This window comes from Sarcophilus harrisii, chromosome 3 (assembly GCF_902635505.1).
Source record: "Sarcophilus harrisii chromosome 3, mSarHar1.11, whole genome shotgun sequence".
NCBI lineage: Eukaryota > Metazoa > Chordata > Mammalia > Dasyuromorphia > Dasyuridae > Sarcophilus > Sarcophilus harrisii.
In genome coordinates, this window is record NC_045428.1 from 243,211,466 (window position 1) to 243,355,644 (window position 144,179).

Consider the following 144,179-nt stretch of genomic DNA (forward strand, 5'->3'; position numbering starts at 1 on the left):
AATCTAAAGTCCTTGGCTGAGTCTGAATGAAAATTTTATCATTCTTTTCTGATCAATTCAAAACAATGTTTTACATTAATTTTTTTTAAAATATCATTCTTATCCAAGGCCTAAATACTTTCTAAAGGAGAGGCCCAGGAAGGAATCTTCCCTGAAAATGATCAGCCTAAGAGAAGGAAAATCGTTGGTTAATTTAATTAATAAAAATATACCTGAGTTCCCCTCTGACCTGGGGGGGGGGGGGAGGAAGGAGAAACTTTTTTTTAGAATATTTACTTTTCCCCATAGTTACATGTAAAAACAAATTTTAACACTTTTTGTTAAATTTTGAGTTCCAAATTTTCTCCTTCCTTCTTTACCTTCTGCCTTCCCTGAGACAATAAGTATTTTAAAATAGGTTATATATTACAATCATGCAAAACATATTCCATATTAGTCATGTTATGAAAGGAGACAAAAAAACATAAAAAATAAATAAAGTGGAAAAATAGCATGCTTCAATCTGCATTCAGACTCCATCAGTTGCTTCTCTGGAGGTGGATAGCATTTTTCATCATGAGTCCTTTGGAATTGTCTTGGATTATTGTATTGCTAATAATAACTAAATTGTTCTCAGTTGATCATCATACAATATTGTTGTTACTGGGTACAATGTTCTTCTGGTTCTGTGAAAGAGGATGGGGGAGAGAGGGAGAAAGTAGGGAGGGAGAAAAAGAGAGGAAGAAAAGAGAAAGAAAGAAGGAGAGGGAGATGGAGGGGAAGAGAGAGAAAGAGAGGGAGAAGGAGAGGGAGAGGGAAAGAGGGACAGAGACAGAGACAGAGACAGAGACAGAGACAGAGACAGAGACAGAGAGAAAAAGCAGAAGGACAGAAACAGAGAGAATCTTTAAAGGTAATGGTTAAAGAGGAATTCAATGGTTTTAGAAAAAGAATCCAGAGTGCATTGAAAATGAAGTGATGATTGTTGTTTGTTGACTCAAAAGTGCTGCCTAAATTTTGTCCTTCAATTTAATCTTCATTATGTTATTTTTACTTTGTTCAGGAACTCTGTAACTTGTATGTGGAAAATGTTTTAGCCTAAGAGATTTTTCAAGCACACTTCTTTCTCCCTTTGGATTTTTTCTCTAAGAGATGTCTGGAATAATTTAATTAATACATTATCTTTGGCAGATATGTGTTTAAACACATAGTACTCAATTTCAAATTATAAGGCATTAAAAGTGATTTGCACAACAGACTTTGTATAAAAATGCTGGAGATCTTTATTGAAGAATAAATGGAAATAACTCAATCAAGCAGCCCAACAATCTATTAACTCTAGTTCTGAGGGAGGGAGAAAGGAAGAAAGAAAGGAAAGAAAGAAAGAAAGAAAGAAAGAAAGAAAGAAAGAAAGAAAGAAAGAAAGAAAGAAAGAAAGAAAGAAAGAAAGAAAGAAAGAAAGAAAGAAAGAAAGAAAGAAAGAAAGAAAGAAAGAAAGAAACCCAACTCTACCCCATTTACCCAGCCAGGTCAGTACTTCAGTATTCAGTACCCTAAGGAATTCTGTAAGCTCCACTAGCTTAAAGTACATAGCAACAAATAGGGCATTGCTCCAGTGTTGAGCCAGCTCATAGCTCTAATTTGAGGAGAGGGATTTTTATAGCCCAATGAATAACTGAATGAAAAAATATTGGCAGTGCCCAAGTGACTTTTTCCTGGCACAGTTTTAGGCAAGGCCCTTCATAATAAGGTGGAGGATTGGGAGAAACTTTTGAGATGAAAAACTTGACTTATCTCTGGAAGGGGTTTGGTAGGTACCTGCTGAGTTAGGCCTTCTGTATTAGTCCACAGATTATTAAAAATAGTCTTCTGCAATCCTCTATACCCTGATATATGCTTATCACAGCATAAACATCTATGTAACACAAGGAGTGGAAATTTTTGGCATTAAAAATATATGTGTAATGGATACAAAGAAAAATTCTCTCCCTGTCAGCTCTGCCTAATGTACATGAAATGTGTGCTGAGCCCTATGGTAACTCCCAGGACTCAATGGTGAAAGAACTGGTTGCCATGAAGGAAAGGAAACTGCATCAGAAAAGATCAACCACTGAGCCAAGAAGAGCTTCCCACTCAGTACATAGTAAAAGGAATAACTCAGTTCTTTAGGATCATTCTTCCTTCCTGTCTCTGTAACTAACAATCTTCATTTGTGTCTCTCATTGTCTCTCTCTATATCTCAGTCTCTCTTGTCTTTCTGCTTCTGTCTTTCTTTGTTTTTATGTTTCTCCCTCTTTCCTTCTCTTTTCTCTCTTTTCTTTACCTCTCTTTCTATATCTCTGTGTCTCTCTGCCTCTGTTTCTGTCTCCCTCCCTCCCTCCTTTCTTTCTTCTTCCTTCCTTCCATTCTTTCTTCCTTCTTTTCCTTCTTTCTTTCTCTTCCCCTCTTATCTTTCTCTGTGAGTCTCTGTCTCTGTGTCTGTCTCTCTCTGTGAATCTCTTCCTTTCTCTCTGTTTTCTCAGGAGAGAAAGGAAGATGACATTTGGACCAATGCCATACTTAGAAAAACTTTGATTTAGAACCTTTGCCTGCCTTCTCTGCTTTGTGTTTCTTTTCCCATGTGCAAGTGACTAAACATCCAGAGATGGACATTTCTATCCTTGGAGATAACTTTGTCATTTCAAGAAATTTGAAGTTCCTAGGACCCCTCAGAGATTTATTATGTAGGAGATATGGCTAGGATATGACCACCATAGGCAATAATATCCCAACCACCAACCTGGTTTGTGAAAGACAAGATAAAGATGAGATGAAGATGAAATAGTCATTTAACAATCCTTTCAAATGCTTTTCAGTCTCTAAAGGGAGCCCAGGAGTTGCAAGTTGCTGTTTTGTCAACATGTGCTTATGAATTTTTTGAGTCTTAAGCATTTCTTTTGTACAGAAGAAATAATTAGTTGAACTATATCTGGCATGAACCAAACCTAAATTTTAAGTGATTCTCCACGGGGCTGACCCTATTCTTTAGCTGTCTGGATTTGGAAGCACTGAAACCACTCTGTATGCATGAATCCAGAGCTGAAAGGACTCATGAGTGGAAGTAAGTGAGGGACCTCTTCCATGGAAGAGAGTCTGGTCTGGCAGGATGAACTCAAAGCTGAAGGGACCCCTAAACGGGAGAAATCCTTTCCACTGGGCCTAGCAGTTCTTAAGGGTTGTCCATTTAATTCATGATCCAAGGCTGAATAGTAACAAAATGAAATATTCTCTATTGGAGGAAAATGAAGGTATAAATCAGTTTTATTCCTTCATCTGCAAATGGGGTGAAGAAGAGCTTAGATGTTATATACCTCTTCATATTAAATAAAGAACCATAATCAAATGCAAACTTTCTCAAAACAATACAGAGGTAAAAACTAGAATTTGCATTTAGGAAATGGAGACAGATGGTAGAAAACCATCTCAATATGAAATTCAAAGAATTTAGATTTTGTTTTTGTTTTATTTCATTTTATGTATTCAAAAGAAGGCTTCTAATTCTCGTCATTAGGAAAACTATTACTTTAGATGGTTCTAAATCTTCCTGTCCAAGATTATAATTTGTGGACATGCAATGTGGTCTGCCAGCAATCCCATAGAAAGAAAGAAACAAAGAAAGAAAGGAAGGAAGGAAGGAAGGAAGGAAGGAAGGAAGGAAGGAAAGACGAAAGGAAAGAAGGAAGGAAGGAAGGAAGGAAGGAAGGAAGGAAGGAAGGAAGGAAGGAAGGAAGGAAGGAAGAAGGAAGGAAGGAAAGACGAAAGGAAAGAAGGAAGGAAGGAAGGAAGGAAGGAAGGAAGGAAGGAAGGAAGGAAGGAAAGACGAAAGGAAAGAAGGAAGGAAGGAAGGAAGGAAGGAAGGAAGGAAGGAAGGAAGGAAGGAAGGAAGGAAAGACGAAAGGAAAGAAGGAAGGAAGGAAGGAAGGAAGGAAGGAAGGAAGGAAGGAAGGAAGGAAGGAAGGAAGCCCATAGATCTTACAGGCATGAGAATGGGCTATGTTTATCTTTTCTCACTCCTACTATTTTACCTTTCAAAGAAGAAAAAAAAAGAAAAACAAAACTCTTGTTACAAATATGCATAGAAACAAATTCACAATAGAATGAGCATTCACTTTCTATAGACTCACCTGGAGTGTGACACATATCTATACTACTGAACACCACTGACCCACTTTTCCAAAAGCAACTCAAAGCCATTATTCCAGTTGTATAAACAGTGGGTAAGGCAAATCTGTTGTGTCTATTGAATCTTGGAGCTGCCCTATGGAGTTCTAGCATTCAGGTCTTCTTCTGGCTTCCTTGCTGAAAATTACTTTCAGATCCTTCTTCCCCTTTTTAATGCTATCCCTCCACTTTCCCTCTCCTTGACCTTGACCTTCACCACAGTTCTGCTCTGTGATGTGATGTTTTGCAGAAAGCCTGGAATATGATGTTAACATTTGGTAACAATCTCTAAATAATGCAAACTTCCTGCCTATTTCATCTCCCTACCTTCAAGAATAATACGTTTACCAATCTCAGATAAAAGAATAGTTCAATTCAATTAAGCATTTATCAGATGTCCCTCGCATATTGCATTATACTACACTCTGAGATATAAAGATGAAAAACACAATCTTTAAAGTTCACATAAAGAGAAAATACACAAGAATAAGGAGTAAAGGGAGAATATGATGATGATAAAAAGAGGATTTATACAAAGAACTCTAGGAAAATTTAAAGCAGGAGAAATATCTTTCATTGGGAAGGGAATGGAGGCCTTCAGATTTGAGAAAGGAATTCCACAGCATCAAAAGTTCTCTAGAAATAGATCCCTGTGTCTCCTCCACCCAAATTGATGTCATTGTGAGACACATTTCTCAGAATCTGTCTTCCCCACATCCATATCCCAACTCTAGAAAGAACTCCTATAGGATTTTCACTCAGAAAAAAAATTCTAGTGGCTATATTTGTCAATAAATGTCCTTCCTTCTCTCTGATTTACACTCCTTTCTATTTTTGTTTCCGCATACTAAAGAATTTATCATTTAATTGTGAAGAAAGCTAAGGATTTTAAGAAGTACAAATGAAGCATGAATACAGTCCAGACAGAAGGAACAGACTATGCAAAGAAATCAAGAAAAGAGATGAGGTGTCATATACAGGAAATAAGAAATAAGATGGTTTTCCTAGAATATAAAATACATAAAGGGAGAATAATATGCAATAGGTCTGGAGGCCTGGCTGTAGCCAGATTATATAGCGCTTTAAATGCCAAAGGAGGTCATATTTTATCCAAAGCCTCTGGAAGCAAATGGAGCTTTCCAAGCAGCAGGATGGCACTGTAGACCTATAGCCAAAGAATAGCAATTTGGCATCTCTGTGAAAAATGAATTCAAAGAAGTGACTTGGGACAGAAAGAGCAATAAGAAGCTATTGGAACAGTTCTAAGTGAGAGATGATGAGAGCCTGAACTAAGGTGGTAAAAATAGCAAGCTATCTTTTTGTTTTACTCTCAGAATCAAAAAATCTCAGAGGCCTGTTAGTGAAATTCTCTTTATAATATAATAAAGTGATCACCCAACTGCAAAAAGGATTGAAAGGTAGAAAAGGATCCAGATTATAGAGCTAGAAATGCCAAAGAGAAGTTCTGTATTAATTATTAATTTGAGAAGTAAGAAGGAGCTCCTGGAGTTTACTAGGTACTAGATTGTATGGAATGTTCAGAAAGACCAGCACCTTTGGTGTAGGGACTGCTGAGCCCTTCTCAGGGCTGTTTATCCATATTTGATGTCCATCTTCACTCAATTCTCATCTGTAGCACCAGGAAGCTGTAGCATACCCCACAGTCCTTGGAAAATCATCTAAATCAATGAACAAAACCAATTTGAGAGTAATCGGTGGGGCCTCAAACCCATTATGAGTTAGGGGAAAAAGTGAAGCATCCCACAAATGTAAAGACTTCCCTGGCAGAATAGATGGATATGAATAATTTAGTCCAATGGGTCACAAAGGTGGCTGAACCAGGTGCTATACAGTGCTTAAAAGTTTGTTCACACATCAAAGATGCCATAGTCATCCACTGTATTCCAGTCCATTGCCAGTGATTTTGACTTTCATTTTACCATGGGACTCCACACCTCTGGAAGAGAGAGTAAGCTGACAAATTTCTGAGCAATTCTGCTGCACTTAAATCCAATTTATATTGGATTGTCAAAAGACACCATGTAACTATTTAGAGACATAAAATTTCCCCAAAGAACTGCTTTGGCTGCAATCCATAGGTTTTGATATGTTGTCTCATTATTGTCATTCTCTTGGATGAAAATATCAATTGTTTTTATGATTTGTTGTTTGTCCCACTCATTCTTTAAAATTCTATCATTTAAAGGCCGCATTTCCAAAATATATAGAAAATTGACTCTAATTTATAAGAAATCAACCCATTCTCCAACTGATAAATGGTCAAAGGATATGAACAGACAATTTTTAGATGATGAAATTGAAAGTATTTCCACTCATATGAAAGAGTGTTCCAAATCACTATTGATCAAAGAAATGCAAATTAAGACAACTGAGATACCACTACACACCTGTCATATTGGCTAAGATGACAGGAAAAAATAATGATGAATGTTGGAGGGGATGTGGGAAAACTGGGACACTGATGTATTGTTGGTGGAGTTGTGAACGAATCCAACCATTCTGGAGAGCAATCTGGAATTATGCCCAAAAAGTTATCAAACTATGGATACCATTTGATCCAGTAGTGCTACTACTGGCCTTATACCCCAAAAAGATACTAAAGGGAAAGGGACCTGTATGTACCAAAATGTTTGTGGCAACCCTTTTTGTAGTGGCGAAATGGAAAATGAAAGGATGCCCATCAGTTGGAGAATGATTGGGTAAATTGTAGTATATGAATGTTATGGAATATTATTGTTCTGTAAGAAATGACCAACAGGAAGAATACAGAGAGGATTGGCGAGACTTACATGAACTGAGGAGATCATTATACACTTCAACAACAATACTGTATGAGGATGTATTCTGATGGAAGTGGATCTAATTCAGTTCCAATTGATCAATTATGGACAGAATCAGCTACACCCAGAGAAGTAACACTGGGAAATGAATATGGACTACTTGCATTTTTGTTTTTCTTCCCAAGTTATTTTTACCTTCTGAATCCAATTCTTCCTGTGCAACAAGAGAACTGTATGGTTCTGCACACATATATTGTATCTAGGATATATTACAACATATTTAACATGTATAAGATGGCCTGCCATCTAGGGGAGGGGGTAGAGGTAGGGAAGGAAAAAGTCAGAACAGAAGTGAGTGCAAGGGATAATGTTGCAAAAAAAATTATCCATTATTCTATCAATAAAAAAGTTAATAAAATAAAATAAAAATAACATAAAATTAGATCATTTAATTTCCAATTTGTTTTTAGCCTATCTTTTTCTGCCCCTTTATTGAAGAATAAAATTTTTGTTGCAATGTAGTCTGAAAAAGCATTTACTATATGCCTTTCTGCACTTGAATGTGACTGTGATACAGTCAGTTTTTGTGTAGGGGCCATGTATTGCTGAAAAAAAGGGTATATTCTTTTCTGTCCCTATTCAATTTTCTCCAGAGGTCTAAGTTTTCTAGGATCCTATTAATCGCCCTAATTTTTTTGTTGTTTTGTGGTTAGATCTATCTAATTCTGAGAAGGGGAAATATAATTGTGCTGTCTATTTCTTCCTATAACTGACTTAAATTCTTCTCTGAGAATTTGTATGTTTTACCAATTGGCACATATACATTTAGTGTCAATACTACTTCATTGTTGATGGTACCCTTTAACAAAATGTAGTTTTCTTCCTTACTTATTTTAATTAGATCTATTTTTATTTTTGTATTATCTGAGATCAGAATTACTACTCCTGCTTTTTTTTTTTTTTGCTTCAGCTAAAGTATAAAATTCTGCTATAGCCTTTCCCCCTTATTCTATATGTATCCCTCTGTTTCAAATGTATTTCCTGTAAACAGTATATTGTAGGATTCTGTTTTTTAAATCTCATCTACTATTCACTTTCATTTTATGGGAGAGTTCATTCCATTCACATTCACAGTTTTGATAGCCAGTTCTGTATTTCCCTCCATCCTATTTTCTTCCCTGTATATACTTTTGTTCTCTCTTACCAATATGTCCTTCCTTAGTAATGTTTTATTTCTAATCCAACCCAACCTCTACTTGTTCTCCCTTCTATCACCCCTCTTCTCTTGTCTTATCCCTTTCTCCTGGTGTTTCTGCCTTCCCTTCTATTCAGCTCTTCCCTTTTCTTTCCCCTTTCTCCTCCTACTTCTTTATAGATAAATAAATAAGATGAATTCCTATACCTAACTGAGGATTATGTTATTCCTTCTGTCAATCAAAATTGATGAGATTAAGCTTCAGACAATGGTCATTCCCTACTTTCTTTCCCTCTGTTGCAATAGGTCTTTTGTGCTTCTTAATGTGATTTAATTTAACCCATTTTACTGCTCCTTTGCTCTTTTTCCCAGTACAATCCTTTTCCCACGCCTTAATGTTTTTTCTTTGATATTATCACATCAGAGTCCAGAGAAAAAAAGCAAATAAATAACAACAAAAAAGTGAAAATACCATGTTGTGATCTACATTCAGTCTCCACTGTCCTCTCTCTAGGTACACATGGTTTTCTTCATCAAAAGACCACTGGAACTGGCCTGAATTACCTCATTGTTGAAAATAGCCACATCCATCAGAATTGATCATCACATAATTTTGTTGTTGCTGTGCACAATATTCTCCTCATTTTACTCACTTCACTTAGCATCAGCTTATGTAAGTCTCTCCAGTCCTTTCTGAAATCACCCTGCTGATTGTTTCTTATAGAACAATAATATTCCATAATATTCATATACTATAATTTATTCAGTCATTCCCCAACTGATGGCTATTGACTTAGTTTCCAGCTCCCTGTCACTATAAAAAAAACTGCTACAAACATTTTTATACATGAAAGTCCTTCTCCATCTTTTATAAGCTCTTTGGTATACAGATCCAGTAGAGACACTGTTGGAACAAAGGATATGCAAAGTTTGATAGCCCTTTGGGAGTTCCAAGTTGCCCTCCAAAATGGTTGGATCAGTTCACAATTCCATCAACAATGTATCAGTGTTCCCGTTTTCACACTTCCCCTCCAACATTTATCATGATCTTTTCCTGTCATCTCAACCAATCTGAGAAGTGTGTAGTGGTACGTCAGAGTTGTCTTAATTTGCATTTCTCTGATCAAAAGTGATTCAGAGCATTTTTTCATATTACTAGAAATAGTTTTAATTTCTTCATCTGAAAATTGTCTATTCATATTCTTTGACCATTTATCAATTGAAGAATGGTTTGTAATCTTACAAATTTGAGTCAATTCTCTATATATTTTAGAAATAAAATCTTTATCAGAAATCTTAAATGTAAAATTTTTTCTAAGTTTATTGCTTCCCTTCTAATCTTGTCTGCATTAGTTTTGTTTGTACAAAAATTTTTCATGTAATATAATCAAAATTATCCATTTTGCAATTCATAATGTTCTCTAGTTCTTTTTTGGATATAAAATTCTTCCTTCTTCACAGAAGAGAGGTAGATTATCCCTTATTCTCCTAATTTGACAGCTTAACCTTTAAATTACACATACACACACATACACATACACACATTTTCCCCCTATTTAACTTTCTGTGCTTCTCTTGAGTCCTGAATCTGAAGATCAGATTTTCTGGGGGGGAGGGGGAGGGTTTTCCAATACAAATGATTGAAAATCTCTTACTTCATTGAAGATGCATTTCCTCCCCAGAAAGATGATGCTCAGTCTCACTGGGTAGTTAATTCTTGGAAATAACCTCAGGTCCTTTGCTTTCTATAATGTAGTATTCCATACTATATTATGATTTTTTATTGCAGAAGCTTCCAGATCCTGGATTATCCTAACTTTTGTTCCTTGATACTTGAATTATTTTTATCTGGTGGCTTGCAGTATTTTTTCCTTGAGATTATATTTATGGAGTTTTGCAACAATATTCCTTGGGATTTTCCTTATGGGATTTTTTTAGGTGATCAATGTATTCTTTCAATGACTATTTCACTCTCTAGTTCCAATATATCAGGGCAGTCTTCCTTGATGATCTTTTTTTGATCATGGCCTTCAGGTAAACTGATAATTTTTAAATTGATTCTCCTGGATCTATTTCCAGGTCGGTTATTTTTCTAATGAGGTATTTTACATTTTCTTCCATTTTTTCTCCTAGTTTGTTTGACTGATTCTTGATGTCTCATAGAGTCATTAGCTTCCATTTGACCTCATTCTAGTTTTTATCATTTGTATCTCTTTTTCTATTTGACTAACTCTACTTTTCAAAGTCTTGCTTTCTTCAGTGGATTTTTTTTTTTTTTTTGACATTTGGTCAATTGAATTTTTTTAAGGAATTGTTTTCTTTAGTCAATTGTTTTTCTTCCTTTTCCAAGTTGTTGACTCTTTCTTGAATACCTCTCATTTTTTCTGTATCTTTCTTATTTGCCTTTTAAAGTCTTTTATGAGCATTTCCATTTCTCTTTGGACTTGAGATCAATTCATATCACTCTCAGATTTTCCCTGTGGACATTTTGTCCTCATCTGAGTTGGTGTTTTGGTCTTCTCTGTCATCATAGTAGTTCTTTTCTTTGGCTTGCTCATTTTCTTTCCTCTTCTTTTTTTTTTTTTTTAACTTTTATAGTTGAGCTCTGCTTCTAGTGTAAAGGGAATACTGTCCCAAACTTCCTGTGCAGTTCTGCCCTCTTTGAGCGCAGGGCCTCTTGTGTTTGCAGTCTATAGCTTTGCCTGCTCTTTCCAGTCTTCCCAGAATTCTAAGCTGGGACTGGAGGCAGTTCTACTGGTCTGCTCCTTTACTGATCTAGGACTAAGAGTCCCAGTTGCTGATTTGCTGTGATTAAGTCCCTCTCATTGGCTTTCCTAGACTCTTTCTGAGCTGGGCTGAACATCCTTTTCACCCCAGTGAGAATGACTTTTCTTAAAAATTTTCCAGTCTATCATGAGCTAGAGCATGGTTTCATTCCATCAGACTCTGTCCAAAGGCTTGGTTTCACATGGTTTTTTGAATGAAACTGGGAGAGCTCAAGCAGTTTTCTGGCTTCACTCCACCATCTTGGGTCCCCCCTTCCCCTTCCCAACTCCCATGCCCATGGGTGAGTCAAAAGTCATCACCCATACCATTTTACTTTTTGTGATATCATTTTGTTTCTCTTTTAGTATTAAGAAAAACTACAAAGCTTAGAAGAGGTATGAAGTCAGATTTGCATTTGATGAATATGGAAGACAGATTAGAATGGAGAGAGACCTGAAATAGGAAGAATATTATGAAAAGAAAAAATTAGGGAATTATTTCAAAAATCCAACTAAGAAATGAGGAAAACCTGAATAACTGAGCATAAAGTAGGTTCTAGGAATGTTGTAGAGCAGGGGTCCTCAAACTATGGCCCATGGGACAGATGTGGCAACTGAGGACGTGTATCCCCCTCACCCAAGGCTATGAAGTTTCTTTATTTAAAAGCCCACAAAACAAAGTTTTTGTTTTTACTATAGTCCAGCCCTCTAACAGTCTGAGGGACAGTGAACTGGCCTCCTATTTAAAAAGTTTGAGGACCCCTGTTGTAGAGGGAAGAAAGAAAAGCAAGATTTTAAGATTTTGAAATAAGAGAAAAGTGAGAAGTTGAGGATATCAAGCTTATAAACTAGGAGACTAGAAAAATGGAAACAGAAAAGCATATAGATAATTTTTCTTTCTGTTTAATATCTCAGTTTTAGATGAGCTTCTAGGTGATACAGTGCATAGAATATTAGGGTCTGGAGTCAAGAAGTCCTGAGTTCAAGTCCAGTTTCTAGCTATGTGACCTAGACAAGTCACTTAACCCTATTTGCCTCAGTTTCCTCATCTGTAAAATTAGCTGGAGAAGGAAATGGAGAACTATTCCAATATCTTTGTCAAGAAAATCCCAAATGTCATCATGAAGAGTTGTATGTGACTGAACAACAAATCCTTTTAGTTATCACTTCAATAGATTTTTTTTGCCTTCAAATTTTATTTTGATTTTGATTTTCAGAAACTCTATATTTCTATTGAGTTTTTTTTAATTTGCTTTTTTTCCTTCTCATTTTTGTTGAAAATATTTAGTTATAGAAATTTAACTCTTCAGAGCTTTTTTTCAGGCTGTTTTGGTTGCATTGTATAACTTTGAGTATGTTTTCTCAATTGTTATCACTTCATCATCATATAATACCTTCCAATTTTTAGGATCTATAAAAATATGGAAATTTAAAGGAGGGATGGGTTTGGGGGAAAATATAATGATTTATGTTTTGGTTTCCTTTAAGTTGAGATGTCTCTAGGACATCAGTTTTAAATATTCAGTAGATAATTCAGGACTACAGTTCAAGGGAAGAGCTAGGACTAAATATGTAGATTTGAGTCATTTTCATTGAGATTATAATTAAACCCTAGGGTATTGTTAAATTTACTGAAAGAATAGAGGAAGAATACAGAAGGAACTCAGGTAGAGCCCTAGGAAATACATTTTTCACTTTACTAAGTGGACCCTTCTGCAAACCTCAAAGTAAAATGTTTACATAATGATACTTACCTACATTCCCAGAGAAATAGGATGAAGTATTTGTATATCAAAGTCACAGTAAAACTGGATAGGCGGTTCTTATTGGACTTATGTATCACAAGAGATTTTCACAATAGTTAGACAAAAAGAGTTAGTCAAGAGAAGATCATGGAACTACAGATTTAGAAGTCAAGTCCAACAACCTTATTTTTTTTTTGTCTTTTTTTAATAATAACTTTTCATTTTCTAAATACCTGCAAAGATAGTTTTCAACATTCACCCTTGCAAAACCTTGTGTTCCAAATTTTTCTCCCTCCCTTCCTCCTCTCCCTCTCCCTTAGACAGCAAGTAAACCAATATATGTTAAACATGAGCAGTTCCATATTTATCATGTTGCACAAGAAAAATCAGATCAAAAAGGGAAAAAAAATGAGAAAAAAAAGCAAGCAAACAACAACAAAAAAGATGAAAATACTATGTTATGATCCATATTCAGTCCCCACAGTCCTCTCTCTGAATGCAAGTGGCTCTCTCCTTCACTGGTCCATTGGAACTGGTCTGAATCACCTCATTGTTGAAAAGAGCCAAGTCCATTATAGTTGATCATCACAAAATCTTGTTGCTTGCTCAATCTTGTTGTTGAAATCTTGTTGTTGCTCAACAGTCTCATTTTACAAATAAGGATGTTGGTCTAGAATTGATGTGACTATCCAGAGTAAATATCTGAAGCAATTTTTGAACTTCCTGACTCAAAGATGAGGAGAAAAAAGTTTGATAAAAAATGATGAGAGTGATTTAATCAAATATGTAAGGCAAGGGGAAGTTTTCAGTGCTTTACAACAAGTGCTCTCTGAGTTTCTTCCAGAACCAAATAATATCTATTTGCAGTTTGATCTCCATCTAGGAGAAAAAGAGAACAGTAGAATATAAATAACCATTTCTACTCATCAAGTTAGCCAGGATAATGAAAAATTCCATAAAAGAATCAAAGAAAGACTGGAAGAAAAAAGGAAGAAAGGAGTAGTAGGGATACTTCAAGATACCCCTAATAGGCTCAAGCGAACAGGCTAACAAATCAAGTCAACAGAAATTTATTTAACACTTATTATGTGCCAGGCATTGTACTGAGCATTTGAAATAAACAGTCCCTATTCTCAAGGACTTTACTTTCTAATGGGGGAAGGCAGCACATAAAAGAACTGAAGGGGGATGGAGTGAGGAGAGCACAAAGTTACCATGAAAAGTCAAAATGGAGAAACAGTTTAGGAAATTATGGAATTGAGTGAGGTTTGAAGTAAGCAAAGAACTTTCCTGAGTATTTCCTCAAAAATGGGGTTCAGGGAGAATCCACTAACCAAAATATGGGTCCAAAAAGATAGAGGTATCTTCCAAGGTGAGAAAATCATAGAGGAAGAGTCATTTTCTAGGGCAAAAAATAGAGAAGAGAAATACAAAGAGATGAGGTGTTGGGAGAGGAGTAAAGAAGTGAATATAATGCTGGCTTCCAAATAGAAGTTATGGGAGGAATTTATTTATCCATCAGGGGCATTTTCCAGGAATGGAAAACTCTGGAGCATGAATGGAGCAGATCAGAGCTCTTTCACCACTTTCCATGGGTCATATGGACTCTTGCTCAGTCCAGGAGTACCTAGCATTTTGGAGATTGGTAATAACTTCCAGATTTGATGGGAGGATAAAGTAAGATAATATTTGTAAATTATTTTGCAAACCTTAAATTACTAATCTCTTAGTCCCTATATGGGCAGAAGAAGGTGGACTTCAAAGAGAGAGATATTTGCTCTCCCTCTTCTTCCTCTCTTCAATAGTCCTCTCTATTGGACTTCTCATGTGTTTAGGGGAGAAGGTCTCCTTTTTAGACATGGTTACTTGCATTTGTCAGCTAGTGGTTGTGTTGCCTAATCAAACCAGACCCTAGACCTTAAATTTCTAGCTATCTCTTCTGCTTTCTGCTACCTTGATGACCAAAAAGCCATCAAAAAGCTTTGAGAGGTAGATACCTCTGGAATTTAGTGGTTCCTAGAGTCTCCAGACTCTCTGCATGCTGATTCAGATCCATTTGGAATCTGTCTCCTTCTCTTGACCTGATCCCTAATCAGAATTTGGTTTTATTCCCCACATTGGCCCTAACAGGCTCCAGGATAATATTGTAGACCACACTGGTCTCAGGTCTACTGAACAGTGTCCTGGCACTGGCAACCACAGATTGAGTTGACCTTGTTTCCTGCTATGTCTCTCAATAGAAGTGAACCACTATTCCCTGTTCCCCTGTTTAATAACCATCAGAGACTGATTCTGTCCTCTACTTCAGTTCTGGCAGGTAGGGAACTAGATTTGAGTCTCTCATAACTGGCATTTGTTTTAGTTACACTGAGTTTGAGGCTCTGGTTAGCTTTGAATCCATTTTTTCTGGTGCTCACTGAAATTGCTTCTCTCCCTGCCTGAGGCAATTTCCAGTCCATTTAGTTGGTGGTCTCCCACTGGCTTCCATGGTGTGACCTCTCTACCCACCTCTGAAGTTTTCTGGCCGTTTTTAGGCAGCTCTGAATTTACTACAGCAACCTTCTTCTGTTTCTTTTTAGTCTTCCTTGTCATAGGCCTTTCTGAGGTCCTTTTCAGATAATTGCTGGGGCTTTGTGTGGGTAGAAGAGCTGGGCTTCTCTACAATATTTCACACTACTACATAATTTCACACTAGGAAATTATGGCTTCAAGCCAGTATTTTTAAGCATTGTAACATTTTTTGGATGTGTTTAATGGTTGCTCAGATTCCAAAATCTCTCCTTTAGTCACAAAGAGTTTTGAAGGAATGTTTTTCTCTTGGGGTACCTTCCTATCTTTTCTTAGAGTTGAGGTCCTAAGACGCTTGAGTTTTAAAGCATTGTTATCTTCCTCTTTAATAGAATATTAGAAATTTAGCAGCTGATATAATTCTTTCTCCAAAAAGTCCACAGCTGGCTGCTGTGAGTGAATTTTTCTGACATGCTCCAAAGAGCATGGCCTAAGTCCATCTGTACCTGGGACCACAAACAGGCAGCAGCAGATCTCTCCTCAGAGACTTGCTATGAAGCTATTTATTTTCATAGCCCAGCTATGACTGCAGCGGATAAAAGTGCTGATTATAAAGTCAGGAAGATCCAAGTTCAAATCCCCCTAGCTGGGTGACATAGGCAAATCTTATTTAACTGCTGTCTGCTTCATTTTCCTCCTGTAAAATGGAGATTAGTAATAACTCCCAGGTTTGATGGAAGGATAAAGTAAGATAATATTTGTAAATCACTTTGTAAACTTTAAATCACTAAATAAATGCTGTTATCATTTACTATTGCTGACAATAACCTAGATTAACTGAGCAAACAGACTTAGCTGGCAATTCCTGAAGGACTCAGATAAATGTTTGGGAGTGTATGTACATCGAAATTTATTTAAATCTAAATGGATATGAACAGATCTGAGCTCTATTTAGAGCAAACTTCAGTGTCCTATTCCTTTTCCTCTGTGAAAAGAAACAGTGGATAGTCACCTGCAGCGCTAAGTAGGACACTGAAGTTCACCCCTTGCTGAGTTTTTCCACCTTCATTTTGGCCTTTCTCAATATCTTTATATCCATCTCAGGTGGAGACAATCCTATTCTCCTCTTCATGGGTTTCTATATCATGGTCTTTTGAAATCCTTCAAAAACTGGCTCCAACTCATCTTTCCAGTCTTATTAATCATTATTTCCCTTCACAAACATTATATTTTCGTCAAATTGATTTTCTTACTGTTCTTCAAATTGGACATCCCATTTCTTACCTTCTGTCTTTATGTTGTCTTCCCTATGCCTAGAATACAAACCCACTTCATTTCATGTCTTTGAATGCCTAGTTTTTCTTCAAGGATTAATTCGAATACCATCTTTTTAAAAAGCCTTTTCTAATCTCCCTCAGCTATTAATGCCTTCCCTCTCCCCAAAAATGTTCTTGCATCTATTTTGAACATTCCTGTGGGAAATTGGGTGGGGGGGAAACATTTTGCCTCCCAAAAAGAACTTGAATTCTTTACTGCAGTTCTTTACTCTTTCTACAGAGTTCTTTTTACTCTTTGTCTCCTTATCACCTAGCAGAGTTCCATACATGTGTGTATATATGTAAGCGTATATATAGTATATATACATATGCATTCATACATATATATACATATAACTATACCCTCCAGACCTCTCTCTTTTTTCCTCTCTCTTTCTCTCTCTCTCTCTCTGTCTTTTTTTCTTTTTCTCTCTCACTGACAAACACACACACACACACAATTTGTGATCTCATTACTAGGGCCTGAATTCAACCCTTTATTCTAGGACCATAAGTAGTCTGTATACTGACATTTTTTTATTCTGCTGCCCAAATGCTGCACTAGTTTAATGCTATGGTAGGCCCCAAGGCCCTGACTTCTTGGTCCTTCCCCTGCTCCCAAATTCTGGATCTTGCACTGGATCCAGTGTAAGCACTTTTCCCTCACCCTTCACTGCATTTCCCAGAGAGAAAGAGAATTATAGTTTATTGAAGCCAGAGTAAAAACTGCCTCTCCTTTTAAACTTTCTAAACTTAAGTAGCACCCCTAAACTCAACAAATGAATTAGAATTTGTCTGGCACATTTGTATATATCCCCAATTTAAGGAAGGTCCCTGGGCTCCTGGAGAGGATCAAGCTTTGTTTGTCCTATCAAGTTCCTCCCTTATTGTTTGACATCACAGATTCTCCAAAATTAGGAGTTATATAATATATTCTAATAGAGAGGAGTGTCCCTTGAAAATATAAATGTTTTTAAGTAAGGTCAACTCAAGATCTATATATAGTTTTATTCTCTCTATTATGTTGATTTTAAGAGAAAAAAAGAAGGAAAAAAGAATATACAAGAAAGAAATGAAGAAAGGAGAGTGTGAGAAAAAGAGTAAACAAATATGGAAGAAGGGGCGAGAGATACAGGCATCTCATGATCTCACCCTTAACTGAAACAGAAAAAGGAGGATTGAAAACACATACATTCTCCCTCCCTCTCCCACCCCCCTTTGTCTCTCTGTCTCTCTCTGTGTTACTGTCTCTGTCTCTCTGTCGCTGTCTCTTTTGCTGCTTCTCTAAATCTTTGTCTATCTTTGGCTCTGTCTCTGGCTCTGTGTGTCTATCTCTCTGTATGTCTGTGTCAGTCTGTCTGTCTGTCTGTCTCTTGCTCTTTCTCTCTCACAGACACACACACACACACACACACACACACACACACACACACACACACACTATGCCCAACAGGGAAACATTAGGAAAAAAGAGGAAGAAAATAAGTGGGACAATAAATTCAGGAAGGGAATAGTAATAAGCAAAACAAATTCCAGTTTCAGAGGACTAACCATAAAGGATAATTAAAGAGAAAAATAGAATGTGAGAACCAGAGATAAGAATCTGGGGTTAGTGAAGAAAGAAGGGTCAGAGAGTAGGAACAGAACATTTCAATTAGAGATAGAATTCATCACATTACTTCTTTTTCTCCACCCACTTCAGCTTTGTAAAGAGGGATCTAAAAAGATCTCTCTTTGGGAAAAGTATAAGTTATAATGGATGGAAATGTACAATTAATTATCATAACCATGAACCTGAATGGAATAAACATAAAACAAAAAGACAGCAAAATGGATTTAAAAGCAGAATACATTATGTAACTTGTTGACAAGAAACACATTTGAAATAAAAAAAGATTCAGAGTTTTAAAAAGGGTTTCAAAAGGCTTCAAAAAAGTAGGAAAAATAATCACAATTTCAAACAATGAGACAATAAAAATAAATATGCTCAGATAAGCAATGAAAATGCATTATGCTTAAAGGCATAATAATGAAATAATGTCAATATTTAATAAAGAGCCACTGAAAGTATAACCTCTATGTATTAAAAGGAAAATATAATTGAATTATAGGGAGAAACTGACAACAAACTCTGTTAGGGACCTTGATGTGTCCTGTTTCAAACTCGACAAATATCAAAGAAAGATAAACCATTTTATTTTAAAAACAACAAATAAAATATTTTGGGTGAAGTCAAAGAAGTTTGGGAAGGGGGAGGGGATGTATATCTCTAAAACAAAAAGAAGAAAATAAACTAACTAAATTCCAAAATAATAATTCTGAACACCGAGATTAACAAAACTATAGCTCATGAATGCTCCACAAATGTGCTTCCCATCAGCCAATAAACTCAATCTTTATTTAAAAATATTTAATAAATGATATGACAAAAATAATAGTTAAACAGTATTTCCTGTAAAACTTGTAGGGGCACCCTCTTCCACAAATATAGGAAGAGTACGTGGGAGGAAGAGTGGATACAAACTTATAGTACAATAATAGTGAGGAACATGCATAGTTAATACTTGTTACCAAGGAAATTTGCAACTTTGGGACTATACAATCTTCATGTACTTTATTTCTCCCTTTTTAGAAGGCAAGAAATAATTTTTAAAGTACAAATATGAAATCATGTAAAGGAAATTTTCACATTAGCCATGCTCCAACTCTCAAAGAAGAAAAAAATTCAAAAATCCAAATGTTTGCTTGCATTTTGTTTTCTTTCTCATTTTTTCCCTATTTTGATCTGATTTTTCTTGTGCACCATGATAATTGTGGAAATATGTATAAAAAAACATATTAGATTACTTGCCATTTAGTGAAGGGGGTAGGGAGAAGGGAAGGGAAAAAAAATTTGGAATACAAGGTTTTTCAAAGGTGAATGCTGAAAATTATTTGTGCATATGTTTTGAAAATAAAAAGCTGCAATCAAAAAAAAAAAAAGGAAAACAAAGGAAAAAATAGATAGATGAATGGCTGAGGGAAAAGGTATGAAAGTTTAGGAGCAAATTCATTGTGTGCACTTCTTTTCTAATGAAACCCATACCTTTTGGGGGGTATGTAGTGCTCCCTTAATATTTAAAAAAGTTGTCCCTTTCTATTTTAATAAATCTTTCTTTTGCCCCTTCCAGCTTTCAGCTTTACACAAATCCCTAGGATTGTAGCTTAGCAAAATGCAGAGAACATAAATTTGTAGTGTTTTCTGTCAATTCTGTTATTCTCTAGCAGTGTTAAGAGGCTCTGGATAGAAAGTAGAGTCAAAGATTTCTTAGGATTTGGATATGGGTCCAGGATGACAAGTCAGGCAGTTTGGAAAGATATCCAAGCTGTTAGTTTATTTCATTTCACATAAAAATCATAAAGTGCTTTGAGGTCTCTTTATAAGAAGGGTGCTATATGAGAGCAAGATTATTATCTTCAATCAGAGAGCTTTATGGAAACCATGCAGTCTCAGACTTGTTTGTAACCCAGAGGCTGAGAGTCCACTCTGCATAAACCTCACATCCAGCATTGTCCATGTAACAATGCACTCTTGTCTCTTCTCTTCACAATGAAATAGTGTTAGGGTGAAATGTGAAGAAAGAACAATGTTCCTTTACTAGTGTGCTGGGGAAATGGCTTGCAATTCAGATGCAATAGCCAGATATCCTGGCTTCTTCCCAGCAGCTTCCAAAATTATTTGAGTGATCTGGAGATCTGGTTTTGCTTTAGTCATCTGATATTTGCTAATCTTTTTGTTGGATTGGGGAAAGAAGGGGAGTTGATTGGATCTGTGAAGGATAGTAGAATTACTGTCTTGTTTTATTCCTTCTGCTATTTGTATTCAGTCTATTGTCCTAGTCATGTCGCAGCTTTAAAAAAAAAAAAAAAATCCAATCTTGACCATTACCTAGGAATTTTCTAGTTGCCAAAACATTAATTCCCCTTTTATAAATAGAATATCTCCTGCCTGTATGCATTTGGGGCCAAATTGTGCTTTCTTAAAAGTTTCTTTTTCTGAGGAGGAAGGGAAAAAGAATACTGGTAATTGAAACCCATTAAATTATCATGCTGACCTCTTGAATGCCTTGTACTGTTTTCTGCCTTTTTTTTGTGATTGAGTATAGTGTCCATTCTATCTAGAGAAATAGACACTCTCTACCCCTCCCAGAGTCTACAGGTAGATTAGGAGAACAACAGTTACAGTTATTACAAAATGAGATAAAATCTAGTGTCACAGAGAGAGCTCTAGGCCTTTTGAATTTCTTTTTTAATTAGAAAGTTAACAAATATCAATGAAATTAATATTTCAATGTAGAAAGAACTGAGAGAATTGTACATGAAACTGTGATTTTCTGTTATTTATTTCAAGTTTATATTAAATTTAACACAAAAGCAACACAATTATCCTGTCTGTCTGTGTTCCTTCCCGACTTCTTTCTGTTCTCTTCTGTGTATTTTTAAAAAATCTTTAATTTGATAGACTTTTATTTTCTTCTTTTTTCTCCATTACTAACATTACCCACCAACTTTCCTTTCTCCCCAAAAAAGACTTCCTTATAACAAATAAATATAGTTAAACAAAATAAATTTAATACATGAAAATGTGTGATTCATTCTGCACTGGGCACTCACCCCTTTTTATTTCCAGACCTTTCAAGAAAGTTTTCTTTACCTCTACCCCACACACACCAATAGGAGAGCAAGATAGCCCAAGTTTTAAGATCATAATACCAAGCTATAGCATTCATGGAATCATATGATCATAGCTCAAAAGCTGGAAGAGTCTTAGAATGATCCAGTTCAATCTTTTCATGAGCAAATTGAAAAGTAAAAAGGAAATGGCTTGCCCCAAGTCATTCAGAGATCTCAGTTGGCAGGACCAGAGCTAAAATCCAGTACTTTAAAACTAATGATCTAGTGACTTTTACATAGTGTCTTTTTTAAGCAACCAGGCCTGATTTTTAAGGTAGCCGGGTCTAAATTCCCTTATTCTGAATCAAGACTGATTCAAATCCTGGAAGTTTCCCACCTTGCAGATTCAATTTGCCTCTCTTGATGAGATTGTGATTTACTCTATTTCCTTACCACTTTATTGAGTCTCCCATGGTACAAAGAGCTAACTATTGAGACTAGACTCCATTTCATGCAGTCATTTTATAGGATATGGAATGGAAATAATGAAAAGATAATAAAAATGGGTATAGTTAACATAGAGGAGTATTGCTAATAAAGTTCAGGTCTACCTTCTAATATTTAATGTCTATATGATCCTGGGCAAATCAATTAATGTCTTTGTACTTTATCCATCTCTCCAAGACTATATGTTTCAGAGCAGGTACTAATGTACTTTGCTTAAGAGAATTTTTTTATTAAAAGTTCTCTGTATGCAACCCAAAAGAGATTAAGGGGAAAAAAAGGAAAAGGGCTTACATATACAAAAATATTTATAGCGGTTCTTTTTTGGTGACCAAGAATTGGAAATTGAGAGGACACCCATCACTTGGGGAACAGCTGAACAAACTGTGGTATGTGGTTATAATGGAATACTATTGTGCTATAAAAAATGATGAGCAAGATGCTTTCAGAAAAACCTTTCAAGAATTGATGCGATGTGAAATGTACTGTGTAGAAAGTAACGGCAATATTGTAAAATGATCAGCTATGAATGACTTAGCTACTTTCAGCAATACAATAGTCCCAGACAATTCTGAAATACATATGATGAAAAATACAATTTATACCTGGAAAAAGAATTGATTGTATCTGAATACAAATTGAAGCATGCTTTAAAATTTTTTTCCTTATTTTTCTTGAGGTTTTTTGTTTTGTTTTGGGGTTTTTTTGGTATGTTTCCTTTTAAAACATGTCTATTATGGAAATGTTTTGCCTAACTACACAGGTATAACCTGCATCAAATTACTTGCCTTCTCAATGAGGGAAATGGGAAGGGATGAAGGGAGAGAATTTGGAACTTAAAAGTTTTAAAAATGAATGCTAAAAATTGTTTTCACATGTAACTATGGAAAAATAAAATACTAGATAAAAGAGTTCCCTGTAAGCATAAAAGCATAAATCTAATTTTTTAAAAAAATGTTGTCAGGAACTAAGTTAAGCACTAGGAATGTAAGTTAAAACTAGGAACGCAAGACCAAAGTAAGAACTTACATGGGAGTAGGGGAACAATACATACACAAACTAAAAAATGCAAAATATATAGATATTAAATGCAAAATAATTTCATGGGGAGAAAGGCAGCTTTTAGAAGCTGATACTTGCACATAGCTTTAGGTCCAAGAGATAGAAATAAGCAGAGACCACATGACAGCTTGTTCAGGCTATCTTGAAGAAGGAGTTGAAATATCATGTAGAGGGACTAAGAAGGAGTATAGTTTGGCAGAATGGAGAGTTTGTAGAACATAATTATTATTATAGTAATCATTCTCATATAATCAATCATATTTAATCATTGTTGATAATAGCAATAATTAAAAACAAAAATTTATATATTTTAAAGCTTGTCAAGTATTTTACACAGATTACCTCTAGAAAGTATGTGTATTGCCCACGTAGATTATTTATGTCTGTATGAGTTTGTCTAAAAGTAGCTTACAGGGAGGTATGATGTTATCTGTAAGAAGACTTCAATTCCTGCCAGACAAGAAAAGCACTGGGTCTATGATGGGGAGATATTCTACTCCTTTCAGACAAGATGGTTACTAGTCTAGAATTATAGTTATCTATACCCCTCTCCCACAAATATTTCTGCTCTGTGGGAAATTATTATTTAGATTCAAGCTGTGGTCCTGGTTCCTATCCCTGAATACAGAAGGAATGGGGACAGCTGTCAGTCTCAGACACATGCTAGCTATGTGACTCTAGGCACTTAATCCCTGATTGCTTAAAAATACCCAACAACATCCAAACCAAAAATCAAAACCCAGAAAGAATATCCCAAGCTAAATCCAAAGACTTGATTCCTCACCAAATGTCAGTTATACAAAGGCCATAACATAAAGTGAATAGCAACTAACTCATTTATCAATGCTGAAAGCAAACAAGAATCAGAAATTAATCAGTTAAGAATATACCAGACAAAACAGAGGGAACAAATTCTTACTGGAAGCAAGATAGCTCAACAAAGTCTCTGATCTCAGCCAAGGGAATATTCCCCAAAGTCTCTTTTATGTGGAAAACTAGGTATGGGGAGATGATATAGTCATCTGCAGCTTCTGCAAAACTTCCTCTAAATTGCCATTTAATTTTTATGCTGACCCACAATATATCAAAACTGTAATACAAAAGCAGCAACACGGAAGGCATAAATGTATTTTTTTTCCCTCTTTGACAACTCTCTCATACCCCAAAACTGGAGGGTTCCTAATAGGCAAATAAATGCCTACTGGTCCTAAAGACCAATTTAATTACAGAAACGTCTCTTTTCATAAAAAAAAAAATGCAACAATGATTGAGCAGGTTGCTGCCTGAAGGCCAGATGCATAACTGTGTAAACCCTCTCCCAGCATTCTCTTGCACTCTTAAGGGATTTAGGGTATCTAGACTCTTTGTTAGTGGCTCCAAGCATCATACTAAAGGTGCTCCCTCAATTGTTCTAGTCATTTTGCTTTCTATCAGTTCAGAGGTCATTCCAGCTTTCATTGAAATCATCCTTTTCATATCATGTAGCATAATAATATCCATTTACATTCATTTGCCACAATTCCTTCAGCCATTCTTCTAATAATGGGTATCTCCTTCTCAGTTCTCCACCATTATAATAAGAGCCTCTATAAATATTATAAATATTTTTGAACAATTAGGTTTTTTTCCTTTTCTTTCATCTTTTTGAAGTATAGGCTTAGTAGTGTTATGGTTGGCTGATCAAAGGGCATGCACAATTTAGTAACTTTTGGGTCACAGTTTCACATTGTTTTCTAGAATGGCTAGACTGATTCACAGCTTTACCACTCATGATTTATTAATGTGCCTACTTTCCAGTAACCCTTCCAACATTTGTCATTTCCCTCTTTTGTAAACTTTGCCAATCTGATAAGTATGAAATAGAAAATCTGAGTTGTTTAAATTTGCATTTCTTTATCAGCAATTTGGAACATTTTGTCACATGGCTATTAATAGTTTAAGTCTCTTCCTTAGAAAACTGACTGTTGACATTCTTTGACCATTTATCAATTGAAAAATGGCTTACTCTTAGATTTTAATCAATTCCTTGAAAATAAAACCCTTTAGCAAAATTAATGAAAAGGTATTTTGCTTGTTTCCTGTTTCTCTTCCAATTTTGGCTGTATTGATTTTGTGTAAAACACTTTCAATTTCATGTAACAAAAATTGTCCATTTTATCTCTGTCATCTTCTTTATTCATTGTTTGGTTATGTATTCTTTCTCTATCCATAGATCTGAAAGATAAAAAAATCTTCCTTGTTCCTTTCACTTGTCACCCTTATGCCTAGGCTATTTATTCATTTGGAGTTTATCTTATATGAGATGTCCATAACTAATTTCTGCAAAGTCTTCCAGTTTTTCCAGCAGTTTTTGTATATTATTGGTTCAATATAGTTTTTAGATTTATCAAACAATAGACTATCAAGTTTATATGTTTTGGTACACTATGCCATTCATTGTCTCCAAGTGTTCATAGCAACCTATTTCCCTCCAAAAGGTACATCATATTTGTCTAAGCTCTTTAGGATATGATACTTCTCTTATGTACTTCCTATTGTTGGTCCTTAGTTTTGGAAAAAGACCAATGAAATCAGGAGAGTGATGTCCTGATTTGTAAGTAAATTGCATTTAAGTGACACAGGGCTGTGCAAAGTCACCAGTCTCAGTCTTTCCTCCAGAGCCAAGTGGGTCTAGTGGCAAGTTATGTGGATCAGAACAACTGGAGAAGGCCCTGGATGCAACGAGAGACCTTGATCTTTTTAAATTAAGGTTTTTACCAAATCAGTTTGTCTGAAGCAATACCCAATCAGTGTTTAAGGCTAGGTAAGAAATAAGGTAAAAGATGGTCTCTTTTACCTCTAAAAAAAAAAAAAATTCAATCTGGGAGGGGAAGACTCTCAGGGTTACTGACCAGAACAAAAACAGTTACTATTTCACGAACTCCCAGCTACCAAAACCCAAAGACCAAATGACACTTGAGCTGAGACTTATAGTTGGCCAATCAGTTAGATAGATCCAGAGTGATATGGCCCAGTAGTTCCATTTGATTACTCGAAATAAAGCACTGGAGAAAACCAAGTTTTGACATATTTCTTTTTTTTAATAATAGCTTTTAATTATTATTTTCAAAATGTATGCAGTTTTCAACATCCACCTTTGCAAAATCTTGTGTTCCAATTTTTTCTCCCTCCCTTTTCCACACATCCCCTCCCCTAGACGTCAAGTAATCTAATATATATTAAACATGTGCAATTCTTCTATACATATTTCCACATTTATCATGTTGCACAAGAAAAATTAGATCAAAAAGGGAAAAATAAGAAAGAAAACAAAAAACAAGCAAACAACAATAAAAAGGTGAAAATACTATGTTGTGATCCATATTCAGTTCCCATAGTCCTCTCTTTCTCCATCACAAGTCTACTGGAATTGACCTGAATCATCTCATTGTTGAAAACAGCCAAGTCTATCATAGTTGATCATTTGATATATATTTCTACACATTGAACCAAATACACTGAATATTTATATTGTGATCTTCAAAGTTATTTCCAGATCCTCCCTAGCTTCTATCATCCAGCAATCTCTTCTCTTCTGAAGTACACTTTATGGGGGCAGTTAGATGGCACAGTGGTTAGAATACTGGCCCTGGAGTCAGGAGGACCTGAGTTCAAATCCAGCCTCAGACACTTAACACTTATGAACAATTATGGATGATCATAAAACTAATAGTTTGACTATCTTTGCAATTAACTATGTAGCTTAGTGAACAGGAAGGTAGATCATCATATAGATCTGCGCAAGTCATTTAACCCCAATTATCTCTTTTAAAATAAAGCAAAAAAAAAAAAAAACTAAGTGGGAGACATTTAACAGAACAAATTAAAAAAAAAAAAAAACCACATACACACAAGGAAGCACACTTTATCCATTTATACCATCCTGTTCAGATTTTTATCCTTTTTGTCAGAGGTTCTTAACCTCTTTTGGGTCATGGATTTCTTTGATAGTCTCTTGAAGTCTCTGGACCCCTTCTCAGAATAATGTTCAAAAATGCATAAAATAAAACACACAGGATTAAAAAAGAAAACAATTATATTTAAGTATAATTATCAAGATAGTTTAAAAAAATAATCCACATTTTTATTTTTTCTTCAATTATTTTTTAAAATTTTTCTATTGAAGCTTTTTATTTTCAAAACATATGCAAGAATTATTTTTCAACATTGACCCTTGTAAAACCTTGTGTTCCAATTCCCCTCTCCCTTTTCCCCATCCTCTCCCCCAGATAGCAAATAATCCAATATATGTTAAACATGGTAAAAATATATGTAATTCCAATATAGGATTTATTTATATTATACAATTATTTATACAATTATCTTCCTGCACAAGAAAAGTCAGATCAAAAAGGAAAAAAAATGAGAAAGAAAATAAAATTCAAGTAAACAACAAAAGACGCAAAACTGCTATCTTGTGGTCCACACTCTGGGTATAGATGGTTTTCAACAACACAAGACCATTGGAATTGGTCCGAATCATCTCACTGTTGAAGAGAGCCACGTTCATCAGAACTGATTGTTATATAATCTTCTTGTTGCTGTGTATAATGATCTTCTGGTTCTGCTCATTTCACTTAGCATCAGTTCATATAAGTCTCTCCAAGCCTTTCTGAAATCATCCTGCTGATCGTTTCTTATAGAACAATAATATTCCATAACATTCATGTACCATAACTTATTCAGCCATTCTCCAAATGATGAGCATCCACTCAGTTTCAAGTTTCTTGCCACTACAAAGAGGGCTGCCACAAACATTTTTGCACATATGGGTTCCTTTCCCTTCCTTAAGATCTCTATGGGATATAAGCCCAGTAGAAACACTGCTGGATCAAAGGGTATGCACAATTTGATAACCCTTTGGACATAGTTCCAAATTGCTCTCCAGAATACCTGGATCTGTTCATAGTTCCACCAACAATGCATCAGTGTCCCAGTTTTCCCACATCCCCTCCAACATCCATCATTATCTTTTCCTGTCATCTTAGCCAATCTGACAGATGTGTAGTGATACCTCAGAATTGTCTTAATGTGCATTTCTTTGATCAATAGTGCTTTAGAGCACCTTTTCATATGACTAGAAATGGTTTTAATTTCTTCATCTGAAAATTGTCTGTTCATATCTTTTGATCATTTATCAATTGGAGAATGGCTTGATGAATCCACATTTTTAAAATGTAATTGGGAAATATTTAAGGAAATAAATGTAAACACACACACAAACAAACACACAAATAATGAATTCACAGACCCTAAGACAAGAACTCCTGCTATAGGTCATTCACTCTCTTTTCTAAGTTTCTGGCTCTCCATACCAAGCTAGAATTTCATATTTGAGGATATATGTATTTTTATTCCCTCAAGAACTTTACTTTTTCAGTTTATCAATATTCCCAAGTCTGATGATCTACCTACCTCCCTGTTCACCAAGCTTCAAAATTAATTGCAATTGCAAGATAATCAAACCATTGATTTTATGATCATCCATAATTATTTTAACAGATGCTAATCTCTCTGAAATTTCTCAACACTGGAAGGTGGTGGGCGGGGGATGAAGGATGAAAATGACCTTGTGAGACTTTGGTAAAAGCCAAAGTTCTAAAGAAGCTAAAAGTCTGAGACATAGAAAGATAATAGGGAAAACCTTCAGATACAAAATGTACATTCCCTATCTAAAAAAGGAAAGAAAGCTTGATATGATATAATATCCCATAAATATGATTTAAAAGGACTATAGGAAGTGAAAAAGACTGAAATGTGAAATTTGTAAAGAAATTTGTAATGGTTTACTGACAGAAGAGCTTTACAGACAGAATTAGCTAATAAGAGGAGGACTTCTCCCATCTCTTGCTAGGAAATAACCAACAAACTTAGAGCCAAGGGAACCCAAAGCTTTTTCTTATCTAAGCCAACGGTCATTGCCCTAACTGAAGGAGTTTTGTAGCTCACCAGATTTAAAATGCACTCTAAGAGAGTGCACGCAACACCATTTAGTTTAGCCAATATCTGAAGGTGGATAAAGACTTCAGTTGAATATATGAATAAATTAAAGAGGATGGTGGTCTCCTGAGTAAGCCAAGCAACTAATCTGCCCAGTCCAGCCTTGCAGCATCTACTCCATTACAGAATAAGACTGCCCAGCCCCTACTGCCAGTCAATATCTAGCAGCTTCTTGGTAATAACTGGTCCAGCAACAGTGGAGCCCAGAAGGAGCCAGCAAAGCCAAGTGATAACACTTGAGCCAATCTGGCAGCAGATTAGCCCAGGCAACGGAAATATCACATTCTGGGAAGAAAAAGCCTCAGCAGATATACTGAAATGCCTTTAAAAGGGTCAGTACAGCAGAACAGAGGAGTAAATTGTAGCAACTTTTGTGATGGCCTTCTGGAGAAAGAAAGGGCATCAAGATCCTGAAATTCCAGAGTTTTAAGGTGCCTTGGCCATGTGTGCCTCAATAACATAACACTTTATTGGGGAAATACTCTGTAATTATTGTTCTTATAATGGCATTTGAATAATTATCTTCAATAAAGACCTGAATTTATGTTTGATTGTTAAAGGGAAGCACACAAATGGAAGCTCATGAGCTAGTGTTTAATAGGGCATCAATCCACAGGGTTAGCCTGCTAGAATCATCGAAGTAATTACAGATACCTTTCTGGGGGACCAAATGGGAAATGATGATATGAGTTGAGTGAGAGAGGTCCTAGTGTGTGTTACATAGTGGAGTTCATTGATGGCATATTTGGATGTCCACTGCCTTTTTAAGGACTCCTACAGACTAGAAATCTTTCTGGATGCTCTAGTTGTGCAGGAATCTACTAGAAAATATTAATTTTTTTCCTCATTTGCTGTAGATAGATAGTGAGTAATCTATTTTCTGGTATGTTTCCATGTAACTTTTATATAGTTAAACATTTAAGTTTTGCTATATTACTTCAAACATAAATATAAACAAACTAGAAAAACAATAAATCAAAAATTCCTAACCAAGCAAGAAAGCAGACATTCTGAAAAATTAAAGAGATTAATTAACCAAAAACAAAGGACCATTAAATAAAACTTTTTATCAGAAGCTACCTTTAAAGAAAAAAAAGGCATCTGATTTTAAAGAGAGGAAAATTAAATTGCATAAAAAATAAAAAAGAACCCATAATAAGTGAAGAGGAAGTAAATTATCAGAAACTATTTTGTCCAATTAATAGGCTAAAAGTAGCCTTGATAACAAAGGAAATACTTACAAACATATAAATATGTAAATATAAAAATATAAATATACAAAAATAAAAATATCTATAGTAAGAAAAGGAAAACTAGACTATTTAGGTAACAATAAAAAAAAAAAAAAAGAAGACATACATGAATTCCCAAATGAATTGGGGCTGGGGGAAAAGCAGGGATCTATAAGGACTGGATAGATTTAGAAGTGAATGCTATCAAATATTCCAAAACCAATGAATTCCAAAATTACATAAATTGTTTGCAATAATTTTCAAAGGCATTACTTTTATCTCTTTATATAACATAAAGTCTTGATACCAAAATCAAGAAGAGACAAAACAGAGGCAGAAAATTGCAGATGAATATTCTAATGTAAAAATTCTAAATAAAATATTAGTAAGTAGCCTACAAGTACATATTAGAAAGATTATACACTATGGCCATGTTAGGTTTATACCAGGAAGTTTCAATGTAAGCAATGCCATAAAGATGATAAACCATATGGGAGGGCAGTTAGACTAGGGGTAAAAAGCTAATGCTAACAATGCTAGTTTGTAACAATTAGATAAGAAAGAGAAATGGAGAAGATATCTAGGAATTATATGAAATTAACTAGAAAATACTTTTTGTAGAAATAAATAACTGCAGAAACATTAATTGCTCTTAAATAGCTAATTCCATTATGATAAAAATTACAGTGATACCTTACTTATTCAGTACTATACTAAAGAAATGGTTTATAGAACTAGGAAAAAAAATAAGAAAATTCATATGGAGGTATGAAAGGTCAGAGCTTATGAAAGGAAAGGAGTCTATTAGTACTAGATCTCAAATTGTAATATAAAGCAATAATCATCAAAACAACTTGAGTACTATCAAAATCTGGTATTATTTGATACAATCTGATAAATGTAAGGTAAAATATCAAAGTTGTCAAAATTTACAATTTCTAATCAGGAGAATCAATCAAGTGAAACAGATTCGGTATATAATATAACTAAACAAATAAACACACTGACAAAGTGTTTGATAAACCCAAAGACCAGGAAAGGAGTCAATATTTGATTTTTTTTTTTTAAACCTAACAAAAAAAAAATTTCTGGTATGTTTCCATAGCAAGTAATATGGAAGAAATCTGATTTAGACCAACACTTCACATTACATACCAAGAAAAGTTCCAAATGGATCTATGACTTAGACATAAAAGATCACAACAAAAACAAATTAGGGGAACAAAGAAGAATTTGCCTTTCAGATCTATAAATGGGGAAAATGTCCTAACTAAAAAATAAAGAGAATTGCACACGATAAAATGACAATTTTGATTATTTCAAGTTTTAAAAAATAGTGCACAAATCTAAGAAATTAAAATTTAAATAGGAAAAAAATATTTTTTCCTCATAAGGATCTCAAATCCAAAAAAGTAAGGAATTCAAATTTATAATAAGAGCAATTGCCTAGTTTTGAAAGACAGAATTCTAAGCATTTAATGACCAAATAAAACAATGCTCTAAAACACTGATGATTAGAAAAATGTCAGTTATAGCAACTTTAATATTCTACCTCACATTCATCAAATTGTCAAAGCTGACAATTATCAAATCATGATAAATTAAAATAATGGAGTATCATTGCACCATAATATATTATAAAATGGGGATAAAATCAAAATGGCAGATTTAGGGACAGCCACTTAACTGAACTCTGTATTACCCTCCAAACAACTTTAAAACCACATTTTAAATCAAATTTGGGAGCACTAGAGTCAAAAAGATGGTTTGAGATATTTTTCTAAAGAGGTAGGCTGTAACTCTGGAGGTAGAGGTCTGGTACAAGTCTGTCTGAAACTCATATATGCAGCTGTGGCAACAAGTCACAACTTTAGGAGTTCTCAGCCCACTGGACAGGGAATCAGAAAACTGATCAGAAAGAAATTACAGTGGGCCCTTTACTGACACAAGGCATGACTGGCACTTAATGGCAACTCTATATTGCTCATACATAGTTCTGCATAATAGTTCCGGGGAGAATAGTGCTGATAGTAGTAAGTCACAAAGGAGCAAGGGCCTTGGTCACAGTACCAAAGCAAAGAGAAACAATAGTTCATGCAGCTACAAAGGACTAGGGATTTTGCTTGGGTAAAGACCAAATTGCAGACCAGGAAAGTAGTGACCATATCTCTTCTAGAATCATACTAATTTGGAAACACCCAAAATTGGCAAATCCCCAGAACAGGCTCTGAAAACAACAGCACAAAAATAGCCAGAAGCTTGGGACACTGCCTTCCCATCCCAAGGTGAGCAGAACCCAATTTTAATATAAAATGCAAAGTCAAGAAATGGTGGAATTGCGAACTGAGGCAACCATTCTGGAGAGCATTTTGGAATTATACCCAAAGGGTGAAAAGGAAAAGGGCCTATATGTACAAAAATATTTATAGCAATTCTTTTTATGATAGCAAAGAATTAGAAACTGAAGCAATGCCTATTAATTAGTATCAAATTTGCTTTCATCCTCAATAAATGGTAAAGATATATATATATATATATATATATATATCAAAGAATTATTTTAAAATAAACTTATTATTATTTGTTATCAGTATATGTTTGATTTGCATACCTATTTTACATATCTACATACCTTGGGTCACATAAAAATTTCTCGGGTGAAAAGGGATAATAAGTAGAAAAAGATTAAGCCCTGCCTTAGTTAACACTGACTTCAGCTCCCTTATATTACAGAAGACTGAGTTTGAAATGTGTTAAATGATTCGACAAAATCACAAAGCAAATAAAGAGTATGAGGCAAGATTTGAACTGGAGCATTCCTGGCTCCAAACCCCAAATTCCCTATCAACTGTGTCCCCTCGCTGTCAAGTGGAGTTACCAAGCAAGGATTCAGCAATGTGGAATTAGGAATTGACATCATTACTATAATTTCAGTATCACCTGCACAAGAGACAGAGAAGTGATATGGCATTGTATATAAAGAGCTGGAATGAGAGCTGAAATCTGGGTTCAAATCTTGTTTCTGACATTAAGCAAAATACTTCTTAGAACTCTAGACAACTTTCTTAAGACTTTAATTTGCAGAAAAAGCAATAAAATCTATAAGAGGTAGAAGTAGTTTTTTCATCTGGGACATCTCTGTAGTAATGAAATTATAGGTCTCATTCTCATTCCAGCCTAATGGTAACAAATGAATCCATGCAAACTGAAGATACCACTAGAAGGATTTACAGAGAGAGCCAGTATAGAGCCTTGGGATATACCATAGTTTGAGGGGCAGGTCACAGATATAACAACAACCTATACAGATAGGTACACACACACACACACACACACACAAATAGGCATATATATATATACACATATATGCAGATATGACACAGATAATAATGACCCAGTGAGGAATATACATGTTATATTTCCCCAATAGAATTTAAGCTCAGAGCACTTAATGTTTAATTGAATTTCACTCTATTCCCTTGGAGAGCCAACACACTAAGCACTTAGTCTGTGTAAGTTTGTTTAATTAGTTCTCTTTTTCAAACAGCTGAGACCAGGCTATTGACAAAAAGGGAGTATTTTTGGAGTGGGTAGAAGAGGAAAGAATGGGTAATTTTCCAATATGAAGCACAGAAAGAGGATACATAATTAAAACTTTGTTTCCTTGCCCCCCCCCCAATCCCTAAACTTCCACTTCCGTTTTTAAATGGGGAAGTTGTGGTATCCCATAGTTACAGCCAAGAGTTCTCTGACTCTCTTCGTAAGCTAATTTCACCTAATATAACAATGGGTAATTTTCTATACTGCAGAGCTAGGTAAAATCAAGTAAGGGCATCCTGATATTATCCAGCAGTTTAAAAAAGGTTTTTTAAATGAATCAGAAACCATGAATACACAATGATCTTTTCCTATTTATAAGGCTGTGAAGAGATCATTCCTTCCTTGTTCCCTTTAGACTTAGCCTCCTATTCATAAATACCTAGCTACCACTTGGTTCTTCACCAAGCTAAGTCTCTTCATTTTCACCCTGAGGACTAACAAAGCTCTAAGAAATCAAATTCTATCACTGAGTCCACATCTCTAACCAGTACGGATTTATTACTGATGTAACCAAGTCTTTTATTTATCCTGATTGACAAGGACATAAAAAAGCAAACCTTGGAGAATGATGGCAAGAAAGACAAATGCAAAGTTTCTTTGCCAGCATCTCAATGAGGTCAGAAGAATCAAAAGCCAGGGAATCAAAGAAATGACCAGTCATTGGATAAGTATGTATTAAGCACCTACAACATACCAGGAACTGATTGGGCTAGCACTAGAGATGTAAGAACAAAGACTAAAGACAAATCCTAATTGCAAGAAATGTATTCGGGGAAGACAAAGTGAATATGGAGAAGTTTATACAAAATGAAATAATTATAATTAAATACAAAGAGGCTTGATACAGAGGAATCTGGGGAGAATTAAAAGCTTCACAGTTAGGTTGACATTTGAAGGAAAAGGATGATTCTGGGGACTAAAATGATGAGAGACTATTTTCCAGACCCAATAGGAGTTTCTACAAAGGTACAGATAAGAGTGTAGCGAAGAACAGATGGCCAGCTCAATTGTTGGTGGAGTTGTGAATGGATCCAACCATTCTGGAAAGCAATTTGGAACTATACTCAACAAGTTATCAAACTGTGCATACCCTTTGATCCAGCAGTGTTACTACTGGGCTTATATCCCAAAGAGATCTTAAAGAAGGAAAAGGGAGCTGTATGTGCCAAAATGTTTGTGGCAGCCCTGTTTGTAGTGTCAAGAGCCTGGAAACTGAATGGACGCCCATCAATTGGAGAATGGCTGAATAAGTTGTGCTATATGAATAATATGGAATATTATTGTTCTATAAGAAATGACCAGCAGGACCTGGAGAGAGGCCTGGAGAGACTTACATGAAATGATGCTGAGTGAAATGAGCAGAACCAGATTATCATACATGTCAACAAAATACTACATGATGATCAATTCTGATGGATGTGCCTCTCTTCAACAATGAGAGGATCCAAATCAGTTCCAGTCCAAATGAACAGAACTAGCTATACCCAGAGAAAGAACACTGGGAAATGAGTGTGGACCACAACATAACATTTCCACTCTTTCAGTTATTGTTTGCTTGCATTCTTGTTTTATCTTCCTTCTAAATCCTCTTTCTTGCACAATAAGATAACTGTATAAATATGTATACATAGGTTGTATTTAACATATACTTTAACATATTTAACATGTATGGGACTATCTGCTATCTAGTCATTGTTGAAAAATTACCCGTGCCTATGTTTTGTATATAAAAAGCTATAATTTTTTTTAAAGAGAGAGAGAGAAGGCCAGCTCAACTGAAATCACAATATGGGAAGGGAGTTATGTACAATGAGGTTGGGGCTAGGCTGTTAAGACATTAGAAAATAAAATGGTTCAGTGGGAGCCAGGAAACCCAAAATTTGAATCCTGCTTCAGAAACTTCTGATTACTCATCCAAAAATGGGGATAACAATTAATCTTCACAGAGTTGTCTGAGGATCAAATGAAACAACATAGGCAAAGAACTTTTCAATCTTTAAAGTGCTATATAGATGCTAGCTATTACTGTGAAGGACTTAAAAATGTCAACAGAGGAGGTCCTATTGTGGAAGGAAGCAAGTGCAGCTTATTGAGCAGGGAACCTCTGAGTGTTCACAGGCAGGTGGTGAATCAGTAGTTCAGAGGGCTTTCAGAGGCCAGTAATTGGCACACTGAATTGCTGTCCTACTTATTTATTTTGCAAGCTTCCTTGTGAGCTCTTTTCTAAATCATGCTACAAACCCGAAAATTTGCATAACCTGAAACAGATGCAGAGTCTTTGTCATCTTCCCCATGCTATAGCAACTATATAGGAAAATTACCAAGTACCAATGGTCCATCTCCACCTCCGATGCAGGACATTTTGCCACAGAAATGTGCAGCTTCTTTTTTACCCAAGATGGTACTGACATTATCCTTATTGCTCTGCATGGGATTAGGGAAGTGGAACAGCCAATGCTCTAAAAGGGATGATGTTGGGACCCCAGGGACTGACCATTCAATAGACATAAGACTTTGGAGTAAGGCTGAAGACTGACTGGGTGTTCATTTCAGTTACTCTACATGTTCTTAAAAAATTACTTTGGGAGACTCCACTTCTCTCTAGTAATGCCAGTTAAATCAAAGGCTGAATTTGCTATTTGTATTTCCTGGTAACAGGGTTGAATTGCTTGTTTAAGGCTGTATTTACCTTTCAACAATTTAGGGAAACTCAAGCTTCACAAAACAAATTATTCCTATTATTCCTGCCCCTTTCCCCAAAAGGAGATAAGCGGAAAAACAGTGGAGGCATAAACTATCCTGTTTGCTCATCTCAGGCCACCCTTTTCTTCTCTGTGCCTGAAATAGTCTCTTCCTTTCCCACCATTGTTGCCTGATGACTTCTTTTAAGACCCTGCTCCCCAATTCAACACAGAAAGAAGTAAGTTCTATCTCCTCAAATCTCTCATAATCACTTCCCTGAGTATGTTTTTCTTGTGCATTCATAATATTCCATTTGTATTATTATTGTATCCCCAAGAAATATGATTCTGCTTGGCACTATGGAAAATATGCCTGATTTGATACTGGGATACCTGGATTCTAGTTCATTATTTCCTCCATGACCAAAGGCAAGTTACTGGTGAGCCTTAAACTCCTAATCAGTAAAATGGGGACAAGAATAGTTACATCATTCTCTTCACAGGGTAGTTGTAAGGATCAAATGTGAATGTGTAGAAAGTACTATTTCAGCGTAAGCTATTATCATTGTATTCTATGGTACCTAGGACAATGCCCTATACAGAAAACACTTAATATCTGTTGAATTTAACCGAACTTTTGGTGGGCTGGTTCTTGTCTTTTAAAAAAAATGGCCAGGAAATCTGCTAAAAGTTAAGCAAAACATAACTTCCCTTTTTCTGCATTTTCCCCTACCTTATACACACAGTTCTCTGAATTTTGATAAGTCTGGATCCCATGCCAAGAAACAATCAAAATTCAGCCACCCTAAAGAAGTTATGTTGAGAGAATGTGAAGAAATTCATTAAGTATTCTCCTTGACCTTAATTTTTTAAAATCATTTAAACCCTGTTCTCAAAAGGAATTTGTATTAATATCAATCAGTATTAAATATAAATTTATTCTTGATTACAGTATGATTATGACTGGCTAGAAATAAGATCCCTAAGCAGCTCAAAACAGGTTCAATTCATCTGGGCTGATGAAACCATTCACTTTCAAAAGTAGTTTTCTATAATTATTGCAATTTTGATGCTACAATTTAAAGTCTTTTCTCTCTTTTTTTTAAAAGAGAAAAATATTTTTAAAAAATAATATTATGGCCTCACCTAACTGTGAACAACTTTCCTTGAGTTTCCTTTTCCTCTGAGAAGAGGGACACAAAGTTGTTTTATTATTATTATTATATCAATTTTATTATTATATTAACTTTTGACAATTAAAGGTACACTTGCCATTTGTTTACAAAGTTCTTATACAATTAAAAGTCAAGATGAGTGAATTGATAACAAATGATGCATTTTTGTCAGTGAAATAGAAATAAGACTGAAACCAGCCACATCTTCTATTTATTTCTTCTTGGAATATAATTTATCTTCAAAAGGAACAGGAACGATGCCTTCACATTCTTTCACTGCTAACGTTTGTGGGTGTTTCACAATATTCGGTCTGATCACATCAATGTCTCGATTTAAGTGTCCCATTATGCTTTCAACAGCTGTTGTTGGTGCATAAAAATCCACCAAGAAATACCTGCAACGAAATAACCAAAGTTTCAATTCATTCACTCATCCAACCACCATTTATTTATTACTTTCTTTGTGCTAGGTTTTAGCAATACAAAGTTTAGCTCCAAAATTATTGTGTTAGATTTTACTACTTGGGCCAATTCCCTTCCTAAAATCCTCTCCAAAGACAGATATCTGCCCCATTCTTCCCCCCCTTCAAAGAAACTGCTGACCCTAGAAATCATCAGAGTATCCATAATTAGAGAATTTTTGTCTTAAAACAACAACAACAACAACAACCCTTGTAAGTTTAGGCTCAGTATTCTACTGTCTTTCTATAACAGAAATTCTATGGAAATGTTTCCAGGTGAATATTTGCACTTATGAGCTGTAGCACAGTATAATATATACAATATAGACTTTTAAGTCAGTGGGTTTATTCAGTCTACTTGACTCTATGGGTCAATAGTTCATATTCTTGGAAGCTCAGAGAAGTTCAATAGCTAGGATTGCGTCAGTTAAGGAAGCAGGGTGTAATTCCAAACCAAATCCCCCAACTCCAAATTCCACTTTCTTTCTGTTACATTAAGATGCTGTCTCCCTTGTTTCCATGACACTTCCTTTTCCTGGTTCTATCCTAGGGATTTCTCCTTTTGACTTCCTGGCTGGCCAATCCTTTTATGTAGTGGTACCTTAAAAGTCTCTCTTAATTCCTCCTTCTCCTTTTTGTGATTTCATCTACTCCCAGGACTTCAACAATCACTTGAATGAAAACAACGCCCAATTCTCTAGTCTCTCTTTTCCTGAATACTCTGATGGGACCTTGAATTCGTGTTTAAAATTGAATGTGTAATTCCATAATCCTTTCCCTTACAATTATTTGGAGTCATCTTTAAATCTTTTCCCAACCTTGATCCCATTGCCAGTATACAAATCTCTCTCAAACCTTGTTCATCTCTTCTCCATTCTGACTGAACCACAGATGTTGCACATTCTTAACTATTCTTGCAGTGATCTGCAGATCCTTTAAATTGCCAACACCAAGCGGCAAAAAACTATCTTCCTAATACACATGTGTATGTATAAGGATGTATATATACAAATATACATATATCTGCACAAGTTATCTATTCAGAGACCCCAGAGATCCTACCAGGATTCTCTTTTAGTCCCCCATAAACTTCTCTAGCCAGATCCTTAAGGGTTAACCCTGAACAGTCTATTTCTCAATGATTCTCTTTTCAAACTCTGATACTCCACCTAAATTCATTTTTCAATAAATAACTTTCCCTTCCCCTCTTTTATTTTCATTAAGCCAATGATTCTGAATCCTCCACTACCAAAGTACAAAATCCAAATTCCCATTTCTTTCACTCAGTCTATTATACTATCTCCTCCTCAACCCTAAGGTTCTGTACCAGATCTGTATGCCTCTTCCATTTCCAGAATGCTTGTCCCACAATTAACAAATTAAACCTCTTCCTTTCTTACTCTTTCCATCTTCTGACACATTGTGAGACCTGGCTCCTTTCTGAAGACACGATTTTCTTTGTCACCTTTTCCAGGAATGGCTTAGATTTCCTTTCATTCCCTTGACTCACAAACTGTGGGAGGAGAGTCAAAAGAATACTACTTGCTCCCACTGCCATTTCTAGACTCTCCCTCTATCAATAACACAGCACAATTAATTATTTTTTGAGATTCATCTTAACTAAATATCACCGGTCCACATCCTGAGGAATAGCTATTGAATCTTGGGACATTTGCCTTCTTTCTTCAATGACTTCAAAATATATGCTGATATCCCTTCAAATATCCGAACTTCTTAGTTCCTTAAAATCACTCAACTCACAGAACATACTCCTCCCTCTACTCCAATTCACTTACCACAAAGATAGTCATAAAGCTCTGGAATTTGCCATACTAGAAGTGTTCTTCTTCCAGATTTGTGAACCCTGAAATTCAACTCTGATAATGTTTGCTAATCTATTTTTCTTTATGCCTTACAATCCCTAAGCTTATTCTCCCTGTAACTTCCATTTCCTTCAGCCCTCAGCTCTTTCATCACCAGTACAATGGCTATACTATTTCCTCTTCCTTATGTTGACCCCTTGGTGAATCAGGTCAGTTCTACTGACCTCCACTATCAAATGCCTTGTCTCCTTATCCTATTATAGATCACATCTTGCCAAATTTTAATCTTTGATTACACCACCATCTGTCTCCTTTGTTGCTAAAATGAGTTGGTGGAAATCATAAAACTGTGTTAACTGGGTTCACTACAAATTTGCATGCTCTAATTTGAATTGGGCTTTTGTTGCCTCATTGTACTTCTTCCTAATCTACCTTGTTCACCACAGAAAGTTCTACAATGGATAAAGCACTAAACCAGGGGTCCTCAAACTACGGCCCGCAGGTCAGATATAGCAGCTGAGGACATTTATCCCCCTCACCAGGGCTATGAAGTTTCTTTATTTAAAGGCCCACAAAACAAAGTTTTTGTTTTTACTCTAGTCCGGCCCTCCAACAATCTGAGAGTCAGTGAACTGGCCCCCTACTTAAAAAGTTTGAGGACCCCTGCACTAGACCTTCCTCAGTAAGGAAAAGCCAAGTTCAACTGTATGATTCTAGGTAAGTTCTTTGACCTCTGACTCAGTTTCCTTATCTGCAAAACAGGAATGATATCTTCATACTCATCTCACAATATTGTTGAGAAAATCCAATGAGATGTAAAAACACTGTAAGTGTCTAAAAGATATATAAATACTGGCTAGCTGTTAATATCATTCCAAATCTCTTCTCTCAAGCCTCCCAAAGCATCCCTCCTACCCCCACTCTCTCTGTGGAGAACCTCACAAAAACACAAAAGCTATTAGTTTCTTTTTCCTCAGCTTTCCTCATTCTCTACAAATTGTTTTATTCCAATTTTTTTATGAAGAGATTTCATAATCTTACTTCTTACCAAGGGTACTGCAACACTTCTATATACTTAAGTTAACAGTTTCTCCAAAGTGGGTCAAAATAAAACAAAATAAAAACTCAAACCAAGCTGATAATAAGCCTATCTGAACTTAGCTCAGCTGGTCTTTGAATGCAAAGACATACATTACTGGGCCGATACAGAAGTCTCTTTGGCTTTCTCTCCACTGATACAGCCTTCAAGAAGACAGGGTTAGTTTCAGGAGCCTTTCCAGGAGGATTATTTTGTTGCCTTGAAAAAACAATTCATTTTCACATCTTTTTGAGTGTTGCTGGGGAAAGGAGGTGGGTAGGCTGGGGGTGTTCTGACTCATATACTCCAGGTGGTGATGGTAGAAGGCTAGAAAAGTGGTAAAAAGTGAATAATTTGGTCTAGAACCCTAGGAAAAGTCAGAAATCCCTGATTAATTCTGGAATTAGCCCAATCTCTGCAGCCTCAAAGATCTTAGAGTTTGGGGCCAAGCTTTATAGAACAATTCAAGACCAAATCAGACCTTCTCGAATAGGGAAGGTCAAGAGTAAATCCCTACATCATCCATAAAGCCAGTGAGATAGTTATAGTGGAAAGAGTGCAGACCTAGAATCAGAAAGAACTGAATTCAAATTCAGATTCAAGTATTTACTGTAGGGTCACATTGCTTAAGTGCTGTGTGACCCAGTTTCCTCAACTGCTAAACAGGAACTATAATAGCACCTACTTCATAGGGCTGTGTGAGGATCAAGTGAGATAATTTTTATAAAAATGCTTGCACTGGGTCTAATACACAGTAAGTGCCACATCCTATGGATGGCAGATCAGGACTCCAAATGACTTGTAATTAGATCTCAGATTAGTGGCAAAACCCAAGATTAGAATATATGTGGGATACACACATATACATATGTATATGTATATGTGTGTGTGTGTGTGTGTGTGTGTGTGTGTGTGTATATATATATGTATGTATATGTATATATGTATATGTATAAATGTGTATGTATATGTGTGTATCTTGCTCCTCAATCAGTTCTATCTTGTTATCCATTTTCTGCCATGGATACTATTTCAGCCAAACTAAAATGGGGGTTCTCAGCAACCAAGATCACTGGCTAACATGCAAATAAGCCTGTGCCACAGCCAAAAGTTATTATAGTCATTCAGTCCTTATCATCTAGCTGATCTTAATCTGGGTTTCCTTTGGGCAAAAACTTGATTCTTTTTTTCAACTCGGTGGAAATTTCCACAAGGAGTGGGGTCACTGCTGAGAGAGAGAGATGGCACTGCACTCACACTCTAGCTAAAAGCAGCACCCTCCCTTCATTGGGAGGAGAAGGGAGCTGGGAAGAGGAGAGACATTAAATAGCAAGCTCTGACTGCAGCAGAACCAGGAAAGGATTGGCACCATTTCAACAGATGATCATGTTCAATGGTTCCTCGACTTATTGATTAGGGTCCATAGGCAGCAATTTGTCCTACACAGATCAAGTACTTAAGAAACCACTATAGCATTTCCTAAGCTCTTTGGGGGTTGGGGGAAAAACTTAATCAATTTATTTAGCCCTTGCTGGTATACATGCAAACTAAATAAATGCAAAGCACTATACTAAGTGCTTTTGTGAAGATTAGGGAGAATGAGATTTTAAAAAGCATAAGAAATGGACCCTCATTTCAATGAATTTATAATCAACTTGGGAAGATAATATTTATACATTTTTTAAATGAACAATACCAGGAAAAATGTATTTTTTGTAAATTCTGAACATAACCCTCTAGAATAAAATTGAATGAACAATTATCTGCTTGTATCCCCCACAGAATGCAAGTTCCTTGAAAGCAGGGATTGTTTCATTCTTTGTTTTTGTATCATTAAGTGCTTAGCACAGTGATTGACATATAGTAAACGCTTAATAAATACCTCTTGATTAAAAATTATCTAACTAGAAAATAAGAATGTCAGGAAAGTCAATAAACATTTATGTGCCAGGCACTGTGCTAAACATTACGGATACCAAAAAAAAAAAAAAAAAAAAAAGGCATAAGACAAAATGTCTTTTTCTCTGCCCACAAATCTTCTGGAATAAAATATATGAGAGTCCATCACGATCTAGTTTCATCCTGCCTTTCCTGACTTAAACATGATTCCCCTTTATGAATTCACTTCTCACCACAGTTCTGCCACACATAATATCTCATTCCTTGTCTTTGTAGCATTGTTTGAGCTGACCCTCTACTTTTCCCCATGCATAAGGTACTGACTATCTGCCTTGGAGAACATCTAGCTACCTTCAAAGTTCAATTCAAGCCTCATATGAGATCTTTCTTCATTTCCCAGTTGTTGATGTCTCCTCTCTGAAATTACCTTGCACTTACATTACGTTTATTTTATTTTTTTATGGATACAAATTATTTTAATAGCATTTTATTTTTCCCAATTATATGTCAAGACAATTTTTAGCATTCATTTCTACAAGATTTTTGAGTTCCAAATTTTTCTTCCTTTGTTCCTCCTTCCTTCCCTCCCCTCTTCCTAAAATAGATATAGGTTACATATGTGCAATTATGTAAAATATATTTCCATATTCATCACAGTTGTGAAAGAATAAACAGATCAAAAGTAAAAAAAAAAAAAAAAAAAAAAAATAAGTAGAAAAGGTATGAAGTCCATCAGTTCCCTAACTAGAGTGGATAGCATTTTCCATCATAAGTTCTTTGTACTTGTCTTGGATCACTGTGTTTCTGAGAAGAGTTATGTCATTCGTAGTTGATAATCATATATGTTACTAATACTATATACAATGTTTTCCAGGTTCTGCCCATTTCAATTTTGTACATGTCTTTCCAGATTTTTCTGAAATCTACTCATTTTTCTCATTGCACAACAATATTCCATTACATTCATTTACTATAGCTTGTTCCAGCCATTTCTCACATATTTATTTTACATTCATGTACATACTTTCCACAGATAGAATATAACTTCCTTCAGGGCAGATGGCTTTATTTTTGTCTTTCTCAGCAAAAACACAGTATCTGCCACAAAAGTGACAAAATAAATGTTTTTTGATTGATTTGGAACTGAAGAGAGTCTTAGAGGCCAACTATTAAAAATAAAGAAAGTGAGGTCCAGAGAGGTGAGCTGACATAAGTCACACTGAAATTGAGTAGCAGAACATAAACTAGAAATCATATCCTCTGACTACAAATCCAGAGAGCTTTCTCCCACCAATCTACTAACTGGAGATGCCAGAATGATAGCCAGTTAGAGACAAGTGGGCAAAAGTTATTGATATGAAAAAGGAGTTCTAGAGAAAAATGATAGTTAGTGACATTTCCTATGAAGATTAGTCATTATTACACCACCACTACGGACATGGATAATGACGTCCTTGAAACTTGATTGGTCTAAGGGACTAAGGGCATAAAAGAAACCAGTCAGAAGTCAGTGCCCCTCAGATTAAGTAGATGTCCCATAGCTGTGCAAATCCCTATTTCCCACATGACAGAATGTGTTTCTATATGAAAAAATGGAAGAAAAGGTAGCAGTACAATATCCTTGTTTAATTATTCTAAGAAAGGCCCTGAGACTTGATAATTAAAAGACAACTGATCTTTAAGGATATAATTTCAGAAGAGTAGTGAGGTCAGAAGTGGTGAGGAAGTGAAGGTTAGAAATTACAGACAATGTAGGTGTTTGACAATGAAAAAGAAGCTATTTCAGGAGGGTGACAGTCACAGGAAGGCTTATCAAGGAAAGTGGGGACATATTTGTCTAAGAAAGATGCAGCGGACACAGGAAGAGACTGAAAACAAAAGGGAGAGGATGATGGATGAGAAAATTAAGAGAGGATAGGATTAAGGAGACAAGTAGAGGGTTTGGATTTAACAACAAAAGGTACCACATCTTCAACAGTCTACAGAAAATGATGGATGAAAGTAAGAGGATGTGTTTTGAAGTATTAGCAGAGAGAAGAGAGTGCTTACAATGCATGTTCTCAATTTTCTCAGTAGAATAGCAGGCATATTCTATGCAATTTGGGAACACAGTATGGAAAGACATAGGGAAAATGAGGTATGAAGAGAAAATCTAGAGCAGCTACTATTGGGACAGGATGGAGATAGAGGGTCAATTAGGGAAGAAACAAAGGACTGCCATATAGCCATGAGGGCAAAGACTGAAATAAGACACCATGAATTTGTAGTGACCTCAAATTGAAGAGTTGCATAACAAGTTTTGTGGAAATGCTGAGAATGTTGGATAAAACCTTAATAGGTTTTCTTTAAGAAAAAAAAAAATTCAAATTACTGTTTCAATGAATGATTTGGGAAAAAAAAATACTGATTTTGGAAAAATCTAAGTTCCAAAACTTATACATTTTGAATTCTAAGAATGCCCTAAGAAATTACAGTCAGTGGCTAGACCAACATGATTCTAGTTTTGTATGGCAGACAAAATTACACTGCACATTTGCATAGTGATTATTAGTAGTAGCCTTGTCTTAGAATAGCCCATAGAGAGTCATTCAAAAGGTACAAATTATGACTCTTTCATAATTCATTCAAACCACAGTCAGTTCAGTTCTCTTAGTCTCAATATCTTCATTTGCAGAATGGAAGATTTAGATTTTAGATTCAATGACTGTCTTCAATTCTAAATTCTATGATCTTTTTTTTTTTTTTTTTTTTTGGCTGAAGCAACTGGGGTTAAGTGACTTGCCTAGTGTCACACAGCTAGAAGTGCTAAGTGTCTGAGGCCAAATTTGAACTCGGGTCCTCCTGACTTCAGGGCTGGTGCTCTATCCACTACACCAATTAGCTACCCCCTAAATTCTATGATTTTTATACATACTTCTAAGAAGGTTTTAACAGGAGTGATCAATGATTACACATAATTCTCTACAAAGATCTGATTTGTCCCATTTTATCATTTTGAACATACATCTAACTCACCATTTTGGAATTTACTATCAGGGTTCCCAAGCTAATTGAAATCTGTGTGAAGAACATGCAGAGAGTGCCACTGTTCATGAATGTGATCATTTGCATGACATCTGGTCCCATTACATTAATATACTTCCTATCACAAATTCCAATATTCACACTAACTTTTTAAAAATCCCAATTTTCCAGTGTCAAGGAGAAAGAAAATGAATTTGCAGGTAGAAACTCGGCACACAAATTTATCAGGAAAAACAGTTATTTTATTTCCAAACACTCAACCCCCTTCACAAGTCTTTCCACTAGAAAGACCACTGAATCATAAGACACTCAAAGTCACAGCATCCCAAAGATAAAGCCCTAGGTAAATAACAAAATCTCCACAGCAACGTAAATGTAGGAAAATCACAGCATCAAATAAAGTAAGCTCAGTTCTCAAGCCATCTTACTCTGGTGAAGAGTGGGAAAGGAAAATTTTAAAAGCATTTTCTTAAGAATAAAAAAAAAGTACTATTTGCTTTTTCTGCTATTGCTTTGAGGATATGTTAGCACATAGATTAACATAATTAATACTATATAATATATATGCAAAAAACACATAATTAGCTCATAGGCAAAACAAAGGATTACAGTAACATACATATTTACAAATGTGTGTGTGCATAAATAGATGTCATTTTAACCTACACTTTTAATAGCATAATAATTCCTTTGCTAAATATGAATTCTGTATTCACCATTTAGTGACAACTATATGCAAGACACTTGTAATAGTCAATCCATGAGAAAGGGCCAGTTGGAATTTACATGTTTCTGTCTGCCTCCCTAGCTCTGCCCTTGAGCAGACAGTGGAAATTTCCACTGATAGCACTTGCTCATCAAAGACGGGGGAAGGGCTGCAGGGAAAGATGTACTGCCCTGTAGTACCTTTCAAGCCCTTTCTCAGAACAAAAATCTTTTTTGTACTTGTTACTAGAGAAACAAAATAGCTTGAACTCTACAGCACCTGCACTGTATCTGTTGCCCTTTCTTGTTATATATTTCAGAGAGAAAGTGATTACACTGATTTTAAAACTGGAGAAGCAAATGGCATGAAACATTCATGTTTTGCGTGTTGTTTCAGTTACATTTTAAAATGACTGCAAATTTCTGATGAAGTTGTAGCCCTGACCATTACAAATAAACCTGCTTCTCTACAATTATCAGACACTGGGCAAAGATTGGACTAATAATAATAGCTGCTATTTATATAGCACTAGGTTTGCAAAGAAATATATTATATATATATATATATATATGAACATGGTAACAACTCTGTGAGGTAAGTACTAAAGATATTACTATTCCCATTTTACAGATAAGGAAACAGAACCCTATTGAAGTTAAATGACTCACCCACAGTAACAAAACTAATTAAGTATCAGAGGCAGACAAGTGAATCTAATCCTCTCCAGATTCCCTTCCCCGTACACTATGCAGTTCACTTCACAATCTGAAAACAAACTGGTGCTTACTGCTGAGGAAGTAACTGGAAATATTAACTAATTAGGAAAACAGAAATGAGAATTAATTTCCTTTGTAAAGTATAGCTATAACACTATGTGCCAGATTGTGTTGAGTGAGCAGATCCATTAGGAGAGTGATATAGTAAAAAACTTCCCTTATTTTCTAGAGTACCATTTATGCTGCATTTCTTCCTCACCATGAATAAAAAGGCAATTTAAATACAAGATGGCAGGCCCTTTTTATGTCTTCTTATCAAAACTGTTTTTAATAGAGGGGAAGTGGAAGGCAAAAGATTTTTTTGTAAGGCCCTTTTATAGAACATGGATGTATACAGTGGAACCATGGAGATACAGACTTAAATTACCATGGTCAGCTATACCTAAGCAAATTAAATGTCATCTTCTCAATAAATCAACAGAATGAGGAAGCAAAAAGGGGGATCTTTCACACATGAACAAACACAGTTCTAATGGACTGTGCTATCTGTTTCCACCAGAGCATGGCAGGCAGCAATAAGATATGAAGCTGCATCATTTCAGTTCCATCCATAAGCTGACATTTATTAAGGACCTACTATGTTCCAGTTATTGATCATACCAAGACAAAAGCAAAATATTCCTTATCCTATGGGGAAGATGACATGCAAGTATATCAGTTTGTAGGCATATACAAACATATAGCAACACAAAATAACCTTGGTACTAGCTGATGGAGGAAACCATGAAATGTCTCCTGAAGGTGGGCTGAATGCTAAAGGAAACAGGAATTTCTAAGACTCAGAGTTGAGAAGGGAAAGCATTCCAGGCCTAAGAGTCACTGTATTGTAAAAATGTGTGAGGAATAGTAATTGAGCCAGTACAACTAGACAGCAGAATACATCAGGTCATGAAGATCTTTGAATGCCCGGAGTCACCAAGTACCAAGTACCTGGTCAGAACTACATTTTAGGAAAAATCACTAGTAGCTATATGAAGCAAGGATTGGAACATGAAGACTTGAAGACATATCAGAAAAGGAAGTTAATGGAATGATATGGATAAAAAGGTAATGAATGACCTGAGCTAAAGTAGTGGCTTGTGCATGCAAAGAAAGGGGCAAATGCTGGTATGAAAAGATTAACCTGGAAGAGAGAAATAAAAAAGCAAATAGGAAAGATAATTTGCTACTGATTTGGTTAGTTCTGAACAAGGATTAAAGAATATTGCCACCATTATCACTTTAATAATAATTGATATTGATATATTTATTAATAATTGACATAATAATTGACATATAATCGACATTAATAATAACTGACATTAACATTACATTTTAATATTTGAGAAGCACACTGTCCCTTTTGATTTGCACAAGAATCTGTGAGGCAGAGTCTATCTAGAGTACTAAAAAATCAAGGTTCCAAGAGATTAAAGGGGTTTTGCCGTGTGTGTGTGTGTGTGTGTGTAAATATGTAGGCTAATTAAGCAAGTTCCAAAAGTAGGATTTTAATTTATATTCCCGATTCCATGTGTACTCCTTTTTTCTTGTCTATCATAACTACCTTCTCAAGGAAATTAAGCATACTTGGAAAACTTGGGCTTTTCATAAAGAAAATCTAAATTCCAGTACTACTTATACTGCTATACTCTTTTCTTGGTATGGAATGCTTTCCTTTAAATCAAGAAATTGTCAAAAAAAAAAAAAAAAAAAAAAAACCCAGCTCTCCTGTTTTTCATACAAATAATCTTCAGTGAGTACCTATTGGCAGATAGTACTAACAGTGGAAAACTATAGGCAGTCAGGTAGGCAAAGCAATGACAGTATTTTGTGGGCAGAGACACTTTAGGGCCAAAATAGCAAAGCAAGATTACAGAACCATAAATGTATTCCTGGGCTTTTTGACCCATTCTCTGGAGCTCTACTGTAAGAACTAAAAAACACATGCTCACAGTCCTTCCAGAAAACTTACATATTAAGTCCAGAAAACTGTCATAGTTTAATAGGTTCCCAACTCAAGTCTGGGGGCAGCTAGACTGCCAAGACCGAACTCTATAAGACTTATTGTCCTGAGTTCAAATATGGCCCCAGAAACTTCCTAGCTGGGTGAGAGTCACTCAGTCATCTCATCTGCAAAATGAGCTGGAGAAGAAAAGGGCAAACTACTTCAGTATCTTTGCCAAGAAAAGCCCAAATGTGAAAAATCAGACACAACTGAAAACAACTAAACGACAAAAACTCATGTTTTTATATGACAGAGAGCTATGCCTTTCTATGGAATCCTATCATCCACACTACAAACTGCTCTTTGTTTTCACAATACTTGAGGAGTCAGTTACCTATTTCTATGTAAATATAGGACAGGTCCTTTCTCGTATGTAACAGTAAAGCTGTAACATGTAATTTATACTTAATAATATTTCTCTTATGACCTCTTTGCTGAGGAAACTGCTTCTTCCATGTTCACACTCAAGCTCAGGGCCGAAGGAAATTTAGTTCTTCATGTTAAAGAAAAGAGACCTAACAAGCATCCGTTCCCCTGCTAAAAACAATGTTATAAGTGGTGGTTAGGACTTTGTTTGTTTGTTTTTGCTGAGGCAATTGGGGCTAAGTGACTTGCCTAATGTCACACAGCCAGGAAGTGTTAAGTGTCTGAGCTCAGGTCCTCCTGAGCTCAGGGCTGGTGCTCTATCCACTGCATCACGTAGCTGCCTGTGATTAGGTATTTTTGAAATAGTACTATTCCACAGGCAAAAAACAAAACAAAACAAAGAAAAAACATTCCTTGAAGCCAGGGAACTTTTTGTTTCCCAGAATCTAGCAGTTTTTTGGTCCATAGTTAGCATTTAATAAGATTGGTGCTGCTGTGTGTCTAAGCTATGAGTAAGATTCCCTCAACACCCACATTATAACCCAAAAAGGAAGGTGTCCCAAAGGGAGAGTGATCCTGAAACCCTAGTGGAGACTGAGTCTTGCATTTCATCTGTGAACCATTAACACTCCGCCGTGTACAAATCACTTAGAATATATACCAATTTTGCTATCACTTCTTTCTGAGAAGGTAAAGGTCTTTCATCTATGCATCTTCTCTCACTAGGCTGACTCAAAATGTCTGATCTTATCAGAAGAAAATGAACTGAATTGGTTTTCCCACCTTTAGTAAACTGTCAATTGAGTATTATATTATTTCATTTCTCTCCTGACTTTTTGAAATTTTGCGTGTCTTCCTCAGCTGCCTTTTCACCTTTAGCCTTTATGGTCCTTCTTCCAATTGCGGAATTCTTAAAACAACTTCCATTTGAGAAAATGCCCTAGATCAACTATACCCACTTTTCTCCCATTTCTGCTCATGATTCTTCTGATTGTTACACCTTGGGGTCATGAAAATACCTTTCTCACTTCCATCCCCAATTTTCATTTCTTTATATGTGTTATCTTTCCCCTCTGCTCCCATCCCCCGTTAGAATTCCATAAAGATAGAAAATGTCTTTCTTATTGCTTGTACTTACATTCCCAGAACTTGTCTGGCACTAAACAAGCAAGTGCTTCTAACTCCCCGTTATTGCCCTGTTCTTTTGTGGATTTTTTAAATTCTTCATTTTTTAAGAATGGAGATTATTACAGGGAAATATGTAAAAGTTGGAGCTATTAAATTCGAAACTTTACCCAAAGTGCTATCAAACTGTACATATGCTTTGATTCAACAGTATCACTACTGGATCAGTATCCCAAAGAGATCACAAAGGAAAGAAAAGAACCTATGTGTATAAAAATATTTGTAAGCAGCCCTTTTTAGTAATGGCAAGGAACTAGAAACTAAATGGATGTCCATCAATTGGGGAATGGCTAAATAAGTTATGGTATATAAATGTAATATTATATTATTGTTCTATAAGAAATGATGAACAAGCTGATTTTAGAAAGGCCTGGAAAGACTTATATGAACTGATGCTGAGTGAATCAAGCAGAACCAAGAGAACATTGCACATAGTAACAATAAGATTATATGATGATCAACTGATGAACATGGCTCTTCTCAACAACGCAGTAATTCAAAACAATTCCAATAGACTTGAGATGGAAAATACCATCCACATCCAGAGAGATACTATGGAGACTGAATATGGATTGAAGCATAGTATTTTCCCTTTTTTGTTCTCTGCTTTTTTCTTTCTCATGGTTTTTTCCCTTTTGGTCTGATTTTTCTTACACAACATAACAAATATGGAAATATACTGAAAAGAACTATACATATTTTACCTATATCAGATTATTTGCTGTCTTGGGAATGGGGCAAGTAAAGAAAGAAGGGAGAAAAATTTGGAACACAAAGTCTTACAAAAACAAATGCTGAAAACTATCTTTACATGCATTTGGAGAAATAAAATACTATTGAAATTTTTTTAAAAAGAAAATTGTAGCTCTTAAAAATCATACTTCAAGTTATATGACCTGATGCAAAGTGAAGTGAGCAGAACCGGGAGAACAATAAACACAGCAATAGCAATATTGTAATGAGGATAAACTGTAAAAAGTTTTAACAACTCTGATCCACACAAAGATCCAAGACAATTCCAAAGAACTCAAGATGAAAAATGCTATCCACTTTCAGAGAGAGAACTAATAAGTTCTGAAAACAAACTAAAGCATATTTTTTCTTTATTTTTCTCTGAACATGGCTAATATGGAAATGTTACACGTGCCTTCATATGTATGAGGAATATAAAATGTAAATATATGTTATATCACACATTTGAATGGAGAAGATATAGAGGGAGACAAACTTTGGAACTTATATCAAAAACAATATAAGAATTTAAGTACACTTCAATATTGCAGCAACTAATGAGGGCAAGAATTAGAAAGATCATTCTTATCCTCAATGAAAATGGATTTTATACCAAAGTGCAATTGAAAATTAAAACTAATTATGACAAACTAATTAATCCTCAAAAAATAGCAAATACTTTCCAAAGAACCTAGCAACTGGAAGAATTGTTAATAATTTCCCTGTAAAATGAAAAAAGTTTCTTTAAACTAGAAGACCATTGCTATGAAGAAAGCATGCTTGTTATAAATGAGACAACAGAAAAAGTTAGAGTACTGGACTGAAAAAAGTTAACTTTTACTGATGAAACTTATTTCATTTAAGGCCATATAACAGAACTCTTGTCATAAGAAGTCCAAGTGAACTGGTAATAGCTGTATCTTCACAAAACTGTAAAAAATGCATCAAACTTGTCAAGGCTTATTTCCACTGAGTCTTGTACATATTACCAGGATGATAAACTCTGATATGCACATTGATAGAACAAGAAATAGAATTTAAACTACCTATGAGTTATAATCAAATCATATGATACCTTTAACATAAAATGGTTTTTAAGTGTGATTTTATGATGAATTAAGGAGTGTATATTAAAATATTGTTTTTAAAATATAAAATAAGTGATTGCAGCAAAAAAGAAAACAGAATACATTTAAAATATTTTAAAGATGTAAAAAAAAAAAATAAGATTTGTTTTATGTCATAATGAATTAACTTTAACCCAAGTAATTTACATACCCATGTACACTCCATAATAGCCATGAAAATAGCTAACATTTATATAATGATTTAAGTTATATAAACTATTTACAAATATTTTCTTCTGTTACTCTCACAACAAGTCTAGAAGGTAGGTACTATTATTATCTCCATTTTTCAGATGAGAAAACTGAAATAGATATTAAATGATTTGCCCAGGATGATAGAGCTAACAAATGTCTGAAACACCAGGTACAGTACTCTTACTGATTATACCACATATTTCTTTATCACTTAATCATTGGCTACTTAGGAGTAACCTGTACCCAAATTTAGGTCCACATTCTTGCATCCTAATCCTTCTCAACCCTACTCCATATGTCATGCTAATTCTGCCCCCTTCTACTGTGCCCTTTGAAATTTGTTTCATAATGAACAAACCTCCTTTCATTTTGGATCGTGGCCTCCAATACTCCTTTTATCCATTTGCATTGAAACCTGACTATCCCCTGATGACACTGAGCCCCTGGCAATCCTGTCTAGCACAATCTGCACCTATTCTCACATACCTTCATTCATTGATCCTAAAGAATCTGAATACTCCTTCCTCCCTACACTGACTCATTCAGATTCTCCCTTTGCAGTCACTGCTCAGCAACTTTTCTTCTGAAGTTCATTCTTATTTTTCCTCTCCTCTGCAATTCTTGTCCTTACACTAAAGGATTTCGACATTCATGCTGGTGACCAAACATCCTCAAATGCTCTGAACTCATCCCCCTCCGCCTTCTCTAATCTATATTCCAAAATTGCCAGACTGATTCTCCTTGAGCACTGATCTTACCAGGTTCCTCTTCTACTTAATAAATTATAGTATCTCCTTATTATCTTCTAGGATCACTTATAAACTCTTCTGTTTAGAACTTAAATTTCTTAACATTTGGTCCCAGATCTTTTCACCCTCAAAATACATGACTCATTTTCTGCACTCCACAGTCCAGACAAATTGGCCATTCTTCATACCTGATATGCACTCCATGCTCGGTCCCATATCATACAATATTCTTTCTTTAATATTCTTCATAAAGTTTTCCTGACTGCCTTAATTTTAGTTTCTCCCTTTGAAAACTACCTTATATTAAATTATGCTGTCTGCATATACTTATAGAAATATATCCCTTAACTCTATATACTCTTATGAAAGATTGGAAACAATGAAGTGTAGGTTTCTTCAAAATAAAGACTGTTACACTTTTCTTATAAATCCAGCACTTAGGACAGTGCTTGTTACATAGTAAGTGACTAATAAATGCTTATTGATTGACTGAACAAGCCTGAGAACATAATCATCATAAATGCATTTTTATATAAGGAAATGAGTTCTGAGTTTCAGACAATTAGCTTATGAACACATTTTTGCTATAAAAAATTATCTGTAACTTGGAAATTGTAGTGGTGTATAAAACATAATGTTGACATTTTTGTTTTAGACATAAATCAATCATTTGTTATATTTAATTAACATCGGAGACCATCAATTGAAGACAGAGTAGATAGAAGAAGGAATTTGAAATCAAGAAGATCAAGATTTGAATCCCACCTCTGATACTTATTATCAGTGTGGTAGGAAAGTCACTTAATTTTCCTAAACCTTAGTGTTCTCAATCACAAAAATGAGGGGGTTAAATTAGATGGGATCTGGAGTTCTTTACAACTCAAAATCTATGATCCTATGCTGTTCAATCCAAGATTCCAAAGGCCAAAGAATAAAAACCGAGTCTAAAAGTCTTCCCAATTTTTTACAGAAATTGAAAATCCACTTCTCAAAAACAAATCTCTTTCTTTTCCTCTTCCTCTTTCTCCTTTTCTGAATATCTGTTTCTGTCGATCTCATACACTCACTACACACACACACACACACACACACACATACACACACACCTTCTTTATGCTACATTTGGTTTCTGGTTTAGCAACTGTCTGGCCTCAGCAAGTAATACCATTCTATGGAAACAAAATAAAATGTTCACTTAAGACTTCTTCTCCCTTACAAATGATCACTCTAAAACTAAATTATTTTGGGGAGGGAAATAAGGTTCCTGAATGCACGTTCTGAGTCTAAATTTTTGTTATGTGTAAAGTGGAAATAATATCTACCACTATATAGAAGAACATAGAGGACCGTTATAAGAAAATGAGATGACAAGTCAGAAAGGACTTCAAAACAAGACATGAAGCACTATAACCTTTAGTATTGAGATTTTTCTCTGAAGCTCCTGGATTTTAAAGGAATTTTTTAGTAAATAGATAGTCTAGTAAAAAAAAAAAAAACAAACAAACAAACAAAAAAAAACCTTCCTCTTCTACCCCACTGCCTCCAGACTTAGAAAACACAGGCATGCAAAACAGTAGAGTACAGACAATATGCACAAAATGGAGACCTAAGCAGCACCTCCATCTGGTTTTTCATCTCAGATGCTGGCAGGAATCTGAAATAGGAATAAGCTCTGAAGAAATTTGCTTCTTGTAGTAAAATGAGGCCACATTAACACTGAGACTCATGACCCTTTAATGTGTCTCAGACAGCACTCCTTTATGACAGGATGGATCCACCATCAAGGAATGAAGCCAACTCTAAAAATGAGGTGAGTCAGAATCATGCCATAATATTTAAACACCTGGGCATCTGTAAGAGCACTCAATCCACATTATCTGAGAATGATGGAAATGAGGTTGTCCCTACTGTATATATAACAGAGGTGGATTTAGGCAGAGATTGGTTAATGATTCTATGATCCAACATTTAAAGGTGCTTGTCTTTGCTTTAGGATAAATGGTGAAAAAGGTTTACATTATTATCAAAACCAATCCAGTTATGGGTGGTAGTTGTTTTGTTTATTTGTTTGTTTGCTTTTAACAGAAACAAACAAAAACCCCTTTATTGTTATTTTGATTGTCACAAGACAGGATAGCCTCTGTGCATTACAAGTTGCCTAGCAACATCCCTCAGACCTTACTAAGCACCAGAATTCATTTCAGAGTTGCTTGAGGAGTTCAACACCAGCATTTTACTGCTTAACAAGGTTAAACAACCAGAAGATGGAATTTGCAATATCTGCCTGTGACTGAGCTTTACATATACTATAAAAACTCAATCCAGTGCCTCATTCTGTGTCATCAATTCTCCAGCTTTCCTTTTGGGAAGGATTTCCTTTTGAGAAAGATCATCTTTTCCATATTTTGGCACATGGAGAGAAGGAAAATGTCTCATACATCATATACACAGCTTCAATCCCACAGGAAGGACAGCTTAGTATAACACATGCCATAGGCAGTCTTAACATCTGATTTCTATATTATCTCCCATGTCTCCCCATCCCCATCCACAGAACATTCAGGTTTATCCTCAGAGGACTAAGAATGGTATATATGAAAAAGGGATATATGCCATCAGACATGGGATAAATTACAGAAACATTAAGACAACCATTTAAACCTAATGTATTGCTAAGAGACTCAACACTATGGCATCAAATCTTTAATACCTGCTTCAGAAAAATGGTAAATAAACTGATGCAGAGAAAAGTGGGCAGAATCCCAGTTTATAAAAACAAGAATCACATTGTAAAAACAATGTTGAAAGACTTCAGAACTCTGATGAACTCAATGAATAATCACAAAATTGTGTCTGGACTGATGATGAAGTCCTAATACAGAGGTGATGTATTCAGTGTACAGAATAAGACATATTCTTTGAAAATAGCCAATGTAAGAATTTGTTTTGCTCAACTACATAAATAAATGATACAGATATGAAAAGATATATATGAGAGAGAATAGACTTTTGTCTATTCTATTGAAAAAAATTAAATGTGACTATAAAAAGGAAGTTAGTATTTGTTGTTGGGAAGCAAATAGTAAATTGGATTAGGTAGTAGCTATTTTCTATTATGTGGGTAAGCTCTACAAATCACTCAATTACTCTTAGACAGTACATTTCAGTAATTACTGAAACCCATACATTTAGAAATAATTCAACCAGTATACTGCCAAAACATTGCTAATGGAGATGTTAAAAGACAAGAGAAAGGAGTTAAGCTCTTAGATATAAAAAAGAAGAGTTTTATACTCTGGTTTTTCTTCAGATCATATAAATCTTTTGCCTTTTAAAAAAAGAAGAATTTTATTGTTATTTTTCATCAATAGTAGAGGACAGATCACTGGATTGCAGCATTTTAGAATCAGAAGTCACATTGAAAATAATTAGGTACAAACCACATCTAAACAATAAATAACAAATTAAGGGACTTGAACCACAATTACGACTCAGGTATTTACTGCCTGTGAGACCCTGTCATATCATTTCTGTGGGTCTCAGTTTCCTCATCCCTAACATCAGAATTAGACTAAGTAATCTAAAAGGTCCCTTGTAATTCTAAATCTTAAAAAAAAAAGGGTGGGGGATGGGGGAGGAGGAGTGTTAGTGGTGATTTACATGACAATTTTAAAAGGTTACAAATAAATAAATAAAGTTACAAATAATAGATTTGCAATTTAAAGTGAAATCCCATAAAGTAAATCCAATAAATTATCCCATAAATCAAAAATAAATCCTATAAATTACAATTTTAATTAAAAAATTTAAATCTCTAAATTCTATAGTTCTAGGTAATTCCAACCCCCAACATGATCTATTTTTGTATTTTTTTGAGCAGCAGTGTGGCATGATGCACAGGGAGCTGGACATGGAAACAGTGAAACATGGATTTCTTTTAAGTCCTACTTCCACTCTGCCTGCCCCCTTTAACACACACATACAGACTTTATGACAAGTCTCTTAACTTCTCAGTTCCTCCAGGCAACTTTCTAAGACTTTAAGTTTCAAGATAGTGTCTATCAGGATTTTAAAAAAAAAAAAAAAGGACTTTCTGGATGTATTCTACTATACTGACCTGCAATGGAACTCCATATACTAATGAAATCATATTATTATAATAAATTCATTATAATGAATACAATAACGGGAATCTCTCTACATTGAATTAAACAATGCTATCTTTTTAGCTTATACTAAAGATGTTTCACAAGTAACATAGGAAGAACCTACCATCCTCTGTCATGGCGTTGATTATGTATGGAGATCTTATATGGAAGTGCCCTTTCACCCAGGTTTTCCAAATTTCGCACTATTGCGCCTTTATCCAACAGAGCTTGTAAGGTGCGCTTCAGGGCAGTGGCAGTCTCAGGCTATTAAGTTTTAGAAGGAAACAAAAACACAGTTTACCATTTCAATTAGAAATAACAGAAGAACTTTCTTAAACACAAAGATATCCATCCCAATAGATTCATGTACCGATGGATATCATCCCAATGAAACAATATAAAGTTTGAGTTATGACAAAATAAAACAGAGAACGTGAAAAATCCAGAGCATGAAGGAATTATTTCTGAATTTTTCTAATGAAATCGGTGTCTGTATTACCAAAGAAAAATGGTAAACATCTGAAATCTTTCTTTCCACAAATCCTAAAGAAAAACTGCTAATGTATTCAGAAAATATGTTGAATCTGGAGAAATATGAGGATGCACCACCAAAAAATTTATTTTTATTATGTTTTAATAAGCTGGCAACTTTAAAAATATCCATAAAAAGTATCATTTTTGGTAGAACACAGTGCAATTCCAAATAACTCTATACTAAAAGACATGCAAATTATAGATAAATCAAAAATGATTGACTAAGATGACAATAATTCTGGTTGACCACAGCCCCTTGGTTTGGTAACTATGCTACACATTTGGGTTTCAGTTTTGTCTAACAAAAAAGCATTTCCCTGTGGTAACTCTAACTGAAGCATTTCCAGCAATAAGCTTGGAATATTCTTTGCACAAATCACATTTTAAAAAAAAATCATTTTATTTAGATTTATGATCATATAATCCTGTGATCTTTATCTGAAAAAGAGGAAAAAAGATACTTAATAGCACCAAAAACAAGAAAATGACCGAAATATATTTTCTTGTTTAATTCTCTAAATATAAGAGTTAAATCAAGGATTACTGCACTTTCATGGCACAAATGGTATCCTCAACTGGACACCCAAACAGTATAAAAAGAAAAGTCTTGTAAAGAGATTTTTAAAAAATATTATCAGGCAACTTAGAAAAGAAGGAAGGGAAGAAGAGAGGAAGGGAGGGAGGGAGAAAGAGAAAGAAAGAAAACAGTCTAGGATATATGACAATTTGAAATGTTAAACAGGCACACCATATGGTCAATGCCAAGATTCTGGATAATGGCCTGACAATTAAAAGGGAAAAAAAAGAACAACTAAAAAAAATTAGTTTCTAAAAAAAACAAACACTTAAAATATGCTGCAAGAGAACACAAAGAGAGGAAACTCATATTATAAAAAGCAACCTTATTATACAGGAGATAGTACAAGTATTGTTATTTCCATTTTATAAGGGAACTGAGCCTTGAGAAGTGAAATGACCTACCCAAAGCCAGAAAAGTAATTGCTAGAGCCAATATTTGAGTTTAGATATTATAATTCTAAGTCTAGTTCTTGATTCTACTATATCTCCACAACTTTCATTAAAATTTTCTTGGTTGTTCTAGAGAACAATGTGGAACTATCCCCAAAGGGTATAAAATTATACATACCCTTTGATACAACAATACAACAACTGCCAGGTATATATCCCAAAGTGATCTTTGAAAAAGGTAGGATTGGAGGAGTAAAGACCTACTTGAACAAAAATATTTATAGCAGCTCTTTTTTTGGTGGCTAGGAATTGGAAATTGAAGAGATACCATCAACTGGCTAATGGCTGAACAAGTTGTGATATATGACTATGATGGAATATTGTGCTACAAGAAAAGACAAGAAGGATAATTTCAGAAATAACCTGGAAAGACTTACCTGAACTGATGCAGTAAGTAAGCAGAACCAGAAAACACTATACACAGTAACTGTGATACTATGAGATGAAGAATTGTAAATTACTATTCTCAGCAATACAACATTACAAGACAATCCTGAAGGAATTGTCTTGTACAAAATAATTAATATGGAAATGTTTTACATGATTGCACATGTGTAATCATGTGTAACTTCTATGAGACTGCTTATCATCTTATGGAGGGGTATGGGAAAGGAGGGGAAAAGTAACAAAATTTGGAAGTCAAACTTTTTTTAAAATGTTAAAAACTGTTTTAACATGTAATTGGGAGAATATACAATATTACAAATAATAGTTTTTTTTTTTTAAATTTGGTTGACCATCTTGGGGCTAACAATTTATTTGCAATTAAACCATATCAGAATAGGTTGACAGAACTGGTAATATTTATTTATTCATTTACCTATTTATATCATGTACTTTTTTCTTCTTTTAAAAATTTTTGGTAATAGCTTTTTTATTTTGACAAATAGATGCAAAGAGTTTTCAATAGTTACCTTTGCAAAACCTTATGTTCCAAATTTTTCTTTCTTCTCCCCTTCCTCCCCCCACCCCATCCCTAGACAGCAAGCAATCCAATATAAGTTAAACATGTGCAACTCTTCTAAACAAATTCCCATATTCATCATGCTGTACAAGAAAAATCAGATCAAAAGAGAGGGGAAAAAAAGATAAGAAAGAAAAAAATAGCAAACTGTTATGGGCCAGAACTCTGAACTTGAAACAAAGGATTATTACAAGGTACTAAAGTCAGTGGAATTGATAGAGACAATAGTTATCTAATTTATCATGGTTCAGTATAACCGATTTAATTCTACAAGGAGATGTTATGGGCCAGAACTTGAAACAAGGTGCTAAGCAGAATTGAGGAGACAATAGTTATAACTAGTTTAGCATTGATTTAATCCTACAACAAATAATAGTTTCTTAGTGATATAATGATTGGTTTGTACTCGGTGTAGAGCATATAAGCAAGAAGCTCTCAGGGACAGAAAGACAAGCACACTAGAAGCTCTGGGAGCCTCAGCCAGGATTCAGTTGGGGAGATTCAGAAGCCAGAGAAGAAAAGCGGGCGCTCAAGCTCTTGGAACCAAGGCCAGACCAGAAGGCCTCCGGAAAAACTAGCTGAGCCCTAAATGAAGGAGACAAGACTTTGAAAGAGATAATAAAGGATTTGGACTTTAACCCCTGGCTGTGCTTGTTTGGTGATTACTGAACTAAAAGGAAGGCTGCTCCCAGAGACCCCCAAAGAAAAAGAAACAGTTACATTTTAGAGAGAATATTACAGCAAACAAACAAACAACAAGGTGAAAAATACTATACTTTCATCCTTATTCAGTCTCTATAGTTCTCTCTCTGGATGCAGATGGCTCTTTCCATCACAAATCTATTGAAATTGTCTTGAATCCCCTCATTGTTGAAAAGAGCCAAATCCATCAGAGGTGATCATCATATAATCTTGTTGCTATGCTCAATGTTCTCTTGGTTCTACTCATTTCATTTAGCATCAGTTTATGTGTCTCCAAGCCTCTTTGAAATCAGTCTGTGTGTCATTTCTTATAGAACAATAATATCCAATAACATTCATATAGCACAAATTATTCAGCCATTCCCCAATTGATGGGCATCCACTCAATTTCCAATTTCTAATCACTACAAAAAGGGCTGCCACAAACATTTTTGCACATGTGGGTACTTTTCCCTCTTGAATGATCTGTTTGGGATACAGATTCAGTAGTGAGGCTGCTGGATCAAAGGGCATATTCAAAGTATTATAGCCTTTTGTGCATATAGAACTTAGAATATTTAGTCTAGAAGATGAGGGCAAGAGGGAATAAGAAATATGATAGCTGGCTTCAAAAATGTAAAAGATGGTCATAAGGAAAAAGGATTAGATTTGTTCTCCTTGGCTCCACAATGTAAGATTAGGAGTAATGGATAGAAATTATAGAGTCATATTCAGGCTTAATAAAAGAACAAAATCCCTCCCAGTGAAAGCTAGTCAAAAATGGAATGGGATACCATGGGTGGTAGTGCATTCCCTGTAGTGGAATTTTTCAATCAAAAACTGGTTAATCACTTGTCAGGGATGTCTTAAGAGGGGATTCTTACTCAGATATGGATCAGAATAAATGACTGGTGTCTCGGATTCCATGATCATGTTCTTTACTAGCTCATTATTGTTTTAGTGGAGTAGAGGATGGAGACATTTAAGGAAAAATCCATTTATATGGTGATGCCCAACAAGATGCATGAAAGAGGCAGAGTGTGTGGAAGAAGTGAATTGGCATTTCCTCACCTGGCTGCATTACTTTGGCATTTTCTCTGACTTTTGCACCTTGCCTTCACATTGAGCACATTGTTTTGCCTTCTATTATATAAGAAGTTCAATGAAGACAAGAGAGTGCCTTACTTTTTTTCATATTTGTATCCACAGCACTTTAGCACAGTGCCTGGCACACAATAGGCACTTAATCAATGTTGACTGATTATAGGCTACTGAAATGGATTGTGAATTCCTGACACCATATGTCTACAAATACATAATCTTATGCATCATTACATCCTGGCTAATTCTTAAGTTTTAAATTGCCACATTTGGTAACAACCCAGAATATACCAACAATTGGCTGAACATCTCAGTGACTATATGTCTCTATAACAATGCCACACAGGGCTTCAAGATCCAAAGAAGTTGCTTACTGAAATTATATAGTGAAAAAGATACTGGATTTGTAATTAGAGGAACAATGCTGGAATTTCAGCTAACACATTTAATTACTTATGCAACCTACAAGTGACTAGCCTTTCTTTATATTGCAGGGGTTGACTTTTAAGGTCCATTCAAGCTCTAAATCTGTGATCTTATAATTCCAATATTTCTAGTTGCTTTATCTGGATCAGAAGTCCTTAAGCTGAGATCTATGGAATTTTTTTCTTAAATAATAACTAGATTTCAATTATATATTTCACTTTATTAACTGAAAAAGATTATTCTGAAAAGGGTTTGACAGGCTTCACTAGACTGCCAAAGAGTTCATGACACAAGGAAGAACTCCTGGTCTAGATACCACCCTCAAACACTTACTCTTACTTTCCTTAGCTGCAAATTAATGAGGGTGTAAATTTCTGCCTCAAAGTTTTCTGATTCCTGTGATTCAAAACTTTGCCACTGCTGTATATTTATATATTCCTTATTTCTCAAGGAAATTTCTCGCCTCACTTAACAACCTCTCATATTTCCAGGTTCATTCCATTTGTCTAGCTTTTTGCAGTCACCAATTGATTCCCAACTCAATCCTCCTTCTTTCTCAATAAATTCAGTATCTGGCTCCCAGTGTTCTTTTCCATCCCAACTCCTTCCCTCATATCAGAGAATTTAAAATATACATTTTAGAGATGATATAGAGATTAAGTGATTTTGCTCAAGGTTATAGGCGGAATTCAGGCCCCAGATACAATTTCCCAAGGTCCTCACTCCAAATCAACACACTTTCATTGTCTGTCTATCAGAAACATGCAATTTGGGATTTGAACTTGATCATCTTTTAAGATCTCTATTCTAAGGTCTAGTATATCTCTAAATCTATGATAACTATACCTTTGGTAAAGTCTCAAAAAAGGAGGGGATTTAACAACTACTTTTTCTTGGAATGTTTTTTAATGCCCACTTCTGGATCTGGCACTGCTTAATCATTGTTGTCAAGAATTTGGATGACAGATTAAACAGAGCAGCAATTATAGTGGGAACTCACTTGAGAATTAAGAATGGAGAAAAAAAATTCCTTGGCCAATTGGAGAAGCAATGAAATTAACCAAGGACAATAAGCCTCAATTGGGACATAACGTAAGAAGTTTATGGAAGAAATAAAAATAAGCAATCATGTCTGAGCATGCATTGTGTACCTAAAAACGTATTATGCTATCTTAAGTGTTGCTAGGTATCTGAGAAAATAATCAACCTTTGTACCCTTTTAAAAATGTCAGCAGTAGACAGCTTTGTGTGAACTGAACTTCTATATGGGTGGGGAATGCTGTATAATCATTCTACAAGATTGTTTTATCAAGTCAGTTTTGCTTTGCTTAATTGCTTTTCTTTGTTATGAGGAAGCATTTCAAAAGAGGAAGCATAGAGGGAAACAACATTTTAAAACGGAGCAATTAAAAAAAAAACTCCACTGCTATGCTATAATTAATGAATTATTTACCCCACAATTCAAATACTAATTAAAGTGGTAGATATTACACACACACACACACACACACACACACACATACACACACTTGAGGAAAAGGGTAATAAAGCAAAGGAGAGGTTTTTGCAAAGGCCTTTTTATTGTATACTTTTAAAATCCAAGAATTTCTTTAAAAACCCTTTCTTTTCAATAATAAAGATGGACTATACAATTGGTTGGCAGATCACATCTTTTAAACAAAGAGAGACCAAAAAGTTATTAATTGAAATAGTTCAGGTCATTTCTACAATCCTAAATAAAAATAATTTTGTAAAAACTTTTCTAAATTCTCCTCTGAGAATCATTTTCTTCTTTTTAAAATAAAAAGTCTTGTACATTCTTAACATACTGATAACTGAAGGGAGGGAAGAAAGAGAATTTTGTAAACAAAAGTCTTATTTAAGCTCTGATATTGTACATTTCTAATGTTAAGCCCTAAGAACTAAAGGCACAAAACTAGAGTCATTTCCCTTCTTATTTCATTTTATTTCCAAAACAATTATTTTAGGTTTGAAATGGAAGAAACCTTTATTTATATATTTTATTTATATATTTATTTATATAACCCTAATTTTCTCATTTTATAAATGAGGAAACAAGCCCAGAAAGGTGAAGGCTTTTCCAAGATCACACAGGTTAGTATATAGCAGAAAAGTGATTCAAACTCATGTTTGGACATCAAGTACAATGCTAAATCTTCCTCAATGCCACTTTTTTAAACAGGGGAACTGGGAGGAGAAACAACAAAACATCAAACTATCTGTTATCAAATGCCTCTTTTTCTTGAATCACAAAGGTCACTGATGTGACTTCTAATGATAATGCATGGAACAGGAGTACAAATCTTTTTTCCTGATTGGCAATGTTGCATACATTTGGAAAGAGTTTCTAACTTCCTCCCAGCATTAGTTCCCATTAGCTTCAAGCATTAGCACTGCTCCAAGATTAGAATGATTTATTCTATAATCTTAGCAAATACTCCAGACAATCTCTTCTACTTCCTGTTGATAACACTGCTTCCACACTTGGTCCTGATTTGCCTCCATCCTAACCAATTTATGATCTACTGTATTTGCCCATTTCCAGACTATTTTGGACAGAGACAAATTCCTAGATCCCATCTCTCCCTTAAGTCTCAGTAGGTGCCTGTGTGCCAATGGTATGATGTACCAAACGCTTTTGCTATCAGCTTAGAAGATTAAAAACACTGTCCTTCCTACTAGATGGGATGAAGTCAGACAAGATACCCATAGATTGTCTCCTCTAACCTTTCCAATACTTCAAATGGCCCAAGTTAAAATCTTGATGACATCTTTAATCTGTGAACCCCTTAAGAATAAGAACTATCTTTTATTCCATCGTTTCATGTTAAATGATGTCACCGTATAACCAGGAAAGGAGGTGAGCCAGTCACAAAGAAAGAAGAAAAACCAATGGACTACCCATCTAGTCAGCTAGTAACCATACAACATAAAATAAGAAATAAGATAAGAAGGTATTGATGGATTTGTGATATGTACCAGTACACTGGAGAGAGTATCCACCGAAGACAACACTCACATAGCCACTGAAGTATCAAAGCAATAATCCTTCATAAGCCTAGAACAATTTCTTGCATAAAAATAGAGGTTTCGTCAATGCTCACTGAATTATTGCAATGAATTGTTGAATTTTTTAAGGACTTCAGGTTAGAGGACCTTTTCTGGATAAGAGTTTAGAAAGGAACTTTGGCAATAATCATAAACACTTTATTATTGATATTAATATTCTTTTAACAAGAATGTATAAAAATTTGTATTTTAATCCCAATAGGTAACAAGCAAATGACATTACTGTATCCAACAAAGATTTAGGCATAGTACCTTTCTAAGATCTTTCCAAATTCAGCAAACTCTTACTGGTAGATTTCCACTTATGTCCTCCCCCTCAAACATACATAAGGCAGAAGAAGAAAAAAGGAAAGGAAAAGGGGAAGATTAAGCAAAAGGCCTGGTTACTATGGTAGCAAGTAAATTAAATGCCAGAGCAAATGAAACTGATAGATGGAAGGAAAAAACAGGTAAATATCCCAAAAAAAAAGCTACCTTTCTGACTCATCATTCTCATCTAGTTTTGTTCCCAATTTCCTTGCAGCTCTACCCTCTAAATTCCAATCCCTTCATCCCCACATGCTTCCTATGGAGGAGGGAAACTATAAATGGATTTTTCTTCTTGGTAGACATTAACCACAAGATTTTGATGACAGAACTGGCAATATAGATAAAAGGTTAAAAGAAAATCTGCCTTGACAAATATCTCAATGAAAATGTAAAATATGACTAATAGCAGTAAAACCAAATTGTGAGAAGGTCAGGAAAACAGGGAATTGAAAGGCATAGGTTGATGAAAGGAGTAAAATACATACTTCAATGAGATATTCAGATTTCAGTTTTTGTAGCAAAAAAGATCAAGGGGGAAAACACCCTTCCTTGAGAGTGACAAAATACAGAACAGAGGAAGATTCGATGAGCTGATCTCTACCCTACAAAGTTTACCCTGGGGGAAACCAGAATTAGATTCTCAGAATTAAGAGTTTATTATATAGATAAAAGTAAAATTTATAACTGTTTACAACTTTAATTTATAACTTTTAGTGATAGGAGATGAAAAGGGTTAGATAGAAGAGGATGACATTTCTTGGAGAATGGTCTTAATTTTTCAGTGAATTATGTATAATAGCTTTAACTGAGAGGTTGTGACATGGGAAATTTATAGAAGGATATAGTGCTTTGGAATAGCCATTATGATGAATAAGATACATTTTGATTATGTTTTCATCTGACTGGAGCAAGACTCACATACACAAAAGTAACTGAACTTTCTAGATCTCCCTTCTCAGTTAGTGCTGCCCTTTACTTACTTTGCGTAAAATTATCTACATCTATGTTGTATTTCCCAGTAGAAAGCAAGCAACTCCATGACTAGCACAGCTCACTGAAAACAGTAAGCATTCAATGTCTGTCAAACTCTTTTAATAGAGGGAGAGTATTCAACATTCTAAACTTGACATTACATTTTTATACATCTAGTGATCACTTCATATGTGCCAGTTCAATGAATGACTGGTAAACACAGAGATCGAATACCAACTTACTTGGGACTAATTGCCAAACCTCAAAGGACATCAGTTACTTCCATTAATAGAAAAGAAAGGACTGAGAGAAGTCATGGGTATAAATTGCTAATCATATTCCATGGGATAACTAGTACACAGCATTCCCAAGACAACATTGAGTTTAGTCAAGGAACCTAGGCACTAATCAATGTTAGATAAATCATTTAAACTTTTCTAAGCCCAGTTTTTCCTCATCTGGAATGTGGGGAAGTTAGAGAAGATGGTTTTAAGAGTTGCCTTTCCACTTGTACATGCTATTCTACCCCCCCCCCCAAAAAAAAAACACATAATATACTGGGAATAGATAGGCAAGAATGTAGGTAAAAGGAAAGGAGAGGAGGGGCACCTTTAAAAGTTCACATATCAGTTTGGATTATCTGAGCTCAAATAGAGCCATTCAATATAGTACAGAAATTTATGAAATTTTTAATTCATCCATTATCATCTATGGCTCAAAATAAATTGAGACTCAAACTAAGGAGCAGGAACCATCAAATAGAAAGGAACTTGAAAGGGGGGGGGGGGATTATTACAGAGAGAAAAGGAATTCTGGGAATAAATGAATAAAAGGAAGTATAGATTGAGAATTACATTACACATTTATGATAAATAATTTCAAATGTGCTCTCACCACAGCACAGTAATCTTATAATTCCCTAATCAATTCTCTTATTCATCATAATGGCTATTCCAAACCACTATATCCTTCTACAAATTTCTCAGATCAAACCCTCTCAGATGAAGCCATTACATTATAATTCACTGAAAAAATTGAGACAATTCTCTAAGAAAATTCATCCCCTTCTAACCTTTTTCATCTCCTAAACCATCTTCCCTTATTCTTTACTTTCAAGTGAAATGTCTTTAGTTTTCTTAGTAATCCAGGAAGTCTTCCCCAGTCCTCAATAATCTTATTGCCTTCTCTTGCCATGTTTATACATAGTTCTTTACATGTTGTCTTCCCTATAAGACTATAAGCTCCTTGAGAACAAGGATTGTTTTTTGGTTGTTGTTTTTTTTTTAATTTTTTTGGATTCCTTGCTCTTAGCACAGAACCTGGCAGAAATCAGGCACTGAAATGCTAATTAATTATAGCCTCCTCTCATACTCTGCAAATATCCTTGTTCTCACCCTAACCTGTCTTCTCAAACAGATTTTCTTTTCTGTAATTCCCTGCCCCCCCAATCAACTTCAAACTTCAATCAATTTCTATTTGCTCCCCTGTAACCTATAAACATGCTTGTGTCTGTCTACCCTTAACACTTAGATGATTCTGACCACCTCCCTCTACTATCTTATGTCCTTCCTCCCCTTTGTGACTAAACCATTTGAGAAAGCCAGCTATGTTTGCCTCTTTTCTAAACTCTGGTTTTCAACTTGAAATTGCTCTCTCTAAAGTTACCCATCATGACTGGGTCTGTATCCCAAGGAAATCATAAAGGAGGGAAAAGGACCCATGTGTGCAAAAATGTTTCCAGCAACTCTTTTTTGGGTAACAAAGAATTGGAAAAGGAGTGGATGCCCATTAATTGGGGAATGCTGAACAAGGTGGGGCACATGAAGGTAATGGAATATTATTTTTCTATAAAAAATTATGAATAAGCTGATTATAGAAAGGCTGGAAAGATTTACAGGAATTGATGCTGAGTGAAACAAGCAGAACCAGGAATACATTGTACACAATAACATCAAGAATGTATGATGATCAACTATGAAAGACTTGGTTTTTCTCAGTAGTTCAGTGATCCAAAAGGATTTCAATAAACTTTGGACAGAAAATTCCATCTGCAACTAGAGAAAGAACTAAAGAGACCGAATGTAAATCAGTTACATGCTATGTTCACTTCTTTTTTCTATTTTTCTTTTTTATCTCTCCCATGGTTTTTCCCATTTGTTCTGATTTTTCTCTCCCAACACAATTCATAAAACAATGTGTATTAAAAATAAACTAAAAAAACAAAAAACAAAATAAAACAAAAGTTAGCAATCATCTCGTTTGCCAAATTTAATGCCCTTTTCTTAATCCATCCACCTGACCTTTCCACATATACTCTTCTTCTCTGCTTCTTTCTCCTCCCACTTATCTGACTGCTCCTTCTCCTTTGCAGTCTCCTCATTAATGTCAAAGCCACTTCTCTCTCATTATCATCTTCTCTCTTCTTCCTCCCTTCATCCCTATTGCTTCCATAATGTTTACAAACACAGCCATGTTTTCCTTATTCCTGAAAAAACCCTCCCTAGATCTAAACATTCCCACAATTATTGTCCTATATTTGTTTTCCTTTGTTGTTTAAACTCTCTAAGAAAGTCATACACTCAGTACCCTCCTCTCACTAAGTCTTCTGGGGCAATCTGATTTTTGATCTCATCACAAACAAAACTGTTCAAACCAGGAGATGTTTGTACAGGGCAACAGCAATATTATACGAAGATCAATTCTGATAGACTTGATTCTTTCCAATAGTGAGATGATTGAGGCCAGTTCCATTGATCTTGTGATAAAGAGAGCCATGTACACCCAGAGAGGACTGTGGGAACCAAGTATGGACACAACATAACATTCTCACTCTTTTTGTTATTGTTCATTGTGCATTTTGCAAAATGCATTTTGCTTTTTGTTTTCTTACTAATTTTCTTTCCTTTTGAGCTGATTTTTTTTAATACAGTAAGATAAATGTATAAATATGTTTACAGATATTGGATTTAACATATATTTTAACATGTATAACCAAAAAAAAAAAAAAAGAATACTGCTGTCAAAAAGGAGAAAAAAAAACAAAAACAAGCAAAACTGCTCTTTTTAGAGTTATCCAATGCCCAATCTAATGAATGTTGTGGTGATCATTTATGAAAGACTTGGCTATTCTGAGCAATCTAACAACCCAAAACAATTCCAAAGGACTCATGATGAAAAAATGCTATCCACCTCCAGAGAGAGAATTAATGAATCTGAATGCAATATGAAGCACTATTTTCTTGCTTTTTAAAAAAAATTTTTGGCAATATGGCTAACATGGAAATGTTTCACATGATTTCACCTGTATAATGGATATAATTTTTACTTGCCTTCTCAGTGGGTAGGAAGGGACAGAATTTGGAAATCAACTTAAAAATCATGTTATATAAAAATGGATTTTTTTATGGATTTATGGATTTATTAAAAAATGATTTATACATCCTTGCTTCATCCGCATCTTATTAAAAATTACATGTAATACTGACTCCTGATTTTAGATATGTTTTGTTGCGGCTCAGTTGTTTTCATTTGTATCTGACTTTTCAAGACCCCCTTTGTGGTCAGCCACATCTGACTCTTTGTGACCCATTTTGGGGTTTTCCTGGCAAAGATAAATGGAGTGATTTGCCATTTCTTTCTGCAACTCCTTTTCTTTTAAAAAAAAAAAAAATGATTGAGTAACTGAGGAAAACAGGGTTAAGTGACTTACCCAGAATCACACCCTAGATATTAACTCAGAAAGAAGTCTTCCTAATTTCTGGCCCAGCATTCTTATTCACTATATCTTCTAGCTGCTCTACTCCTTATATTTTAAAGAAATATGAATACTTTTTTTAATAGTTTTTTATTTACAAGATATATGCATGGGTAATTTTTTCAGCATTGACAGCTGCAAACCTTGTTCCAATTTTTTCCCTCCTTCTCCTACCCCTTCCCCTAGATGGCAGGTAGACCAATACATGTTAAATATATTAAAGTATATGTTAAATACAATATATGTATACATATCCATACAGTTATTTTGCTGCACAAAAAGAATCAGATTTTGAAATAATGTACAATTAACTTATGAAGGAAATAAAAAATGTAGGCAGACAAAAATAGAGGGATTGGGAATGCTATATAGTGGTTCACACTCAGTTCCCAGAGTTCTTCCGCTGGGTGTAGCTGGTTCTATTCATTATCGAACAAATGGAGCTGATTTGGTTCATCTCATTGTTGAAGAGAGCCACATCCATCAGAATTAATCAATATGAGTGTTTTTCATAGAAACAGGTGTTATATTTTTCAAAAGCTTTTTCTGCAAATTAACATGCAATTTGTGGTTCTACTATTAATAAGGCCAATAATGCTTATGGTTTTCTTAATAATACCAACCCTGTATTTCTGATATAAATCTAATCTGGCTAATCCAACTTGTGGTATTTTCTGAACACAGACCACTAGGATACTCCTTTTCTTTCTGTAGTTAGTTCAGTGCCTGGCTCAGTTTCCTTTCCAACTCCTCCCCTCCTATTAGGGCATTTCAGCAAATATACCAATAACCCCTCTCACCCTACCCCCCCATTCCTAAATTTACTTATTTCTCATGACCTAATTCTATTTTTCCTCAACAATAAAAAAGAGACCGTTCACTAAGAGTTCCCTTTTCTTCCCCAACTTCTCAATCACCCGGACAACATTATCTCCTCTTTCACCTATCTCATATATAAGGGGGGGCTTCTCACCAAGGCAAGTCACTTTACATGCACAAGTGATCCCAGTACATCCTGTCTCCTCCAGCAAGACTGCACCCTCTTTCATTCATCTGTAATTTCTTCATGCTTATCTCTCTCCCATCTTCGAAAACCCTCAATTGATCCATCCATTCCTACTGTCCCATATATCTCCTCCTCCCTCTCATGATTAAACTCTTTAAGAAGGCCATCTACAACATGTATTTCTACTTTCTTTCTCTTACTCTCTTTTTAACTTTCTTCTCTATGACATTCTTAGACACTGGCTCTATTCTCCTGACTTTCTGAACACTACTTCTTAGTTACTTTTATTGGATCTTTCTCCTGGTCTGTGGGTATCACTGTAGGATATGTTCAGGCACTTCTCTACTCCCTCTATACTATTTGACCTAGTAGAATTAGCTCCCATGGATTCAATTACCATCTATAGACTGATGATTCTCAAATATACTATCTAGGCCCCAACCTCTCCTCTGACCATCAGTGTCCCATTTCCAACTGACTACTGAACATCTTGAACTAAACATCTTAAACTCATTTTAAGTTTAAAAATCTTAAACTCATGACATCAAAAACTCAAATTGTCCAAAACTGAACTCGTTATGTATATTTCCATCCTCAAACCTTCCTCTCTTCCTAACTTCCTGATTATTATCAATCATACCCTGATCAGTTTGATATATCTTTAGTAACTAGTATCTGTCCTTTCCAAATGAAGGTTTGAAATCTCTCCTTTTGCCTCTTATCTTTTAGATGCTGGGTCCCTTCTAACAATTCTACTTTATGGTTACTAATCAAGTTTTCTTTTTAGGGTCAGATTACACTTATTCTCTAGTCTGACATCCAGATTTTTATAATTATTAAACTAAAAAGTTCTCTAATCACTTTTTTATCTGTACATCTCTGAAGCATACCATCTTTTCCATTTTCTCCAGTACTCAAATCAAAAGCTACACACATGAAGGAACTTTTTTGGACAGTTTTGGAGACAAATAAGGTCACTGCAGTCTCCTGTTCCAAAATTGTGATTATCCAAGCGCATAGGTTTTCTTCACTCATGTGGCTTCTTAGCATGTTTCTGTGTGTGCTCACTTTCCCTTACAAATATTATGTACATTGGTGGAAAAGTGTGACCCAGTTTTATGTGTGGTCTGTAATTTGGTATTCCTTGATCTGTCTGATCTCAATGAGGGTTACTAGGAGCAAAAGAGTGAAAGCTGGAAAAAAGAACAAATTATCAAAAAATTATTTATTGAACTGTATTCCAGATATTAGAAATACAAAAAAAAAAAATTTCTCAATGAGTTTACATTCTACAGGGGCAGGGAGAAAAGGAGGAGAAGGAAGAGGAAATATAAAATAAGTATATACAGAACATACAGAAATATAATGAAAGAAGGTAATACAAGGTAGTTAGGAAGAAAAGCACTAGAAGTTATGGAGAAGAAATCAGTTAAGATTTTAGGTTAAAAAGTAGTATTTGATAGAAGAGGAAAATTCTGAGATGGAGGTAAGGAGGGAATATATTTCATATATTGGAAAATAGCACAAAGTCAAAAAGGCAGGAGGTAAAGCCCCACATTATGAGAAGCAGAAAGACTATCAAACTAGCTGAATCAGATTTCAGGAAGGAGGAGGAAACAATCTTTTAGTAAAGTGCTAATATGTGTGAGGCACAGGGTTAAGTGTTTTACAAATATTAATTTCATTTGATCCTCACAACCACCCTGAGAGGAAGGTGCTATTATTATCATCCCTAACTTACAGACAGAGAAATTGAAATAGAAGCATATCTAGTATTGAAACTGAATATGAACTCAGATTTTCTTGATTCCAGGCTCAGAGGTATATCCACTGTGCCATCTTAGCTGAGGAGTATTAGTAACGTATGACACTTAAAAGACAAGACTAAACAGAGTTTGTATTTGATCCTAGAAGCATAAGGGAGCCACTCAGTGACATTTATTGAGTAGGGTAATGAAACTGTCAGATCAACACTAAGAAAATCACTATGGCAGGTGTATGGATGAATGATATGACATAGGAAAAGACTTGGGAGAAAATAGTTGAAAAAAATCTAAACTAAGATGAGGGCTCCAAAAAAGTTAGTGTCTGTATGAATAAGAGAAAATAGGGCATAAACTAAAGTGGAGGTAAACTGATAAAGACAACTGAATAGTTATCAGGAGTAAGCAATGTGTAATATTGGAATGGTGGTGGCCTTTAATACAAGGAGCCATTTATAAGTTTTGTTTTAGACATGCTGAGTTTGAAGTATCTATGGAACATCCAAGTGTTCCATACAGGGAGTTGGTCAAGTGGAACTAAAGCTTAGAGGGATTTAAGATGCACAAATCTGAATCATCTGCACTAAAATGCTAGAAAGGTTTTCAGAGAACATTAAGCAACATTTATTTAGTGTTACTATATCCAGGGGTCCTCAAACTTTTTAAATAGGGGGCCAGTTGACTGTCCCTCAGACTGTTGGAGAGCCGGACTATAGTAAAAGCAAAAACTTTGTTTTGTGGGCCTTTAAATAAAGAAACTTCACAGTCCTGGGTGAGGGGGATAATCGTCCTCAGCTGCCGTATCTGGCCCGCAGGTCGTAGTTTGAGGACCCCTGAAAAGACTAAACATAGAGAATGCAAACAGAAAAGAAGAAGGTCCTGACTTTCAAGTAGATTATATTCTAAAATAGGACAATATATTTTCAGTCTTGGGGCAATTTGTACATCATTAGCAGAGAGCTTGTATGAGGCATTGAGATATAATTATTTGTGAATGTAGGTCTTTTTGAATATGAAGACCAGGCTCCCAATTTTTAAAAATGAGAAAACAAATTCAGATATAACATTTCAGGCTCAGGATTAATATAATGTGGTTATAATTTAACTTCAGCTGCCTATTAAATATAACAATGACAAGGAGTAAACTATAACTTTCCAAATGACAAAGAGCTAATTTCAATCTGGAAAACCTCTACATAAAGGCAAAAATTAGATTTCATTCATTTCAAATTCATCCACCTATCTTGAGATTAATTTTTCCTAATATCCTACTGTACCTCAATTAAATATCAGTCACTAAAAGTGACTGATAACAAAATAATTGTAATTACCCAATCAACTTTCCCCTCAATTCAGTTTATAGAAATTTCTTTATGTATGTTTGAGATATAGGCTGTACAAAACAATGAAGGTAGGCCAGAATAAATTACAGTACTGTAAGTTTTCCCCTCAGCCAGCCTCAAACTCCCAAGGACTGTCACCTGGGTCTGTCAAAAAACTCAACATTCTGCTTGCATGTTGGTTAAATAAATGAATGAATGAATAAATGCTACAATTATAAAAACCTGAAGTGAGCTCCAAAATCTAGGAAAGGAGGAACATCTAAAATCAGCTACATTTTCAGGGGCACTATAAGCAGAACAGCATACAAATCTATTCTTACTATACTACTTCATCCAGGGAAATCAGCTCCCTATATTCAATTATCATCTCTATGCAGATGATTCTCAGATATACTTATCTAGCCATAACTTTGAACTGCCAGTGTTCCATTTCCAACTGACTACTGAACATCTTGACCTCAATTCCTTATAGATGCCTTAAACCCCAACATATCCAAAACTGAATTCATCTTTCTTGAATTCATGTCTGTCCATTCTATTCTGTCCTCTATTTAGTTGCCAGTAATCTTAAAGCCTAGTCCAATGACTTCCTATTACTTTCAGAATTAAACTTAAAAACCCTCCATTTGATTTTAAAGCCTTTCATAACTCTTCCTCTCTTTTCAATTTTCTCACATTTTACTCCACAGGTAACTTACCATTTAGCAATACTAGCTTTCCGTAGCTCAACGGAATACTCACACATAATGTGAGTATTCACACTCAAACATAATACTCCACATCTTTTTTGCTGGCTTTCTCCAAACCTAGAATGCTCTTTCTCCTCACCTCTACTTCCTCATTTCCTTCAAGTTTCTACTCAAATTCTACCTTCTGGAAGAGACTATTACCCTTACTCCCTCAGCAAGAGCTTTTCCTTTGAAATTATCTTCTGTTTTCACTTTATTTATCTTGTATACACATTTATTTAACACCTTGTCTTCCCCATGGAAACATAAGGTATATAAGGGAAGAGACTGCTTTTACCTTTTATTGTATACTCATTGCTTGGAATACTGAACTTAATAAATGCTTTTTCACTTTTGCTAAGCACAAATTGGAAGTCTGGCACTATTTGGGGCTCTAGCAGTCAAGCAGTTACATTGTAAATGCCGGACATATAAAGTTATATACAAGGCAACTTGAGGAGAGATGAGAAAGAGTGCATGGAGTAACATAGAGACTCCACCCCATCTCCCATGAGAGACTTTTACAAAAATAAAACTTATTAATAAGAACTGGTCAAATCTGCACCCAGAGAGAAGACAGTGGGAACTGAATGTAGATCACAATATAGTATTTTCACTTTTTTTGTTGTTAGCTTGCACTTATTCTTTCTCATTTTTTTTTCCTTTTTGATCTGATTTTTCTTGTGCAACATGTATTTGTGGAAATATGTGTAGAGGAATTGCACATTGTTTAACATTGGATCACTTGCCAACTGGGGAAGGGGGTGAGGGAAAAAAATTAGAACACAGGGTTTTGTGGAGGTGAATGCTGAAAACTGTTGAATGTTGAAAAATATATATATTTTGGAAATAAAAAGCTTTAAAAAGAAAAACTGGCCAAGAGTTTCTTAGGGCAGAAATGAAAAACCTCACAAAGGTCTAAGTGAAGGAGTAGGATTAGATAACATTATTTATTAAGCACTATGTACTAGATATTAGATACTGTACTAAGCAAACTTTGGCTAACCAAATATCATGTATGTGGCAAAAAGGGTATTATTTTTCAGGTATAAGCTATTTCTAATTGTCAATGAGTACTTTTCCAAGTCAAAATTCTTGGAGGTCTCTTGGAGTAAAGTGTTGGTAGTAGAGTGGGAGTGGTCAGGTTCTCCAAATACTCATGTGGGTTTCTCTCTGAAGATTACAATCTCCTTCCCACCCTACCCCCCACTTCATCATCCAAATCAATCCAATCGCCAGATCTTGATTCTCAAGGAGATCCTAATCCTAAATAAGTTACTTTACTCTCTTCTCTCTTCCTTCTTCCCTCCCCCTCCCTCCCTAACTTTCTTTCTCCTGAAAAATGATATTCTTAGTGAGAAAACTCAAAACATTGGTTAGGTTCTCTGCTTTTAGCAGAAGACATCTAGCAAAAACCTTAAATGTTCCAGCCTGCCATCCATCTGTAACCCTTTCTTGTACCAGTTATTCATTGACATATATCAGGAACTCATCATTCTGGTACATTCCCTCCTTTGATCTACACCCAAATGTTCTCTAGTTGACTGTCCTTATCCACCTCATTCTTGTGGATTTCTACATAGGTGTTTTTTAATGCTACTTCACACTCCCCACTCCCATTTCATCTGTACTTTCTGAACGGAGTGTTCCTTTTCATCACTATGCTTATCCCAAGTGTCATTCCACTAACTTTCATGGATACCAATGAGGTCACCATCCCTCTAGATAATAAGATCACAGGGCTTTTTTTTGGTAATTATTATCCATGCTTTGGTATATGGACATCAAAGCCTGAATACGATTTCCATTCCTTTTATCTATCATTGTTTTGGGTGAATTATGCATCTCTAGTGCTAGTCTTCCTGGATCATATCTATTTCTACCAGTGAAGGCTTTGTGAGATCAGCAGCTGCAGATAATTTTTTTGTCCCCCCTCTCCCTCTAGAACACATCTGACAATCTATAGATAATATGGTGGTTCTAATCCTATATATATATATATATATATATATATATATATATATAAAATCTCTGGCCAAGGAATCATTATTTCAGTATTCTAAGCCATGTTCCAAAAGTCAGCTGACAAATTTTTATTTCAGTGATTGCCAAATAACTATGCACAGATAGCAGGGATATAAAAGCCAGAAACATCTCCTGCCCTCTAAGAACACACATTCTAACAGGGGGAAACAGTATGCCAAAAAAAACCCATACATACAAAAATATGCAATCGAATGAGAGGCAATCTCAGAAGGAAAGCAGTTAGCAGTAGGAGGACGCAAGAAAGGGCTCTGGCAAAAAGCAGGCTTTGAGCTGAGTCTTGAAGGAAGCCAGGAGATAAAGGTCAAAAAGTAATATTCCAGGTCTAAGGGACAGTCAGTAGAATGCCACGTAAGTAGGGAGATAGAATGTAATAAGGGACAAGGTCAAGATCAATTGAATAGTACTATAAGGAGAGAGAAAAGTGTAAAGATTGGAAAGGTACAAAAGGGCCAGGTTTTAAAGGGCTTTAAATGACAGAAGAGATTATATGCGAGTTAATAGAAAATCTCTATTAATTGTAAGGGAGAGAGAAGACTAGAAGACAAGGAAATAAATGGTCAGACTTACACTTTAGGAAAACGATGACAGCTTAGTGAAAGATCGAAGTGAAAAAGAAAACCAATCAAAAGGCTGTTACTGCAATTGTCCAGGCATGAGATGATGAAGCCCTACACTAAGGTGGCAATTGTGAGTGGAGAGAAGGGAAATACATAAAATATACTCTGAAGGTAGAAAACAGATGTCTATTGACCTAAGTGATCAAGTCACTAAAAGCACATCTGCACAAAACCATTGAGAATCCCATTCTCCAGATCACAAAACTAGTGGTTTCTTTAAATTAAGATTAATGAGAAACATTATTTTTACTGTATTTCTATTTTTATTATCATGTTCCATGGATTCAGTTCCAGAGCAGTAAAATAAAAGTATATACTTAGGTACATAGAGTAGAAGATTCAATTTCACCTCAAAGTGACTCAAATTTGTCTCGACATTCCCCACCCTCACTGGTAGCTGGATAAATGCCTGAACTTTCAAATGAACATTATGACAGCAGAAACAACTAAAAATGTCTACCATTACTTATATCTGAAGAATGGAGAAAATAATTAAGAGAAAGGGACATAATAAGCAGGAAAAGAGAGAGAAGGGAATCAATGAAGCATTTTTAAATTTATATGGTAGGAAGTTCAGAGGAAAACCAAAAAGCAAGGAAGCTCTGGAAATAACATGCTAAATTACTTTTTTTTTTTTTTTTAAAGTAAAGCTTAACAGAAACTTGAAGTTCCATGTACAATCTTTCTCTTCAGTTCTTTATATGTGGAAGTGTTTAATTGTTGGTATTTATCAAGAGCAGAATAAAAACTTATTTAAAAAAAAACTAAGCAAATTTTAAAAAGCAATAAAGAAGGGCAATGGAACACAGGTCGAAGGAAATGATTCATGATTCAAAGTCTAAAAAAATTCAATTACAACAAAGTGTCTAAATTTTCCATTTTTATTCAAAGTTGATACAGAAGTGCTAATGTGTCCATAAAATAATTACTATACGTCAGGTACAGGACAAAATACCACAGAAAGGAATGTACTCTGCAAGAAATGTGGCTTATTTAAGGTATCCAAATACTTTTGAAGGCTATTGTAGCTGGCAAAGTCACACACACAAAGTACACAAATAACATCTATTTTCATATTTTACACCAAGTCAATAATGGAAAACTGCCATTTTTTAGCAGATTCATTTTAATTTTTATAACACTTTTGAAAACACATCAAACTGGTATCACACAATATGTCTATAACTTTTATAAAATCATATTTAATATACATTTAGAATAGTGAAATTAGTCAAGACTAGTTAATTTTAAATTATTCTTTCACTAAACCCCTTTCAATATTGGAATTAACCCAATTTACAAAAGTCTTCTGGGCATTAAACAAAATTGTACAATGAGCTGAAACCAAACAAGTCCACTTTATTTTTCAAGAACTGGGAGAATCAATCAAAGGAAAATTGACTAACAATAAAAACATGAAATTAATTTTTCCACAACCTCATTTACAATAATTTTTGGTTTTTGGTGCACATGGCCAACAAATTAAAACAATACATATACATAAATACACGGCCCCAGTGTATTAAATGGTCTCTCATAGAAAAGCTGCACAAGATAGCGGAGTGGGCCAAGATAAAGAACAAGTCATTTATTACAGACATCTTTTAAAAATGCATTAATACTTACATATCAAAGTTACTAGATAAAAGCAGCAGTACTCTGCTGACATTTGGCTTAAAAGTAAAGGAATGAATGAAGAGATTTCACAGGATATTAGAAAAAGAATTTATTTCTTCTTGAAGAAGACTACTAACATTTTGCACAGCAACTATTTTTGATATCCACCTTATTAAAAAATAAAAGTATTGAGACACATAGCACATTTATATAGAATTGCCATATATGATAGTCAGCACTGATCTAAAACAGTAGGGATTCCAAAATGAGACAGGTTTCCTGTCCTTTTTCTAACTTTTGTTGACTAAAAAACCGATATGGTGTAAAAGAAAAAACACATACCACAAAAAATGTAGCATATGTCCATAATTAAAACTGTAAAGAGCACTCACAGTTTAAAAGAATCTTCAAAACATTTCTTTAAATTATCACACATTTTAACTTCAAAATAACAATAAAGGGTACAGCAGGCATGCTGTAGTAAATAAAAGTTTTTTTTTGTTGTTGCTTTATCATACACTGCCAAAAGTCAAACCCTTTCTTTACTTAAACTTCTGAGAAGTAATAATCACTATATACTATTTTTCTCTGTATCCTTAATACATCTGTTTCTAAGGGGTCTCTCCTTTATTGAATTACTTCCCAACTTTTTAAGATCACACCTTATAATTTTTCTACTCTGTGATGCTCTAACCTTCCCCAAAAGTCTTAAAGGAAACAGTTCAAAAATGTGGAAGTTATATGGGTCCCTAATATCAGTAGTGTTTAGGCAGTAGTATCAAGAATTCTTCACAATTCCTCCCCCATGGGAATTTTATATATATATATATATACATACACATACATACATATGTATGTATGTATGTATGTATGTGTATATATACAGATATATCAAATACAGTTAACCCCCCCTACAAGATTCTGAATGGATAATGGTTTGAAGGGAAAGCAATAACAGAATAATACTAATTCTTTTAACAATTAATACCAACACATCACAGGTCAAGACAATAGAATGAGAAAACACACCTGTATAAGTAAAATGGTCCAATGTAGCTACTCTGAGAAAATGAAAGACAAGGTGACAATTGTTTTAAGTTTCAAATGCACTATTCCATTATCTAGATGTAATTCATGTTAGTTTAGGTCCTCCCCATTAAGAGAGGGGGGGGAAAAAAAAGTAACCCAGAACTCTCAAATAGAAGTGCATGTAGGAATGAATATAAAACATTCAGACTACTAAAATGTGAATCATACTTTTTTTTTAAATCTAAGAACTATTTGTAGAATTCCTCATAATGGGCAATATTTTCCAAAGCAACTTTACAATCAAAACAGATTGTTTTACAATCAAAACAGACGTGGTAGTCTAAAGAAGACTTAATATACTACCAGTCCAGCAATAAGAAGTTCCAGTTTTAGTCCCCTGCCTAGGAGGCTGTAGGGAAAGGTCAGGGAAGTTACAGATCATCAGACCCTACTTCCTATATTGATGGTGAATATATTGGCAGTAGGTTTCGCTAATTGTATATTCTCAAAATTGGACTTCCCCTGTTCACTCTATGACATCCAAATAGACATATAATAACATACAGAAGTTATAATAATCTAGGATCCCTAATGAAATGAGTAGATAACCTATTATTTGGAATTTTCAATATCAGGCTCTCCATCTTTATGTGGAACAAAAAAGTAAATATTTTCGGTGGGGTTTAGAGTTGACATTGAGGCAAACTGGAAATATGTCATTTATGTTGTGCTTTGTGTGTGTGTATGTATATATACATATATTTTTATATACATATAAAAAGGATAAATCCTGGGCTTTCAATGCACTTGTAGCTCCCCGCCATAGAGAATTTAAAAAAAAAAAATAAAGTTCTTTTAACACAAAGATTTTAGCAAACACCGCATCATAAAATTATACTAAACATAAAAGCAAAATAATAATAATAATAAAGCCTTACAGGAATTTGAAAATAAGCACATAAATTTTTGTAAGGTTGCCAAAAATAAAAAAATAAAAAACTCCCCCCCAATACACACATGAACACTAAAATAAATATAATTCTAAGCTAAAACACAAATATATCACATTATGGATTCTTTTAGTCTAATAAAAAGTTGGCTATAGAGTGAGCTTAGTATATGTTGATTTGTTCTTTCTAGTTATTTTAAACTATACAATAAAAATTGCAAGAATTAGTATTTATACTACGATAGTTAAAAGACCCAGAAAAGTCAAGATTGCTTACCTGAAGGCACTATATCAAATACAGATAATCTTAATTTTAAAAGCCTCACCACAAGTAACCCAGGAAATGTTCTTGTATTCCCATATAATGAGGAAGTCAAATAAATTTTGATTTCCACATTATTAGAAAATTTTAATCTTCTTACCTTAAAATATATAGGGCTACTTGCCTAAGGCATTCCTACCAAATCCTTAACCCAGATCAATATTTACAATTGAATAACTTATTTCTGAAACATGCTATTTCATTATATCTAGATGATTAAAAATTATCCAGATTTCCTGCCTAAAAGTTAAAAAAAAAAAAAAGAATAGGGTACAGTAATGCCTCATTGACCTAAAACTAGTAGTTAAGTGGGATATGCCATAAGTGGGTATCAAAATTGCTATTAAGTGCCAAGTTTTATTTTAAAACATTTTATGGAAGTATTCCTGTCATATATTAGAAATATCCCTAACATTTTAACAATTATAATACAATATTCTTAACAACTGTGTCTGATCTATCTGACCATCAATAACTCTACTGGGTGGAAATGCCATGATGCCTAAGGGGGGCTACAGCTGTGTAGGAGATGTCCTATACTAAGCAGTCCCTAATGGTTATACAGCATTTACCTTGCATATTTCCTCCATTACTATACATTCGGTTACACATTTTCAAAAGGCTTATTGCTATCATTGTGCCTGCTTTTTTTTTTTTTTTTTTTAACAGCCCTCCAAAAATTCATACAATCAAAATTCTCAGTAAAGTTAAGGATAATGGTTTAAGTCAATAGGATCTAAGTAAGGGCTTCTTCTACAGAATAAAGTGCATGGGCATTTTTTATTCATTCATTCATTTAAAAACACATTGATTTATTAAGCACCTATTATTAACAAGGCACTGTGCTAAGTGCTAAAATGGCAGAGATAAATAAGTAGGCACAGTTCCTGTCCTCAAGGGGCTTTACAAGTGATATTTCAAACTAATTTTTTCTTATATTTGATAAGCCTTTTAGGGTCATGGTTGTGTCCCATTTGCTGCAATTGCTAAAAGTCTTAACAACTGGATGAGTGGGGTGGTGCTTAGTATATTTGACATGAACATGACAATCTGAAAATCTCAAAGTGCTTAAAAATACCAAACAAATTTCATTTATCCTCACAGAATCTTCATTAGGTACATCAGTAGTTTAAATCTTATTCCCATTATTTGGGGAGAATTCAAAAAAAACTTAAGATGAAATCATGGAGACATTTGGGCACTGTAAGTCTGAGCCTCCTACTATGCTCCTACACAAGAGCAATATGCCTTGATCAAAGCTGCCAAATATTCTAGCTTGCCACAAAGGTAGTTAGGTAGTGTATGACTTCATGAATTCTGAACTGAGAGCTGAGGAGAGTAGGCTTTAGAATGAAGGGGGAGAAATTGAAATTTAGCATTTCTTCCATCATAATTTTTAAATAACCTTTTTAGGAGGTTAGCAGCTTCAGAGGGTTCATAACACAAAAAAAGGTTAAGAATCTTAAAAAAGAAAAAGGATATGCAGTCAAAGATTACTATCTTCTGAATTTGGTTATGTCTCGGGCCTACTAATAACATTCCAACAAGTGAGAAATGAAAAATTTAGTCCATCAGTACTTTATCTCTCTTCTATCAGCCATCAGTTCCCATACCCTCCTTCACTAAAAAGGAATTTAAAAAAAAAAAAAACTACCTATAAATTATTTTTTAGCAGCACAGCATTACTCTTATTCTTTTTAGCTATTGCAATTATATAAAATTAACATGAACCCTGAACTGTAGCTTCCTCAAATGTTCTTTTGGGTTTTTTTTAAAGAGAACAAAACATCAGGGAATTAAATATTACTGGGTTAAGCTAGAGTTCACATTATTAGCTAAGAAGAATACTGAATAAAGCTGGGAAAAAGTTCTCATTTTCTAATGAAAAGCAGCAAGTGTTAAAAGTAAAATGTTTATTATTCTTGACTATTTTATATAACTAAACTAAGTGAGTCTTCTTTGGGATTGTTATTTGCAACACTAGAAAAAAGCAGAACTCTCATACAATGACAAGTTTGAAATTACTTTAAGCTAACAAAACAATGACCAATTGAAATGTGAAAAGGAAAAGAGGAAGAGTAGAAGATGGAAGGAAAATGATGTCAAGGAAAAAAAAAAAGAGGAGTCACCTTTCTGTAGACAATATTATGCCCAAAATTCATTCTGTATTAACCAGACATCACACCAAACGAATGTTAAAGTCTTTGGAAGCAAAAATTGAAATATTGTCTTAATAAATTATGACCAATAAAGATCAACCACCATCATCATTTCAATTATAAAGATTAACAGTCTATCCATCACAAAAATTTAAGCTGAAATCAGGCTTCCTTAATATGGTTAAACATCAACAACTGTCACATTCCTTTTTTTCCCCCCAATGTGTGTTTGGAAGTTATTTATATCATTTAAATTTACTATATACAAAATCCTGTTATTTGCTTAGTATATTTTTTCAAATGAATGTTCAAAAGAGTTTATGAGTTTTAGTTATCTCTGAGATATTAGAAAAAAAAATTTTTTTGTTCCTGTGAGTGCCAAAGTCCCATGAAAGAATATGTGGTCCTGTACCTTAAGCTTTATACCTTAGGAAAACTACTTTCAGTTTTCCCATCCTTCTGTACTTGATAAGCAAGGACAGAAGCAAGGTTTTGGAGGTGAACTAGTCTTAGTAGAGCTAGTAGGGAAGAGGAAAAAATATCAAAAGCTGCTAATATACTCCAAAATGGAAAGGATCATGCTCATCTGCAAGCAACCATGAACACAGCTGGACCAAAGACATTGGTAGAAAAATTGAACTACAAATAGCTGCTGATTCTTGGGAAATAAATATAAGTAGTACAGTACGATAGAAAAAGAAACCTCACTAGAATGATTCTAGGTTTTTAAAGACAAGCCATTAAATTTCTTCCAGCTACCAACTATCTCAATTGAAGAACAAGAAAGCAAGTAGAAATGTAAGCTAGAGTCATGGCTAACATCTATTCTAGTTCTATAAAGTTAACCTTTTAAGAGTAAGCTATGAAAAATGTGGGAATATCCTTAGAAACTGCAACCATGGCCCAATCTTTACTGACTAGGTTGCAACAACCCCTTTCACTGGGAAACTACACACTCTGCAACAGAGAGAATGTATCATGGCAGCCAAATGCAAATTTATTTGGTTATAAAATGGAATGGCCAAATGACACAAAAAAACCATTGGTATTGCCAACAAGAATCCTTCAGAACCCAAATTTCTCCTATCTAGCATAGAGGACTGATGAGTTGACTGGCAGGAGGAAAGGGCTGAGGTAGTCACTCCAGGGTTGAGATTACAAATCCTGCCCATTTGGGAATAAGGGCACCTATGGACACAAACGCTTAAAAACATCAAAATAACTTGGATCATGTGTAGACAGCTAATAGAATTCTTTTCAATTCTGTACAACAAATTCATTCATGTCCCTCGTTTTGATTCTTAGTAGCTTTGATCACTGTTACCATAAACCAAATATGAATCTTAACCTAAAATAACAAATAATAATGTGCACACTAATGTCTATAAAGAGTACCTATTTAACATTATTGTTAAAAGTACTTTATTAAAAATAGTCCACACCTCTTTCCAAGTAATCCTGTGGAATATTTTAAGAAATTTTTGTCTGCAAAAGTCATAAATAACTATGAAACTGAAAGTTATTATTTGACTGATAACAGTCATGGTAATAAGGTTTTAGATTTAAATTAATAGTTTTAGTTGACCACTAATTTGAATTCCTGATTCATAAACATTAGCCCAGGTTTAAAATAGATATATATGTATGTATACACACACAGATGCTATTATTTGTATAATAATCAATTAAGACAACTATAAGGGAATGAGAGAACCAATGGTTCTAAATTAATCAAAAAAATTTCTAAATCTTGTTTTAAAATTTGCTTTTAAATCAATGGGGTAAAAAATGCAGATGACACCAATAGCATGCAAATTGGCATACAAATGAATTCACATTGTAATACAATAAACTCCCAAAAAAAGTTAAATTAGAAGAAATTTTTACCTTACAACATTTCTTTAAAAGTTATCAGAAAACTCCTAACTTTTTAATCATACCTCTGAAGAGACACAGAATTTAGTCTTCAGAAAAGTGTATCTTAATGGGCAAAACACAAGTTGGGAGACCTGACCAACTTGGTATCTTAGATAAATAAGGTTGATCCTTTCTTATTTATCCCAGCAATATAAATATGTAGAATGAATTCAATAATGTTCACAAGGCACTCCATAAAGACATGCTATTAATACAAGAAATTATTATAAACCACAGACATCTTCTACAAAGTTCTTATGGGGATGGGAAGACATTTTGCTACCAGATAACTTTTAAAAATTAATCGTGGTTGGATCAATTAGCAGTAATCCAACACAGTTAAGATTAACTTAGAGACAAAAATCTCTATGGTTCATAATCTGAATGAAAGCCAGAAGAAAGAATCTCGATATTTAATTTAAATCGTTTTGGTAAAATCCAAAGGGAATAGAAGTGTTCCACTTCTTTTTTATTTTTGCAAAGATGTAGTGATTGAAAACCAATATAGTTATACAGTATTCAGTAAAGAGAAAGAATAACTATGGATTTGCTCTTGTGTTTTTATGCCATCCTCCACCAGGGTAGCCATCTTGTGACTTCCCTACTAATGGAGTAAGACATGGAACTATGATCTCAGTTACTGAAGTTAGACAGGAGCCAGACCATGTCAACCAGCTTCTCCAAGGGGAGCATCTCCACTACCAGAAGAGGGGTCTCTTCCAGCTTGCCATCACAGTATAGCTTTCCATCCTCTTCAGAGATGAAGGCCCAACCAACTTGTCAGCAGGACTTATGTTCAGAATTGTCTCAGTAATAGTGCTCATTTGTAAACTATACCATTCACATTCTTTCACCCATTTTCCCTTAAGAAAAAGCATAGTGACAATCTGCAAGAGCCCAGTATTTCGTATGGAAGAAAAGAGGAAAAGAAAGAAAAGAAAGTAGAACATGAACTTATTCTCAAAATGCTGTTATAATGGCTGATTCAAGAGAACACCTATAAGAAAATAGTTTTTCTTTCTTTTCACAAAGACTCTTGGCTTACAAATTCTGGCAGTAAAACTGACTAACTTATTATGATGGACTTACCACAGAATTCCAATAAACAGCTTTATAGCAAAATTTGATTGTGCAATAACAATCTTTTTTTTTCTTTTTTTTTTTAGAAAAATTGAATGGGGGTAGGGGAAACAGGGTTAAGAAGATGCAAGAGAATTACATTTTAATGCATCTTGTACTCTGAGGTGTGAAAAATCCTACCCAGACTTGGCAGCGTATACTATACATCTGTTCAAAGTATTGCAAAATAAATATATTTTGTTTTAAAGGTCCCCTTGGTAGCTGGTCTAAGTTCTCTCATAGTATAACATTAAGATAAAACAATTTTCTTTACTTTGGTATTGAAGGAAAAATTTAATTTCATTTGTACAACTGAGAAGACTAAAAAAAGTTTTGCTTCATTTAAACTGAAGAGTATTTGTTTTTGTTCAACTCTGGGTAGATTAAAAAGTCTTGCAAATAGATGATTTTTTTTTCTAAGTAAAATTTGGCTAAAACCTCAGCACAAACAATGCTTGAGAGATGCAACAGTTACAAATAAATCTTTTTTTCCCAAAGAAAGTATCCTCACAAGCTAGTGTCTCACCATCCCCTTAAAAGTTCACAGAGAGAAATAAACAAACATGAAGATTCCAAGTGAACAGACAGCGAAGAGTCCAATGTTTAGTATTAACTTAACTTTGGGAGTCTCTTCCAACATTTGCAAACAAAGAGCCTCCTCCTCCACCACATCTCTGAGGCTTCTTTTGTTTAGGCTCTTACTTTTAAAACCACAGAACCAGTCTATGAATTTCCAGTACTGATGTCTACTCTCAATCTCTTTCTCTTGTTGTCTCTCACCCATGAGAGCTGCCTGCCCATTGGAATAACAGTCTACTGGTGTCTCAGCCTCGGAATGACTTAATGAAGATACTGGATTGCTCTCTTCCCTGCATGGCATCAAGAGGTTGATATCTTCTGGCTGGATGGTCTTAAGGTTCTCTTCAGACTTTCCGTTCGGAACAATGTGGTTGGTACCCTCAAGATTCTCACTGCATTTCAGAATGCTCTTCTCCTGCATTTTGTATGGATCCTCTCGTGGGATGCTCTCTTTCCTGTCCGGGACTTTTACAGACCAGAAAGTGGTGGTATGGATCTGCTCCTTGGTAGGAGGTGGTGTGAGAAGGCTGACAATCACAGTAATAAGCCCTGTCACCCAAAACAAAGCTGTAGCCACATACATGTAATGAATATTTTTTATGAAGGCTGGCCTCTCGTCAGGTTGGTCACACTCTGGGGCACGGTAGGTAAATGCCAGGATCAAGCGAAGAGCTCCTAAAACAAAGCCAGCCATTCCACCATAAAATGCCCCTTGTTCATTGCAACGCTTCCAGAAAATGGCCAAAAGGAAAAGAGCAGCCACTGGGGGTGTCAGATAATCAGCCACTTCCTGAATATAAAGGTACATCTGTCCTCCTTGCATCTCCACAATGATTGGTACCCAAGCGATGCTGATCACTACCATGAAGGCCACAAAAACTCTCCCCACAATCATTAGCTCTCTTGAGCTTGCTGTTTTGCGAATGAGCTTGTACACATCAAGGGTGAATATAGTACTGGCACTGTTAAATATTGAGTCAAGATCACTCATCAGTGCTGCAATCATTACAGCCATCATCAGCCCCCGTAGGCCCACAGGTACCAATTTCATCACTAGACGTGGATAAGCAATATTGGAACATCCAGCTCGGCTGCCACAGACTTGCATACAATGCTCTGGGTTAATACAAGCAATATCATCTGCAAATAGTATTCTTGAAATCATCCCTGGGACCACTATAATAAACATGGGCAGAAGCTTTAAAAAGCCAGCCATCAGAGTAGAGCCTTTGGCATGTGCGATATTTTTGGCAGCTAAGACCCTCTGCACAATAACTTGGTCAGCACACCAATACCACACTGATGCTGGGGTCTGCCCAAGAATGAATCCAGGCCAAGGAACATCTTCATCTGTTGGCTCACGCAACATTTTCAAAGAATCTGGTTTTGGGTGGACATTACAAGAATTCGTGTTGGAAAGGTTGTAAGTCAACAAGATCGAGGTCACATTAGGTTTCGCCAACATGTACCTTTTCTTAACTTCCTCAAACCCACCAACCTCCATCATGCTGATAACCATAAGTGTAAGTGCCCCAACGATCATGAGCAAAGCTTGAAGTGTATCTGTATAGATGACAGCAACAAGGCCTCCAGTGACAGTCAGCAAAGCAGTCATTCCAATCAGCAGGATCACAGATAAGTAAAGGTTCCAACCCAAAGACTCCTGGATAAAGAGGGCACCTGAATACAGATCAACTGAAAGCTTGGTGAAAATATAAAGAAGTAAAGACAAGGCTGCAAAATAGACCTGAATCCTATGGCCACCAAAACGCTTCGATAAATATTCAGGCATGGTGTACACCCCTGACCGGATGTAGACTGGAATGAAAACCCATCCCAGAAGTTGCAAAAGCATTAAGGCGTTGAATTCCCATGCACCTACAGCAAATCCACTTGCAGCTCCGGATCCTGCCAGCCCAATGAAGTGTTCACTCCCAATATTGCTCACAAATAAAGAGGCACCAATAGCTACCCAGGTCATAGAGCGCCCTGCCAGGAAGTATCCACTCACGGTGCTTCTATTGGATTTCCACATGGCAAAAAAACCAATGCACATGACCAGCACAAAGTACAGGGCCACAATGGCAATGTCTGCTGTCTCCAGCACAGCCCTCATTTTGGTAACTTTGTTAAGTCAACAGCTTCCAATGAGAGAGGTGTTCAACTTTACTTTTTGCTCCCCCCAGCCAAGTCTTTATGCCATACGTGGACTGGACTAAATATAGTAATATAGCAGGTCAAAGTCTTTGTCGTTTGATTTGCTGTCTTGATGGTGTTGGTTGTGACAAACTTTGAAGGAGACAGTTTTTAAAATTTTTTTCCGCTTCTTAATTGGAATTTTGAGAACTTAGCCCGAACTTTTAATCCACATTCCACAAGACCATCAGCATTTACTCAGTTGTTGGAGGAGAAATTCTGAGTTGCAGCTAAGTCTAGTGAGGCCTACTGTACCAACCCTGCAAGGCAGCAAAGACAAAAGACAAAGATTGAATTAGAGAAGGATTTCACCAAACCACGAGGAAATTTTTTTTTTAAGTCTGGCAAACAAATGGAGCAAGAAGACGGATTTAAAAAAAAAAAAAAAAAAAAAAAAAACTTTTCAAAATATAATTGGAGAATCACATAAAAATTCTGGTCAACAAAACTCTTTAGTCAAGAATAAACTTCCATCTCATATCTGATGCAGAATACTTTTCATTTTGAAAAAAACTTTGAAAAAATTTGGGATAGGTACCTGAGTAAGGAATAAAAATTCAGCTAACAGTTAACACCAACCTACCAAGAGTTAAGAATCATATACCATGAAACATTCTTATACAAGATTTTGTGAAGGGATAAAGGTACATAGCAAATCTCTAACTTTTCATAGAAATTAATCGAAAGCAAAACAAACAAAAAATCATTAACAATTTAAGGTGGAGATAATAAACTGTCAAGATGCCAAGACACAATCACTGATGGCAACTAAGCTCCAAGAAGTTATTTTTTGCAGGGCCCCTAAAATTTCATTTTATCTTACACAAATGATATATTTCCATGCCTAGATGTTACCCAACTTTACTACAAAAACTAGCTAGAGTAGTAAGCAAAACATAGCCCTACCCTCCCTCCCAAAAAAGTAATATATTATGTGGAAAAGACAAAACATTTTGGGTTTTTTTTAAATTAATGTTGACTTTTCTAAAAAGACAGCTTGACTTTGTTTTTACTCTATACACTGAGGGAGGAAATCACTGCACTTTTGATTTCACTTGGTAAAGGGAATTCACTAAGAAAAGCTATAACCAAATGTGGATAATAACTGCTCTATTTCTGTTTTTAGAACTGCCTGACAACCTGAGAGGTTCACTTACCCAAGGTCACCCAGCTAAAGGATGTCAATAGGCGGGACTTGAATCCAGCCCTTCTCGACTCCTAGGACAGTTCTTTCCCTACCTATGTCAGAATACTACATAAAATTATTGTGATTATCTAATAATGTTATCTTTGCACTAATTTAAGCCACATTTAAATGGCTTAAAAATCATGTGTGATTCTGTTCTAGATATAAAAAGCATTAAGTTTTAAAATATCCAGTTTAAAATTATTTTTATTTTCTCTCCCCCTACATAAATTTTTCACTATATGAGAGAGCCAGGGAAAGGAGGAAAGTAGGAAAGGAAAAAGGGAAGAGAGACAGGAAGGGAGGGAAAAGAAATTTATTGTGGAACCAAAAATTCAATAGGTTCTAATAAATTTCACAAGTTAAACAAGACTACCTTTCCTTAATTCCCACGTCTCCCTTTTCTAGGCAGTTACGCATGTGTAAACACAACCGTACATTCACTTAAAACAAGCATTTATTCAATAATAGTTAAGGAATTGGACCATAACCTTTTGGTCAAAATATTACTTTTTAGGTGGGATGATAGGGACTGCTAATTAATAATTCTTTCATAACTGCAAGAAAGTATAAACACTGCTCATCAAACACTGATATTATTGCCCTAATACCCATAGCCCCAGAATCCTACAAGAAACACATCTTTCATAAATGGGGAAAAGAGGAAAAGGAATCACACAATTATTTGTTAAGTAACTATTATTTGCCAGCTACTGTGTGCTGAGGATATGAGGGAGGGAGAGAGAGAGGGAGGGAAAAAGGAAAAAAATCTGTCTCAAAATCGGCTTACATTCTAATGGGAATAACAATCAAAAAAGAAGCAAACTAATGAATATGACCATAGTACCAAACTACAGGAAACCCTGGAAAGAAAAACTGGTTTTAGGAGAAAAAACACAAGCAGAATCATTTTTTACAAAAAAAAGTTACAGATTATAAAAAAGTAGAGAAAAATATGTAGAATTTAAAATATACTTAGACAACACCAACAGAAGCACCAGAAACAAAACTAGTTTTAATCAAGATATGACAAATAATCAGTCCTTTAAAGGAAATAAAATGAGCCAAAATTATTACAAAACAAAATAAAGCAATAAGAAAACCTTAGTAAACACAACAATAGGTTAGGAATACCAGTGGAAAATATAAGACAGCAAGCAGAACTATGAGACTGAAAAGTGGGAATGTAGGAAATATAAGAGGAAACAGAAAAATATGCCCATAAAATTACATAGCTAATAAAAGATTCAGAATTTCTATACACAAATCAATCTCCAGGACATGTCAATGTAAGCATTTTGAGACCTAGAGTTAGAAGGGACCTCAGAAGTCCTTGAATTCAACTCTTCTCATTTTCAGATGAAAAAAATTATTGTTTTCAGTTGTCAGATTCTTCTGTGACCCCAGTTAGGTTTTTTTTTTGTTGTTTTTTGTTTTTTTTAGCAAAGATCCCTTAATAGTTTGCAATTTCCTTCTCTGGCTCATTTTACAGATGTGGAGACTGAGGCAAATAAAGTGAATACTTGCCCTGAGTTACACAGCCAGTAAATATCTGGTCAGATTTGAACTCAGGAGCATGAACCTTCCCTGACTGCAAGCCCTGCTCTCCATCATCTACTGCACCACCTATCTGCTCCATATAGATGAGGAAACTGGGGACCACTTAGATTACAACACTTGCCAATGAGGACAGAAGGTAAGCTAGGAGAGTAAACATCAGGGAAGATGCTATGTTAATTATTGGGCTTTATGAAAAGCAAGAACTCATTTCAACACAACAAATGCTCAAATGTATATTATGTGTAATGTGTTAGGTAGGCCCTGAACATAGATTATTGTAATATCATCAATTTATAAGATGCCTCCAACAATGCAGTTCACAACCCATCCATACCTGCCCATGCCACATGACTCATCCATGTCCTTTCATAAATTCGCCAGGAAGCAGTCAACAAATGTGATGGGAGCCTGTCTCACTTTCTCTTGACATCACAAAGGTAACCAATGGAGTACTCTGGTAGGTCACTTGTCATTCCTTGCACTTGACATATGCTAGCCTATTTTTTCTTCCTAGCATAATTTCCCTGATCACAAATTTCATCAAGACAAAAATGAAATGATTCCTGATTTCATAGTAATTATAACAGCCTAGATTTAGGGGTGGAAGGCATATCAAAGTTCATTTATTATCACCATCTCATTTATTTTATAGAAGAGGAATATGAGAGCTAAGGTCACAAAGAACTTGGCTGAGATTTGATCCCAGATCGTCTGATTCCACAGCAAGTGTTCTTTCTACTCTAACATTGTATTCTTATATTCCACTGGGAGAATGCACAAGAACAAGATAATTTGGAATGAAAGCCTTTTGCTGTTTCCTTACCTTCATCTCTTCTCCCTCAACCTAGAAGGAAGAGCCAGATGGAACTCACACTGTTTGGACAAGGTAGGAATCACCAGTTACAAACTTTCTGATATGTCAGAAAATCAAGTGGTTTTACTTATATGCCCTGCTGTAACACTTTCTAATCCCCTTAGGCACTGCCAATCTGACCTGCTGATACACACCTGAGGTTACCTCAGGGCCTTCCATCTGCCTTGCAGCTGAATTCATATTGTCTCACCAATTATAGTATTATCTCCAGGGCTATCAAACTATTTCTATTTGTACTCCCAGCCCAAGGCAAACAAGGGGCACTTAATCTATTTCATTCATTCATGTTTCTGAAAATCATAAAGGAAAAGTTCCCAGAAATGTTATCTTTCTCACTCCACCCAAAAGCTTTCTCATAAACTTTTTCCCCCACAGCTTAGAGATTATCTGTTCTAATAACTTTATTTTTTAGATCCGGAAAAAAGATTAACAAAGAAACAGAGGATTTGAATTCAAGTCTTTTAACTCCAAATCCCAGACTCTTTGCTGCACCAATCACTTACTACTTTATATTTGATAACACTCCATAATACTTCTTCCCATCACTCTCTCAGGTGGGGTTCTTCCCTCTCTTCATCTTTTAGTAACAAGCCCTCAGTTCCATGATTAGCAGTCATCTTCCACATAGTGATCTCAATATAAATACTCTTCTAATCTTTAGTTTTTCTATATAAATACTCTCTAATCTTCAGTTTTTCTATTATCTATTTCTTTTCTGCTATCAAAAGATCATAGTTCTATCTATCCCCACTCATTCCCAAAAAATTCCCTACTATTATAAAAGATGTGACAATTCTTCCAACTATTCAACAGAAGCTCAGTGTCATCCTCAACTTTTCATCACTTACACAATCCCATCAGTTACAGAATCTTACCTTTCTATCTTTACATCATATTTCACATATGTCCCCATTCACCGACTCACTAATGTTATAGTTAAGATCCTCATAAGTCCCCATCTGACAAGCAATGGTCCTTACTATCTGGTACCCATGATTTGTGTCTCTCCTTACTTCAATCCATCTCTCACATAATTGTGTAAAATAATTTTCCTTAAGTTATCTATTCAAGTCACACTCCTACTCCCTAATATCTCTATGACAAAATATAAAATCCTCTATATCTTTTAAAAGTTCTTTACACTCTGGTTCTAACATCTTGTATTACTTCTCTTCTTGAACTCTATGGTCTAGCCAGCTTGGCCTCTCTTGTTCCTTGTTTTATCTCCCTTTTCTATTACCTTTGCATTAACTATCATCCATGACTAAAATACATTCCTCCATTCATTCAATAGTACTTCACTCCTCCTGACTCTTAATGCCTGGCTCTATGTATTACATGCTCACCTAGTCCATCACTTCTAAAGCTTTATCCTGATCCCTTCATCTTTGAATTTCCTCCCTAATTACATTTATATTTATTTCCTATATACTTCATACAAGCACATGTTTTATATGTTCTTAAAGGTGGTAATTATTTTTAAATTGTAGCTCTAACATCTAACATATAGTACATGTTTAATGAATGTTTGTTGATTTGATTGAATATCAACAAGTGCACTTTATCAAGTATAATTGGAACTTTCTAGCTTTTAATCCTTTATTTTATAGCAATTATCATTGTAAAGATGAGGGATGAGGGTACCAAATAAGAGGTTAGGCAGGAATGAGTGAAGTTCTGCTTTCCAAAGCAAGGGTTCTGGCAAAGGAATTTTGCCAAACCCAAAGGCTATGGTAAAAAAGCTTTATTGTTAAAGAAACACCAAGAGGGATTTTCTTGGCAAGCATATTCTCAAGAGAGAAGTGATATGCAAAGAGTCATTTTCTGAAGACCCATTTCATGCATGAGTCTAAGGGAAGTCTTGAGTGGATATGAAATCTTGCCGGGAGGGGGAGGGGGGTCGTGAATTCCTCCAAGAAAGCTTATCTTGCTCCAGAGGATGCAAGACCATTTGGGTTTGTAGTTTAAAGGAGACATTCCTTGGTGACTTTACATAATTTAACAGAACTGAGTCAGATCAAGCACAGTTTTACTCTCATCATCTATAGTAAAATGGTGGTGATACATCCATTTTTCTTTAAGAAACATAGATGGAAATAAACAAGTTCTTCTGCCAAAATTTGTTTCCAATTTATGCTTTTATATTTATATTTAAGACTGGATTGACTTGACTGGACTGACTTTTAGGTTAACTCATTAAAAAGTCAAAGGATAATTCAGAGCTATAAAAAGCAGGAAGAACTGGTTACTTCTCCATAATTAAGAATAATTTTACATTCTTAAAAAAAGCACAATGATCACAATGACCTTGAAATGTATATATAAATGGTCTCATTGCATTTTTAATAATGCTTTCCCCCACAAACAGCTGTGAAACAGGTAGTACATATGATAAAGATATCAAAGTTCTGAAACACTAAGTAAAATTAATTCCACAACTGTAAGACTTTCAAATGGGATCTGAACTCAGCTCTCCTGGCTTGCTCCAGGTCTAGTCAGTCATGAAAAACTTTAGGATCATCTATGTAGAACAAAAAGAAATTTTAAAGATTATCTTGTGAAACATTTTACTGGTAAGCAAAGTAAAGCCAAAAGAGGTTAAAAAAAAAAAAAAAACCTAGTCACATGATAGTTGGCTAGCAGAAAGATTCACAAGCCTCTCTTATCTAGTCAGAAAATTGGAAAAAATGTTGTCATGATTCCAAATCATACCCATACCATACAGATGTGTCAGAAAGGTACAGTTCTAGGAAAATGGGAAAAACAAAAGAACAGTGAAGAAATAAATCAAGTAGAATATTTTTTGGTCAAATAAAAATCTCTTTTTTATTCATTTGTGATGCACAGAACTGATCTATTTGGAGTCACCACTTACCCAACCAATGCAACCCACAAGAAAGTATCTTCATTTTTTAGAGTTTGTTCTACTTTCATCACTTTTCATTTTAGTCTTTTTCATTGAAGATCAATTCAACAAGCATTTATTGATCATCTTTTATATGCCAGGCTTTGGGTTAAAAAAGCTGAGAATGCAAAGTCAAAAAACAAAACGGCCCCTCACCTCAAGAAGATTACTTTCTACACCTGGAAACAATATGTCTAATTTAAATTCAAAATATAAACAAACTTGGGAGGAGTATTAATAGGCAGAAGGTAAGGAATATAAGGAAAGGCCTTATATAAAAAATAGTGCTTGAGCTGAACCTACAAGGGAGGGAGGGATTCCAACTGGGTGAAATTCAGATAAGGGATCCTAGGAAAAGAAGAAAGTTGGGTGAGAGGAGGGGTAACAAGAAATCTTGTAAAAGCAAGAGATTCAGTGACATTTGGGTGGAATAGCATATAAATTACTAAACAGCCTGGAAAACTAAAAGATTTGTGAAAGGATTTTCTACATTTAATCGGAAATTTTCTATTTTTTCCTAAAGGTAAGAGGAGGAAACAACTGAAGATTTTTGAGTAGGAAGTAACAAGGTCAGATCTGACACAGAAATAGCTTTACAATATATGCCTTTAAGTTCTATTAAGTCTAATTTCCACATGTGAAGAAATTGAAGCCCAAAGAAATGAGCAAGACCACAAAGATAGTAAATAGCAGTGTGAATTTGAACTCAGATCCATTAACTCTAAATTCAGTTTTCTTTCATATATCTTTCACCATGGTATATCTTTAAAAAAAAAAAAAAGGGGGGGAAAAAAAGAAGTCGCCTGAATTTGTCTTGAGTCTTAACCTCAAACATTCATCTTTATGTAGATAAGTGTGACTACTCCCACAAAGGAGAAAATTAAGAAATTTAAGAAACTCAACTTAAACATGTAGGGAGATTTTGTACCATTTCAAAAATTTCTTATCTCAAAAACTTAATTTTTTTTTTAAACCACTTTTCAGGACAATGACATCAAAAAGACTAAACATTAAGAATAATTGTGCATACGACCTATTTTTGCCTTAATTTTTTGATTCAAGGCATATTAAGTTAAAACATAGCAGCAATACAAATAAGTTTTGAAAAAAATCAGAAGAGCACTATATTTCTTATTTCAATTAAGTTAGACAGACTCTTGCAAGACAGGCATCAAATACAGGACAATCAAGCTATATCTATTAAGAGTTCATGGGAAAAGGGGAAAGGACCTAACACACTGAAAACATATATATATGTACTTCTTTTTATGATGGTAAGAAATTGGAAATGTCCACCACTTGGAGAATTGCTAAATAAGCTGTGACAAAAGGACATAATGGAATCCTATTGTACAACAAGAAACAATGAATGGAATGCTTTCAGAAAAATCTGGAAAAACTTATATGAACTGATGCAAAGTGAAATGAGAACCAGGAGAACATTGAACATATTAACAGCAACATGATGTGATGACCAACTATGAATATCTTAGGTCTTCTCAGTAACATAATAATCCAAGACAATTTACAAGACTCATGATGAAAAATGCTATCCACATCCAAAGAATTTGATGGACTCTGAATGCAAATTAAAGTCATACTATTTTTGCTTCATTTTTTTCATGGTTTTATTCTTTTCATCTGTTTCTTCTTCTACTACCATGGGTAACATGGAAATATTTTACATGATTGCACATAAATAACTTCTCTCAAATTGCTTACCATTTCGGGAAGAAGAGAAGAAAAGAAGAGAGGAGGGAGAAAAATTTGGAACTCAAAATTTTGTAAAAACGAATGTTAAAAACTGTCTTTACATAAGTGGGAAAAAAAATACTATTTTAAAAGAAGAGTCATCAGAAGTAAAGAAAAGTGAAGTTAGCAGAACCAGGTAAACAATATGAACAATACCTATAATTAAATGGAACAAAAAATTTTAAAAACCAATAACTGAATTAAAATATGTTATAATTACATATCTTATAGTGATAACTGCTAAACTTGTCTTTGTCAATGAAATGAAAAAAACACTTGGACAAGAAACACTGGATATACTAAGGTGGCTCTCTGTGTAGGAAAAGGAAAGAGATATAATTAATATATATATATATGTGGAAATGAAAGTAATGTATTAGCAGTGAGTGTGCTAGTAAATGTTTTAAAAACCAGTTCTCAAAAAAATATATACACATGAAACACTTTTAAGTTTAATCTCCATAATTAATTTTTCTCCATCACTTTCTTAAGTCTAGACAATCAACAAAACAATAAATCAAATCTAGATATGTAGGTTTGCTAATTTTCAAGGTGTAAATGCTCACACTTAAAAATTAATGAAGCATTTCACTTTTCTCTCACACACCTTTGTTAAGTAAAAGATAAAATATTCTTTAAAATTTTAAAAATCAATACACATCCAGGGCCTGTGATTTCCTAGGCATGTTTCCTCTACTAATTGACTGCAAATAACAGGGGACAAGTCATTTCTCTTCTCATAAAGTCTAATATTGGCAAAGGATTCATGAAGTTAAATGATTTTTCCATAATCAAACAGCTGAAATATCAAAGGCAAGATTTGCACTCAAATCTTCTCCTTGGGTGGTGTTCAGTAGTTTCTTGCACCAAGCACCTGTTAAAGTATACAAACTGAAAGAGAATGTTATTGTAAGCATCTGTTTCCTTTCTGGTATATGGAAGCAAATTTAATATTATTCCTCTAATCTACTAAAGAACTAATGATCAAAGTCACGTAGATAAAGCATGTTATTCAAGGACATCCACCAGGACAACCTTGGAGCTCACATTTCAATGTTCTTTCTACTCTACTCATACATTTTTCCCCACCAGGTTCCAACTTCACCTACCCTGAAGGCACAACTCCACAAGGTTATCTTTCAGCTTTCCAACTGGAATCATGCCAGAAAATATAAAAAGCACCTTTCTGGTGAACCAAAGACTTTCAGGTCTCAATTAGAGGCTATTTAGTAGGCAAGTAAGCCTTTGTTGAATACCCTATAACTTGAGAGATGTTTCTTCACTGAAATTTCTCAAGGTTGAAGAGGAAATAAATATCAATTTAGTTTCTTTCCAAGATTTTTGATGCCAAAAATGTCATGCTGTAATTAAATGAGCAATATAGTAAAATTATCTGTTCATCTGCCAATACAACTATTGTGGACAAACAGAAACATCACCTAAATCAATCTACTTTGAAAGAAAAAAAAATTTTTTTTTAAATTTTTTCAATTAAATAGGGACAGGACTAAAAAGAGAATTCCATTGGTACTTTGTTACATGCTAAGCACTAGAAATGCAAAGACAGGCAAAAGATTATTTTTTACCTGCTCGTGTTCAAAATCTAATGGGAAAGATAACATGCCAATAGCTATGTAGCAACAGGATAAACTGGAAATAATTAACAAAGGGAAGGGACATCAGCATGAAGAGGGACTGCAAAAGGCTTCTTGCAAAAAGTATGATTTTGGCTGGGACTTGAAGGAAGTCAAGTAAGGGAAGAGAATTTCAGTCATAGAAGGCTGTCAATGAGAATGCAGAGTTGGGAGACAGAACTCCCAAAGAAGAGCAGTGTCATGGATCCTATAATATGAGGCAGGAAATAAGGTTAAGAAGAATGAAAAAGCAGGTGGAGGTAGCCAGCTGATGAAAGGCTTCAAATTGCCAAGGATTTTATGTAAACCTGGAGACAATAGGAAGCTAACTAGAGTACAAGAAACTTCGAAGTATGTCATTTCTATTGAGAGCCGTCAGGATGTAGTAATCTCTCCCAATTCACACAACTAGGGCGTATCAGGGATGGAATTTAAACTTAAGTCATCCTGATTCTGAAGCCAGGACAGTACAAATATAATGGTATAGAATATCAACCCAGATCTCTTGTGTAAATACACACATTTTGAGAATCCTGCTTCTAAATCAATTTAGAGTTGGTTTACCTGAAGTTTAGAGAAAATTACAAAATTACAAAACTGTTGGAAGATACCTCAGGAACTGCGTGAGTACAACCCACAGTCAAAAAAATCCCCATATATTCAACAAATAACTGTATACTCTCTACTTGAAAACTGTTACAATGGAGAATCCACAGACTTTCAAGACAAGCCATTCCATTATTTAATGGACATTTAAATGGAAATTTTTTCCTGACATCAAGTCTGTTAGGGCTCAGCTTCTACCTTCCATTCTACCCTCCTAGAGAACAATCTCTTCTCCACATGACAAACCTTGAAGATGCTGTCATGTCCCCACTGAAAAAGAATCTTAAAATTAAATAATTGCGTAAATTAAACCATAGGATCACAAAACACTAATCAAACTTTATCCTAATACTGCTGCCCTGGTTAAATGCTTACAGTTTTCATCTAGAATGAATTTCCAAACTGATGATAGCATTTCCTTTTGAACAGATTCAATGATATTAAGTCTAGGATCCATCCTGTAGAGTAGATTTATTACAAAATACAAAAGGAAGAATGCTGATGGTAACATGGATCATAATCTACCATGGAGGCTCACAATTAGTAACCTTAGGCAAATCATTTAATCTCTCAGTCTAAATTTTCCAATATTAAAACCAGGGAGTTTGAGTAGGGGATAGCTAGAATGCCTCCTAGATCTAAAATTGGTATCTCTAAGGTCTCTCTCCCACCCCCAATTTCTCTCCCATGCAATACCTTCATTGTACAGTAAGCTACAGTTGTGGTCACAATGGCAGTCAGAATTTTAACTCATGCTCTTCAATAACAAATCCACTATTCTTTCCATTATACCATGCAACTACTTTTTATAAAAAGCATTAATTGAATTTAAAAAGAAGATCAAAAGCATTATGTATAAGATTATTTAAAGAAAAGATTTCATATCTTGAACCAGGTCATATAGGTCATAATAGTTAATTAACTCTATGGCATTAAGGCTTGCAAAGAATATATGAACATTTTTTTCTGATACACATAATTCTCTATACTATGCTTTCCCCAATACTGGTTTTTACTGTTTTAAAAAAAAAAAAAAAGAGAGAGATGAGTTTTATAAAGCATGTAAAAGCAAATTGCTGTAATTAAATATCATTTGATTTGACCACATTTGAAGTTAAATTTGAGTTTTATGTATACAAAATTGCTAGTCTTCAAAAAGTAGTTAAGGATTACACCTGTAACTAGGGCCTTATAATCACTCTAAGAATGTGCTGATGTGGAAAATTCAGAATTCAGAATTCTTCAGAAAATTATCCCCTTATTGAAGGGATAGGGAAAAACAAAAAAATGGTCAGCTCTTTCTGTTTGACTGCCACCATCTATAACAGCAATGAAATTTAAACTAATTAAACTAAGAATAATGAGTCAGCCCCCAAAAGGGGCATTCTTAAAGGCCAATAAAAAGTAAAATTGTTAAAACTACAAATGATCATTATATAATTTGTAAGGAACATCCAGTAAAGCACCATGTTTAACAGGCTCCAGTAGACAAACTTCATAGCAATAAAAGACTACAATGTCATTATTAATATATGGTAATTTATACTCACAAACACAACTTGGAGGGAGGGAAGAACATCATTTTCTAAAGGAATTCTGCCTTAGCTAAAGATGGTATTCAAACTTCCAAAACATTTTGCACAAAGGTATACATTAATTTGTAGTAATGGTTACTTGAAAACAAGCAATTATTTGGGCACAGAGAGGAAAAAAATCTAATACCTATTTTTGATAATTTTTAATCAAAAATATTTTATTCTAAGTTGTATTATGACAAACTACTTCTTGCAAAATTCTCTATAAACAGTCAGATTTATCTCTAATGGGTGATTTGGCGGGGTAGAAGAAAGCTTATGTCTGAAAAAAAGTTATTTGTTACTTAAGTTATATTAAGTTAAATTCTATTTTATTTAAATTATTTAAGAAAAACACGCTCCAATATACTTTCAATTTGGTATGTTTTTATTATATATTCACTATCTGCTAGATATACAGATAAAAAAAAAAAAGAAAAATAAATAAAACTAATCTCTACCCTGAAGGAATTTACTACTGGATACAACAATCTGGAAAAGAAAAAAAAAAAAAGACTTAAGGAATTTTTAAAAAGTCACTTTCCAAATGAGTTTATATCTATGCAAACACTGAGAATAACTTCTATGTCCTTTGGAGGACATATACTATTGTCTTTTTTAAGAGGCTTACAAAGTCTGCAATTAATTAAAAACAAACATGTTCTCCTTACCACTCATCTAATTCACTTTGCCTAGAGGCCACTGACATGCCCAAGAACCCATGTAGTCAAGTTATTATTACTAACTACTGATTTTATATACTTACCAATTATTACCTGCAGACCAAAAAATAAACAAGCAACAAAAACCACCAGAAAAGGGGTCATCAAAGATAAAAGCTAACAGAATAATTTAGCTGCACACAGCAAAGTGACAGACCATGTTAAGCTAACCCATTCTACTCTGGTCACTTCAGAAGTATGATAAGCTTTCTTAAATAAGCCACATTTTGTTCCCAGAATTCATGCTTAAACATCCACCAGAACAGAGTAATTTCTTAACCTATTCTACCTATGAACAATTTTAAAAGTATTTTTACAATTGCATTTCAGTACAATTAGTTTCCTTTTTAAGTCTATTTTATACATGTCAAAATCCTATTTTGATAATAGGGCTATAAGCTTTACCATATTGACAATCGGATCCATCAAATAGATTAAAGAATTATTAAACTAAAGGAAAATTATTTAAAGGAACATATTTTCTTTCTACTTTAACCTATGCCTCTCTTTTTTTTTAAATCATATCCCAATGACTGATAATCTTCATTAAAAAGTTTTATGCCAAGTATAATAAAATACAAAACAATTATATTAGGCATACATATAATAGGGCCATCAAAGTCAGAAAGACATGGATGTTCAGAAGGCATCCTTTTTTTTCTTCTTTAAGTGAACGTGACAATAAAATCTAATATTAGATTAAATTAATTTTCTTACAAGAATGAGAAAGGTCTTTACAAATTGAAAGGAATTTTAAATATTAAGTATATATTTACATACTAGACACTTAACTACCCTATGAATAAACAATTATAATCAATACCACATATTTTCGACTGCAGAAAGGGGAGGGGAATGCAGCCTTCAGACTTTAGCCCTGTATTAAACCAATTTGGGGACAATGAAAACTTAAAAGCCATCAAGCCTGACTTGCTCATAAAATCCTGGAAGTAACACAAACCTTAATATTCCAAGAAAATAGAATCAGCCCAGACCTTCCCTCAAGAAGTGTGCAGGGTTTGGCCCTAATATCAAGTCCAACTTCAGGAAGTAGGTCGGAAGAATGAGAAAACAAAAGAATGCCACCATAAAAAGCTATTGTTGTGAAGGAGCTCTTCAAAACATATATCCAGAAGAAAATGACTCCAAAATATCTACAAGAGAAACCTCAAGGGGAAAAAAACATCTTGGAATAAATCCCAATAGAATTTGTCAAAGAGATGAAGAGGGTTTTTTTTTTTTTAATTTAGAATATTTTTATAAAATAAGAGCAGTAGAGAAAAAACATAAGAAAATAAACAGTCATAGAAGAATTGTGGGTCAGGGGTTGGGGGGAAACAAACAGCTTGGCACGAGAGGTATAAAATTTTACCCAAGAAAAAATTCCTTGAAAATTAGAATGAACTAAATAGCACACAATGACAAATACTAAAATAAAGTGAAAACATAGAAGGAGAAAGAGGAGGAGGAGGAAGAAGAAAAGAAGGAAAGAGGAAGTAACATAGATGAAAACGATGATGAAAGAGCATCTCACAGGCAAAATGACTGAGCTTGTGATTCAAGAAATTGTAAAAGAAAACTGCCCAGATCTCTTAGAACTAGAGGACAAAGCAGAAAATGAAAGAACTCACTCAACACCACCTAAAAGAAAGCCAAAATGAAAACAAACTCGCAGGAGCCAAAACCCAGTGTCTGGATTAAATAAAAGAAAGACTGCAAGAAGCCAGAAACAAAGATTCAAGTAGCAAGGAAGTACAATCGTCATAAAGTAGCCACTATTCTAAAGTTGCAAAGAGCATCAAATAAGATGTACTTGATATACATGGAAGGCAAAGAATATATATGGTTGTATATGTATATATATACATATATGTGTATATGTTTGTACTTCTGTTTGTACTTAAAAGTTTTTATGAAGCTCAAAGTCTTATCCTAAGGAATACTTAGAAGACTTCTTCTATTAATAAAAAGTCCATTTGCCCCCATGGGATTATAGTCAGGTTTTTTTGGATAATTTTTTCTGTTTTAAGACTTAATTGCCTTTGCCTCTCCTCACCTCCATAGTATATACATACAAACAGAAGACTCAATATGAGCAAATAATGATAAAGGGCAAGATCAATAAAAATCAATAAAAAATTTAAAAAATTTTTAAAGAAAAAAGTAAAAACAACAACAATATAGACCAGCTAACCAAGAAGGAAATGTCAACAAGAGTTTCCAGGAAATCAAAAGTACAGCCAACAAAAGAGGGGAGGGAGAAGAGTAGCTTCTTATTGAAGCATCACAGCATGGTAAAAAAGAATAATGGCCTCAGAGTTCAAATCCTACCTCATATTAGCTGGATAGGGCTAGGAAATTTTATAATCTCTATTTATAGAAAACCCATAAATCAGGCACCTATTATAATCTGCCTAAAAGTTCTTTATACTGAAAAAAATCATAGATTTATCTTTCCTTAAAAGTTATTACATCTGTAACTACAAGAAATTACTTATTAACTAGATTTTTGCTTGAAAGACAGTTTGAAAAAAAAATTAAATTAAAAGAAAAAGTTTGATGCAGTAGACAGAGGACCAGCTTCAGAATCAGAATAACCTAGGTTTACTGACCAAGTCACAAAATGATATTCTTACAAATTATAAACTAGAGAAAAGACACAGGGTTGATGTGCACTGGTAGGGTTATTTCCTATATTAACCAAAACAATTTTTCAATTATCACTAGCACAGCACTTAATAAATGTGCAAGAGGCAGGAAATAATCAATAGGGACAAGAGGAAAAGTTCTTAAGAGAACTGTTCACTTTGGACAATATTCAGAAACCATTTTCACAAAATCTATGTTCACAGGTCAACCCTATCATTTCTTGCTCCTCAGCTGGAGCTCTGAGAAAGTAAAACTTTCAATCACTTCATAGTGTTAAAAGAACATAGGCCTCACAGGGAAAGGTTGGAATCCCTTAAAGTCCTTTCAAGCACAAGGCTGAGAAGGTTAAGGGAGTTTATTGACTGCTGATTGGGTAGATGGTGCTAGTAGCTCAAAAGCTAATATACTCTTAACAAGTGTCCACTCATTTACATCACAATTCATTTACTTCTATAACCCCAAACTGAAACCTCCCCCTTTCTAAAGTTCCTAGGATACAGACAAAATAAAAGGAAAATGAAATTAAGCAAGGACCTCCCTGATTATTGTGCACATCAGGTCAGTTATTAGCATCTAAGAATTATCTATGAACAAAGCTGAATAAAAAGCTGGTAACATAAACTGCTCTCCAGGTTTGCACATCACTTACATCCCCATCCCCTTTTGTAACATCAAAGGATGCCACAACAGTCTTTGCTTCCACTGTAAATAAAAAATGGGGATCCTTAAATATCGAATCAGAATTAAAACAAATTGGCAAAACATGATTGAGATATTCATAATTGTCAAAGAAAACCAAAAGATCTCTAAAAACTAAAATAATTTTAACTAGTTTACCTAGTTAATTACCTAATTAAAACCTAGACTAACGGTTGGTACAACTATAAAAGGTTAACATAAATGTTACTTTATTTTTTATATATTTCCACAAAGACTATGAATACCCTTATTCCTACAGTATAGAGGGATAAATTTGGTGCTTTTATATATGAACCTATTCATTTAATACCTATGTTATATGAGACCATTGTTTAAACCATTAATTTTTCATTCCCTGAGATGCTATAGCACAGAAAAAAAATTTTCCAATTGCTTTTCCCTTTCATCCTAGTCTAAAGCCTACTCAAAAACTATAACTTTCTGAGTAAACAACATTATGCATAATACTTTTAATACCAACACTTTTGAGGAATCAGTACCTCATATTCCTAACCTAGTAATTTTTTGATCTATAGAAAGATAATACATATATTTATACATACATAGAGGCACACATACATATGTATATATTTAAATTTTTTTCTCCAAAATATCTATTTCATTTCATTCTCCAACAAAATTGCAGTAGAAAGATGACCAGTTAGAAAGCTCCTGTAACAGGTGACAGGTGACGGGGTAGGGGGAGACATATGACAGTATTGTGAAAGTAGATATGGCAAGATTTGGCAATGGAGTAGACATCTGAACTGAGTGAGGAATAGATGGTCCCAAGGTTGCCAACCTACATAAAGTGAGAAAATGTCTACTACAAGCTTAAGCTTCGAAGTGATGAAATGATAGTATGACTTCCACTACTGTTATCTAATGTTTAACAACTGAAAATTAAAAATATAGTTAAGACATTTTTAGCCAAAGAACTGAAGGAGTTAAAGGTCCTACTACTAAACATGCACACCTAAGTTCAAACTTAATTTTACTTGCAAATTTTTCATTTGTTTGCTTATTTTTGCTGAGGGCTACTATTCCACAAGTGCCTGGCACCTATTAAAATCCCAGGTTTTTGCATTCCATTCCATCTCATTAAAGTTTTCCCTAGTTCAAATGTGAATTCATTAATATTAAATCATGTTTCAAATATATACCAAATATATCCTGAATCGTATAGCAAGAATTCCCTCAAGAAATAGCTTGGCTACATCCTTTTTGGAGGTGATGAAAAACACAAAAGTATTGTGTTTTGAGTATTTCACATTTAAGAAGTACTTGTGCCACTAGTACAGGGAGAAGGAAAAGAGTGTTGGGGGTAAAAGGAAATCAAACAATGGATGTCATAATTCCAAGGAGATTGGGAATCTCCTACTGCCCTACAGAATATCACAGGCATGAAATGGATGGGAAGGAAACACCTCTAGGTAGGTATTCAATTCAATCTAAAGGCACTAAAGATGCAATTTTCCTTTAAGTCACAAGTTGTTTTTTATTATTTTTAAGTGTTCTCCACAAATTGTAGCAACATAATATCTACTGGTCAATAAGTCTTTCCCCCAGATGTGGAATCAACTGGTATGAGTTCAAATTCCCACTTTGCTACTAACTACATTTATGATCATGGATAAATTATTTCCTGCTAAGTCTGTTATCTCATCTGTAAAACGGGGGTGAAGGGCTCTCAAGAATGACACCTGAAGTCTCTTACAGCTCTACATTTATAATCATCTGGGTTCTGTAAAAATATTAATTTATACATGGGGTCCTATATACATGCTATAAAATATAACTTGTAGCTATATTTGTTCAATCTGATCTTCACAAGCGATACTGAGTTTCAGATTCCAGTTTTCTTAATAATTTAATAACTTTAAGCACAACAAATTTTGTGAAAAGGAAAACCTTGCATGTTCAATATAGATATTTCAAAAAGTAGGAGGAAAAAAAAATGTACTGTAATACCTTTTAAACCACTTTAAATCCAGTATAATTTCTTCAGCCTTTTCAACCATAACATCATTGCTGCAATGTTTCCTCTACAAATGCTGGTGCCCAAGGAACATGCATACAAAACTGAAAAGTTTCCAATATGACTCTTCTTCCTACAAACACACCACCCTTCATCACTGTTGTTAATAACATAAGAATAATTAAGTCAACACATCATTTGATGCCAGGTGGTGCCCATTCATATCTCTAAACCAGGAAATCCCTCACCTACCTTCGGATGTCTTGAAAACTAACTATGAAAAAGCAAAACTTAACCAATGTTGCCTGCAGATACAATCTGAGGATTAAAAAAATTGTAATTTCTTGTTCTTGGCTTCCACAAAAAATTCAAACATACACGGGGTAATGCCAATACTGATTAACAAAAATTTTCTTGCCCACCTTCCACTTATATAAAAATTAAAAGATTAAAGTGGAAAAAGTAGGAAAGGGGGAATGATGTCAATAGTCAATAAACTAATTTTTAAATACTTTTGATTAACATATGGATGACTAGAAGGTCACAACAATTTTAATTGAATTCCCATTTTCCTTATTGCCAATAAGAGTTATGTCTCCAGTTCTTGCTTGCTTCCTTCCTCCCTTTTTCCTTTTTCTGTTCCCAATTAATTTTGTGCTTCTGTGACTTGGGAAAATATGAAGGAGTACTATTTGGGAGCCTCATAGACTTCAAATTCTTGATTTATTTTCTCAGGTTCAAAGTCAAAACTTCTAGCATCCATGATCTAGCAAATATCTTGCAGTTAGCAAATTACTCAACTTTTGTTTTCTTCCTTTTTCATTTCAAGTTATTACATTTTTTTATACCCTGTGATTAGCATTAATTCAGCATATTACTCCATGCTCAAAAGCTGAATATGTTCAATCACTATATATCACACATTCTAAAGTTAACAAAGTTTTAAATAGAGTTAGCATGGAAACTTCCGTCTGTAAATACTGAAAATATATACGGTATTTTTTTTCCTTTTTTAAAAGTAGCAAAAGGAGATTCCTACAAAAAGCCCAGATTTCTAAGATAACAAACAAAACACAATGTGCTGGGATAAAAAAGCTGTCTCCATAGTCTTAATAAATTCAATTAGCCTTCACTATGCCTGACAAAGCACAAAACAAGTTAACTTTATTTTCACAGTCCCTCACCATCAAAAAGCTCCCTTAAGGCAGTCTATCTACCTTTTTAGTCTTTCTGTTTTCTGTCTCTCCCACCTCTCTGTCTCCTCTACCTTTTTTTTTCCCTGCCTATTTCTCTCTTTCTTAGAGGAAAAAAATTTCCCAGAGAGAAGTTGAAAGACCAATATTTAGATGAATAAAGACTAGGATAGCCTCGGTGGAGTTTCTCCCCCTTCCTTTTTTATTTAATTTTTTTAATTTTAATTAATTTTATAAATTTATAAATTTTAATTTATTTAATTTTTTAATGATTCGTTTCTTTATATATTCATTCAAATCAGAGCTACCCCACGCAACAAGTCAAGAGAGTACTACTACACATGAGGATTCGAAGATAATTTTATTGAATTGTGCTGAAGGATCAAAACACACACACTTCAATCAAAAACAAGCGCTGAGGATACTGGAGACATATAAAAAGCTGAGCAAAAATTAGGAGCGCATTTTACTAGGGAAACCTAGAATAAAAGTTAGCAATAAGCATACAGCAGGGTGCAGGCAGCAGGGAATGAGAAAGTGGGGTTGGGTTGGGAGTTTTTGTAATAGCATAGCAAGGCTTCCCAGCTCGAGGACCGGCAGAAGACACTGAGTGAGCGATCTTTGTTCTCTTCCATTAAGAATATAATGCTTTAAGTTCCACATGTATTCTTCTACAGGGCCCTACCTGGGTGTATGGACGTGATGCAGAGCCCGGGAGTGGGCGGAGCCACCCACTCTGCACACACACACACGCACACGATCACAGGCAGAAATGCACAGTATCATACACATGGAAACACATGCGCGCGGGGTCTACACCTTCCGGAAAACACGCGGCCAAGCTCTCACATACATGTCAGGAGGCGCAGGGCATCGGTTCAAATCCAGCCTCAGACGCGTCCTAACTAGCCTTCAGACCAAATCTGGCAACCTCAAAGCCTCAGTTTCTTTCTCTGTAAAATGAGGCTAATCACAGCGCCCGGGGTCGGGATGAGATCAAAAAGGAGTCAGAGCGCCACGGAAAGCCTAGCTGAGGCCATCCGGAGCCCTAGCCCCATCACCACCTAAGAAGCTCACGCAGCTGCCCACGCCCCCAAACGCCTCCACTCATTTTACTAAGAGAAACACGCACGAGCCCGTCTCCAGGAGAGGACGTGCACACGCGCCCTGGAACCTTCCAGGCGCGGGCAACATGTGCGCGCGCGCGCGTGTCTGGGTGTATGCGTTGCGTGTGTAAGGAAAAAAAAAAAAAAAAAAAAAAAAAAAAAAAAAAAGGACGAGCGGGAAGGAATGAATGAACCCGGCTGCGTCCTCCCCGGACTCCTCCCCGGACTCCTCCCGCCCCGGCCGTGGAAGGGAAGCCCAAGGGGGCTCAGAAGCAGCAGCAGGGGGAGCCCCTTTCCCCGGTGACAACGGCAAAGCTGCGGAGAAGACAGACAGCAAGGATGCAGAGGCCGGGGACAGGGCGCGGGGAGGGAGCGAAAGGAGCGAGGCTGGGCCGGGTCACTTACCCGCTGCATGGCTTTCAGGATCAAAGCCAGCTCGTAGCGAGGCATCCCGGAGCTCGCAGGCTCAGGCTCTGGCGGGGCGAGGGTGGGAGCGCGGTAGGACGCCGGAGAGGCGCGGGGAGCTCCCCTGGCGGGCTAGGGGAAAGACAAGGAAGAAGGTCGACTACCTAGCGCGCTCAGCAGCAAAGGCAACTTACAGGCTCGGGTGCCCGAGCTTAAAGGCTCCCGCAGCTGCGCAAAACGGCTTCAACAAGCTCCTCCCCCACCCTTAAAGGGGCCTGTACCTGCTCTCTTAACCCCCCCCCCACCCCCCCCATCACCGCCACCACCTCCTTGGCTTGGGTCCTGCGGACCCCACTGGGCCCAGTAAGCGGTTGCCGAGTCCAGGTTGGGTTCCGGGAGCGGCGGCGGCGGCGGATTCACTTCCCTTCTCCCCTTCCTGCCGCCTTCGCCACCCCGCCTACTACTTAGGCTTCTGGAAGCCTCCAGCACTTAGGAGGTCCTGCCGCAGAGATGCTCTCCATCCCGGGCTTGCTGCTGCCCGTCTGGCGCGCTTCCTCGCTGGGGCTCAAGCACCGACCCCTGCGGCGGGGGCCGGGGAGGCCGGCCGCCGGGGAACGGTCCCAGCGGCCCGGACACAAAGGCAGCTGTGGGGAGCGGCGGAGAAGCCCGCTGGAGAAGCGGCGGAGCTCGGAGGGACGAGAGCGGGGAAGTTAGCGTTTCCCGGAGGCTCAACAGTCAGCCCACAAGCCTGTGTTAAGTGCCGCTTATGTACCAGGCTCGGGGCTAAATTGCACGCCTTAAAGAATGAAACAACCCTGATTCATCCCAGTGCGAGAAACAATTAGGGCGTTGTAGGGAGGGAGGACGCGTCCCAAAAGCAAGTCCAGGAATACAAGATAGTTTCAGAGGAAGGACGCCAGCGGCTGGAGTAAGAAAGGATTTCAATGAGAGGTGATGCTCCAGCCGCATCTTGGATTAAAAGAGAGGCTGGCTAGGAGGCAGTCGGTCAACTAGCTTCTATTTATTAAGCGCTTACTGTGTGCCAAGCCCTGGGGATACAGAAGCACAAATCAGTGGGCTACTCTCGAGGAGCTCAGAGGCTAAATGAAGGGCATGGAAGGAGAGAAGAGAGGTGGGTTCTTTGCAAAGAATAGGAATAAATAATTACTCCAAAAACACAGCCAGCTGATAAAAGAGCTGAACTTTTATCGTGTCCTTCAATATAGCCCGGTTAGCTCAGAGGCCTAGCTCTCCGCTTGGTTCTAAAAGATCTTGCAGCTTTGTTCTTGGCTTCTGCCTCTGCTTTCTTCAGCCTTCAGCCAGCACCAAGTTGGAAGATGCAATGAATCTCTTGCCTCCAAGATAGGGCTTGTGGGCTTCCTCTCACAGTGCTCTGTCTCCAACCCCAGTCGGATGTTCCCCAGAAAACTCTCTCCAGTGGCTCACCGGAGCTGTATTTATGCTACTTCTCTGAGAGTGGGATTGTGGGATATCTCCCAGCATGCTCTCTGGCCCTAAGGGAGGTGTGAATTCAGATATCTCTTTCTAAGCCCTGAAATCTCCCAAACGTGTGAACTCCATTGAGTACTTAGATACTTATGAGCTCTCTAAAGGTGTGAACACAAGCATCGTTTCCATCAGTTGTACTTAGTACCTTGTTTCAAGTTCTGGTCCAAAATATCTCCTTCTAAGATCAAATCAATCATATTGAACCAGGCTAAATTAGATAATTATTGTCTCTATCAACTCTAATGGCTTAACACTTTGTAAAGATTCCAACACCAAAATAATAATAATAATATAGATATTAATAAGCTATAGGTATCATCTCAGAGGGGAGGTATTAATTTTGAGGAATGGAGAAATCTCATTGCAGAGGATTAACTGAAGGAAATCAGACTAGCCAAGGTTATGTGAGATGAGATGAGGAGGGAGAAAGTTCCAGGATTGGAGAAGATATTTTGTGGGAAGAACAGCAAGGCAAGGAAGCAGTGTTGCTGGATTATAAAATACATGTTTTATAAAAAGACTGAAAAGGTTGACTTTTAAAACCAACTAAAGGATTTTCTATTTGATCCTGGAAGTAATAGAAAGCCATTCAAGTTTATTAAATAGGAGGGTATCAGAAAGGGGAGTATTGTATACTAAAGCTAGAAAAATATGTTGACACTAGCATTCAGCTATAATGGCCAAAGAGAGGAATTGTATTTTATCCTAGAAGCAATAGGGAACTACTGAATAGGAGAGTGACATAAATCTGTACTTAAGGAAAATCACTTGAATTGGAATAGGAAAAAGTTGAAGCAGGAAGACCAGTTAAGAGTCTGTTGTAATAATATAGACAAGAGATCGTGAGAAACTGAACTATGGTGGATAGCTGAGTGAATAAAGAGATTTGAAGAGGAAAAACGATCTATAAATGAAAATGCAAGATTTGGAAACTAATTGGATAGATAGGGTAAGGAAGAATAAAGAGTCCAAAATAATATTGACGTTTTGAATTAAGTTGTTTTATAATAATAGCTAATGTATATTATTCTTTAAAATTTGCAAAGGGTTCTTTGTAAGTTATCTCAGTTGATCAAACCCTTGGGGAGAAAGGGTGTTGCTTTTATTATACTCATTTTGCAGATGAAGAAATTTAAGAAAATAGAGATTAAATGACTTGCCAGAATTATACAGCTAATAAAAATCAGAGGTAAGATTTTAATCCCAGTCTTTTTGGCTGTGAGCCTAACTTTCTATCACTTATATCATTCAACCTCTCACTGAGTTTGATGTTACTCTAGAAATCCAGTTTTGAATGTTGAATGGGCAATTTGTAATGTGGTACTGATCTTATTTGTTGAAGTTGTTGAGTTGTTCAGTTGTGCCAAATTCTTCAAAACCTTATGGACCACAGCACATCAGGCCCTTTATCTTCTACCATCTCTCAAAATTGTCCAGGTTCATGTTTGTTGTTTCCATGACACTCTATCAATCTTATCTTCTGCCATCTTCTTTTCCTTCTGCTTTTCAATCTTTCTCAACATCAAGGTCTTTTCCAATGAGTCCAGTCTTTCTTCATGTGGTCAAAATATTTATGCTTCAGTTTCATTATTTGACATTCCAATAGATAGTCTGAATTGATTTCTTTAAATATTGACTGATTTGATCTCCTTGCTGTTCAAGGGATTCTCAAGTCTTTTCCAGCACCATAATAGATTTTGCATTGCATTGATTTTTCAGTGCTCTGCTTTTTTTATACTGGAGTTCTTATGACTGTACATTACTACTGAAAAATCCGTAGCTTTAACTATAAAATCTTTGTTGGGGAAGGTGATATCTCTGCTTTTCGTTGTGCTATCCAGATTTGCCATAGTTTTCTCTCCAAGGAGCATTTCATGGTTGCAGTCACAGTCTGTAATGATCTTTGAGACCAAGAATATAAAATCTGACATTACATCTGAAATTCTTCTCTCTTTTTTACCAGAAAGTGATGGGGTCAGTTGCCAACAGCTTAATTTTTTTTTTTTTTTTTTTTTTTTTTTTTTTTTTTTTTTTTTTGGTGTTAAGCTTCAAGTTTTTTTGATGGTAAGCTTCCTCTTAAACCTAATCAAGTAACTTCTTAATTCCTCTTAGCTTTCTTATCTGAGTGCTATCATCTGTGTATCTAACATGATTGATATTTCTCCTGGAAATCTTAATTTTGGTTTTTGATTCAACCAGCCTGTTATTTAACATGATGTGTTCTGCATATAAATTAAATAAGGTGACAGTATACTCCTTTTCTTTTTAGACCTCTTTTTTTTTTTTTAAATGAATTAGTTGTTCCATGTTTGGTTCTAACTGTTGTTTTTTGGCCTACATACAGGTTCCTCGGGAGGCAAGATGATCTGCTTTGCTCATCTCTTTGTAAACTGTCATATTTTGTGAGGATCCACATGATCAAAAATTTGTGTGGTGAATGAAATAGAAGTAGATGTTTTCTCTGAACTCACTTGTTTTCTCTATAAGCTAGCAAATGTTGACAATTTGGTCTCTAGTTCCTCTGCCTCTTCAATAACCAGCCTGCTTTCTGATAATTCTTGGTTCACATATCGCTGAAGCCTAGCTTCTAGAATCTTAAGCATAACTTTGCTGGCATGCAAAATGAGTGCAATTATTTAGTAATATGAACATTTCTTGTCATTGTCTTTCTTTAGGACTGAGATACAAACAGATCTTTTCCAATCCAGTAGTCACTATTGAGTTTTCCAAATTTGATGATTAAACTCATGAGAGCTAATAAAGATATTAAGAGAATATATAGAGAAGAAAACCCCCCAAAAAATTGTGAGGAAACATTCACATTCAGGTAATACAGTATGGATTATGAACCAGCAAAGGAGACTGAAGAATGGTTAAATATGTAGGAAGAGAAGGGTCATGAAAAGAGAAGAAAAAGCATTCAGGAGGAAAGGGTGGCCAAAAGTGTCAAAGCCACAGATCAGTCAAGAAGTATAAGAATTGAGGAGGAAGCAAGGGGTGGGGGGGATACTTATTTAAGATTTGGTAATTAAGAGAAAATTGGCAACTTTGGAGAGAGCAGTTTCAGTTGAAGCCAGAAGTCAGACAGCAAAGAAATGAGGAATACATAAGAAAAGAAGTGAAGGCAAGAAATATATACAGCTTTTACTAGGAGTTTGTTTGAGAAAGGAAGGAGTTATAATAGCTTGAGGAAAAGATATGGTATTACAAAAGTTTCAAAAATGAAGGAGGCAAATATATTTGAAGGCAGTAGAACAGGAACCAGTAGAGAGGAAGAGGTTAGAGTTTGGGAGAAGTGAGAAAGAGAGGATGATGAAGGTTGTAATCTGCTGGAAAATACGGCAAAGCACAGAGCACAGACAGAGAAGTTAGTCTTGATAAGGAAAAAGTTCAGCTCATTGTCAGAGACTGAAGGAAAAGGAGAAGACCGTGAGAGATAATGTCAGTGTTTTGAGATTGAGAGTGAAAAGAGGAAACTAGTTTTCTCAGTAAAGAGACAGGTAAAGTCCTCAATGAAGAGTGGGGAAAAAGAAGGAGATGGCAGGTTTTACAGAGAGAAAAATGTTTAGAACAGCTTCTATGGAGAATGAAATAAAGACTCGTTTAGGGAAGAACAAAAACTTTTCCTTGCTTCAATGAGGGTCCAGTTGAAATTGGTTAATGTATCCAGTCAACATGGATATGTGACTTCCTCTATCTCCTTTGAACCAGAAATTGAATAGGGATACAGAAAATGAAGAGTGGTAGTAATCAGGGCTCCACTTTGCCAAAGGATAAGGAATATTAGTACAAGGAGGGAAGGAATTCAAGAGTAGAGTATAGTATATAATTGAACTGGACAAATAAAAGGCTGAAATTGGAGAAGAAAGTGAAATAAGCAGTGAAATAGTTCACTAATAAAATACTGAGGGTTAATTTTTTTTCAGCTATTCCTCACTTGATAAAAAGTCAAAGGATATTAACATGCAGTTCTCAGGGGAAGAAATCCAAATTGTCCATAACTAAATGAAAAAAAAATTCAAATCACTAATAATTAGGGAAATGTTAATTAAAGTAATTTACCTGTCAAACTTTCAAAGTTTAAAAGAGAGGAAAATTTTAAATATTAGAGAGACTTCTTCAGGAAAACAAGCAACTTTTGATGTGTACTTATGCTTTGTCCTAGCAACATTACTATTAGACTACTAGGCCTATACCTCAAAGAAAGAGGGAAAAGTTCAATATGTATAAAGATATTTAAAGCAATTCTTTTTAATAGTGGCAAAGAACCAGACACTAAGGGACTGTCCATTAGTTGGTGAGTAACTGAACAAATTATGGTACATATGTTTAATGAAATACTATTGTACTAAGAAATGATGAAAGACTTGTTTGTCCTTTGTTCTCAAAGAGGACCATGCCATCTGGGAGGGATGCCATGACATGCACGTAAACTGGATTCTAGTGAGGAAGGACTCTATAGGATCACCTGCTTCACTTTCCCCTCCAAAGCCATCTCGGTCCAGTGGCAAGACACAGATCAAGACAACAGGAAATGGCCCTGGATGAAATGGGAGAACTTGGCCTTTTTCAGCTAAGGTCTTTAATAGATCTCAATTTTAATGAGGTCACACCCATTCAGTGGTGAAAGAAATAAGATTCAGATAAAACTGAGAAGACATAAGGAATGATATAGAATAAAGTAAACAGAACCAAGAGAACAGGTTTATCCTATAACAATAACATTATAAAACAGATAATTTTGAAAGACTTAAGAACTCTAATCAATGAAATGATCTAGAATGTTTCAGAGGATTGATGAGAAATGCTAGCCTCCTCCTTAAAAGAGAAATGATAGATTAAACATACAGAATAAGACACATTTTTGAAGATGGTCAGAAATTTGTTTTGTTAAATTGCATATATTTGCTATAAGGGTTTTTTCAGGTGATGAGGAGCAAGTGGGAAAATTAATCCTCAATCATCTTTAAAATTTAATTTTTATAGAAAAAGAAAGTAGTGCTGTCTTGAATTAGATTGTGATAAGGGGAAAGCATAGGTTTAGGAGGGGAAATGAACAAGGAAAGATGAAATGCTAGTAGGTTTTGGTCATGTGGAAAAATATCAGATTTTTGTTGTTGTTGCTGTTGTTTTTTTTTTAAAGAAGTAGAATACATAGGAAATGGTGAGATCCACAATGTGGTCATCCCTGTGTAAAGCTGAGGTAAAATGAAGAAAGGAGTAGATCATGATACTATAGTGAATGAATCTTAGGATCATGGATTTAGAGCTTTAACAGAATTTTAGAAGATCATTTCGATCAATACCCTTATTTTAGAGATGAAGAAATAGAACTTGAGTAGTAAATTGATTCATCCAGAGTCACAGGAATAAGGGCTTAGTAGAGCCAGTGTGTAAATCCATTTTCTCTTTCTAAATCACTCATCCTTCTAACTATACTCACTACACCACCACCTAAAATCAAGAGTAGACCTTCCTCATTCCCTTTGTTGTCCAGAGGCTTCTATTTGGATCCTTTGTCTACAAAGGCTACCCAAGAATGCTACAAGTAGAAGGTGGGAATTTTCTTTCTCATTTGGCCCTTCTAATACAAAGATTATTTAATATCTGGAGTGACATTGGTACTCTCATTCATATGTCAAAGCCACTCGAAGGAGTTTCTGGGGAACTTCGACTGGGGTCAGAGCTTTTCCACTGAAATCCACTGAGGGTCCTGTCAGCCCCACGTTGGACGCCAAAATGTGAAGGTTTTCTGGAGGCAGCCTTAGTTTCAGTTAGAATCAATAATTACTCCAAAATGCAGCCAGCTGGTAAAAATGCAAACATTTATTTCTACTTCCAAAATAGCCCAGTTAGTTGAGGCCTAACTCTCTGCTTGGTTCCAAGAGATCTTGCAGCTTTGTCCTTGGCTTCTACCTCTGCTTTCTTCAGCCTCCAACCAGCACCAAGTTGGAAGATGCAATGAATCTCTTGCCTCGAAGATAGGGCTTATGGGTTCCAAGAGCTCTCTCCAACTCCAAGTAAAACTCTCTCGAGCTCTCAGAGTTTCTAGTAACTCCTCAAGTAACTAACTCAAATCATTCCCCAAGCTCCAAGAGCTCCCTCTATATATGTGATCTCCCAAAGGTTAACTCCGCCTTCTGGAGGGAGAGGGATTCTGGGTTATCTCCCAGAGTGCTCTCTGGCCCTAAGGGAGGTGTGAATTCGGTTATCTCATTTTAAACCCTAACTCTCCCAAACGTGTGAACTCCATTGAGTACTTAGATACTTATGAGCTCTCTAAAGGTATGAACACAAGCATTGTTTCTATCAGTTCCACTTAATACCTTGTTTCAAGTTCTGGCCCAAAATATCTCTTTCTAAGATCAAATCAATCACACTGAACCATGTCAAACTAGACAACTATTGTCTCTATTAACTCCAATGTCTTAACACTTTGTAAAGATTCCAACAACATATAGTACTTGAGATATTCTGAGGAAACAATGGGAGTATACAGTACAGGGGATTGACAATAGCATCTTTTTTTATGCATTTTAGCATATTGTGATGTGTGCTATATTGTGTGGATTTAAGTATTATATTTTCTTACCCCTACAAAATGGAGAGGTTGCTTAAAAAAGATTCTAACATAGGAATTAAGGATAGAAGATAATATAAGTTCTTTGACAGATAGGTATTATTTTTGCTTTTCTTAGTATCCCTAGTGCTTAGCACATAGCATTTAATAAATGTTTATTAATGATGGATCAATTATATTCATGATGGGAGTAAAGCAAAGAAAAAATGGCAAACTGATATTTTTAATAGCTCAGGCTCTTAGTCTACCATATTATGAAGTAAAAGGAAAGGCAATCTAATTTAATTTTATGAAAGAAAACAGTAACGGGACTAGTCCTGACCTTCCCAGAAGTATATAGATCCTTGCCTTAATTTCAGAGTCAAAGTCAAAGAAGAATTGGAAGAATGAACATACTACCATAAAAAGCTTTTTTGATGAAGGAGACACTTGAAATATAAACATAGAAGAAAAGAATGATTTTAAAATATCTATAACAGAAGCTTCAATGAAAAACACACATGAGAATAAGTTCAACTAGAATTACTCAAAGAGATGAGGCAAAAATTTAAATCTAAAATATTTTTGTAAATAAAATGCAAGCACTAGAAAAAAACTTGAATGTGTGAAGTATCTTATAACAAAAAATAACCTAAAAAACAGAGAGATTTAAGTCATTGGATGACTGAAAGCCTTGACTAAAAGAGTTTAGATATTGTAATTCCAAGAAATCATACAAGAATTCTCAGAACTAGAAAGCAAAATAGAAATAAAAAGAATCCACCATAACCTCTTGAAAGAAATCTCTAAAATGAAAAGTCCCATAAATGTTATATAGGGAAAATCCAGAGCTTCCAAAGTCACATCCAGAAACACAGTATTCAAGTATTAAGGAGCCAGAGTCAGATACAAATTGGCAATTACCTCTATAAAAGAGAGCTTGGAGTAGCCTATTCCAAAAAGTCATGAAGACCAAGGCTTCAAAAAATGATGGACTTTGAGGGGTCCTAGTCTAGAAAAAGGAGGTAAAGAAGCTAGACTTCACCAAACATCAACCTTATCAAGAAAGAAAGGATCAAATCAAGAAGATAGGGCTTCCCAGGAATCAGTCATTGATCCCATCACTGAGGGCAAAATATGTAAATGCCACAATAGTGAAAAATGATATAAAAATACATTGATAGGAATATTTGGACAGAGGAATACTCTTCTTGTTTAGCAAGTTAAAGGTGAAGGTAGAACTTAAAAAGAACTGTGGTGGTATTTACAGAGGTTCCTACAGTGGCTAGCAAAAGATGGGGGCAATATAAATGCTTGTTGAATTTAATTGAATAGCATTTGAAATCATCTTCTACTAAGCATGAAAAAAGGAGGCTAAAAAGCCAAACAACACAATCTGAAGCTCAGAGAAGAAATCTTGGAGAACTTGATGTCATAGAGTTCTTTATAGACAAAAATCCCACATCTGGAGATTAGATTTATAAGTAAATATAAAAAGACTGAAGATCTTGCCAAAACAAATCTGTCTTAGACTATGAGTCAAGGATACTGATTAAAATTCAGTTTAGATAATACTGAAGCCCCATAGCTCCAGAAAGAGAAGAATTAAAAGAAGAGAGTATAGTTTACTGTGGGAGAGTCATTTGGTCAGTAATGAGCAGCTAAGTAAGTGTGAAGCTTAGCTTTGGGTAGAAAACCAAGGTTAATTTATAAAACTTCTGTATATTTGTAATTTTTATCTTTGGTTTGTGCCTAGTACAAAGTAAATGTTTAATAAACATTGTCATCTGTCATTTTCCCTGTGTCTCAATCCAAGACCAGTAATTTCATCTGTATGAATATACCCTTCACTTATACAAGTCACAACCCCTCCATACTTTAGTAGATGCAAACTGGATTTCATTAGTTCCCATGATCCCTGTCCCTCCAAAAAATCTGTCATACAATCTTTCTCTAGTAAAGAATCTCCCCAAATTTGACAAGGATAGTATGCAGACAACAAATATATGCTCTCTGATGCTGTTTCAGCTTGGTAGGACTTGCTAGAACTTGTATATTCCTGTATATTAGTATTTTAGACCTAAAGACCTCCTCCTAGACACAAAATGGGACAGTAGAATATGGCTTAAGTGGAACTCCCTGTAATAATAAAGAGGAAAAACCTTTAAAGAAAACGTGAAGGGCAGTGATGAACTTATCTTTATCTCTTCTCAAAAGTGGAAGAAGGAATCTTATCATAAAATGGCAGGTGGGGTAGTAAATACTTAGGAGAAGCCAAGATATGGACTCAGGTAGAAGAAAACTGGGAGAACTGGAACTGTAGGTAGTAAATATCTAAAAGAGGCCTACTAGTGGACTCCCTATGGAGAACAGGAACTTTTCCAGGTTAAGAACAACAATTCTAAGGTCATCAAGATTATGAACTACCTCAACCTCCTTTCAGCAACAAAATAATTTCAATATCTATAGTCTGTTCCCACTTTCTTATCCAAGAGGAAGATATCTTCTTTTTTAGAGGCAGCTAGGTGAAGGATGGGCATGGAGTTAAGTAGATCCGAGAAAATTACTAATTATGTAACCCTAAGCAATTCATTTAGCTTCTTTCAATCTCAGTTTTCTCATCTGTAAAATAGGGATAATAGTACCTGCCTCAGAAGATTGTTGTGAGAATAAAATGAAATAACATATATAAAAGTTTGCATTGTTTAAATTAATACATAAATGCTATCCATTATGAATAATCAATTATTATTAAATAATTATCATTATCTTGTATTTAAGACTAAATTATTAATAAATACTACCTATTATTAATAATATGTAAATGCTACCTGTTATTAGTTTTTTTCTATTCATTGTGCTTCCTCCATTACCCTCCCCCTTTCCAGTGTCTTCAATCTTTTCCTTTCCCTGTTTCCTTCTATCTTCCTTCAAACTTGCAGGTTTCCCTATTTTGAAAAAGAAATTCACTTGATCCTTTAGCCTCCTTCTAAACTTTAAAATCAATTGTCATTGCCACTGTCTTATAGACAACCAATCTATGACACACCTACCTACCAAAAAATAAATCTAAGTTTCCTGATTTCTAATAGTTTTTAGAGTTGGTCGGTCATAACTTGACTCCAAGATATATGCCATTAGTCAACTGGAGTTTGGGAAACTGGGTCACTATCTACTCTCCCACAATGATCAATAATGGGGCTTGTGTTCAATTTAACTACACCTATTCTTGTTCTTCAACATTATCACATCCCAACCCTCCCAGTGTTGTGTTAGTTAATAATCTCCCCCTTTCCAAGCCAGTTAAATATAGACATTTCAAGTCAATTGAGTGAATGCATTTATCAAATTTAGCAAAAGCATTTATCAATCACTTATTGCATACATATATCATAGGTAGACAGCTGATTAATTGGATGAGATGTGAAGATTAAACACTGTCATGTTTATTTTTTAAATTTTTTTATTATTATAACTTTTTATTGACATATGCCTGGGTAATTTTTTACAATATTATCCCTTGCACTCACTTCTGTTCTGTGTGCAGAACCTAACAGTTCTCTTGTTGCACAGGAAGAATTGGATTCAGAAGGTAAAAATAACCTGAGAAGAAAAACAAAAATGTAAACTGTTCACCCTCATTTCCCAGTGTTCCTTTTCTGGGTGTAGCTAATTCTGTCCATCATTAATCAATTGGAATTGAATTAGATCTTCTCTTTGTTGAAGAAATCCACTTCCATCAGAATACATCCTCATACAGTATTGTTGAAGTGTATAACAATCTCCTGGTTCTGCTCATTTCACTCAGCATCAGTTCATGTAAGTCTCTCCAAGCTTCTCTATATTCATCCTGCTGGTCATTTCTTACAGAACAATAATATACCACAATTTACCCAACTATTCTCCAATTGATGGACATCCATTCATTTTCCAGTTTCTAGTCACTACAAAAAGGGCTGCCACAAACATTTTGGCACATAGAGATCCCTTTCCCTCCTTTATGATCTCTTTGGGATGTAAGCCCAGTAATAGCACTGCTGGATCAAAGGGAATACACAATTTGATAACCTTTTGGGCATAATTCCAGATTGCTCTCCAGGATGGTTGGATTCATTCACAACTCCACCAACAATGCATCAGTGTCCCAGGTTTCCCGCATCCCCTCCAACATTCATCATTATTTTTTCCTATCATCTTAGCCAATCTGCACTGTCATATTTCTAGGAGTGAGCCTGAAGGCAAGAAATCCTTATTCAAATCGGTCCTTAAATACTTACTAGTTATATCATCTTGGGCTGGTCACTTACATTCTCTTTGCATTAGTTTTTCCCCATGTATAAAATAGGGATAATAATAGGAACCTCCAAGAGCTATTGTATGCATCAACTGAGAAAATATTTGTAAGGCATTCTAAAATAAGTAGGCACTATGTAAAATGCTAGCTAGAGTGGGCATTGTAGGCTAAGTTGTATTTATTAAGTTATCAATAAGTGGATTAGTCCCTAAGTACAGAACCTCAGTTTTTATAATATAACCATATCTCTGGGCACCTACTGCAATAGCTACACAAGCATTATTAGTAAAATTTGCTCTTACCCCCAACCATACTCATCCTTATTGCTCAGGATCAGTTGATTCAGAGACCTCTCAGAGGTGGATTCTGCATTCTTGGATAATGACCTTATGAATAAAAGCTCTTACTCCTTCCTTTTCGTTTTGGATGAAACAGTAAGTTCCATGGTATGAGCAAGCATAGATAATTAGGAACTGTTGGTCAAGGAAAATGAGCTCCAAGATCTTAAATAGTTTGAGAAAGAAATTTATTAGGTTATTAGTAGAGAAGGGAAGCTGGAAGAAGGCTCTCTCCTAAGTCTCTGAGAGAATTACTTTATACCTGGTTTCTGAGAAAAGTTGCTAGCTGAACCCCAAGTAGTCATTGAGCTATTTTATAGAGAGTGCCATTCCAAGTCAAAAATCCATATATATATATATAAATATATACATATACACACACATATATTTCTATACATGTCATAATGCACATCTCATATTTTCTTTCAACCCAAATCCTACCTCTTTCAAATTTAGTTATTATTGTTGAAGGCACTGTCATTTTATCTCTCACTCCACAATCCAGTCATTTGCTAGTCTTATTATTTATTTCAGCCTCCATATATTCCCTTCTCTCTACTCACAGAGCTATCACCCTAGTTATGGCCCTCATTACCTCAATTCTCTTACTTTTGCAATCACCTTTTTAATTAGTCTCCTTATATTATCTCTTTTCTCTCCAATCCATTGCTGTATCCATGCTGTCAAAAAGATTTTTCTAAAACCCATATTTATTCATATTGCTTCCTTGCTCCCTATTGATATTAGAATCAGATATAATTTTATCTTTGTCTTGTTCTTTTTTAGATTTCCATTTCTGAGAATTCCACACAATCCTTAGTACAGTAGGACATGCAAGTGTTTTATAAATAAGTATGTAAAAAAGAGAGAATTGTTGGGGTTTTTTCCCTCCCTTCCCCAACTCAATTGAAGCACAATTGAATTATGCTTACACTTTATAAAGAGATGTACTTATACCTGTTTGATTGCTTTTTGTGTTCATTTGTTTATTTACCTTTATGAGTATGGCAACTGATATAAACAGCATAGTTGTCCTATACCTAGAATGTTGGTGCTTAGCAATTTGTCAAGAGGACATTTTTAGAGCTCAACCAATGATAATTTTTCTTTAACTTTCATCTAGATCTCTACTGCTTGTTTCATTGGGACACAAGCACAGATAACTGAAGATCCTTATGGGCTACAGATCTATAGGATACAGGTTTACCTAGAAATTCTGAGAAATCAACTCCAGTTGCTCAGTTCCTTTTTATTGGAGCCCTATACATTTTGGGGGTTTCCTTAACTTTGTTACATTTTAAGTGAACCTTCTTGTCCTAATTGTGAGTTTGGACCCTCATTTGGATTGTCTTTTGTGCTTCAGGAGTTGCTGGAGAAATTTTGGGTGTCCTATGTGATTTAAAAAAAATTAATATAATTTAATATAACATTAAAATATTAAAAAATAATAAAAACAATAATATAATATAAAATATTGTGTTTATATTAATGTTTATTTATAACATTTACATTATTTTATTTATATATCATATATATGATATATAAATAAAATAATATTTTTTAAAAAATTTTAAAAGACCTTTTACCCTTCCAAACTGAATCCAATTTTTGTCAATAGCTGAGAACAACAGAAAGGGCACAAACATTCTCAGACCTCCTGGATCTAGCAAATCTCTGTTATCCACAAATATTAAGACAAAGAAGAGTAGTTTTTCACCTGCAAAGTGAGGGAGTGGCTTCTAATTGAGCTAAGGTATCTAATTCCTCTGAAGAAGAATCTCACATGTTCTGAGAACTTCTATAAGGACCAAGCTTTCTCCCTGATGACAAAGGCTTGATTTTTTCCCCTCTTTTTAAAATTTTCTTTGAACTGTGGAAGGCCTTTTACAAGCACTAAAATAAACAATAACATAGGAGAATTTTTTTTAAATTTCTATTTTTCTGTAACCTTAAATTTGGAAAAATCTCTCTAATAGAAATACTCCTAAATTTTTATTAAATATTTTTTTCTATTAATTTCTAGATCTTTTGTGAATTGTGTCAACCAGACTTTTCCAAAAAGTACCCCTGTCAATTTTCTGAGAATAACAAATATTTAACTGGGGCAATAAGTGAAAGTGAGAAGGATTTGATTCCTTCTCTTCTCCTGGTACCAAGCTTCCTCTTATCCCATATTTCTCTGAATCTATCATATTTGTATTTTTGTGGCATAATATTTTCCATCACTTTCATATACCACATTTGTTCAGTCATTTACCAATGGGTGGACAACTGTTTTATTTCCAGTTCTTTGCTATAGTTCAAAATGTTAACTTTTACATATAGATCCTTTCCTTCTATCCTTGATCTCTTTGGATTATACATCTTATAATAATGTCTCTAGGTCAAAGGGTATATACAATTTAGAAATGTTTTAGAGTATATTTTAAATTTTATTTTATTTTTATTTTTTTGCTGAGGCAATTGGGGTTAAGTGATTTGCCCAGTGTCACACAGATATTTTCAAATTTTAAAAATAAAATTATTGAACTAAAAATGATTGAAAAGTTCTCATTATGCATTGGTCCACCTGATTTCCCACAAATTCTACTAAAATTTGCTACTTTCTCTCTTTGTTTTCATTGCTAATTTAATGGATGTGATGTGGACATGGAATCTCAGAATTGTTTTAATTCACATTTCTCATGTTAATTACTGGGAGCATTCTTTTTATATTATTGTTGAAAACTTGCATGTATTTTTGAAGAAGTGACTGTACATATCCTTTGAACAAAATATTTGAGAATAGCTTTTGTTCAGACATATTTGTATCTATTCTTTTTAGATCTAGATCTTAGACCCTTACCAAAGAAATTTGCTGAGATTTCCTCCCAAGTTGTTTCCTTTCAAATTCTGTTTGCAAAAGGCTTTTCAGTTTTTGGAATTTCCTATTTTATCTTTTATTATTACCTCTACTTATTGCTGGTAAGAATTCAATGTCTAGTCAGAGTGGTAAAAGATATCTTCTCTCACTATTTAAATTATTTGATTGTATTTAGATTATATATCCATTTGGAGTTTATTGTGGTAAATAATATATATTAATCTAAATCTAATCCCTGCCATACAGATTTTTAGTTTTCCCAGCAGTTTTTTCTCAGATAGTGAGATTTTAGTCCATAGTTAGTATCTATGGGTTTATTAATCAACTTTTCTAATTCTTTACTCATAACAAATAATAATTCTCTGCAGTGTAGTTTGAAATCTAGAGTTAGTAGCTTCATTCATTCTTATATTTTTCCACATTTCCCTTAAATTCTTGACTTTTTGATCCTCCAGATAAATTTTGTGGTTATTTTACATAGTTCTACAAAATAAGTTATAAGTAGTTTGTTTGGTATGAAAATAAATCTAGATTAATTTAAGAATACCATCATTTTTATTGGCACATTCAGGTTACAAATAACAAATATTATTTATTATTATTATTATTATTATTTTCTGTATTTTGTCTTTCCCAGAGTTAGATATTAGAGTCATATTTGTTTCACAGTATGAATTTGGCAGGATACCTTCTTTCTCTGTTTTTGCAAATAATTTATATAATTGAAATAAATTTTTAAAAAAATGTTTCATAGAATTCATTTACAAATCCTTCTGGCTCTGGGTTTCTTTTTTCTTTTAACTGGGAACTTATTTATGCCTTGTTAAATTTCAGAGTATTTAAATTTCCTTTCTTATTCTCTTAATCACAGTATTTTACATTTTTAAAGTATCTTAAGTTAGCAGATTTTGAGGGGCATATTGCAAAAAAACTTTCAAGAATTTACTTTATTCTTTTTTTGCACTGATTTTTTTCTTATCCACTTTTATTTTGGTAATTTGGTTGATTATCAAATTAGTTGATCTTCTATCTATTTTATTGTCTTTTTAGAAAACCAATTCTTAGAGTTTGGTTGTTTTTTTTTTTTTTTTAATGTGGTGGATTATTTTATTTATCTTTGGTTTGCAGAATTTTTGTTTTTGTGTTTATTTGTGTATGTAGGAATTGATTTGTTATTTTCTTTATTCATTTTATCTGCTAGCCCAATTTAATGAACTCTAGGTTTTTGGGGGTTTTTTTTGTATTTTCTTGATAGAAATGTAGAGATACAAATTTCCTCCATGACTATTTTAGTAGTATCATAAAAGTTTTGGTATGTTAATTCATTATAGTCAATTTTTAAAATAAAAATTATCTATTGTATCTTGATTTGTTCTTCTACCAACCTATACAGTTTTTACAATTGTATTATTTAATTAACATTTAAGTCTGAATCCTTTCTTCAAATTCTCCTCATTGATTATACTTTTATTGTGCTGTTATTGGTTTAAAATATGCTTAATGTTTTTGCTTTTCTGTATTTTCTGAGATCTTTATATTCCAGTAAATGGTTGTTTTTTATAAAGGTGTCATGCATAAATGAGGGATTCATATATTCCTTGAAATTTTCATTCAGTTGTCATAACATGTTTATTCCCATACAATTTTCTGAAATTCTATTAGAATCCTTAATGTTGTTGTTGGCTGCATCTAAAAAATGCTACAATGAGCTCCTCAACAATTATAGTTTTATGTTTCTGTCCTCCTATAGTTTGATTTGGAAACTATACCATTTGGCAAAAATAATCTCTTGTGTTTTTATATATAACTGCTACCTTGTTTGTCTCTCTCTCTCTCTCTTTCTCTCTCTCTATTTCTCTCTCTCTCTGCTTTTTACTGAGGCGATTGGGGGTTAAGTGACTTGCCCAGAATCACATAGCTAGGATATGTTCAATGTCCACTGCACTACCTAACTCTGCCCCTCTCTCTTTTAACCATATCTATTTTTACTGTTGTCTTTTCTGAAATCAAAATTGGAATTCCTGACTTCTTTTTTTTTAATTTGCCTGAGGAATACTAGATTCTACTCAAGCTCTTCATTTTAATTATGTATAGTACAGGTTCTGGAGATACTATCTCCCCTTATACTGGAAGGCTGAATCACCAGAGGACAGCTATCTTATTCCTTTAGGATCCTACAAGTAACTAGAACTTTTAATGTGATTATTCATCAGCCTTCACCCATATGTACTGTCTCCTTAGTAATATGAACTTTACCTAAGCTAGCCATAGACTTAATTAGCATTTTAAAAATAGATATTTGCCACATTAGTATAGTGAGAACATTTGATACAAACATTCTCCCAGATCAGTTTAGGGAAAAGTATATTCAAGCTAACATAGAACATTTGGCAAAGTGGATAACTCACAATTCCTGTTTGCTAGAAGTTCTTTCATCTTCTTTATGGAGAACTCATGAATTTCCCTTTGAGCATGATCTAGCCTTTTGCTGCTTCATTATAGAATCATGAAGATAATTTTCCTCATTTTCTCCTTGGCTCTTAATTCCTATATTACCTTGAGCCTCCTGGATACTCTTCTTAGAAGGCTATGGGATATAGTGCACTTAAGATATACTTACTTTAACATATTTAACATGTATTGGTCTATCTGCCATCTAGAGGAAGGGGAGGGGAGGGGAAAAGTTGGAACAGAAGTTTTGCAAGGGTCAATGCTGAAAAAATTACCCATGCATATATCTTGTAAATAAAAAGCTATAATAATAATTAAAAAAAAGATGGCTATGGGAAGTCCAAAATATTCTGACCTTTCACAATTCACTAGGTCATGCTCTAGTCAAGGTAGGGATGAGACTCTCCACCCACCCACTCTACAAGAGATTGCCTCTCAATGGCTAGGCTGAAGGTGAAGCTACTCTCTCCAGATAATTGCATTAGTGGAATTACTGGTTCTAAATTTGCTTACAGTTTTATCCAATATCCTGAACATGACTAACTCAACCAATCCCAATACCTTTTTTTGTTGTAAAATTATTCCATTTCATCCAATGACTTTCACTTCTTCCAGATTGATTAGAGACTTCTCCACACCTAGTTTAATGACTTTTATTAGAGGTATTCTCATCTAATAAAGCTATCGAGGTATAGACTATCATGTTATTTACATAGATAAAGCATTTATTAAGTATTTGTTATATACTAGGTGCTAAGGATACAAATACAAGTAAGCAAGATAGTTTATATCCTTAAGGAATTTGCATTCTTTTAAAAAAATCACTTTTATTTTATTTTCAGTTCTGAATTCTCTTCTTCCCATTTCTCCTTCCCTCATCCACTGAGAAGACAAGAAAGAAAAAAAAAATAATGCAAATATGTATGTTTAGGGAAACAATTTCCTTCATTAGCGATCCCCCATACAAGAAAGAAATAGGTTTCGGTCTGTACTCTGAGTTGATTAATTCTCCATCTAGAAATGGATAGAATGTTTCATCAAGAATTTTTTAGATTAATGGTTTTTCTTCACATTGATCAGAGTTCTTACTTCTTTCAAAGTTATCTTTACAATATTATTATCATGTAAATTGTTTAAGGAATTTATATTCTAATTGGGAAAGACATCTAGGGAGATAAGACAAAAAGCTCATCTATCAAAATCAGGGTAACCAGTACAGTGCTAAAAGCTCAAGGTTCTGATAGAAGGCATGAAGATAATGTGAGGATGACAGTGCAGTGGGAATAGTCATAACAAAAAAGTTATTCTAAGTGTGGTAGAGTGACTTATTATTGGTTCATTTTTCTCCATCTTACACTTTCTGAATCTTTGTGGTTTCAATATATTCCTTGTGAGCAAAATATATATATATATATATATGTATATGTATATATATTTGCATTCTACTTTGTAATACATTCTGCTTCTCTTCCATTTTATGAACAGTTCATTTCATTCACATCCATAGTTATGATTTTTAAGTGTTTTCCTTTCATCATAACTTGTAAAAAATAGTTTCCTCTCTTTGACACCCTCCTTTTCCTTTTACAAAGGCGAAAAAAGGTGGCAAAGGAAACAGAATAGAAGCATTGTTAGCAATCCATAATTGGAATGATCTGATTCTACCTTATTTGCCTTTCCTCTCTTTATCCAGCCCAATTTAGTTAACCAGGTCTAATTCTTCCATCCTCTCCTTGTATATTCTGCTTTACAATTTATTCCTCATGAAGTTTGTTTTTCTAGCAACTATTCCCTACCTAACTCTCTCCCTCCTCTCAAATCCTGCCTTTTGCCTTTCCCTATCTCCATTATTCTATTAATTTTAATGACTCTGTATAAGGGATTTTGACTTTCATTTTTTCCTTCAAGTAAGAGATGAAGTAATCAAAGTAATCAAAGCTATCTACAGACATCTTTTAAAAATTCTCTAAATCACTATTGATTGAAGAAATGCAAATTAAAACAATTCTAAAGTACTATCTCCCGTCTATTAGATGAGCTGATAGAAGAGAAAAGGAATACAAGTTGGAAGGGACGTGGGAAAATTGAAACACTTATGCATTATTGGTGAAGTTGTGAACTGATTAAACCATTAAGTAAAACTATTTGGAATTATGCTCAAATATTTATAGCACCTCTTTTTTGGTGGCAAAGAATTGGAAATTGAGGAGGAGGGAAGATGTCCTTCAATTGGGGAATCAATTTGTGGTATATGAATGTGATGGAATATTATTGTGCTATAAGAAATGATGAACTAGATAGATGCTCTCAGAAAAATCTGAAAAGACTTGTGTTAACTAATGCAAAGTGAAATGAGCAAAATAGAGAAAACATTGTACATAGTAAAAAGCAATGCTATGAGATAATCAACTATGAATAACTTAACTTTTCTCAGTAATACAATGATGTAAGACAACTCTGAAGTACTTATAATGAAAAATACTATCTGTCCCCAAATGGAGTCTGATCACAGATTGAAGGATACTTTTTTTTTTTACTTTGTTTATTTTTCTTGGGTTTTTATTTTGATTGATATTTTCTTGTACAACATGACTAATATGGAAATATGTTTTGCATCACTACACATATATAATGTATATCAAATTGCTTGATTTCTCAATGAGGGAATGGTTAAGGAGGGAAAGAATTTGGAATTCTATTTTCAAGATGAATATTGAAATTTGTTTTTACATGTTATTGGGGGAAAATAAAATACTAAATGAAAAAATATATAAAAAGAGTGATGTTTATGAAATGGCTGCTCTTCCCAACCCTATCTTTTTGTTTGTCGATTTTTCTAATGAAGTTCTAATTAAGAAAAATAGTAAACTCCTCTCTCTTTTTCCTGCTTATATTTCTTTCTCCATTCCTATTCTTTATTCTCACATCCAAAAAAACAGCACAAAACTCCATGTAGCCTGAGTTTGTTTTTCTTCACTCCTTTTTTGGCCATTAAAAAACAGTGGGATTTTTGAATGTACAGTTGTCTCTTTTCTCACTATTTGGATATAAGTATTCAGGAATAATTTAGCCTTTTCAAGGTACACAAATATATTTACTCAGGTTCTTCCTGAACTCCTATATTTGGATTTCAAAGATTAAAGATTCTACCCAGCTCTGATTTTCTCAATAGGAATTTTTAAAAAATCTTCTATTCTATTAAAAACCCATTTGTTCCTTTGTAGAATTAGATTCTTTTGCAGATTATTAATCTAGATTGCAAGTTCCTTTTCCCCCGCTGAGGCAACTGGGGTTAAGTGACTTGCCTAGGAACACACAGCTAGCAAGTGTTAAGTGTCTGAGATCAAATCTGAACTCAGGTCTTCCTGACTTCAGGGTTGGTGTTCTATCCACTGTTCCACTTAGCTGCCCTGATTGCAAGTTCTTTTTGAGGGAAAGAGGAGAGCTTTCAGTGTATCCAATTCCAAGATATTCTTTCCATTATATTTGATGCTTTACAGTCATGTATAATCTTTGGTACTTGATCCCTTTCTTTCTGAATAGTTAAAAAAAAAATTTTCCCTTTGATCTGGGAACTGTGACTTTTGACTAGCATTTTTTTTTTTTTGAAATATTTCATTTGGAATTTCTTTTAGAAGGTGATCAATTTCAACTAAATCTTTCTATTTTGACTTTGTCTTCTGTCTCTAATAGTTATGGGAAGTTTTGTTTTACAATTTTTAAAATGGTCTACTTTTTTTGGAGGAAGAGAAGAAGGAGGGATTGTGGATTCAATGAAGTACAGTGAGGAAGAAGGTAGGAAACAAGTACCTATTCTGTGCCATATACTGTGCTAAGTGTTTTACAAATATAATCTCCTTGGAAAGAGCACTGACCCTGGAGTCTGGAGGATCCGAGATCAAATCTGACCTCAGATATTTAACACTTACTAGCTACGTGACCCGGGACAAGCCACTTATTGCCTAGACAAAGAAAAAAAAAGTCAAAAAAAGAAATATTATCTTTTGGTTTTTTATCAACTCTGGGACATAAACATTATTATTACTCCTATTTTATAGTTGAGGAAACCGAGGCAAACAAAGGTGATAAAGTGACTTGCCCTTGGCGTCATAAAGCTAATAATTGACTGAGGATAATTTTGAACTCAGGTCTTTTTGACTCTAGACTTACCCTTGACAAGATCCTCACTAACTCTCAATTATCTCTTATTGAACTGTCTTCCAAGGAAGTTTTCCATAATAGACATCTCACTTATTTTTCTAATTTTTCAGTCTTTTAATAAAATTCTAAAATTTCTTCTTGCTTTATTGAATCATTGAGCTATATTTCTTCCATTCTCATTATGTCCATTATTTGAATAAGATTAACTATTTTTTGCTCTAAGATATTTATTCTCTTTGCAAATATTTTAATTTCATTTTAATATTTATTTCAGCTCTTACTTCTTTTCTTATATTCACTCAAGAAGTCTGTGTGCCCAATACATTCTTTTTTCTAGAATTTTTATTTTTACATTAACTCATACTATTTATTTATTGTATTAGGTGTTCTCTTTTATTTGCTCATGCCTTCATCTTCAGTTCTGGATTTATAAGTCAAGGTCTGTCTCTTCCTGAAATCCTATGTCTAGAATGGGATGATGTTGTACTAAATTTGGTTAGATCTTGTTTCCACGTAATGTGAAAGCTGTTGTACTGGATAGGGAGAGGGAAAGGAAAAAAGTACCAAGAAGAAAACAAAAGAAAACTTAGAAGGAAATACAGAAAATCAGGATTGCTTTGGAAATAACATGTAGTATTTATTATATAAGTTTTAACTTTTGTTTAAAGTAAGCAGTCTGAAATGGAAATTCATTGAATCTTCCCTTTATGTTCTGCTGTATGGAAATATTCTTTTTTTTCCTTCTCTTTTTGTACTTAAGTTCAAAATGAATAATTTTTTAAAAATTGAGAAATTTTTAAAAAGAAAGAAAAAGAAAGCTGTTTGTACTATTTTCAGTCTTGGATGGTGTGGTTAGGTTTCAGTCCTAAATCTTCTACTACATTTCTAGGATGGTAAACTGCCTGGGTACCAGACTTTCTTATACTATCCTGGTCTAGGACCTAGAACAGGATGTTTTGTTGTTACCAAGCCTCACCTACTGATATCATTTGTAACTATCCCTTGGGCAGTCCCCCAACCTTGATTGCAGTGGCTTTATCCATTGTTATATGGTGTCACCTACTGGAGGTCCAAAGTTTCAGTCCTTGGCTCTTGGAGTTGGCTGACCCAAGATCAAGTGGCTTTAGTCTGGTCTTTTGAGACCCCTTTTGCACTGACCTTGACCTAGTTTCCTTGTACTATCACTTTTCAGGAAGCCTTGACCTATGGAGTAGTCTTAGCTTCAGGTCCTGTCTTCCTGAGTAATCTATTATGGGATGGAGGAACTCCATTATTTCACATAATGCTGTTCTTCATTGCTAATAGGAGTTTTTTCTGAAAACCAGGGCTCTCAGCTGGTACCTTTCACAACATGGAAGTTGGCTTACTATTTCTTCTAAAGGTATTTGAACCTTATCTGTTTGGCTTAAATAAAAGGAATGAAGTTCCAATTTTGGAGTTTAAGACAATAGTGAGCCAAATGGAGAAGGTATTTTTAGGTCAGGGAACTTTCTCAATATTTCTGAAATTTCACTACATAAGTAGTCATATATATCACCTGCTCACAGACCTGCCCTGACAGGAACTTAAGTATACTAATATTATATTTGTCCATTCACTAATCATTCGATAGTCAATGGGAAAGAAAAGAAAGATATTTGTAGTAGTGTTTCTGCTCCAGTCATTCTGCTCATATCTTAGAGAATGATCTTTTTCAGGAGTCACTCACTTGCTTTGGAACTTCCAGGGACCCCTTATTAAAATTTTTAATCAGAAATAAACACCTCTGCTAACCTGAGTGCCTTAATTATGTATACTCTTTCCCCCCCCCCATTTTTTCCAAAGTCTCTTCTCGTGTTTCTTGTGATTTCTTATTCTAGCCAGACCCATCTTCTAACCACCCCTGCACAAATTTTCCATATTCCCATTCAACCTTCATCTCCTTTTGCTCATGTGCCTGGAATGTTCTCCCACTATGTAGTAGGAACACCAGTACTGCTTGTATATCTAACACAACCTTATTTGTCCTGGAATGATTTATGGTGGTAAACTGTTTCTGTGTGGCTGGTTAAAGGAGATCTCAGTTTATTTCTGTGGGAATTTAAAAAGTGGAAGCTGTCTTGACTAGTAGACTACTTCACAGTCACTACCTGCTTGTGGTCTATACTCCATTTGAAAGTAAAGTTGCTGGTACACTTCCAGAAATAGGATAGGTTTCTTGGAGAGTAACTGAATCAAAAGAAGAACATTATTCAAGAATTTTGGGCTCTGAATGTGCTTTCCCCTCTTCACATGCTTTTGTACACTGATATGTTTTGAAAATATATTTGCAGTTGGACAGTGTATCACTTACAATTTTTTTCTGTCAGAGAAAACCTTGTTGCATACCTGTATATCACTTTGTTTAATTCATCAAGTAAGTCAGTAAGCATTTGATAAGTGCTTACTGTGTGAATGCACTGTGCTAAGTTCTGGCAATACAAAGACAAAAAAAAAAAAAAATAATAACAGTCCCTATCCTCAGAGACTTTACATTCTAAAATGCAATATATAAAAAATATCTGGAAAAAAGGTTGAAAAGTGGATTGAAGGCACTCAGGATAGTGAGATATTTTACAAAGACTCAGGAATGCAAACTGGAGAGGAATGAAGATATGGCTGGGAAATGGAAGTTCTGGCAAGAATCAGCCAATCAGAGGAAGAATCCTCAGATTGGGAAACTTGCCAAATATAGAGTGAGCTTCTACAATGAAAAGGTTTCTGGGGCTTTGTAGAAAAAGCCCAAGAGACTCGAAGGGCCTAAAGAATGAAAATATCCTTAAGACATACATCCTTTAAAAAGCGCCTCCAATTTAATCCTACTTCATTCCTTTATTTTATCCCTCTGCTGTTATATATATAGATTTATATTTTATAATCATACTTTTTTTTATTCTCTAATGGCTTTGTTCCTATAAGTCTTTGTTTCTTCATTAAGAATACAAGTTCCTAAAGGGTAGATATTATAACTTCTGTTTTTTTCATATCCTCGAATATCCAGAGGTGTGACTAAGAGCAAAAAGGAAATGGTGTTGAAATACTCAGCCAGTTAGTAAACATTTATTTAATACTTATTATGTTCCAGATTTTGAACTAAGCTCTAGGGAAACAGACAAAAAAGGAGAACTTATCCTTAAAGAACAAACATGCACACAATGATGTACAAACAAATTGTTTTCAAGATTATACATAGAGAGAAAGCATGAAAATGAAAGGGGATTGAAAAAGGTCTGTAGAAAATGGGATTTTAGAAGTGGAGCTCATTTGGCTCCATAATAATGGAATAAAATGGAATGGAATAAAAGCAGGATTCATCTGAGCTCTTCCCCAAACCCTTCCAAATTCCTTTAAATAATGACTCTAAACAAATTTTAGAGCATCAGAACACAGAAAGGATAGACTTAAATGATTTTCCAGCCAAAGACAACCTAGAAGGTTAGCAGAAAAGATCTGTTGCACCAGGGTGAGAGTCCAGTGCAATTCTGGCCCTGAAAAATAGGAGCAGGTCTTGGGACCTCTAAATCAGTAGCAGCACTGGCCAAACCTCTCAGTCCAAAGACACCAAAGACTACTTGGAAGGTCAGCAGAAAAGGTTTCTCTCACAGGGGTAATAGGGCCTTGGGAAAACAGCAAATCAATAGTGGGCTTTGGAGCTCCTGCATCAGCAGTGACAATAGCAGCAATAGCTGAGGCAGTGGCAGCAGTGATGGTGTGGCAACTTCTGGAGATCTCACCCCATAGACAGTAAATGGAGCAAACTGGTCAGAAAGAGGTCTCTTTACTGGAAGAACTCTATTGCTTTAGTACACTACAACTTACAGTCACAGTGGAGTGAGGACCCTCGTCACAGTTTTAGGGCAGAAACGAGTATTTGTAGTCACTCAAATATACTTCTTCTTGGATCACACCATCTTGGAAGAACTGAAAATTTACAGGTCCCTAGAAGGAACTCTGAAAACAACTGCACAAACTCCCTGAAATTTGAGATATTACACTTTCCACCCTGGAAACAGAGCCGCCCTACTTTAATAAAAAGTTAAAACTGAGTAGTTGACTGGAAAACTGAGCAAACAACAGAAAAAGAATCTGATCATAGAAAATTACTATGGTAACAAGAAAGATCAAAATACATTCTCAGAAGATAACAAAGTCAAAGGTCCTACATTCAAAGTCTTCAAGAAAAATAAGAATTTGTTGTAGGCTTTGGAAGAGCTTAAAAGAGATTTTGAAAATAGAGGTAAAGGAAAAATTGAGAAGAGAAATGAGAAGGAGGAAAAAAGAAATATAAAATACTAATGAGGAGAAAGAAAAATGCCTTAAAAAGAAAAATAGCTAAATGGGAAAGGAGATATAAAAGCTCACTAAGGAAAATAATTTCTTAAAAATTAGAATTGAGCAAATGGAAGCTAGTGACTTTATGAGAAATCAAGAGATGACAAAATAAAAACAAAAGAATGAAAAACAATGAAAATAGATCCAGGAGAGATAATTTTTAAATTATTGGTCCACTTGAAAACTATGATTTAAAAAATGATCCTAGACATCATCTTTCAAGAAATTATCAAGGCAAATTTTCCCAATATTCTAGAACCAGAGGGTAAAATAGAAATTGAAAGAATCCACTGATTACCTCCTGAAACAGATTCCTAAGATGAAAACTCCCAGGAATATTATAGTCAAATTCCAAAATTCCCAGATCAAGGAGAAAATATTGCATGCATTCATAAAGAAACATTTCAAGTATAATGGAGCCACAGTCAGGATTTCACAAGATTTAGCAGCTTCTTCATTAAAAGATTGGGGGACTTAGAATGTGATATTCGGGAGAGCAAAAGAACTAGAATTACAACCAGGAATCACCTACCTAGAAAAACCAAGTTAAATCCTTCAGGGATTTTAACTGGGACTTGTTGGAATCCAGGAGAAGTAAAAGAGGAAGAGGGAGGGGGGTAGGGCACGTGAAAATGCTCCATCTTCTTAGTTATTAAGAAGTCACGTCTCAAATTATTGTGGGATATTGAAACCCCACACACATAAAATAGAAGATATAGTATCTGGCTTTTATATGACCTTCTATTCTCATTAAGTAGTGGTCTCACATGAACAAAATCATTAGAGAATAGTCATGATTGTGTAGTATAAACCTCACCATGTCTGTCTTTTATCTCTGGATTTGATGCTTTCTAGAGATTCAGAACATGTTCAATTGTTGAGTGTCGTGCCCCAAACTATCGACACTTTTTAATGGGAAGATGAGGGTAATAGTACCCTGCCTAAGACTTCAGATGGATTCAGACACACGCTTCCTCTGCCCTCTAAGGCTGGAGCTGTTCTTCCTACTGCAAACTCATTACAGTTCTTCAGAAATATGTATAAGGGAATTACACTGACCAAATGTGCACATGAGGAGTTTGAAACTGCCACACTTTAAATTTGGTAGAGATTTCATTTCATTACATTGAACTGTGACCTCCATCTGAAATTCTATGGGCCTTTCCAGCCCCAAGAACAAGATGACAGACAGCTAGCTAACAGTGTCAGAAGCACCAAAGGGAATCCAACAGGGAATAAAATATAAGCATATTTCCAATTAAAGTCATCCACAGAAGATCTTGATAAAAGATGGAAAGGTAGACAAAACTATTCTCCTTGGAAAGATAAAGAACCAAGGGAATCAAGGCTATGATGTTCCCATGCATAAACATCACTATCATAATTTTGATTTAAAATCAGAACTATAGTGTGCTGATTCTGTCACCTCAAAGGATACATGATTGGTGCCAGCACCTGAGAGAATAATCCTAAATTGGTGTAGGAAAGATTGACTTCTAAATACTGAGCTTGAGGAAATAAGGATAGGTTGAGGAAAGGAAGTTACCTTAGATTCCAAGAATAATGAACTTAGAACAGTGCCTGACACATAATAAGTGCATGCTTGTTGACTGACTGACAGGAAAAATACCTTCATTTTGCATTCCTCATGTTTCTATTGAATCTGGAATAATAGGATTTCATGCAGAGATACTGGTAAAAGTTGAAAATGTGGATTGCACTGCTCTCTTGGATAGCAGCTCTCAAGTGAGTATCACTTGCAGTTATTTTTATGAAAACTATATAAGGAAATTACCTTTATAGTTTTTGAAAGGGTTTTGACTTGGGGAACTGAGTGACAGGGACTATCCTTTTCTTGACTACATTTGACTAAGCTTAAAGTTTCTCTAATAAGTTATTGATGCCAACAGGAAGATGGAACCATCTTTGGCACATCTATATCTACCAACAGTCACTGGAATCAGCACTGATAAGAACCAATTCCAGCCAGTTCAGGCAGGATGTTACAAACAACAAGCTGAGACACAATACTTACATTCTTTACTACCAGGGAGCCTGTCCAAAGGCCAAAAGGAAAGTGTTGGCAATGATCATTGTAAGGGTTCTAGTTTTTCATATTCAGAATAAAGTCTTGAGAACTTTAAATTTTGTGACTCTTCAGTACCATAAAAATAGAAAAAAATTAGTGAGACAGAAGCTTAGTAAGACAACAGGTGTGTGTGTTTTTAAGTTTGGTGATATAGGAAAATCCAGACCACCAATTCCTGGATTTTAAGGGAATTATTTAGAAAGATTTATTTATCTGTGATTTATCCTCAGAAAACATCTTAAAGAAATTATGGTCAATAGTATCATCACTGAGTTCAGCAGGATCTATATATCCTCTATCAGGAAAGATTTCCATAAAAAAAAGACTATGTCTTCATGCTCAAATGTTTTAAGAAAAGAACTATCATAGACCAATATATTATGTCAAGAGCTCAAGATGCCCTGAGCTATTTTTTTTAGACAGCCAGTGATTCTCAAGCTTGCATATATATGTATAAAACAGATACCATCAGATTCCTTTGACAGAAAAAAGAGACAAATGCTTTCATCTGTCTCTCAGGATACCAGTTTGCAAAGGTGCCAAACATGGAGCAATATGGTGGCACAATGAATGGAGGACTGGGCCTGGAGTCAGAAAGATTCTTCTTTTTGAGTTCAAATCTGACTTTAGACACTAACTGTGGGACCCTGTTTGCTTCAGTCCTCATCTGTTAAAAAAAAAAAAAAAAAAAAAAAAAAAGCTAAAGAAGGAAATGCTAAATCATTCCAGATGAGGAAACTAGCACTCTTTATTGCCCCCACGTTATGGATTCCCAAAAGAGCATGAACCACAGAGGGCTATCCCTGAATGATTTAATAGAAAAATAAAAATTATGAAAATAGAATGTATGTCAACAAAGCAGAAATAATTAGCAGCATAGAAAAACTTGAACTTATAGTAAAAAACTTTGCCAAAGAACCAAAAGAGAGAACAACTGACTGAGAATTCAGTTACATAGAAGTGAAGGACAATCTGAAAAAAGAGAGGCAAAAAGCAATAACTTTTTTTTAATCATCTCTATGCAAGCAAAAAATATTGATCTTGAAAATAGGATACTGTTTAGAGAAAACTTTAGAATATACATCTTCTGCAAGAATACAACAAAGTAAAAAACCTGAACAACATAATGAAACAAAAAGAAAACTGCCTAGAACTTGTGAACACAAAATAAAGTGCCAGTTAGAAGATTGTCTCTAAATTGTCTCTAAAATAAAAATCCCCAAAGCCCAAGACACAAAATAATTAAGTTTAATAATTTTAGTGATAACAAATTCTACAAATGATGAGGAAGAAAGGAAATTTATATAACAGAAGACTTTTGTACACATGCATACACACAAACACACACACACACAATCTAGAATTTCAGAAGGCGAAGTAATAACACATTCTAAAGAACAAAAGAATTTAGTATGCAGTCTGAGGTGTTCTGTGATCCTCAGCCTATGATGGGTAACCTGTCCAAAATGGCATAACAGGAAGAAGATAGTTGAGCTCCAACCACTCCTTCCTTAACAAACATTAAACACACAAAATTACTCCACAGAGGTCTAGAAAATGTACCAAATTGAGTGCTGATTTGGAAATCCAATTTTAAAAAATCATACTGAGTCCTTTTTTTTCCATTCCAAATGAGCAAAGCAAAAAAGACAGAGATCTGTGGACATTGGAGTTAGGATCTAGTGAGGAATAATTAATTACTCAAGAGTATTTACCCATACAGAGAACCTGTACACCATGGCAAGAAGTCAGATCTATACAAAAGAATCTGACTTGCAGGCAATATACAAAAACAAGGGCCAACTGGTAGCTCTCTTACTGACTGAAGAGGAGACCTGCACCTACATATGTTGTTTCAGAGTTATAAGTGGTTGCAGGATCCAAACAGTGTACTAAGCAAGGATCATTTCTAAATAAGCAGTAATTGTGTGGTTCTAACTACCAAGATAGAAAAAGATCTCAGTTCTAGCTCTAAGACATCTGAAGCCTACAGCAGAATAATGAAGGCAGTATCATAGAACAAAGGGGGCTTGTAGTTTTTTTCACCATGAAAGCTTTCCATCAGATTGATAGTAATTTAGTCCAGTAGTAATCTGTTGGAACATCAAACCAGGGGCAGCCACTCAGGTTTATCTATCAGATTCAAATCCAGCTTAGGAACTTGGAGTGCTTGGGTCAGGAGATCACTTATTCTTTTATTCCTGAATAATACCACTTTGAAAACACTAAAAATTTGCAGATTTTCAGCTTGACCTGTTCCTGAAACTTAGAATAACATATACAAATAACCTAAGAGGGCAGAAGAAAGATCGAAGGGGATCCAAACTGAGCCCAAACATTCCTTCCAGAAGCATGAGGATCTGGTCCAAACATAAAAATCAGGAAACAGACTAGAAGAATAAACAAACCAAAAAAGAATACCACCATAAAAAGGTACTATAGAGACAGGAATGCTCAAAAGAAGAGAATACCTCCAAAATATCTACAAGCAAAGGCTCAAAGAAAGACAAAGTTTGGGCACAAATCCAACTAAAATTCCTGGAACAGATAAAAGAGTTTTAAAATAATTTTAAAATATTTTAAGATAATTTAAGAATCAGTAATGAGAGCAAGCTATTGAAAGAAAAACCAACTTTGGTGAGGATGAGGAAGTTCAGAACCATACTTTAACCATTTATAAGGTATTAAAGGACTAATATCTATCAGAATTTCCCAATATGAGTTATACCAATAGCTCCTCCTTTTCCTGGGAACATAGGATAGCACCCTTCCCTTCCTCCCACTCCATGCCTACTCCTCCTTTTTTTTTTTTTAATGTATTTTAATTTTAAATGCAAAATAGGGAAAGAAAAGGAAAAAATGCCATGTACACAGCAGAACATAAGAGAAGGTTCAAAAATAAAGCAATATATCTCCATTTCAAGTAAGCCTACATAATAAATGCTACACATTGTGTTCAAAGCTTTCCAACTTTGCTTCCTTGTAGATTTTTTATTGTTCTCTGTTGTGCACTTTTACTTTATTCTTTTCCCCCTTCACTTCACCATCCAAGAAGGCTACAATTAATTATATATATATCTACACACATATGTACACATATACATATATAATACATACATGTATGTACATAGATATCTATTATCATACATACATATGTACACATATACATACTTATGCATCTATGTAAGATCATACTATACTTGTTTGTCCTCTGTTTCTGTGAAGGTAAATAACATCTTCTTTCAAAAATCTGTCTCCATATTTTTTTATCTCCATCAACTTATCATTTCTTACACTACAGCAATATTTCAACCTTTTCCTGTCTATTTTAAATAATATATCCCCTTATCTTCTTATTTCTTTTCTGAAGTTAGGAGGTTTTTATACCCTTCTAGATTGCTTGCTCTTCATTTAACAATGTAGGTTCCAGAACTACTAGTCCTTCTCCCCCATCTAATTCCTTTGTGTCAATTCTTCCTCTTTCACCTTATTTGTATAACCTAATTACTTTTTTACCTCTTTGTATATTTTTTTGATTTTTAGAATCACATGCCCCAATCTTTTTTTCAAACTATTCAATAACTAATTACAAACTTAGACATACTGTTTATACTTCCACATATAAAGAAAAAATTAAGGTTGTCTTTATTCAATCCCTTGAAATTAGTTTTTGATGTTTACCTTATATTTCTCTTGGATCTTGTATATCAAATTTTCTATTAAGTTCAGATCTTTTTTGCAACAAAATCCTGAAAGTCTAGCAATTCATTAAATGTCCATTTTTTTATTATTCATGATTATGTTTAACTCTGCTGAGTATATTTTTGACCACAATCCCAGTTCTTTTTCTCTTCTATATATATAATATTCCAAGACCTGAGGTTTTTTGATGTAGCTGCTCCTAGGTCTTGTGTGATTCTAACTGTGGCTCCACCATATTTGAATTGTTTATTCTTGTTTCTTATAATATTTCCTCCTTGACCTGGGGATTTCAGAATTTGGTTATGATATTCCTTTAGGTTTTTCTTATAGGATCTCTCTTAGATAGTGACCAGTGGATTTTTTTTTTATTTCTACTTTCCCTCTTTTTCTAATATTTCAGGACAAGTTTCTTTAATTATTTCTTGTATTGTATCAAGATTTTCTAAAATTGTAACTTTCAGGTCATCCAGTTATTTTTATGTTTTCTCCTCTTGGTCTATTCTCCAGATCAATTGTTTTTCTTATGAGATGTTTCACATTCTTTTCTATTTTTTCATTATTTATATTTTATTTTATTATTTCTTGGTCTCAACTTTGATGTCTTCCCCTTGCCCAATTCTAATTTTCAAGAAATCATTTTTTCCCTTAAGATTTTGGGTCTTCTTTTCCAGTTTCTTTTCATAATCTTCTTGTTTTTCTTGAATTGTTCTTTTTTCTCCTCCTCAATCTCTCATGTGATTTTTAAAGTCTTTTTTTAGTTCTATAAATTCTTTATGTGCAGATCATCATTTGCTATTACTCTTTGGGTAGGAGAAACTTCTTTTATTCTTCAATATTGAAGATAAACCTCAGTCCCTTACATCTTAAGACAGAAATTTTGTTTCCATAAAAGGAGACAAAGTTGTGCCTGAAATCTAATTAGTCCCTGCTTCTCTTAATGCATCTTCCTGGTGACCAAAGTGCATAAAAGTTCAGGGCTTCTCCGACTGAAAGGTTGCTTAAGACTGTGAGAGTCACCAGACCCAGTCCTGATGATCAGTTGACCAGACATGTTTTAATAAG

At 34.9% G+C, this 144,179-nt stretch overlaps 2 protein-coding genes across 5 annotated transcripts; both read right to left on the reverse strand.

Annotated features, from left to right (window-relative positions):
• Nucleotides 1–37,483: 37,483 nt before the first annotated feature.
• MRPS6 (mitochondrial ribosomal protein S6) lies at nucleotides 37,484–110,878 on the reverse strand. 3 transcript variants are annotated; one of them, XM_003763420.3, is made up of 3 exons: nucleotides 110,802–110,878; nucleotides 57,833–57,972; nucleotides 37,484–37,850 (listed from the first exon to the last, which is right to left on the reverse strand). In XM_003763420.3, exons 1-3 carry the CDS (start codon nucleotides 110,844–110,846, stop codon nucleotides 37,667–37,669), a joined length of 369 nt encoding a protein of 122 aa, XP_003763468.1. In that variant the 5' UTR covers nucleotides 110,847–110,878; the 3' UTR covers nucleotides 37,484–37,666. The 3 variants fall into 3 exon arrangements, with proteins under 3 accessions (XP_003763468.1, XP_031815181.1, XP_031815183.1); XM_031959321.1 differs by lacking the exon at nucleotides 110,802–110,878 and adding an exon at nucleotides 93,039–93,088; XM_031959323.1 differs by lacking the exon at nucleotides 110,802–110,878 and adding an exon at nucleotides 75,379–75,397.
• SLC5A3 (solute carrier family 5 member 3) lies at nucleotides 82,624–110,896 on the reverse strand. 2 transcript variants are annotated; one of them, XM_031959320.1, is made up of 3 exons: nucleotides 110,802–110,865; nucleotides 108,091–108,230; nucleotides 82,624–90,218 (listed from the first exon to the last, which is right to left on the reverse strand). In XM_031959320.1, the coding sequence occupies exon 3, from the start codon at nucleotides 89,876–89,878 to the stop codon at nucleotides 87,725–87,727; it is 2,154 nt and encodes a 717-aa protein (XP_031815180.1). In that variant the 5' UTR covers nucleotides 89,879–90,218; nucleotides 108,091–108,230; nucleotides 110,802–110,865; the 3' UTR covers nucleotides 82,624–87,724. The 2 variants fall into 2 exon arrangements, with proteins under 2 accessions (XP_031815180.1, XP_023354657.1); XM_023498889.2 differs by lacking the exon at nucleotides 108,091–108,230 and having other exon boundaries at nucleotides 82,629–90,218; nucleotides 110,802–110,896.
• Between the last annotated feature and the right edge of the window lie 33,283 nt (nucleotides 110,897–144,179).

Bases quoted from the DNA above. Each gene is read 5' to 3' on its own strand.
- SLC5A3 (XM_031959320.1), bottom strand. From the start codon at position 89,878: ATGAGGGCTGTGCTGGAGACAGCAGACATTGCCATTGTGGCCCTGTAC.
- MRPS6 (XM_003763420.3), bottom strand. From the start codon at position 110,846: ATGCCTCGCTACGAGCTGGCTTTGATCCTGAAAGCCATGCAGCGG. The intron at 57,973-110,801 runs GTAAGTGACCCG...AAAACTTAATAG, and splicing joins TCCTGAAAGCCATGCAGCGG to CCTGAGACTGCCACTGCCCT. The intron at 37,851-57,832 runs GTAGGTTCTTCC...ATTTCGTTGCAG, and splicing joins CAACGCCATGACAGAGGATG to GTATTTCTTGGTGGATTTTT.